Source organism: Pelophylax lessonae (genome assembly GCF_965119305.1).
Source record: "Pelophylax lessonae genome assembly, chromosome: 8".
NCBI classification, from domain to species: domain Eukaryota; kingdom Metazoa; phylum Chordata; class Amphibia; order Anura; family Ranidae; genus Pelophylax; species Pelophylax lessonae.
In genome coordinates, this window is record NC_138775.1 from 228,103,296 (window position 1) to 228,247,474 (window position 144,179).

At 44.0% G+C, this 144,179-nt stretch overlaps 1 protein-coding gene across 1 annotated transcript; it reads left to right on the plus strand.

Moving 5' to 3' along the window:
• Window positions 1–9,284: 9,284 nt before the first annotated feature.
• LOC309562234 (histo-blood group ABO system transferase 2-like) lies at window positions 9,285–67,523 on the plus strand (the record flags this gene model as incomplete). The annotated part of the gene is made up of 4 exons (XM_082266356.1): window positions 9,285–9,460; window positions 54,709–54,897; window positions 60,369–60,497; window positions 66,659–67,523. The coding sequence occupies 4 exons, from the start codon at window positions 9,285–9,287 to the stop codon at window positions 67,341–67,343; spliced, it is 1,179 nt and encodes a 392-aa protein (XP_082122482.1). The 3' UTR covers window positions 67,344–67,523.
• Window positions 67,524–144,179: the final 76,656 nt, after the last annotated feature.

Below are 144,179 nucleotides of genomic sequence, written 5' to 3' on the forward strand. Positions count from 1 at the left end.
ACTTTATCTGATTCTTTATCTCTGCAATATTCACTTGTTATTATATGAATTGTTTGCACTAAGTTATTATATTTATTTATATTTATTAGTGTCAAGTGTTTACCAATAATTATCTGTGATACATTTGAAACTTAAGGTTGGACACATTTGGTGTTTATAAGGACCAACATTTTTTTCACATTTATATCATTTATTGGTCCATTATATATTTTAATTATACTTAGATCTTTCTCCCACATAATGAGACAGACTGCCTGCACACATCACTTGGCACACCAGACGTCCCCGGATTGAGAACACTCTCCCCCGGGCCAGTCTGTCCCCGGTTTTGTCCCCGGATTGCAGGGGTGCAGGGCCGATCCTGGGCGGGTGTTGATGGTCGGCTCCGGGTGGCACACACTGGGGGGTGTCAGGCCGGCGTCACCCGCTGTGTCAGCTTTAATTTGCATCGCCGGCGCTCGCCATCACACAAAGTCCTGCCTCCTGGTTTGGCTCCTTTGATAGACAGCACGCTTGTCCAATGGCGGGACGTGTACTGCCTGTCATAGGTAGGAGCCAATCCAGGAAGCGGGACTTGTGTGATGGCGGGCACCCGGCGATTCAAATTAAAGCTGACACAGCGGGCGACGCCGGCCTGTGTGATGATCCGGCTACCTCTCTTCCTCTCTTCTCTCGGATGTCCTGAACTGGTCCGGCTGCACTGGATGGGCACTGATCCGGCTGCACTGGATGGGCACTGGTCCGGCTGCACTGGATGGGCACCGGTCCGGCTGCACTGGATGGGCACCGGTCTGGCTGCACTGGATGGGCACCGGTCCGGCTGCACTGGATGGGCACTGGTCCGGCTGCACTGGATGGGCACTGGTCCGGCTGCACTGGATGGGCACAGCTGAGCCCTGCATTCTTTATGTAGCGCACTCCTGAGCCCTGCATTCTTTATGTAGCGCACTCCTGAGCCCTGCATTCTTTAGTAGCGCACTCCTGAGCCCTGCATTCTTTATGTAGCACGCTCCTGAGTGCTACTTAGCCCTGCATTCTTTTTGTAGCGCACTCCTGAACTCATAATACAAAAAAGAAGAATGTCTAAGGGCTCTTTTACACGTAGGCGGATCCGTGCTGCTCAACGGGGATCGATCCGCCGATCCCCGGTGAACCGGCGGATGAGAGCTCCGTCTCCGCTTGCAGTGCGGAGAGGGAGGTGTCACAGCTCCCGCTGCTCTCTATGGGGGATCGGATGAGAGCGGACCGCCTGTCCGCTCTCATCCGATCCGATCCCTGAACGGATGGAAAAATAGGGTTTCCATCCGTCCAGATTTCACGGACAGGATTGGATACGGATGGCAGCGGGTGTTAGCGGAGGTGTCTCCGCTGACATCCGCTGCCCCATAGAGCTGCATGGAGGATCCGATCAGATCCGCCTAAAAAACTGACAGGCGGATCGGATCGCCCGTGTGAAAGAGCCCTTAAGGGACTTTGTAAGACGCAAACCACAAGGTATAAAATGTATAAAATGTATTACATTTAAACATGTTTACTTTGTGTCTTATAAAGTCCAATGGGCATTCCTCTTTTTTGTATTTATACATATCGGGACTAAGGCACTTTCCTGCCCCTCATATGCCAGCTCCCCTCTGTCTTATATTCATAACATAATCATATATCAAAAAATTCTAAGAAGTATCTTTCTTTCTTTTTTTTTATCTCATGGACGAAATGTGAGAAATAATGTATACATCATAAATCATTCCATAAACACATACTACATACACAGCGTATATAATTTGAGGAAAATATGCTTATAAAATAGGCAAAGGCCAAAGCCACATAAACAAGGGGCTCTGGTTGTCAGCGCCTGTCTGAATGAGGTCTTATTGGGATAGAGGCCAAAACAATCTTCATGTGTGACAATTTTGAAATAAACAAAAATAATATTTTTTACATTCTGCTATGAAACATAGCCAATAAAAAAAATTGAAAAATATCCAATTTCTTCATCAGTTTGGGCCAATATGTATTTTGCTACATATTTTTGGTAAAAAATCCCAATAAGTGTATATATTGATTGGTTTGCTCAAAAGTTGTATAGCCTCTACAAACTATGGGTTATTTTTATTTATTATTTTTTAATTATTTTACTAAAAATGGCAGCAACATGAACTGACACTTTTGACACTTCTTTTGGGGACAAGTGACACTAATACAGTGATCTGTTGCGCCTGTCTGAATGAGGCCTTATTATGGTAGAGGCCAAAATGATCTTCAGGTGTGCAATCACACTGTGGCCGTTTTTAAATCGTGCAAGTTCAGCTGAACTCGCACTATTTCAAGCCTGCATTTCAGTCCGACTTTGGGGGTGATTTCACAGACATCTATGCGAGTTCCTGCACCTATGTCTATGGAAATCCCCCCCAAGTCGCCAAAAGTAGTACAGAAACTACTTTTGGGAATCGACGTGGCGCTTTTGTTGGCATTGCACCGATCCGGATGGTGCAATTGCCGGCAATTGGCTCCGTTTTGACAAGCGATTTGACGTGTCAAATCACATGTCAAATTGGACCAATGTGAACGTGGGCTAAGTGTTTTTTGATCTGCATCCCATTAACCACTTGATCCCCAGTCCCCCCCCCCCCCCCGGGTACAGGACTGCATAAAAACACAGAGCGCTCGGCACAGGACTGAATAATGCACAGAACTCTGGGCATAGGACTACATAATACACAGAGCGCTGGGCCCAGGACTGCATAATACACAGGGCGCTGGGCCCAGGACTGCATAATAAACAGAGCGCTGGGCCCAGGACTGCATAATAGTGTATTGTGTAGTCCTGTGCACAGCGCTGTATATTATGCAGTCCTGTGCCCAGCGCTCTGTGTATTATGCAGTCCTTTGCCATTTGCCAATAGAAAAAAATGTCCCCAGATTTCATTTTAAAATCTGGTGGCCCTAAAATAGAAGGGACCTTTTTTAGTTCAAGTGAAACTAAAGACAAAACTAACAGGCTAGATCCGGCCCTGAGTTTCACAAGGGTCACAAGAACTAGTGTCCCTGTTGGACGACTTCCATTCTATTCCTGTTCTGATAACAAACCAAAATTTGGGATTTTCTTTTACTTTTACTTTAGGTGATGATGGTAAACAGGACAAATAAAGAGGGTGAATCTCCCCAACGGGGGCACAGACAGCAAAAAAAAAAAACATGTCAAGGGTTCTAATCCCTCGCCACACTATCTAAATCTAACAAAATTGTCTGAAAGCCCCATTCACACCTGCATTTTGTTCACGTTATTCTCTTTTTTTTCACGTTATTCACTTGAATGGGATGCCCTACGCACAACAAAAGCACCAAAGTAGCTCCGGCCCTTTTTTTTTTTTTCGCAGTGAGCCTCACACGTTTTTACAATGCGCTTTTGTTTTTGTATGCGACTGCAACCCGTGCTTGGGGTGCCACTAAGAATTAATTGCACTGCAAGTGCGATGTGCGTTGTGGGGGATTTTTTCCGTTTCTAGACTTGCTCCCAGCACTTAATGGTGTGAATTGGGACATAGGTATATTTTAACAATACAATTTTCTTTAAACCAGAGTTTAGTGCCACTCCTTCCATGAGGCCCATGTTGTCATAGGGAGATTTACTAAAAATGGAGCACTCAGAATCTTGTGCAGCTGTGCATGGGTTCCAATCAGCTTACAACTTATTTCAGGTTGTTAAATTAAGCTCTGGCAATAAAACCTGGAAGCTGTTTGGTTACTATGAAGAGTAAAGGCCCGTACACACGTACCGATTGTCGGCCGCCAAACGATCGGCCGATTTTCGGCTTGTTAGTATGATGCTTCCGACAGCCGAAAGCGCACTTTCGGCCGAACAGAATCTGTTGTGCAAGCTTTAAAATTTTTGTATGCCGACACCAGAACGGCCGATTGTTTGCCAGTCAGTACAGAATTCGGCCGACAGACAGCAGATTTGCAAGACTGAGCATGCTCAGTGAAGAAAAAAGACAAGGAAAGTTAATCACATGACATCACTTCTGCAGTCGGCTGTTGTTGGCCTACAAAATTCATGTGCAGTCTTTTGCAGTTTTCAACAGACACGACAGCCCTGGACAAAAGATGGCAGATCATTCGGCCGACGATCGGTACGTGTGTACGGGCCTTTACACCACATTTTGCACTCTCTAGCTTTAGTAAATACCCCCCCCCCCCCATAGTGTCTAGTGCCACTGCAGTGAGGCACATTCAGGACTATGGGAATACGAACCGTTTTTTTTAAATGTATAACTTAAATTGTAACATGGCCTGCTGATCCCCAAAAAATATTTTTTTTTGTGGTTTTAATAGAAAGTTTTGACCATAAATCATCACATTTCAATATATAAGTAAAAACTTATTTTTTACCTATAATCATCACATTTTAATGTTTTTCCTGGGACTTTCTGAATAGTACAGAGTGGGAAAGTACCGCTGTAACAACCTTTCTCTAAGATGAATTTATTTGCACTCTGCAATACACTGAACATATCCTGGCTGCTGTATGCTGCACTCGGGGTGCACTCAAAAAAGGTGTAAAAGTTTCAGATCTTAACCACCCACTCTATCAGTGCAAGCGGCCCCTTCCTAAGGCCTCTTTCACACGGTCCGCCTCCGCAGGCGGATCCGTGTTGCTCAGCGGGGATCGATCCTCGATCCCCGCTGAGCCGGACGGATGACCGCTCCGTCTCCGCTTGCAGAGCGGAGAGGGAGGTGTCTCAGCACCCGCTGCCCTCTATGGGGGATCGGAGGAGAGCGGACCGCTTGTCCGCTCTCATCAGATCTGCTCCGCTCCGATTACTGAACGGATGGAAAAATAGGGTTTCCATCCGTCCAGATTTCAGCACAGGATCGGATGCGGATGGCAGCGGGTGTCAGCGGAGGTGACCTCCGCTGACACCCGCTGCCCCATAGAGCTGCATGGAGGATCCGATCAGATCCGCCTAAAAAACTGACAGGCGGATCTGATCGGATCGCCCGTGTGAAAGAGCCCTAAAGCAGTATTAAACCCAAAAGCAAACCTTACAGCTTATTCATTTTTAGATGTGAAGTCTGCTTCCATTTCCTTTTTTGGCTTTCTCTCTTCTCTTTAATTTGGTGATGCAGCCAGGTGTGTGTGTGTGTGTGTGTGTTTACCACTGACAAGGGTGCTTACAATCATCAGATTTATGTATTTATGTAAAACCTTTACCCCCCCCCCACCCCCCAATAACTGCAGTGTGAACTGAAGTTTGGCTTCAATGTGCGGGTGTATCTAAACCTGCTAGTACATCAAACACTCCCCTCCAGATTTAAAAGTGCTGCTGTTCAAAGGTGCCCCCTGTGCACCTTCATACAGAGTAGGGGCACTCTGATGCATGAGGTGTATTACTGGCAAAATCACCAGGTGAAAACAGAGGGGGGAAAATCCTAAACAAATAAATAATAATGCAGCTATCCCATCTGATGATTGTTAAGCTGCAATATATTCCATTTTTGGTTTTGGTTTTACTATGCTTTAAATGCAAACCTGCTTATCATTTTCTACATACCACAGAATCACGCAGTAGTCAAAGTCCTTGCCCAATATCAATATTTGTCACCTTTGTTTAGGTGTGTTCTCCATAATGAACGTGCATCTGCAATATAAGGCTCGATTCACACCTATGCATGTTGCTTTTGAGCAATTCTGTAGTGATTTTTCCTGTTCTTTCCACATTTTACGGCGATTAGGGGGTTTTTTTTGGAAATTTTTTTGTTGGTCAGATTTAAAAATGCAATTACAAATCGTGGCAAAATCGCTGTAAAAACGCAATATTTGCAATTTGGACGCAGGTCCATTGAAGTCTAATACATGTAAAATGCTGCATTTTGCAGGAAAAAAAGTCTGACTCTTTCCAAAAAATGTAGAGGTACAAACATGCATTGATGTGAGCGTGTTCCATAGAAACCCATGTTAAAAAAAGGAAATGCATTTCTGTAAAAAACATGAAAAAACGCATTAGTGTGAATCCAGCCTTATGCCGGCCATACACTGTACGAAAAATCGTTCAAACTCATTTTCGAAAAACGAAAACTCGGCCGTGAGAGCAGACGATCGTGCCATCATGTAATGGCCAGATTTTGATCGATAAATCGTTCAATGGACATAAATGAATCTGTTTTTCACATTTGCCTAGTGCAAACGGCTCAGGCGAGAAACACATTAACCTTTCAATTTATCGTTCGTTCTGCAGAATTTTCCAAACTGTTCCTTCAATTTTTCAGATCTGAAAAGTTAAAATCGATTTTCTATTACTGCCCATTAACTGGATGAAAAACGAACGAACTGACCAAATGACAGATTTTCGAACGATATTTCGGCTAGAGTATGGCCAGCATAAGGCTGGGTACACACCGATATTTTTAATGGTTTTTGCACAAACGCACTACAGTCCATTTAACATGGTTTCCTATAGGACACGTTCACATCTGCGCTTTTTTTAGCCGCTGCATTTTTGGAAAGGGTCAGGGACTTTTTTTTAAAGCAAATTGGTGCATTTTTGGTTTTATAGGCTTCAGTGTGTTTTTGCCATGATTTTAGTTTTGCGTTTTTTAGTCCACTCAACAAAAACTTGGCCAAAAAGAAAGCATAACAAAATTCAATAAAACTGAAATATTCATCAAAAACGTGTGCAAAAACGCAAACTGCACCGGAAAAAGCATTGCAGAAATGGATCAAAAGCAAACTGCATAGGTGTGAACCGAGCCTAAAGCCCCGTACACACGTAGCGATTGCCGGCCGTAAATATTTGGCCGCCGAACGATCGGCCGATTGTCGGCTTGTTAGTATGATGCTTCCGACAACCGACAGCGACTTTTCGGCCGAACAGAATCTGTTGTGCAGGCATTAACCACTTTACCACCGGAGGATTTTTCTGTCTTACGTCCAGGCCACTTGTTGCAATTCAGCGCTGTGCGACTTTAACTGACAATTGCGCGGTCGTGCAACGCCGTACCCAAACAAAACTTACGTCCTTTTTTTCCCACAAACAGAGCTTTCTTTTGGTGGTATTTGATCACCTGTGCGATTTTTACTTTTTGTGCTATAAACAAAAAAAGAGCGTTTATTTTGAAAAAATAACCATATTTTTAACATTTTTTTATATGAAATTACCCCCCCAAAAAATTTAAAAATCAAAATGTTTTAAAATTTTTGGCCAATTTGTTTTCTGCTACCTATGTTTGGTAAAAAAAATCACAATAAGCGTATTTTGATTGGTTTGCGCAAAAGTTATTGCATTTACTAACTAAGGGAAAGATTTCTGTCATTTTTGGTGTAATGGCGGCGATCTGCAATTTTTTTTTTGCGGGACTGCGACATTGCGGCGGACAGATCGGACCCTTGACTGACATTGACACTTTTGGGGGTTCCAGTGACATTACTGCAGTAATCAGTGCTATATATATGCACTGTTACTGTAAAAATGACACTGGCAGGGAAGGGGTTAATTTTATTGGAGAGGGAGGGGTTAATGTATGCCTGGTGCTTACTGACGTGTGTGGGGGGAGGTGACTGAGTGACACAAGGACAGATTGCATGTTCAGCTATGCTGAACCCTGCAATCTGTCACTCCTTGTCACTGAGGAGATCCGCCCGCTCTGTTTACACAAGCGGGCGGATCTCCAAACTAGATTCCCCCGACGATCGGGGAAGAGCAGCGGCGATCGCCGCCACTCCTCCCCTGGCCTGACTCCCGCTAAGACTGAAAACAGTGGGAGCGAGCCTCGGGCGGCGCGTGCGCGCCGCCCACAAGGGGCAGAGGACAGGTGTTATTGGAGAGTCTCTGAGTCCTTATGCCTGCCCTATAGTTGTAGTGAGGAAGAAAAATGGAACCCTCTGCATGTGTATCGATTATCATACCCTCAAATCGGAGGATGATCCCAGATCAAAACACTACTCCATGAATTGAAGATGCCCTTCAAAGTCTGTCAGGTTCAGTGTGCTAGACCTAAAGAGTGTGCTAGACCTAAAGAGTGGGTATTACCAAAAAACCCATGCACCTCGAAGATTGGGAAAAGACAGCCTTCATTTGCCCTCTGGGTTTTTTTTTTATTTAATAGGATGCCACTGGGTCTGTCAGGAGCTCCCGCCACCTTCCAGCGTTTGATGAAGCGTACAGTGGGAGACATGAACTTGATCAAGGTTTTAGTGTACTAATTCTGGAAGAACATGAAGAGAGACTCGAGAAGGTGTTGCGGAGGCTACATGAGGAGGGGTTGAAATGGTCCCTTGAAAATGCAAGTTTTACCAATCCTCTGTCACGTACTTGGGACATGTTGTCTCAGCTGAAGGAGTTGCTACCAGCCCCAAGAAGGTTGGGGCGGTTGCCACTTGGCCCAGACCCAGGAATGTTACTGAACTGAGATCCCTCCTGGGGTTTTGTTCCTACTATCGAAGATTCGTAGAGGGATTCGCTAAAGTCAGTTAGCATAGTTGGCATATGCCAACCCCTCAAAGCCCTATGAACTACAAGACACCAGCAGAGATGGGCTAGGAGGAGTATTATACCAAGAGTATTTTGGGCACCTACGACCTATCGCTTTTGTGAGTAGAAGTCTAACTTTAGCTGAAAGGAACTATCCTACCCACAAATTGGAGTTTCTGGCTTTGAAGTGGACTGTGGCCGATAAGCTGAAAGACTATCTATATGGAGCAGAATTTGTGGTGAAGACTGACAACAACCGCTGATCTATGTCCTCATCTCTGCTAGGTTGGAGGCTACTGGACATCTATGGCTGGCTGCCCTATCTGGATTTTGATTCAGCCTGAAGTACCACCCAGGGGTCGGCAATAAAGATGCAGGTGCTCTTTCTAGGAGACCTTATCGTACTGAGGTAGCTGAACGAACAAGAGTGGACTAAGCTCTTCCCTAAAGGTGCAGGCTTTAGGTCAGGGTATTGAGCATCAAGCAACGGGTGCAGTGGGCGCCAAAGTAGTGGGAGTTGCATTCACTGGGGTGCCGCAGTATTACTGTAACCTGTCACAGATAGTCTTGGCAGGCCTTCACTGACCATCAAAGAGGCATCTGCAGGAGAGCAGAGGAAAGACCCACTCCTACATGAGACTCCGGTAGATCTCAGCTTCAAAGCCCACCCTAGGGTTCCACTTTACAAACTGATGAAGAAGAGAGCAAAGATGAAGAGGAAATGGACTTTGAATGGCCATGGTTCTCTCTTCCCACCAGAGTGGATGCACCTGATTTAAATAATGACTCAAAGACTGCTGATCCAAGAGACCAATGATGGATGTACCTGATTCAAATAGTGGCTCAGAGATGGTTAACCTAGAATCTCCTAAATCTTTGTCACCTTCAGAAACTAGAGTGGAACCTGATGATCTCCAGATTTCTGAGGCAATAGAAACTAAGCCCTCTTTTACTGATGAAGAAGATGAAAGTGAGCCCTCACAGTCCCCAGAGTCAAAATAAAAATGGTCCATCAGACCACCAAAGAGACTAACGTATGATGTGCTGGGCGAGAACTCAGAGGAAGTTATTCATTCAAGTCAACAGACTAGAATATAAACTGTTGGGCAACAAGCACTCTAGTGCAGTCTTCAAAGTAAATCTTCAGCCAGCCACATTGGAGCTCTTGAAGAAGTTTAAGAAATAAAGAAACTATAAAAAGACTATAAAAGACTGGCTAGTTGAAATTGGGAGAGTTTACGAAATGGAAAAAACACTGACAATGTCAGATGACAGACTTGCTAAATTTAGGAACATCTGGGCCAATTGGCAATTGTTCACCCTCTCTGATCATTACGCGGAACTGATGCCTGCTTGATCCTTGAACCGTATTACTTGATCCGTATCAATGGATTAATGATGCGTAATTCGTAATTCCTTGCTTGTATTCTTTGAAGTGCTCAATGTATGCACTGAACTCCTAATGTTGTCTTGCGGAAAACTACCTCTAATATCCTGAACTGCACCCACAGAAGTTATCGATTATACTAAACAAATTTTGCTATATTTCGTCATATACCCTTGGTTTTGCTACCTTTTTCATTTCTCCCTTCTCTTTACCCTCACCCCCCCCCCTTTTCCCTTCTATCTACCCCCCCCCCCCACACAAACTCTAACCCTAATTATTTCTCTTTATTTTGTTTTCTTCAATGCTTAAATTACTAAATTAAACTTTATGGAAAAGTTTTTTGTGACGTTATGACCTCACCGGTCAAAAGTACCGGGTGATGTTTATATTTAACTAATTTACGCTCTTGCGAGTTATCATATGGCTAAATGTTCTTAATTTACCAATGCTGTAAAATCACATACCATTGTAATGTTTTACAATACGCTTGTTCACCATTTCATATGTCTTTCTATGACAGAAAGACCGCAAAGCTTTTGTTATTATATTCTTTGTTCATTCTCAATAAAACCAACTGTTTAAAAAAAAAAAAAAAAATAAAGAAAATGTTTTCTGTAATAAAGAAATGGTTGTAGAACACGGAGTTCACAAGGGCACTGAGTGGCAAAGCCTCCAGCAAGGGTCTTAACCACTTAAGCCCCGGAAGATTTTACCCCCTTCCTGACCAGGGGGTATTTTGCGATTCGCCACTGCGTGACTTTAACGGACAATTGCGCGGTCGTGCGACGCTGTACCTAAACGAATTTGGCGTCCTTTTTTTCCCACAAACAGAGCTTTCTTTTGGTGGTATTTGATCACCTGTGCGATTTTTTGATCATGCGCTATAAACAAAAAAAGAGCCTACATTTTGCAAAAATAACAATATTTTTCACTTTTTTTTATATGAAATTCCCCCCCAAAAAAATGTAAAAATCAAAATTTTTTAACATTTTCGGCCAATTTGTTTTATGCTACCTATGTTTGGTAAAAAAAATCGCAAAAAGCGTATTTTGATTGGTTTGCGTAAAAGTTATCGCGTTTACTAACAAAGGGAAAGATTTTTGTCATTTTTGTTGTTTTTTTTTTAACACGTAATGGCGGCGATCTGCGATTTTTTTTTGCGGTACTGCGACATTGCGGCGGACAGATCGGACCCTTGACTGACATTTTTGACACTTTTGGGGTTACCAGTGACATTACTGCAGTAATCAGTGCTATACATATGCACTGTTACTGTAAAAATACACTGGTAGTGAAGGGGTTAACTTTATTTGAGAGGGAGGGGCTGTGTGTGTTCCTAGGGGCATGCTTTCTACTGTGATTGGCTGTGGCTTGAGCTGTAAGGACACTGATCAACGTGTGATCAGTGTTTTTACACCGAGGAGAATGACAGGCAGCTTGTTTACACAAGCTGCCTGACTTTCTCCCTCTCCCCGTGACCACCCTAGACCCTCACAAGCAAGCGACGTAGCCCTACGTCAGTTTGCCTGTGAGGGGCTGACCGCCGACGTAGATAGTCGTGCGGCGGTCGGCAAGTGGTTAATTATCAAGAGTATATACTGAGATGTATCTCAGATGTTCAGGGTTAAAATTCTAAACAGCAGGATTGTTACAGAACATCAAAGGATAGTTGGTGGTGCCTTTAAGAGGGATAGTGCAGTTTGTCTTACAATGAATTTCACTACAGAGTCAGTCAGTGTGACACAAAGGATTAATATTCCACTCACCAAGAGCACAGTATTTGTAGCAGCAGATCTCCTTCGGTGATGAACGGGGGCCCCTTTAACCACTTTACCACCGGAGGATTTTGCTGTCTTACGTCTGGGCCACTTTTTGCGATCCGGCACTGTGCGACTTTAAATGACAATTGCGCGGCCGTGCCATGCCGTACCCAAACGAAATTTACGTCCTTTTTTTCCCACAAACAGAGCTTTCTTTTGGTGGTATTTGATCACCTGTGCGATTTTTACTTTTTGCGCTATAAACAAAAAAAGAGCGTAAATTTTGAAAAAATAACAATATTTTTTACATTTTTTTATATGAAATACCCCCCCCCCCCCCCAAATGTAAAAATCTTATTTTTTTTTTACATTTTTGGCCAATTTTTTTTCTGCTACCTATGTTTGTTAAAAAAAATCACAATAAGTGTATTTTGATTGGTTTGCGCAAAAGTTATTGCGTTTGCTAACTAAGGGAAAGATTTCTGTCATTTTTGGTGTTTTTTTTTTTAACGAGTAATGGCGGCGATGTTGCGATTTTTTTTTTGCGGGACTGCGACATTGCAGCGGACAGATCGGACCCTTGACTGACATTTTTGACACTTTTGGGGGTAGCAGTGACATTACTGCAGTAATCAGTGCTATATATATGCACTGTTACTGTAAAAATGACACTGGCAGGGAAGGGGTTAATTTTATTGGAGAGGGAGGGGTTAATGTATGTACTGACGTGTGTGGGGGGAGGTGACTGAGTGACACAAGGACAGATCGCTGGTTCAGCTATGCTGAACCCTGCAATCTGACCCTGCCTGTCACTTAGGATCTCCACACTCGATTCCCCGAAGAACGGGGAAGAGCAGCGGCGATAGCCGCTGCTCCTCCCCTGGCCCGACTCCCGCTGTGACTGAATACAGCGGGAGCGAGCCTCCGGCGGCACGCGTGCTCCGCCGAGAAAGGGGAATGTCTGGCGACGTAGGTCTACGTCGTCAGACATTATCGGGCCACTTTGCCGCAGTAGAGCTCTAGTGCAGTGGTTCTCAACTCCGGTCCTCGGGACCCACCAACAGGCCAGGTTTGCAAGATAACTAAATTACATCACAGGTGATCTCATTTGCTGCTCAGTGATTGCAGTATTCTAGTCTGCATCCCCCAAGGTAATACTTAAAATCTGGCCTGTTAGTGGGTCCCGAGGACCGGAATTGAGTACCACTGCTCTAGTGAGCAGATGGCAAGTGGTTAAGATGAAACGATTCCATGTGTACCTCTGCAGTATTCAGGCAGCAGTACCTCTGCAATGCAGCAACAGCCTTTAGATAGACTCAGCAGTGTCAATGCAGAAATCAGCAGGTCTGGGTCTCCAGCACTAGGCCTCAGAATGATCGCTGGCTCCCGCACACAGTGAGATGGATGCAGACTTGTCTTGGCAGATGGCAGCAGCTTCACCAGTTCTCCTGAACCAACAGGCACTGTCTCTACTGTAAAGCACCGTCTTCTCATTGATCTTTCTCCCTGTCTCTCTTCTAGACAGGGCCTGCACTTCCTCACACACAGTCTCCTTTCCCAGACTCCCCTCTGGCTTCCTGGGTTTTCTAATTTATATAACCCCTCCCATACAAAAGCAGGCTGGTCTTAGAAGTCCTTTTGGGTTGGTTTAACATTGGAGTTCTTTCTGGCTGGAACCACAACTCCCAAAATGCAATCCTCTTAAGTAATGATTAATCCAAGTTCATAAAACTCCATCTTGTGGTAGAAAAAAGGAACTTCTTGCAGTAAAGATTAACTATGATAATGCATTAGTAAACCTGCACATTTCAGTTACAATGAGCATTGTTCTAAAAAAAAAAAAAACTAGACTTTACAATCACTTCCCTGGAACTAAGGGGCCAAGCCCAACCCCTGAAAAACAACCCCTCCCCCCCCCGCCGCCTTCCGCAGCTCGCCCGGGTCTCCCGTCCCACCGGAAGACCCGGGCAACCAGCCTGCACGGCCGCTGAAGATCCGATCAAAGCCGCATTTGGCTCTGATCGGGTCCCCATGTAAAAACCATGAGTGACATCACTTCCGGGTACTGTCTGGTGCCAGATTAACTTGGCGTTTTGGCGTTTTGAATGCTTTTAACAGCGGAGGAGGGGTTTGGGGTCCCCCAGATCCCCCCACAAGAGTACATGTCAAATAACAAAAAATAAAAAAAAATTTTTGTACGAAAATATCGGCCGATACCGATACGCATTGGCCAAAATATCGGTATCGGCAACGAAAAACTGTTATCGGTCGATCACTAATTATAAGGGAGGGTTTTTTTTTTTATGGGTGTTCCTGTAGGGAGATTTCCTTTTTCTTTCCTGTCCTATAACCAAAACAGAAAGTGAGATGAAATCTCTGGTTGTCACCAGGGTCACCTGAGCTAGTGTCCCCATTAGAAGATTTCCCCTGTTTTGAGATGACAAAGTTATGCGACTTGCATTGCAACTTTACAGTGCAACTTTTCGTGCTACTTTGATCTGACTTTACATTCTCTGGACCAAAATCGCATCAAAAGTCGGACCAAACTAGTGCAGGAACCTTTTTCTGAAGTTGCAGCGACTAGTGCAGTGTCAGTAGGAGTGGCTCTTATAGAAATACATTGAATTTCACATATCTTCACACAAGTCGGATCCCAAGTTGCACAAGTGCAAAAGGAGTCTAAGCGATATTGGTAAACAGGGTGATCTCCGTAGCAGGAGCGCAGACACTAATAAAAACCTAACAGGTGTTCTACCCGCCCCCTCAACTCTATCCAAAACTGAAAAAAAGTATTGCCTTTAGTTATACTTTGAAACTGAAAATATAGAATTGTCTGATGTCTGAGAGTCCCCAGCACCACATCCCTGAGACTGAAATTGTATAGAAGGAGCAGGAGACGGGATTTTAAAGGTGAATAAAGAAAATGATCAGCGCAATACTAGGTATTTCCCAGATGATATCAGTTATGGGTGATAATCTACTCTTATACACCACAATTCAAAGTGCCCATATACTGTATCTTCAAAAAATAGGAGTTCAGATATCATAAGAAACATATAAAAACTTATAAGGACTCTAACTATGTGAAGCAAGGACGCCGAAGGACACTGCATCACTTAAAATAGAGGAGAGCCGCTGTCCTCCTCCTTAAAGCATTAGTATACTCAATGTTTTTACTTTTACCTACAGGTAAGCCTATAATAAGGCTTACCTGTAGGTACAATTAATATCTCCTAAACCTGCACGGTTTAGGAGATATTTGCCCTGCATGTAGCCGCTGACACTAGCAGGGCGGACCTTCAGAGTTCCTTGCCGGCTACTTGCCAGAAAGTGACTCCCGCGCATGGCGTCATCGCGGCTCCAGCCACTCACAGCGCCAGAGCCGCCAAACCCAGAAGAGACGCAGATGGAGTATGACAGCTTGTCGGGCCGCGTCGGGCTGCGTTTAAGGGAAGTATTTCATAATGAGCTAGCATGCGATGCATACTAGCTCATTATGCCTTTTTTGTTTTTTTTTTTTTGGCAGTGTACAACCGCTTTAAATTATACATACAAAAATGTTTTTATTTAACATGTAAATCCCTCAATATTGTTAATATACATATTGCAACCAGGATATAGTGTATCAATGTAAGAAATACAATGTATTCATATAATCAAATTGTTATACATCTGAACACGGCATATCCTTTAATAGAAACACGCCGTGCATTAGACAAAGCATGAATATAAAAGAAATCAATGTGTCATTGCGGAAAGACCGCACCATAAGCCTTATTGTTATACATCTAAACAGGGTGTGCCCGCTGATGAAAACACACCTTGTGTTGAATTAAACATAACAGAAATAGAGTCTGTCATTGTGGAAAAAACGTGCAGTGTGCTTAATAGTTGTGCCTCTAGACAGTGCCTCTAGACAGAGCATATTTGCCAATTAGAAGCACACCATGCATAAAACTGAGCGACAAGCCTCCATAATGGAAAATCTAAACCCAATAAAAAAATCTGTTCTAAAAATGAAAACATTTTAAAAATTCTTATAAAAAGAATGGAAAGGATATTAATTATCGGTAATAATGTTAATTATCAGTAAAAATATTTTTTCTAAAGTGGATGTAAAGTTATATAATCTGGCCTTTTTAATAATTGGTCAAAAAACGATTTAAATATATATCGATGTTCAAACCCTGTGGGTATAAATTATCCATTTTATATACCCATTCTGTTTCTTTTTGTGATACTGCCTTCAATCTGTCTCTACCTCTCCAATTTTCCTTTATCATGTCAATACCATAAAAGGAGAGTACACTCGGGTCTTTAAGTGTTTAAGTTTGAAATGCCTAGATACGCTGTGTTTTTCAAATCCCTTCTTTATATTTTTACAGTGCTCACCTATTCGGACTTTAAGTTTTCTAGTTGTTCTTCCTACATATTGTAGGTGGCAAGGACATTCTAAAACATATACAACGTGGGTGGATTTGCATGTGATTAAAGAATTAATCTCATATTCTTTCCTGGTATTGTTGGCCATTAATTTATTGGTTTTCTTTTTGCCTTTTTTCATTGTTCTGCATGCTTTACAATGATTACATTTCACAAAACCTTTCATGTCTGCAAACATTTGGATGGCATGAGGAGGGTCCAATATAGTGTGGACTAATTTATTTCTAATTGACCTGTTTTTTCCTATAAACAAATTTCAGTTTTTTAGGGATGATCTTCTTCAGAGTTTCATCCTGTAGCAATATTAGCCAATAAGAGCTTTGACTTATATATGTTTTGAGAAGCATGAAGAGATTAAACATGTTGTGCTTGCAAGTCTTTTGAATTCTCAATACAAGAACCATGATTTCTCTTCTGATGATGTATTGGCTAAGGCGAAACAATGGCTGACAGAAGATATGGAGGTGCAGGAGGTTCCTGCCGAAAACAAAAGTCCAGAACACTACTTTTATGAAGAGCAGCATGCTGAAAAAACAGACAAATGTCCAAAAATACGTCAACGAACAGAAGAGCATCTGCTTCATCGTCGTCGAATTGATCAGGACATTTTCTGTGTTTTATTGGGACCTCATGTGGAGGATTCAATTTCTTCTGAATCTGCAACGATGAGCCTGGATGATGAACTTCATCTCTATTTGAAAGTGTAACGCTCCTGCGTTTCTTATATGGTGTGGATTTTCAGCTGCAGAAATAGTTCCACGTCAGTAGTCATGTAAGAGATATGCTGAGATACCATTCCCAACCTCAATGACTCATCATGTGTGGAAGGTCTTATTTCAGCCAGTAAATACACACAATTAGCAAGCTGGTTCCTAGAGTGACTTTATGTATGTGGTAACACAATGATGAAGGTTGAGGGATAGGTTGAGTGGAGGTGGTAGGTGATAGACACTTGAAGGTGAGACAGTAGCAGATGGATGCAGGAAGGTTTAGCAATGTTGTATGATAGCAGATGATAGAATAGCAGGTGGACATACAAAAGAGATCAACCCAGTGCAGAAAAGTAGCAGTAGACTCCTAAATATGTTTACGAAGTTTCAGCATTGTTTGAACAAAACAGAAGACCTTTAACAGGTGACCTTGGGCATGCTGAAATGTTCCACTTTCTGCATTATAATATTCTTCCACTTAACTGGGAGTATTGAAAAGAGTAGTGTCCACTCCACTCCACTCTATAGCTGTTGCCTACCTTTTTTTCTAGCAGTTTTGCACTGACTGCTGTAGTTGCAGTGAATGCCCTACTGCTAAGAGTCCAATCCAATCCACTGTCTAGCTGTTGCCTAGCTTTTTTCTAGCAGTTTTGCACTGACTGAACTGCATTAGTTGCAGTCAGTGCCTTACTGCAGAGGGTAGTCTTCCACTGACTCCAGTCCAGTCCTATCCACTGTGACATTGTGTAGCTGTTGCCTTGCTCTTTTTCTAGCAGTTTTGCACTAACTGCACTGCATTAGTTGCAGTCATTGCCCTACTGCAGTGGTAGTCCTTTTCCACTGACTCCAGTCCATCCAATCCACTGTGTATGTGTATTTTGTGTAGCTGTTATTGTTGCCTAGTTTTTTTTCCTAGCTGTTTTGCACTGACTGCACTGCAGTAAAATATTGCAGTGTGTGAGTCCACTGTTGCAGCACTTTTTTCATAAAAGTGCTGCAGTAGTTGACTCACACACTGCAATATGTTACTGCAGTGCAGTCAGTTTTATGCATTAATGCACAATCAGGATGTGAAATGCAAAGCAAATGTCCCTGGAATTGAAGTTTTCATATCAGTTTTTATGCAGTTAAGGTGTGAAGAACGAGCGACAAAAATGTTAATAAATGAAGATTAACATGTTTATTAAGAGATTTCTGTCGATTTTTGTATGGTTTTTTTGGGTAATTTTGTGTGAAAATATCGGCCGATACCGATATGCGATCGGCAAAATATTGGTATTGGCAACGAAAAAACGATATTGGTCGATCGCTAATCCTAATCACATAAAAAAAAATCTTTCAGTTTCTATTACATACATTATTTTAGACCTATTGATTTCATACCTGTGGTTTTAATGTAATCAGGCAGATCATGGCTGGTGGTGGGTGGTCGTGGCAGGATGTTGTATGTAGCTTTCTAAAAACATCACCACAGCCTGCCTTCAATACTTCTCTCAAGGAGTAGCCTGATGAAAGCAGCAGTGGGCTGGCTCTTGTGGGGAATTATGATACTAACAAAATGACTTCATGGGTGGGTGTTCCTGGACAGACTGCAGTAGCATAAAGACCACCTTCAAGTGGAGTTCCGGCCTCAAAAGCGCTAAAACCGATTTTGGGCCATCTGCTTGCTGAGGGCAACCTGAAAAAGAAATGGATACTGGCGATTTTTTTTTTTTGTCACTTACCTTATTATAGAAGAAAATATACTCAGCTTCCTTCCACTTCCTCCCTCTGCGCCGCGGCCCGCGCCGTCACTTCCGGTTTGCGATGATTCCTGGGAGCTGAACATCATCGCTCCCAGGAATCAATGCGCCTGCACCGGCTCCGCTCGTCACTTCCGATGCAGGCGCAGCATTCACTGCTAAACAGCTTCTGGGCAGGGATGCCGCGCCTGCACCGGAAGTGACGAGCGGGGCCGGTGCAGTGTATTGTGGGACTCCGACGTCACGGAAGAGGACACGAAGAGGGACGCTGCGGCTTCAGCTGCCCACACCTGAGATGGTAGCGCTGGAGAAGAAATTTTCAAGGTAAGTATTTCTTCTTACAGGTAAGTTTGACCCGGGACAGTTCAGAGGCTATCCATCATGGAATGTACTTGCCCTGACTGTCCCAGGGTATTTTTAGCTCAAATTGACCCCCGGGGCTGGAACTCCGCTTTAAGTAACTGTCACATGTGATACTGAGCCTCCATGACTGAAAGAACAAAAAAGTAAACACAAATTACATTTTTTCTTTTTTTTGCGGTCTGTTACATACCCATTAAATGTGATGCAATCCTTTAAGTAAACAGGAATTTCTAGAGTGTGACAATAAGTATCAATGTTGTCTTTTGTTAATCAATAAAAGGTGTGTTTTGCAAATTATTAGGAAACATTCAAGTGAGGATATGAAAATGACATTTCTATGAGCAGGGCTTTTTTTCTGCCGGAACAGCGTTCTGGAACCTTTGGCAACCCTGTCCTCTCCCACTTGTCACGTAACACTGAAGCTGGCAGAGGACTCACTTCCTCCACTAGCTTCTGTGTGGTAGTGTCAGCGCTGCACTTAGGGCACATGATGCTGAATTGATGTCCTGGGTCCCCGACGCTACAAGTTCCCACATTTTTTGGGGCTTGGGGAGGTGTCTTCTTACTCCGACTCCTGCCTGTCACCACTGTGTAGCCCGGAGTTGGGTTTCACTGCAGTGCTGTGAAACTCCTTCTGCAGCTCTGTGCTACATTCCTTATAGGCAGAGCGGAGCTGCAGGAAACATCACTAGCTTTTAAAAAAAAAAAAGCCCGGGCACTAGCGACGGACCGATATCGGTTTTTCGTTGCCGATACCGATATTTTGGCCATCGCATATCGGTATCGGCCGATATGGGCCGATATTTTGTACATCCTAGGTCAGAGACTAGTCTTCTCCTCCTCCAACCATTAGGTGGTGATGCTCATGTAAGGGTAAAATTATGTCACATAGCATAATTCCGTTTACAAATGTTATTGAATATGCCACTCACATATGTGCACATTAAAGATATAAGAAATTCCACATTAGCAGATCTGCTGGCAGATCGTTATCTTTCACCCACTTGCCGTAAGCAGTGGTGGGATTCAGCCGGTTCGCACCGGTTCCATAGAACCGGTTACTAACTTTCTGCAAGTTCGCAGAACTGGGTGATCCCTCTGCCCGCCTAAGGACGCGCTGTACAATTGAATGTCCCGCGCTTGGACCACGCAGCCGCAGACGTGGCGGCCGGGGGGCGGAGCAGTGCGCCCCGACCCACCCATTCTGTGACAATAGCGAATGAGAATTCACTATTGTCACACACATCCTCCTCCTGGCCAATCAGGGAGTGGGTCCTCCCGCTTCCTGATTGGCCGAAAGGCAAACACCGTGCCATTGGACGAGGAGGCGCCGCAGGGGGACTGAGGACTCGGAGACGCGGGGAGCCGGGGACTGAAGAGAAGCTGCGAGACCGTCCGTGAGGTAAGTGCATGGGTCTCGCGGGGGGATCGCTGGCACTCTGCAATGATTGGGGGCAATGCTGTGGCTGGCACTCTGCAATGATTGGGGGCAATGCTGTGGCTGGCACTCTGCAATGATTGGGGGCAATGCTGTGGCTGGCACTCTGCAATCATTGCGGGCAATGCTGTGGCTGGCACTCTGCAATGATTGGGGGCAATGCTGTGGCTGGCACTCTGCAATGATTGGGGGCAATGCTGTGGCTGGCACTGTGCAATCATTGGGGGCAATGCTGTGGCTTGCACTCTGCAATCATTGAGGGCAATGCTGTGTCTGGCACTCTGCAATCATTGGTGGCAATGCTGTGGCTGGCACTCTGCAATCATTGGGGGCAATGCTGTGGCTGGCACTCTGCAATCATTGGGCATTGGGGGCAATGCTGTGGCTGGCACTCTGCAATCATTGGGGGCAATGCTGTGGCTGGCACTCTGCAATCATTGGGGGCAATGGAGTGGCTGGCACTCTGCAATCATTGGGCATTGGGGGCAATGCTGTGGCTGGCACTCTGCAATCATTGGGCATTGGGGGCAATGCTGTGGCTGGCACTCTGCAATCATTGGGGGCAATGCTGTGGCTGGCACTCTGCAATCATTGAGGGCAATGCTGTGGCTGTCACTCTGCAATCATTGAGGGCAATGCTGTGGCTGACATTCTGCAATCATTGGGGGCAATGCTGTGGCTGGCACTCTGCAATCATTGGGGGCAATGCTGTGGCTGGCACTCTGAAATCATTGGGCATTGGGGGCAATGCTGTGGCTGGCACTCTGCAATCATTGGGGGCAATGCTGTGGCTGGCACTCTGCAATGATTGGGGGCAATGCTGTGGCTGGCACTCTGCAATCATTGGGCATTGGGGGCAATGCTGTGGCTGGCACTCTGCAATGATTGGGGGCAATGCTGTGGCTGGCACTCTGCAATGATTCAGGGCAATGCTGTGGCTGGCACTCTGCAATCATTGGGGGCAATGCTGTGGCTGGAACTCTGCAATCATTGGGTATTGGGGGCAATGCTGTGGCTGGCACTCTGCAATCATTGGGGGCAATGCTGTGGCTGGCACTCTGCAATCATTGGGGGCAATGCTGTGGGTGGCACTCTGCAATCATTGGGCATTGGGGGCAATGCTGTGGCTGGCACTCTGCAATCATTGGGGGCAATGCTGTGGCTGGCACTCTGCAATCATTGAGGGCAATGCTGTGGCTGGCACTCTGCAATCATTGAGGGCAATGCTGTGGCTGGCATTCTGCAATCATTGGGGGCAATGCTGTGGCTGGCACTCTGCAATCATTGGGGGCAATGCTGTGGCTGGCACTCTGAAATAATTGGGCATTGGGGGCAATGCTGTGGCTGGCACTCTGCAATGATTGGGGGTAATGCTGTGGCTGGCACTCTGCAATCATTGGGGGCAATGCTGTGGCTGGCACTCTGCAATCATTGGGCAATGGGGGCAATGCTGTGGCTGGCACTCTGCAATGATTGGGGGCAATGCTGTGGCTGGCACTCTGCAATCATTGGGGGCAATGCTGTGACTGGCACTCTGCAATGATTGGGAGCAATGCTGTGGCTGGCACTCTGCAATCATTAGGGGCAATGCTGTGGGTGGCACTCTGCAATCATTAGGGGCAATGCTGTGACTGGCACTCTGCAATCATTGGGGGCAATGCTGTGGCTGGCACTCTGCAATCATTGGGGGCAATGCTGTGGCTGGCACTCTGCAATCATTGGGGGCAATGCTGTGGCTGGCACTCTGCAATCATTGGGTATTGGGGGCAATGCTGTGGCTGGCACTCTGCAATCATTGGGGGCAATGCTGTGGCTGGCACTCTGCAATCATAGGGGGCAATGCTGTGGCTGGCACTCTGCAATCATTGGGCATTGGGGGCAATGCTGTGGCTGGCACTCTGCAATCATTGGGGGCAATGCTGTGGCTGGCACTCTGCAATCATTGAGGGCAATGCTGTGGCTGGCATTCTGCAATCATTGGGGGCAATGCTGTGGCTGGCACTCTGCAATCATTGGGGGCAATGCTGTGGCTGGCACTCTGAAATCATTGGGCATTGGGGGCAATGCTGTGGCTGTCACTCTGCAATCATTGGGGGCAATGCTGTGGCTGGCACTCTGCAATCATTGGGCAATGGGGGCAATGCTGTGGCTGGCACTCTGCAATGATTGGGGGCAATGCTGTGGCTGGCACTCTGCAATGATTGGGGGCAATGCTGTGGCTGGCACTCTGCAATGATTGGGGGCAATGCTCTGGCTGGCACTCTGCAATCATTAGGGGCAATGCTGTGGGTGGCACTCTGCAATCATTAGGGGCAATGCTGTGGCTGGCACTCTGCAATCATTAGGGGCAATGCTGTGGCTGGCACTCTGCAATCATTGGGGGCAATGCTGTGGCTGGCACTCTGCAATTATTAGGGGCAATGCTGTGGCTGGCACTCTGCAATCATTGGGGGCAATGCTGTGGCTGGCACTCTGCAATCATTGGGGGCAACGCTGTGGCTGGCACTCTGCAATCATTGGGGGCAGTGCTGTGGCTGGCACTCTGCAATAATTAGGGGCAATGCTGTGGCTGGCACTCTGCAATCATTAGGGGCAATGCTGTGGCTGGCACTCTGCAATCATTGGGGGCAATGCTGTGGAACTCTGCAATGATTGGGGGCAATGCTGTGGCACTCTGCAATGATTGGGGGCAATGCTGTGGCTGGCACTCTGCAATGATTGGGGGCAATGCTGTGGCTGGCACTCTGCAATGATTGGGGGCAATGCTGTGGTCAGTGTGCATTGAAAGGGGGGCACGCTGGTCCCTCTGCATTGAAAGGGGGGCACGCTGGTCACTGTGCATTGAAAGGGGGGCACGCAGCGCTGGTCACTGTGCATTGAAAGGGGGCACGCTGGTCTCTCTGCATTGAAAGGGGGGATGCAGCGCTTGTCACTGTGCATTGAAAGGGGGGCATGCTGGTCACTGTGCATTGAAAGGGGGCACGCTGGTCTCTCTGTATTGAAAGGGGGGCACGCTGGTCACTGTGCATTGAAAGGGGGGCACGCTGGTCACTGTGCATTGAAAGGGGGGCACGCTGGTCACTGTGCATTGAAAGGGGGCACGCTGGTCACTGTGCATTGAAAGGGGGCAGGCTGGTCACTGTGCATTGAAAGGGGGCACGCTGGTCACTGTGCATCGAAAGGGGGCACGCTGGTCACTGTGCATTGAAAGGGGGCACGCTGGTCATTGTGCATTGAAAGGGGGCACGCTGGTCACTGTGCATTGAAAGGGGGCACGCTGGTCATTCTGCATTGAAAGGGGGCACGCTGGTCACTGTGCATTGAAAGGGGGCACGCTGGTCACTGTGCATTGAAAGGGGGCACGCTGGTCACTGTGCATTGAAAGGGGGCACGCTGGTCACTGTACATTGAAAGGGGGCACGCTGGTCATTCTGCATTAAAAGGGGGCACGCTGGTCACTGTGCATTGAAAGGGGGCACGCTGGTCACTGTGCATTGAAAGGGGGCACGCTGGTCATTCTGCTGGGAAAGTCGGAACTGGTTACTAAAATTTTTGAATCCCACCACTGGCCGTAAGTGATACCCGGATGATACAGTTCCATTCGGCATCCACTCAACACTGCTCTGTCTCTCACCCGCTCCATCTCCCACCTACCCGATACCGATCTGTCTCTCCTTGCTGTAAGTGACACCCAGGTGATAACGCTCCGTCCGGCATGCAATCTCGGAGGTCACATGCGTGGGGGGGGGGGGGATGATTTGTGAACAGGGGAGAGTGCTGGGGGAGGGGGTAATTTGTGAACAGGTGAGAGCGCTGGTGGGAGGGGAGAATTTGTTAACAGGTGAGAAAGGTGGAGTTTCACTGGAGGATTTGTGGACAGGTGAGAGAACTTTTTGTGTGAGGGGTGTCTTGCAGTCACATGGTACATATTACTGGCCCATGAACAATACTCCCGAATTCTGCACTCTGTACAATGGCTTTTATGGTATATACTCCTGATGCCTGCACTTTGTATGTTTGACTGCACATTACACTGTACTCTGTGTGCTGGGCTCTTTGTTACATATTCTTGACCACTGCACTCCATGCACAGGGCTATAAATAGCATAATCCAACCACTCTATATAGGGGTTACAGCAGTCAGAAGCATGCAAAATATATCACAGTATACAGAGTTCAGCAGCCAGGAGTATGTAAGTCACATGTGCTAAGGGTGAACCTGCTCTCATCTGTGAAAAGCACAGGGCACCAGTGGATGACCTGCCAATTTTGGTGTTCAATGGCAAATGCCAATCGAGCTCCACTGTGCCGGGCAGTGAACACAGGGGCCACTAGAGATCGTTGGGCCCTCAGGCCACCCACATGAAGTCGGTTTCTGATTGTTTGGTCAGAGACCAGTGGCCTGCTGGAGGTCATTTTGTAGGGCTCTGGCAGTGCTCATCCAGTTCCTCCTTAAAAAAAGAAGCAGATATTGGTCCTGCTGATGGGTTAAGGACCTTCTACGGCCCTGTCCAGCTCTCCTAGAGTAACTGCCTGTTTCCTGGAATCTCCTCCATGCTCTTGAGAATGTGCTGGGAGACACAGCAAACTTTTTGGCAATGGCACGTATTGATGTGCCATCCTGGAGGAGATGGACTGCCTGTGTAATCTCTATAGGGTCCAGGTATCTCCTCATGCTACCAGTAGTGACACTGACCCTAGCCAAATGCACAACTAGTGAAAAACAGTTAGAAAAGATAGGTAGGGAAAAAAATGTCAGTTGCCTCCACCTGTAAAATCATTCCTGTTTTGGAGGTCGTCCCATTGTTGCCCATATAGTGCACCTGTTAATTTCATTAACACCAAAGCAGCATAAACTGATTAAAAACCCCCTCTGCTACTTAAAGAGGAAGTAAACCCTCCTCAGGAAGTTGTACCTATAGGTAAGCCTATGATAAGGCTTACCTATAGGTACTGTAAATATCTCCTAAACATGTGCGGTTTAGGAGATATTTACCTTTAATGCAGCCAGTGACGTCACTGGCGCATGCCCTCTGAAGGAACGGCTGATCGTGCCGTTCCTTCAGAGCCCTGGGCCGTGACCGTCGGCTCCCGCGCGCGTGCGCGGGAGTGACATCACCGCAGCTCCGTCCAATCAGATGGCCGAATGCCGCGATCCTGGAAGACGGGCAACTGAACATGTCGCTCGTCATACAGGTAAGAGAGCGGCACGGCGGGGGCTCGTTCTAAGGTAAGTATTTCATAATGAGCTAGTATGCGATGCATACTAGCTCATTATGTCTTTCTCTTGCAGGTTGTAAAAAAAAAAAAAAATTTTGAACGAGTTTACAACCTCTTTAACTGACCAGATCAATATCCCAAGAGTTTAATTGACTTGATGCTATACTCTGATTAAAAAGTGTTCCTTTAATTTTTTTGAGCAGTGTATTTGCAAATGTGTGCAAACAAAACCCTCTGTTTTTAAAGTAATATGTTGGACAGGACACTTTGGTTGTTTTGCAGGCTAGTTGGTAATTGTATCGGGAAATCTGTTTGTTTGTGATGTGCATTGCCCTTCCATTTGCACCTTCTTAAAAAAGCCAGTGAAAGATTGGGGTGGTTGCCACTTTTTTGTACACCTAAACACACCATGACCACCATGACTGTAATTCTTAGGAATAAAACAGTAATTGATTAAAAATATTAATAAATTAAACTAGAAAAAAATGTAATAAACTAATAATAAAAAAATTATTAATAAAAATAAAAGGAATAAAACAGGAAAAGTGCAGGCAGGGCACTGGACAAAGCACTAAGGACAAAACTAAGATGAATCCTACAGATTACAATGTATCATGTCATGTTTTGTGTACTTTTTTTTAAATTCCCGCCTAGTTCCACCCCCATGCATCGCGGTGAATGTAGGAAAGGGAACCTGGAAGACGGATGCCGGTGTCCTTTCAGATTCTGCAACCTGAAGTGAAGTTCGGAAAGAAAAACTTACTGCGCAAGCGCCATTCGTTCCAGCATGGCCGCTATGTGTTCCAATAGCTTTTCTAATGTGACAGAACAGGAAGCAGCAATCTTCTTACACCCACAGAAGTCTTGAGTTTTAGATCTATTTTACCAGTAAACTGACCTTATAGACTGAATACCAGTATTACATTTCTATTATTATTGAAATATAGTAAATATAGCAAGAAACCTGCAGGTAGAAGGTGTCGACGTCCATTTTGCTACACCCCGCACCGCTCAGCGACAAACTAATTATATAGTGAAATAGACTATTTCACTCGGTCGCAAGGTAGATATGTAGGGTGTGGGACTTTAAAGGTACTCAAGGACTTAAACTAGAACACTATTGATACAACAGACATATATCATAAAAAAAAATCACATTTTATTATACATATATTGAGAAAAACAGACAATAACAAATGGTGACTGTCTTGGGAGGATATGCACATACAGTATATTGTGGACTTCAATTTCCGACCGGTTTCGCCGCACTGGCTTCCTCAGGGAAATGAAGATATATACAAAGACTGAGAAAAAAACACATGCATGTGAGGCGGATTTATATTTCATACATGATAACATATTGATGTAAGGCTTCTATATGCTAGGTAAATAAGTCAATGCACAAATGGAGAGATTCACCATACCTGTAGCATGTAGTCCTAGGTTTATTGTGGAAATTTGAAGAGATGAAATGGGACTACACCTCCAAAGACTCAACAACTGTGCGCACGGAACAGAAAACCCCACCTATTGGGTCTCCCACAGAGGGGATATCAAGACCCACATAGGACAACTCATGAAGGTTAGAAACCTGTCAGGAATAAGGGTAGATATATATAATGTAGGTATATTGGAATTATTTTATTTAATAATATTGACCAGATGTCTTCATGTATATTTATATATATTAATAAATTGTAACTATGATATACTTACAAATATTATATATTGTGTCCAGGTTGCCTGGCGCGCCTGCGAGTACTCCTGGAGATGAGAAACAGGCTTTCCCAATAGGTTTAAAAAATAAATGTGTAATAAAGGACAATCCGATGGTTTATATCCAAAATAGGAAGATGTTTTTATAAAAAATATTAAGAACATCCAGGGGAAAAGGGGGGAAGTAAAGTTTCCACTGAATGAGATGGAATATAATCCACCTAAAAGAAAAATACAATGGAGAAAATATAATATATGAGGAGCATAAAGGCAAAGGGGCCAAAAAATAAACCAATTCAGTATATAATGGCATAAGAAAGCAAGGGAGAATCATATTACCTTTACACATATGGAACAAGACCATGCGTGCAGGGAGTGCAGCATGACACTGAAGACATAACAGACGGGGCTCCAATATATACCCCCTCCACCCTGCCCACATTGTGACGTGGTGCGGGATGCGGACGCTATACCCAGGGATCAGCGCGTGCACATCTACGTGCCCATACACGTCGGACACTCTCTAATGCTTCCGCCCGGTCTGCGGGCGGCGCCCGACGGGGGAGGAAGTATGCCACATTCCAATTCTCATGGGGTGAGGTGTTGGTGGAGAAATCCACGACAGATGGGGGCAGAGGAGCAGGCGTGAACCACCTAGGAAGGGGCAGCGTCACGGATAGTCCCAATCCTGCTCCCAAAGAAACCCCCTGGAGCGAAGAAGGGGAGCACCATGAATGCCCCGGGCATCCGTGCGAGGACCCCTGAAGGAGGCAGGTGTCCAGTGTCCCATGAGCCAGTGCCCGAAAGTGAGGAAATGTGTCCCTATATTGAAAAAAAAAACAGGAATGTTGTAAATTACACAAAGTGAATAATGATATTTGCATTGATTTATTCCTAGCAGACTATAAAAATCATGAAATCGAATGACATAAAGAGATATATATACATACATTTCATATAAAGCGACAAGTGCCAATTTTGTATCATACAATTATTTAGGAATACAGTATTTAAAGACAAAAAATTATACTTAGTATTTATAACACCTTAAAATCGGGGTATACTGCAAACAGAATTTCAGATATGAAAACACAGTTGTATAGCGATCACATAGAGGCCAATTACAAGGGAAAAGAGGAATGTGAAGAGTAGGAATAGGGAAAGAAGGGGGAAGAGGGAAAAGGAAACATAGGGAATAAAGAGAAATTGCAAATGGGAACAATATCACAAAAAAAGGGCAGGACATGGATGTTCCTATAAGAATGGTTTGTAGCTAATATTTCACTCAGTCGTGGTGAAATAGTCTATTTCAGTATATAAGGTGAGTTTACTGCTAAAATCAGTCTAAAATTCAATGGGCGTAAGAACATGTCTGCTGCTGCTTTGTGTATTGTCACATTAGGAAAGCTATTGGAACGCATAGTGCCCATGCTGGAACGCATAGTGCCCATGCGCAGTAAGTTTACTCGTCCGAACGTCATTTCCAGTTGCAGAATCTGATAGGTAGCGGTATTCTGATAGCACACCGGCATCAGCTGGAGGACATCAGGGGATCGTAGGGACAAGGCAAGTTTCACTACAGGGTAATCCCGAGTGTGGCTCTGGGTTACCGCTTTTGGTAATGAAAATTAACCCCGAGCTACACTCAAGATTACCCCTCAAATATTGATTGCTTTATTTACATAGTGCCTTCCAACATAACCACCACCACCAGATGGCTGCCAACAGGAGGGCAAGGTCAGACTGCAACTCTGGGACACTGCTGGTCAAGAGAGGTTCCGTAGCCTCATCCCAAGCTACATCCGAGACTCTACTGTGGCTATAGTAGTTTATGACATCACAACTGAGGAACGTGGGGCTGTCTAAGGATTCTGAAGTATAGCAGAATACTGGCGATTGTAAGGTGGATCCTCCAGGAGGGCTCAGATCTACTCTGGAATTATTGGCTTCTGATGATTATCATTCTGCCTACACTGACCCCCTAAAACTAAGGGGTCGGTGCTTTCTGGTAAGCCTTTTTTACACACTGGGTGTCCATGTGATGAAGGGATTGAAGATCTGTTTATGTGTGGAAGAATCCTTTAGAGACTGCACTAAAGCTTGTTGGTGCATGGGACTTTGTATGTGATTTCTTCACTTATTGCTGTTGCACTTCATATTTATTCACCATCGTTAATGCACTTTATATTTATTAATTGGTATCAGTAATTTTATATATGTATTATTATCTGTTAATGGTTCACAATATAAATTATATTATATTACACTTAGTGCACTTTAGATGAGCGCGGCTCTGTACACCGCAATAGGTGTATTTATACCATTCTTACGTTTTTTTACAATTCAGCTGCAGCTCTTTTTATATGGTTCACGCCTATATCCACTTGCCGTCTGCCTAACGACGATTTACGCCGGCAGTCAGCCCCTCACAGGCAAAGATCTACGTCACTAGCCTGTGAGGGTCTAGGGAGCGAGCGCGCGCCGCCGGAGGCGCGCTCCCACTCCCACGTGGTCACGGACCCCCCCGCGCGTGTGAGCGGCGGACCCGATGTCCGCCGGTCACTCTGCGATCGCCGCTGCAGAGGGAGAAAGTCAGGCGGCTAGTGTAAACAAGCCGCCTGTCATTCTCCCCTGTGTAGAAACTGTAATCACACGGTTCTACTATGTAGGACCGTTGATCACTGTTTCTACAGCTCAACCCACAGCCAATCACAGTTAGAATCACGCCCCTAGGGACACACACAGCCCCTCCCTCTCAAATAAAGTTTACCCCTTCACTACCAGTGTCATTTTGCAGTAACAGTGCATATGTATAGCACTGATTACTGTAGAAATGTCACTGGTAACCCCAAAAGTGTCAAAAATGTCAGTCAAGGGTCCGATCTGTCCGCCGCAATGTCGCAGTACCGCAAAAAAATCGCAGATCGCCGCCATTACGCGTTAAAAAAAAACAACAAAAATGGCAAAAATCTTTCCCTTTTGTTAGTAAACGCGATAACTTTTGTGCAAACCAATCAAAATATACTATTTGCAATTTTTTTTTACCAAACATAGGTAGCATAAAACAAATTGGCCGAAAATGTTAAAAAATTTTGATTTTTACATTTTTTCTTGGGGGAATTTCATAAAAAAATATGTGAAAAATATTGCTATTTTTGCAAAATTTACGCTCTTTTTTTGTTTATAGCGCATGATCAAAAAATTGCACAGATGATCAAATACCACCAAAAGAAAGCTCTGTTTGTGGGAAAAAAAGGACGTCAGATTCGTTTAGGTACAGCATCGCACGACCGCGCAATTGTCCGTTAAAGTCACGCAGTGCCGAATTGCAAAATACCCCCTGGTCAGGAAGGGGGTAAAATCTTCCGGGGCTTAAGTGGTTAAGCTGCACTTTATGATTGATTTAATTTAATTTTGGCATAGATTTTACACGGCACACATTTATTTTATTTTTTGCCATTTGCGCAGGTGCTGCTGGCGACTAACGCCAATATATATTTCTAACAGTAAAACAAATGTAGCCGATATGCCTATCAAACCTTTCTGAGCAGACTTTCCTGTTCAGCTGTATGTACACAGCTTCCTGAGGAAGTACAGTCATATTTCATCTTAACTAGCAGTAATGTATCATATGATATAGTATCATATAATTTACAAATCATATTGTGCAGTTGATGCACTAAAAGTACCGGCTGAATATATATATATATATATCACTGAACAGGACACATCCAAAGCTTTTGCTTCTATTAACAGCATGTGATGTGTGAACCCCCTCTTTCCCCATTTTCCCCATCCTGATTTACACAAATAAGCAAACAGTATGAATCCTAAGAGCAGGACCCCCCCCCCCCCCAAAGAAAAAAAAATCCACTCTTTTAAAAAGAAAAATCAAAATATTCCATAAATCTTCATTATTGACATATAATGTCTTTGTAAAGATTAGTACTGTCTTCATAAATAAAAGACAAGAGGAATTTTCCAGACCCCACAGCTATAAACATTTACATACTTACCTTAAAGTGGTTCTAATCCCATGTTCACATTGGTGCGACTTAGGGTGACTACGTGTCCCGGATCGCCCGGGACAGTCCCGCATTTGGAGAGTCTGTCCCGAGTCCCGGTCACCCTCATTCCGGGACAATGCAGTGTCCCGGAATGATCTGAGCCCGTGAGCTGCCGTCTGCCGACCGTGAGAACACGTGCCGCACTGCCACTCCGCTCCCCCACCGAACCGGCAGAAAGGAAGAGGAAGTGCGCGGCAGCGCGAGCTGCATTCATACTAGTGCATCATCATCATGTGCTGGTCTGGACTGTACCATGTCCGGCCGCTGGATGAGAGGATGGCTGGCTGGGCTGTACCATGTTAGAGGGCGCTCAGGGCGGGCTGTACAATTCGAGCCAATTCGAGAGCAGAGCAGTGAGCAGAGGAGTGTATTGTAAATTAATAAAATGTCTGCTGTGCTCTGTGTCACAACAGCGTGAGTGTCCAGTGTGTGTGGCTCGGAGCCACTGGCTTCTCCCCTGCCTTGCTGCACGCTGCGCAGCCGAGTGAGAGTCACGTCACGTGACGACGGTGACGTCAGCCGGACTCCGGAGCCGGGATCTGTCTGTGCGGCGCCGCCTCACCTCAGCCTGCTGCTGTAACTGAGTCACTGACTGTGACTGTCTGTAATCCAACCACGCCCGGCCGATATCAGCATTTAAGAGGAGGACAAAACCTGGACAAATGTAAATTTAACTTTTTAATGGATGAGTGTCCAGGTGTAGGGCCTTAAAGATGTATTTGCACATTGTAAATCTCCTGTTTAAACTAATTGGCAAAAAAAAGTATAAAAAAATCATCTTTTTTTTTTGAGTGAGGGATTAGAGGGGGTGGGGTGTTGCGGGGGGGGGTCCCTGAATGGCAGTTTAGAGATGTGGTCACCCTAGTGCGACTTGTTATGCAATTTGACATATCAAATCGCAAAAAAGGCGCACCCTATTGTCGACAATGGAACTGTTCATATCAGTGCGACGCCAACTTTTACGGTGCAGCACCGATTTGAAAACCTAGTTCCTGCATTACTTTTGGAGATTTCAGGCGCAACTTCCATAGACATCTGTGCATGAAGTCGCACAGATGTCAGCGAAGTTGCACCTAAAGTCACAGTGACATGTGGCTTTGAAATCGTTTGATTTCAAGTGAAGTAGCATGATTTCAAAGCCACATTCAGTGTGAACCAGGGCCAAAGGCAGAAGGTTTTTTTTTTTTTTTTTTTTACCTTAACTGAAGGCAAAACTTTTTTAGTGTTGGATAGAGTGGAGAGGAATTAAAATACTTGTCAGTTTTTATTGCTGTCTGTGCCCCTGTTAGGGAGATTTGCCCTCTCTATTTGTCCGATTTACCTATATCATTGAAAATGAAAGTTAAGAAAATCCTAAATTTTGGTTTATCCCCAGAAAAGTAATAGAGGGGAAATCATCCAATGGAGACATTAGTTTTAGTGATCTGGGGGTCCCCAGAGAATTCCCTTAATTTGCAGGAAATTACGCTCACTTCATGTTTGGCTATGGGACAGGAAGTGAATGGAAATCTTCGCAATAGGACACATCTGGTGAATAAAAAAATATGACAGTGGTCATAACCCTCCCTTGCTCTATCCAAAATGAAAAAAAAAAAGTTTTTCTTTATAGTTCTACTTAAATGTATTTTCTGCATGAGTGCCAGTTCACACTTCTGCGATGCGGGAACGCTGCGAATATGTAGCGTGTTCCCGGCATCGCATCCGCACATCTGGCATTTCACACTGCCATATTCGATACGCAGTGGGTGTCAATTAAAAGTTAACGACACCCCCAGTTGCGATCGCATATCGCAGTGCGATCTGCAAGTACGCACAGAATCCGATCGCACAAGTGTGAACCACTATGCGATCCGATTCTACTGCGGCTCAAAAAAAGCCTCATGTGCGTGTTTGGTGCGGATACAGTGCGAATTCAGCCATACAAAGTGTATGGTTGAACTCGCATCCGCACATCAGATCGCATGTAATTAGGAGCAGTGCGCTCCGAATTACATGCTATCTCCGTAAACGCGGAAGTGTGAACCGGCACTTAAGGTAAAAAAAACTTCCTGCGTGCAAGTCCCCCCCAAGGCCTGTTTGTACTTACCTGACCCCAATCTCGATCCAGCACTGTGCAAGACAGCAGCGGCCCACAGGAAAGAGGCAGGAGTGGGAGCCATTGGCCCCTGCTGCTGTCAATCACTGCCAGTGATCAGAGAGCTGGGGGCGGGGCCGAGCCGTACACAAAGCAAGGTCCATAAAGACATGGATGAGTGAGTTTGGGGTGGAAGAACTTGACTGGCCTGCACAGAGTCCTGACCTCAGCCCAATAGAACACATTTGAGATGAATTAGAGCGGAGACTACAAGCCGGGCCTTCTCTCCAACATCAGTGCCTGACCTCACAAATGCGTTTATGGAAGAATTGTCAAACATTCCCATAGACACTCCTAAACCTTGTGGACAGCCTTCGCAGAAGAGTTGAAGCTGTTATAGCTGCAAAGAGTGGGCCAACTCAATATTGAACCCTATGGACTAAGACTGGGATGCCATTAAAGTTCACCTGTGTATAAAGACAAGCGTCCCAATACTTTTACAAAAAATAAAGGAACAGAGCGCACACCGCCCTAGTGTAACACCATTTATTTGAAGTTAATAGAAGCCATAAAAACAGGTACTCACAAACAGATAGGAAGTCATGCATGGAAATAAATATCTCCCAATGATGTTTACAGGGCTCTCTCCTCCTAGCCTCGGTGGCTCAGCTGTTCGTCCTGCACTGATCAGTGAGTATCGTACGGCTAAGCCTACCGCCTCGGATTACTCAAGGAGACTCGATGTGGTGAGCCTGCGCACGGTCCAGCCTGCCGCCGCACACCCTCCAAGAGCCAGATGCTGTAGCCGCTCAGAGAAACTGACAATGCGGTGAAGCAGAGGGAGACTCCCCGATCGGGACCCAGGGCATGACTTGCATGGGGTTGCTAAGGACAACGTAGCCTCCTTCTTCAGGTCTGAGAGAGAGCCCTGTAAACATCATCGAGGGGATATTTATTTCCATGCATGACTTCCTATCTGTTTGTGAGTACCTGTTTTTATGGCTTCTATTAACTTCATATAAATGGTGTTACACTAGGGCGGTGTGCCCTCTGTTCCTTTATTTTTTGTACAGCTTCTTTGCCTCATATCCCCTGGAGGGTTAGAAGAGCTGCCACGCTTCATTCATGTGATTCACCACAAGCCATATTACAAGATTCTCCAGCTTGAGAATCAATTTCCAGGATCTGCGCAGGGACTGGTAATGTGTGTTTTCTCTGTCCCAATACTTTTGGTAATGTAGTGCTTATTCAGAGTAACAAAGAATGGGCAAAAATAAAACTTTCTCAATGTGGGACACGGGGGCATTTTCTGAAAGCAGTGGGCCTGTGTGCAAGATCATACGTTGGGTCCTCCAGTTTGCGAAAAAAGTGTGGCGTGGCAAAAATAAGGCTTGATTTTCTTTGCGTTGAATATTGGCCATGACCTAAAAGGATGCAGACTGCAGGAGTTGAGTAGTAAGTGATACAAAGGTTCAGTAGTATATGACGCAGGGTTCCAAGCAGCAATAATTTTCACATTTAAATTTCGATTTCGTTTTAGTCATAGTATTTTGATTAAAATGCCATTTTAGTTTTAGTCGTATTTTCGCCATCTGAATTGTTTTAGTTTTAGTTTTAGTCGTATTTTAGTCGACTACAGTACAATTTATTATACTAAAATCTAATAGGTTTAGTTAAATTGTGATGCATTATTTAAGCATTTCTTTAGAATTGTCAAACTCATTATAAATTCCCAGAGTCTAAAAATCGAATTGCATGTTATTATTTATGGTATTCAGGTTTGAACATGCTCTACCGACACAGATATAGCTGTTGTGGTATAGAATGTCTTTATATTTAAAACCAGATGTCTTTTGATAACGCCCATTAAGGCGGGCGAAACGCGTCAACGTAACTTCCGGGCAGCGGAGCTTAGCAGCGTCATTTCCTGTCAAACCACCGTGGAACGCACGCCGGCAGCGCCACGGAAGTAAAGGGACGAGCTGCATAAGGAATACTCAATGCTGTTCAATGCCATTTGTTGATGATACCTTTGTGAGTATTACTTTGTACTTTTGATCTTAATAAACCCTACGGGCTTCACTATATATGGCTTCTTCCCTTTCTTTTAAAACCCACTTTGGAGAGAGAGAGGAGATTAATTAAGGAGCCATTCCAAGCCGTGCATGTTATCCATCCATCCGCATAAGGGATATCTTATATGCCTGGGTAGCTGCATTTATCCTGCAATCCGAACAAGGAACACCATATATGCTCAAGGCTCATTTATATTCTTAATCTGGTGAGTGCATCCCCATTGGGGGCCCCCCTTTTTTTCTTGAAGAGCACCTGGGCACTTTAACCACTTAAGCCCCGGAGGATTTTCCTGCTAAAAGACCAGGGGGTATTTTGCGATTCGGCACTGCATGACTTTAATGGACAATTGCGCAGTCGTGCGACGCTGAACCTAAACTAATTTGACGTCCTTTTTTTCCCACAAACAGAGCTTTCTTTTGGTGGTATTTGATCACCTGTGCGATTTTTTGATCACGCGCTATAAACAAAAAAAGAGCGACAATTTTGCAAAAATAACAATATTTTTCACATTTTTTTATATGAAATTCCCCAAAAAAAATGTAAAAATCAAAATTTTTTAACGTTTTGGGCCAATTTGTTTTATCCTACCTATGTTTGGTAAAAAAAATCGCAAAAAGCGTATTTTTATTGGTTTGCGCAAAAGTTATCGCGTTTACTAACAAAGGGAAAGATTTTTGTCATTTTTGTTGTTTTTTTTTTTAACGCGTAATGGCGGCGATCTGCGATTTTTTTTGCGGTACTGCGACATTGCGGCGGACAGATCGGACCCTTGACTGACATTTTTGACACTTTTGGGGTTACCAGTGACATTTCTACAGTAATCAGTGCTATACATATGCACTGTTACTGTAAAAATACACTGGTAGTGAAGGGGTTAACTTTATTTGGGAGGGAGGGGCTGTGTGTGTCCCTAGGGGCGTGCTTTCTACTGTGATTGGCTGTGGCTTGAGCTGTAAGGACACTGATCAACGGATCTACATAGTAGATCCGTGTGATCAGTGCCTTTACACCGAGGAGAATGACAGGTGGCTTGTTTACACAAGCTGCCTGACATTCTCCCTCTCCCCCGACGATCGCCGAGTGACCGGCGGACATCGGGTCCGCTGGTCACACGCGCGGGGGGGGTCCGTGACCGCGCGCTCGCTCCCCAGACCCTCCCAGGCTAGTGACGTTAATTAACGTCACTCTGCCTGGCAGGGGCTGACCGCCACAGTAAATCTACTTGCGGCGGTCGGCAAGCGGTTAAAGGATTCGAGCACCTTTTTTGGCACTTTAGTTTCTTTGGAAGAAACCATCTTTTGGACTGCACCTAATTAATTCACTTGCACTTTATATGGTTATTGTATGGACACTTATTTATTGCACATTATTGCACTTTATTAATTTTTATTCATTGATTATGAATGCATTTTGGCTGTAGTATACCATTAATTTCATAGCACATATACACATATATTTATTAATTAATTAATTTTTTACCTGTTAGCGCTGTCTATTTATATATTTTAATATATTTAAAACCAAGTTTCATAAACAAATATTGCTCTTTGTCAAACAAAAGTGCAAGTTTAAAATCTAAAAAAAAAGAACTGTAAACTCTGTTGGCTGCAATGCCATCGCACATATTACCTAAGTATTTTACTAACGTTAAATATTAAAGCGGTAGTAAAGTCCGCTTTGTGATTTTTACCTACAGGTAAGCCTATAAAACTGTAAAGCTTTCCTGTAGGTAAAATGAATATCTACTAAAGTGGCATCACCAGCTCTGAGGCCTGGCATACCTTGGAACTGAGGGAGTGAGGGAGGAGAACCGAGAGTGACGTCATCGCAGCTCCGGCCAATTGGACGCCCAGAGCTTGCAAATCCAGAAGAAAGACCGGGGGAAGATGTCAGTCCTCTCAGCAGTGACAGCGTGATGCAGGAGGGCTTTGTTCTAAGGCAAGTATTTCATAATGTGCTAGTATTTGTTTATTTTTTTTACAGCCGTGGTTTAGAGTCGGTTCACACTAGCGCGACTTGTCAGGCGACTTTTCAGCCTGACAAGTTGTGCACCGTCGCTCCCACTGTGTAGTACAGGACCCGTTCTAATAGGAGCGACACAAGTCGCTCTGACTTAGAAAAAGGGTCCTGTACTACTTTGGGGCGACCTGGAGCGACTTGCATAGACTTCCATTATGTGAAGTCCCTGCAAGTCGCTCCGAAGTCGTGGTGCGCGCGACTGGACAAGTCGCCCCCGAAGTAGTAAGGAGTCGTGTCGCCTCAGTGTGAACCGGCTCTAACAACCGCTTTAAGAAAAAAATAAATAAATAAGAAAAGCCTTTTTCTTTTTTTTTCTTTTAGCACTAGAAGCCCCCTACTTTAAGGTGACCAGATTTTTAAAATGAAATCCGGGGACATATATTTTTTTGTATTGGAAAATAGCACAGGACCACATAATACAAAGAGCGCTTGTCACAGTAATACATAATACAAAGAGAGCTTGGCACAGGAATACATAATACACAGAGCGCTGGGCACAGGACCACATAATACAAAGAGCGCTTGGCACAGGAATACATAATACAAAGAGCGCTTGGCACAGGAATACATGATACACAGAGCGCTGGGCACAGGACCACATAATACAAAGAGCGCTTGGCACAGGAATACATAATACACAGATCGCTGGGCACAGCACTGCATAATACACAGAGCGCTGGGCACAGGACTGCATAATACACAGAGCGCTGGGCACAGGACTGCATAATACACAGAGTGCTGGGTTCAGGACTGCATAATACACAGAGCGCTGGGCACAGGACTACATAATACAAAGAGCGCTGGGCAAAGGACTGCATAATACACAGAGAGTTGGGCACAGGACTACATAATACACAGAGCGCTGGGCACAGGACTGCATAATACACAGAGTGCTGGGCACAGGACTGCATAATACACAGAGCGCTGGGTTCAGGACTGCATATTACACAGAGCGCTGGGCACAGGACTGCATAATACACAGAGCGCTGGGCCCAGGACTGCATAATACACAGAGCGCTGGGCCCAGGACTGCATAATACACAGAGTGCTGGGTACAGGACTGCATAATACACAGAGCGCTGTATAAAGGACTGTGTAATACACAGAGCGCTGGGTACAGGACAACATAATATACAGGAGGGTGTTGGGCACTTCTGCCCCCACATCCATAGCTTACCTCTGCACTCTTCTCTCACAGATTATCTCTGCAGCCACCTCTTAGACCTTCCCCCCCAAAATGCCCTGTCTACAGTAATCCGGCCCTGAATCCAGGGGACAGACTTGGTTCGGGGACAGTGTCCTCCGTCCAGGGACTGTCCCCAGAAACCAGGGACGTCTGGTCACCCTACTCTACTTGTTCTTATGTGGTAGGGCAGTTTTTTAATTTTGACGCCAAATTTTGATTTCGTTTTAATCAAAGCCTTTTAACTAAAATTGCATTTTAGCATTAGTCATCTGAATTGTTTTGGTTTTAGTCAAGATAAAATAGTATTAATTTAGTAGACGAAAATATTTTTGTTGATGAAATAACCACTGGTCCCAAGGTCAGAAGTATGTGATGGAAAGTTCAGAGGTTAGGAGTAAGTGACGCAGAATCCAGAAGGTTGTAGTAAGTGACACAGAGTTAAGGGGTCAGGAGTAAATGATGAAGGGTTAAGAGGTCAGTAGTAAGAGATGCAGAGTTCAGATATCAGTACATGATGACACAGAGTTCAGAGGTCAGTAGTAAGTGATGAAGAGTTCAGTTCAGCTCTTCGGAGCTGGACTATGCATGTCCATTTACAAACACAGCGCCGCTTGGCCCCACCCCCACTCCCTTCTCACAGAATTTGATTGACAGCAGCAGGAACCAATAGCTTCCACAGCTGCCTCTATCTCCAGTGAGGAGAGAGAATAATACTGCTCTCTGGCACAGTGCTGGATAGCGATACGGCTCAGGTAAGTATTCAGGGGGTCAGGGGGGAGCTACATCTAAAATATTTTTTACCTTAATGCAGAAAATGCATTAAGGTAAAGAAAACCTTCAGCTTTACAACCACTTTAAAAAATAAGTTCACCTTTTAGGAAAAAATATTTAATGCACAAAGTTTTGCAGGGAAAAAAATGTGCATTTATTACTTTTTTCCTAAGGAGCCTAAAAAAGTATTGCATCCTTGATCAGTGGATCAGGATGCAGTGCCAGACTCCTGCAGACAAGCCCTGCAGCTTTCAGCCTGTACCTGCATGGGCTGACTATTTACAAGCATACAGGCTAACTATTTACAAGCTGCAGGGCCTGTAAATGAACTACAAGGCCGCTCATCAGCAACCTCGTAGTCTATTCAGAACTCCAAGCCATCCGCCGCAATGGCTGAAGGTAGTTGTAATCCGTGCATTCACAAGAAACACCAGTTTCCGCCCACACGGCCACCTGATTTTCAAATAGTGATAACAATGTAGTAAGGCCCCTTTCACACATACAGTCCGTTCAGTTCATCAGTTCAGTCACGTCAAATGTATCAGTTTTTCATCCGTTTTTCATCAGTTTTTCATCCGTTTTTCGTCAGTTGTCTTCAGTTTTTCATCCGTTTTTCGTCAGTTGTTATCCGTTTTTCATCCGTTTTTCATCAGTTGTTATCCGTTTTTCATCCGTTGTCGTCCGTTTTTCATCCGTTGTCATCAGTTGACATCAGTTTTTCATCCGTTGTCATCCGTTGTCATCAGTTGACATCCGTTTTTCATCCGTTGTCGTCCGTTTTTCATCCGTTGTCATCAGTTGACATCAGTTTTTCATCCGTTGTCATCAGTTGACATCCGTTTTTCATTCGTTGTCATCCGTTTTTCGTCCGATCCGTTTTTTTGACGGATGAAAAATAGGGCATTCATCCGTTCAAAAAAACGGACATTGACGGAAGTGGATGAAAACGGATGTTAACTGATGATCATCAGTTGTCATCCGTTTTTACATAGAGATGCATTGATGTCCGTTTTTCATCCGTCAACGGATGGATGAAAAACGGACAAACGGACAGCATGTGTGAAAGGGGCCTTAAAGTTCACCTTTTGGAACATGTTACATGTCTATAAGAGGGATTACTTTGATGCAGTTGGCTAGCTTAAACATGTATTGCAATATATGTGAAGAGTGGAAAGAGAATGATACTGCTCTCAGGCACAGTGCTGGGTCGAGATCTGTCTCAGGTAAGTATTTAGGGGTCAGGGGGGAGCTGCATCTAAAAGTTTTTTTACCCTAAAGATGTACAGCCAAAGTTCGTTTGGCTGTATATCTCTTATGAATCACAAAAGGGCAGTTTGTTCTGCACTCCTGTGACCCGTTTTCAGCAGAGAGCGGGCTAAAGTCTGCTCTCTGCTGATGTCACAGAAGTCGGTCCAGGCACCACCTCATCACGACCACGGAGTCAGGATCCGCCAGGTGCCTGGACTTACACAGTCAGCAGTTCTCTCATCGCTCGGCTTTCAGTGTAGAGGCACCAGGGGACAGATGCAGCATCGGACCGATGCTGCATTCACCTAGGTAAGTATAATTGGGGGAAAAAAATGGAATCCCATACGTTTCCTTTAATGCAGAGAATGCATTAAAGTGGAGTTCCACCCATTTTTTGAAGGTCCAATTACTGAATGCCCATGCTGAATGCTGTAATAAATGCCAATTTTTTTTTATTTGTACATACCTTTTTAAACTTATCTTCTGCAGCACGTCCGGCTGTGGCCCCCCTAGGCGATTACGTCACTAGGCGATTTGCAAGGGCTCCTGGGATAGTGGCGTTATGTGTCCTTGCGAATCGGCTAGTGACGAAATCTTGCGTTATTTCCAGACTGGAAATGAACGGGAGGTTTGGGATGTCATTATTGACAGATTGCTATAGCAATTGGGCGGGAACTTCCGCCGACGCTGCCATTGTTATGGCAACTCATTGGAAAGACAGAGAGCTGCTCAGTGTGCAGCGCGAGATCGGGAGGTGCATGCTGGGTAGCCAGCTGCACCAAATACCAGAAATCAAGAGAAGAGGGCTTCAGATGCCCACAGATGACATGGAACCTGCTTGCTTCTGAGATCTGGTTAGTTTTCAAATATTTTAACACAAAGTACAGGTACTACACATAGGACATGTTCTAAATGTTGCTAGATATGTTTAAACAAGTACGGAGGAGTGTTTTTAAAAAAAAAAGCATTCTGTTTTTAAGGTTTTGGCTGAAATAACTTTGACTCATCTTTGGCATAAGTACTGTGTGTATATATATATTACATTTCACAACACCCCTGAAGATGGATGTGTTTATCCAGAAACACGTCGGGTGTAATCTGTACTCTGTATTGGTTGTATACACTGCTCATTACTTGATGATGTCACTTTGTGGGCTAGCCACCCATATTTATATGTCTTTTCATTTATTGTGACATTTTTGTGTCTTTTATTACTCTCCCCAATAAAATTTATGAATTTTTATATATTTTGATGTGTATCATGTAAATACTGTACTTACCTAGTTAGGGGAAGACTCCTGCAGTTCTTGCATGCAGATATCCCCCCACTCACTGTCACTGGGATGGGGGGAGAGGCTGCAGCTGCTGGAACATGTTACATGGCCCACCCTAAATACAGGTGGGGGTAAAAGATATACCTGTGCTCAAATTCCAATATCTTGTCCATGTATTTAAACTATCAGGTGCTAAAGGGGTGTGACCACATATTAACACTACAAATCAGGGGCGTAACTACAGGGGTTGCAGGGGTTGCAATCGCAACCGGGCCCCATGCTCAAGGGGGCCCATGTGGCTCCCCTGTACACCTGAATAGGAGGGGCGGCGGGGGCAGCATGTAGAGAAATCAATGTCCTCCTTTTTTCCTTCTGTAGCTGCAGGAGGAAAATGGAGGAGATTGGTTCCTCTGTACGCTTACCCCCGCCACTTCTCCTATCCAGTATACTTGTGTTCTGCTGTCTCTGGGCCCCTGTGTGCTCCCCTGGTCCACCCCTCCCCCTTCTGTGCTGCCCCCCCCTTCAGAATGCTCCCTTCCCTCTCCTGCCGGCTGCTGCAGGGGATGTGTCACAATAGAGAACCAGGAAGGGGTCAGTAAATATGTAATTTACCAGCTCCTTCCTTTTCTGAATGGACAGAGTCATACTCAGTCACATTGTAAAAAAATTAAATAAAATTATAAAAATAATACAATTAAAATACCAAAAAAAAAAACTACTGACACCAGTGGGTGAACTTCCAGGATCGCAAAGGTCACACTTGCGACAGGGCCCTGGCATTCCACCACCGTCGGTAGTCCCCAAGATGGCAGGAAGGGGGCCCACTGCAGAACTTGTGAAAGGGTCCCGCTGCGGGACCGTAATAAAGGGCCCTGCAATGAGAGTAAAGGGCCCCAGGGGGCCCTTCATGGTTTCTTGCACCGGGGCCCTGAAGGTTCTAGTTACGCCTCTGCTACAAATTCTGAATGGACCCTCTGCACACTGCTACACCCTTTCCAGCAAACTATGCAATGAAAACTAGGGGTATTGATGTAGCAACCTCCTAGGTAGGTGCTAGAGAGAAAGTATCATTTTGGGACCTGTTTGCTAATCAGAAGGACTGCAGATAAATCTATATTGTTCTCTGCTTACCAAAGAGCAGGATCTGCTAGTGAGGTTTGCTCAATGTTCTCAGGAGAAAATCAGTCTGTCTGCAGAGTGCTTCACACTGTTCCAATAGGGAGGCCTATTGGACAGCGGGAGGAAACCTGACGAACGAGTGCACAGGCTTTTGATACAGCTCTGGTGATATGGCAGAAGAAAAGTGCCTCGTTGCATGCTGGGATACTGTATAAAATTCAGGAGCACATGTGCTCAGGGTCTTTCAGCTGGATAGGTGAGTCCCGGAGGGAGGGGGTGGCTGCCTCCTCCTCTGTAGAGGGGTCGTGAGGCCTCAAGTGTTCCACATGAGGGCCTAGAGAGTGCCAGTGAGCTGAACCCAGAGGTCAAGGGAAGCTGACTGAAAGGGGAGAAACTGAAGGATATGCTTCTGCAGTAAAGTGAGTACAGACCTGTGTCAAGGGGCCTGACCTGAGGGGGGGCAACCCCTGCAGCTAGAAGAGCCAGTGGACAGGTGTCAGTAAAGGGGAAGCTAGTGAGTGTCCTGAGGATAATGTAGGATCACCAAGTCTTTTGCTGGAGAGAAAAGTGCAAGGAGACTTAACCCTTTCCATACATGTGGCAGTATGGATTAAACAACGCTGCTGTTCCCACAAGCAACACATTGAGGCAAATGAGAGTTGTCCTTATCCATTGTGAATAGTTCCAGTTAGAGTATCCCACTATTCCTTTCTCCAATCCAAGTTCCAAAATAAATACTAAAAAAACAATGCCCCTTGGACTGTTTACTGTGTGATGAGCCATCGGGAGTAAGGAGAGATACATGTATTATTCCCTAAGTCAGGGGTGTCCAAACTACGGCCCTCCAGCTGTTGTGGAACTACACGTCCCATGAGGCATTGTAAATCTCCGACATTCACAGACATAACTAGGCATGGTGGGAATTTTAGTTACCGAACAGCTGGAGGGCCATAGTTTGGACACTCCTGTGTGCTGGTAATCAGAGGAGGCCCGAGAAGTCATCTTACAGCAGGCCCTACTATGGGGACAGTGCTACATTTAGTTCACATATATTGAGATACATGTTTAAGCTGACCAACTGCGTCAAATAATCCCTCTTATGGACATGTAACATGTTCCAAGAGGTGAACTTTACCTATATTGTTAAAATGAAGAGGTGAATCAGATCAGCTGATTTTGCTGTAAGCAGTAGAATCAAGTAACTACAAAGCAGACCTCTCAGTGTAACCATGGTTGCCTATACAGTAACTGCATTCTTCCTACCTTTGCCAGTTTTCCTAATGAGTAATTGGTCTTAGTGTCATTAATAAAGGCTTTGCGTTTCTCCAGGGACAGGATATGAGAAATTTTCCAGAATATTTCCAGAACATGGAAATGCAAGTAAATATAAACTGCTAAATACCTTTTCTCATCAACAGTATAGAGTAGTCTTGTGACTTCTAGCAGTAACTGGTTAAAGATTGTAGGAGTTTTCATTCTCCTGATTGTCCTATGAGGCTTCAGGACCCCTGACCCGCTTGCTGGACAGTGCTAATTGGCCCTGTGCTGATCCCCTCCCAAGAAAAAAAAAAAAAAAACTCTCTAGCAATACACACCAAACTGAGCATGTGCAGCTTGCCCCTAATGCTTTGTTCTGTCAGCAGATGGATTAGGGACAGCAAAAGGAGAGGATCAGAGAAGACAGGATCAAACCGCCTTTTTATACAATGCAGAGGATTAACCCCCTAGGTTCCACAGTGACTATAACAAGCCTGCTTTACTGCATATATACACTGACTTTACTGGTGTGGGTTTAGTAACATTGTAAAGTGGAACTTTAGGTTATAAATAAAAATGGCCAACAGGCAGAATTTCTAATGCAGAAGAGACATGCTTTGTCTCTTCTGCATCAAAATTACTTATTTGCCTGCCCGCCACTGTACAGCTTTCTGTAGAAATTCGGAAATGCCAATGTGGACAGAACTCCTGCACATGCGTGGGAGTGAGGTCATCCCTCCCCCCCAGCCAATGAAAGCAGCTGGCATTTGATACCCGAAAGCTGGCCGCTCAAAGACGTCAGCAGCTGGCGGAAAGCGACACACGTCAAATCACTTGAGCCAATGTGAGTATAGTTCCGCTTTAAGATCATACTCTCCCCTATTCGCAGTTATCTTGGGAGCATTTTTAAATACCATCTTAAAATGAAAAGAATAAAAATATCACTTCAAGTGTGGCGCAATCAATGTGCATAGTCCCAATAAATATATAAAAAATCTACCGCCGTGCAATAATCAATAGTGTTCTACAGTTCTATAATTCAGCGACTTCAGTGACCACCACCTGTGGCTGGAATGCTTGCTCACCTCCAAGCAATGGCCCCACAACAGAGCCTGTAACTATGTCCCTCGGGATCTCACTGGGATGGTCTTCCTCTGGATGTACCTGGACCCAAATAGACTCCTCCGCAGATATCCATCAATCATGCATAACCAGAAAACAAAGAGAAACCATAGTGCTCTCTATTTCAAACAATTTATTGTACTAAAAAAAGGGATAAAAATACTCCCATTAAAATGTGAAAATAAAACACATCATCAGCTCTCCCAGCTGACACTGTAACCTGGAAATACTGAACAGAAGCTCCCTCCATCTGTATGTGATACACTTCTAAATAAGCTTCGTCAGCAAGTGTCGGGTAGTGTGTGTAGTAACTTGGCTACTTCACAGACTTTGCTCTTTCCATTTCCTAGGCTTAGTGCGTCCTCCAAGCAATAACCAGATCCTTCTGAGAGACCAGCCTTCTTCCTGGCTTTTTTCCAGCAAGGGTCCTCCCCTGAGTCCCCCCCCCCCCCCCTGGTAAAGCTTCCTCCATCACCAGGCAAACCTGCTCCAGGACCACTTCAAACCCAAGTCCATATTCAGCACATTAGGCCCCCACACAAGCTTTCGGGCCTAACTGCAGAGCTGCATCCAACAGCAGTAGCTCAAGTCTCAGCTTAGGGAAGAGAACAAGCACAAGGCCTGTCCCAAATACTTATATCCTCCCTAGCATGCACCAGCAGCATGAACCTCTTAGACTAGAGGGTGGACCGAAGGAAATATATATACAGTATTCATAACTCAATCTGTTTGTTAAATCACATTCTATTGCAAAGTCACAACCCCACTGAAGCTTAGGGAAAGACCAAGTGAAAACGTAAACATACAGTCTTGGCTAACTATTTTGCTAATAACCCCTGTTTAGGACAAGGGGGCTACAGATGCATCTATACAAGGCACAGCTGCCATGATAGGCTAACGTAAGTTTAATAACCAGCAGTGCAGCTGGCCAGCACAGGACCCAGAAGCTAGCAGCAGCAACTGTAGTAGTGGTGCCTATTACAGTGATTTTCAGCTTCCATAGGATTACACAGGTATGGCACATATCTATGTAGTCAGGTGCTTGCTAACTTTGCCTGTGTTATTATGGGACATTCTTTAACACTAGCTGCAGTAAGCCTGTTTCCCTCTAGTGCTTAGCCTGGACACTGTTTCATCATCTCCTGAATGCAGACTAAGCAGAGACCACAGCTGAGAGCAATAGATCATGGGATATGTGGTCAAAGGAGCCAGGATTTGCATTGGAGCCAGACTGCTGCAGACTACAAATTCCAGTCAGCTGGGAGAGAGAGAAGAATGCTGAGTGGGGACATAAATAGCCTCGTCCGGGGAGAAGTCTTTCTCTTGGGACTTCGGCCTTCAGCTGAGAGCAGGGACCTGGTCGCTCCAGGGGATGGACGGCCTAGATGGTGTGTAGAGTCTCTAGTGAGTAAACGAGCAGATCCACCATTGCCAGCTCCCTGTCGGAGTTTGACTTACTGTGATTTTCTTTGCATTGCATACTCCAGGGGCGTAACTACAGGGGTTGCAGGGGTTGCAATTGCAACCGGGCCCCATGCTCCAGGGGGGCCTGTGCAGGTCCCCTGTACACCTGGATAGGGGGGGCGGTAGGGGCAGCATGTAGAGAAATCACTGTCCTCCTTTTTCCTCCTGTAGCTGCAGGTGGAAAATGGAGCAGATTGGTTCCTCTGTATGCTGCCCCCACCACTCCTCCTATCCAGTACACTTGAGTTCTACTGTCTCTGGGCCCCTGTGTGCTCCCATGCCCCCCCCCCCCCCCACTGTGCTCCCTCCCCTCTCCTGCCGGCTGCTGCAGGGGATGTGTCACAATAGAGAACCAGGAAGGGCCGGTAAATATGTAATTTACCAGCTCCTTCCTTTTCTGAATAGACAGAGTCATAGTCAGTGACATTGTAAAAAAAAAAAATAAATGATCAAAAATAGTACTAAACTAAATTACCAACTAAACTAAAATACCAAAAAATAAAAACCACTGACACCAGTGGGTGAGCTTCCAGGATTGCAAAGATAACACTTGCGACCGGGCCCTGGCATTCCACCACTGTGGGGAGGCCCCAAGATGGCAGGAAGGAGGCCCACTGCAGAACTTGTGAAAGGGTCTCGCTGCGGGACTGTAATAAAGGGCCCCGCAACAAGAGTAAAAGGCCCCAGGATCAGTGGGGAGAGCCCCAGGCTTGGAGGGAAGGGCCCCGGCCAGTGGTACGGGGGACCCTTCATGTATTCTTGCACCGGGGCCCTGAAGGTTCTAGTTACGCCTCTGGCATACTCTTGGCATATTTGGCAAGAGTAAGAGTTTAAACACTGAAAGATATCTGCCTAAGGTATTCTTGTTCTTATCTGCTTCAAGAATCTTAAGTAAAATACTTTGCTACAGTGGTGTCTGTGTAATTGCATGATCGCATTGAAATATGTCCGAACCCAGGGTGTCAGAGGTGTCGAGAGGCATGTAAGGTCAGGGAAACCTTTTCAAGGCAGTCCTCCTGCAGCAGCCCTCACAGGGTGGTGATACATATATACTATTTTTCAAAAGTATTGGGACACCTGTCTTTACACGCACATGAACTTTAATGGCATCCCAGTCATAGTCCGTAGGGTTCAATATTGAGTTGGCCCACCCTTTGCAGCTATAACAGCTTCAACTTGTCTAGGGAATGTTTGTCCATTCTTCCAGATGCGCATTTATAAAGTCAGGTACTAATGTTGGACAAGAAAGCCTGGCTCAAAGTCACTATGGTCCAAGCTGGACTGATGCAAGCATGTAAAAATTGCCATTCCTGGGATTCAGCTTTAACGATAAAAGAATGTCTCTACGAGGGTGTAGGCACTCCTAGATGGACAGTATATTTGCTGGGACCTATCAGCATTACAGTGCAAAACACTGGAAGGGGGTGCATCTAAAGGTACACATGTAGCACCAACGTATTCCCTGCTAAATTTATTCTTAAGGTCTGAGTCCACCAGCAGTGAATGGAGAAGTTGCACAAAAACCTCTGTCGGTTTCACCAGGAGAGCAGTGGCCCGACTGAATGCTACCACGCCAGTTGACCCCAGCAGCCATTCTTATTGAGAGCATTGCTAATAAATAGCAGTGTCCTGCTGCGGGTGGCATGCAGTCAGTGCTGTATCTTGGCCTAGGCCAACAAGGCCCAGGCCTAGGGCGGCACTTTGCAGGGGGGCAGCAAAAAATCTGCACCCTGCACAAAAAAAAACAGCCTCCTCCCGGTTCACGCACGAAAAGGGTCTCCGCCGCTTTGCACTACACTTTTAATATAGTGCCAGTTTTATGGGGTGAATTGGGCCAGAGGGCAGAGTCCAGGAGGCAAATCGGTCTGGCACCCCCATAAAGCAGTCTGTGATGAAGCTGCACTGATGGGCAGTAATGAGGCGGCACTGATAAGGCTGCACAGATGGGCACTGATGAGGCTGAATGTGTGGGAACTGATGAGGCTACGCTGATGGGCACTGATAGACTTGTGGTCTGTGGTTCACAAATGACAGGGTGGGTCATAAATAGTAAAGGGCGTGGCCTTTACAGGAAGGGGTGGGGCATATGTAAATTAGGGGGTGCACAAGTTTAGTCAGGCCTAGGGCAGCACAAAACCTAAATACACCACTGCATGCAGTTGCAAAGTGGATAGCATAGGGACAGCTTATTTAGCCTAGGGAAAGGTTCCTGAAAAGAAGGGAGAGAATTGGAGACACCACTGCCAGTGTTGTTAATCCCAGGACTTCTATGCTGTGACTTAGAAACTGCATCAGTTTTCTATTGCCAGATACAGCAACACTTTGCCTACATCCACCCCTCTACTCAGATGCTGCTCTGGTGATGTAAGCCTGCTACAAGTGACAACTTCTTGCCTGTTAGGGCCCTAGAAATGTGCCGCTAACATTGTTGGCACTCCAACAACTGTGTTCTTTGGAGTTTGTGCTCTGGGTAATATATTTTGTGGAAATGTCACAATAAGTACTTTGGTGCTGTACTCCACTGGTTGTTTGCCAAACTACAACTTAAGTAGTTGTAAAGGCTATGGGTTTTTTATCTTCATGCATTCTGTGGATGAAGGTAAAAAACCTTCAGCATGCAGCTTCCCCCTCAGCCCCCCTTTATACTTACTGAGCCTAATCTCAATCTGGCAATGTGCACCAGATCAGCGGCTCTTCAGAGTTTTCCCCTCCTCATTGGCAGAGGCCATTGGCTCCTGCTGCTATCAATCACAGCCGAGCTGCGATCTGTGTGTCTTCTAGACATACAGAGGCGGCTCGTGAGCAAGCATGCACAAGTGCCCCCGTGCAAGCAGCTTGCTATTGGGGCACTCAGCAGGGGGGAGGGGCCAGAAGCGCCAGCAGGGGACCTGGGAAGTGAAGAATTTGGGCTGCTCTGGGCAAAACTATTGTACAAAGCAGGTAAGTATGACCTCTTTGTTATAAAAAAAAGTGAACCTTTAGTATCACTTTAACCACTTCTGGACCGCCCTCCACAGCTTTTCGTCTGTATTTTGATGTTCAATACCGGGGTTATGGCAGCAGATAGCTGCCATAACCTCTTTGTTTTTTTTACTTGGTGGGCGGTCCTCTTTCTCATAAAAGTGGTCCCAGCTGCTGTTTTGCAGCGGGATCGCTTCCCGATCATTTTCCCCGCTTACCGGAGCAGTCGGTAGCGGGGAAAATGATCCGATGGAGTCCTAGGCAGGAAGTCGAGTAAGGGCAAGCTGGCTCCCAACGACCTTAAAGGGCCCATTTTTTTTCATCATGAAAAAAATTTAATTTTTTTGTTTTGCTTTTTAGGGTAGATGTGAGATCTGAGGTCTTTTTGACCCCAGATCTCACATTAAAGAGGACCTGTCCTGCGTATTTCTATTACAAGGGATGTTTACATTCATTGTGATAGGAATAAAAGTGATCAAAAATTTTTTTTTAAAGGTACAGTGTAAAAATAAAAGGTAAAATAAATAAGAAAAACAATTTTTTTTTAAAGCTCCCTGTCCCTCCGAGCTCACGCGCAGAAGCAAACACACACGCAAGTCGCACTCACATGTGTAAACGGTGTTCAAAGCACAAATGTGAGGTATTGCCGCGATCAGTAAAGCGAGAGCAATAATTTTAGTATTAGACCTCCTCTGCAACTCTAAACTGATAACCTGTAGAATTTTTTAAAGCGTCATCTAGGGAGATTTTTAATTACCAATGTTTGTCGCCATTCCACGAGCGTGCGCAATTTTAAAGCATGACATGTTGGGTATCTATTTACTCTGCGTAACATTATCTTTCACATTATAGAAAAAATTGGGCTAACTTCACTGCTTAGTTTTTTAAAATGCAGTGAATTTTTTTTTTTTTTTTAAATTACGTTTAAAAGACTGTTGCGCAAATATCGTGTGACAAAAAATATTGCAACGACTGCCATTTTATTCTCCAGAGTCTTTGCTAAAAAATATATATTGTATGTAGAGAGTCAGCCTGGGACAGGGCTGAGAGAGGGTAATTATAGAGGACAGGTACTTCCCTTTCAGACCTGCTTATTAACCACTTGCTGACCGCCCGCCTGCCCGCCCCAGTTTTACTGTGGCAGGCTTGCTCGACTGCGCGCAATGGCGTAGCCCTACATCGGTCGCGCGCGTGGTGCTGGGCAGCGGGAATGCCGATCCACGATCGGCGGCCGCGATTGCCTCCGTGCGATCACTCCCCGCTGAGAAGTTGTACAAAGCTGACCGTTCTTCTCTCTGAAATGATCACAGAGCACCTGTGATCCTTCTATGTTGGATCACAGGTCTCTGTGGTCATCTCACAAGCCCATCCCCCCACAGTTGGAAACCACTCCTCTAGGCTCACACTTAAGTCTTTGATCACCACTGTGTTAACCCCTTGTCTGCCTATGTCATTATTACAGTAACAGTGCATATTTTTAGCACTGATTACTGTAGTAATGTCACTGGTCCCCCCAAAAGTGTCAAAAATGTCAGTTAGGGGTCCGATCTGTCCGCCGCAATGTTGCAGTCCCGCTAAAAATCGCAGATCGCTGCCATTACTAGTAAAAAAATAAATAAATAAATAAAAATGACATAAATCTTTCCCCTAGTTTGTAGACGCGATAACTTTTGCGCAAACCAATCAAAATGCGCTTATTACGATTTATTTATTTTACCAAAAATATATGTAGCAGAATACAAATTGGCGTAACCACTTAAGCCCCGGAAGATTTTACCCCCTTCCTGACCAGGGGGTATTTTGCGATTCGGCACTGCGCGAATTTAACGGACAATTGCGCGGTCGTGCGACGCTGTATCTAAACGAATTTGGCGTCCTTTTTTTCCCACAAACAGAGCTTTCTTTTGGTGGTATTTGATCACCTGTGCAATTTTTTGATCACGCGCTATAAACAAAAAAAGAGCGTAAATTTTGCAAAAATAACAATATTTTTCACATTTTTTTATATGAAATTCCCCCCAAAAAATGTAAAAATCTAAATTTTTTAACATTTTCGGCCAATTTGTTTTATGCTACCTATGTTTGGTAAAAAAAAATCACAAAAAGCGTATTTTGATTGGTTATCGCGTTTACTAACAAAGGGAAAGATTTTTGTCATTTTTGTTGTTTTTTTTAACGCGTAATGGCGGCGATCTGCGATTTTTTTGCGGTACTGCGACATTGCGGCGGACAGATCGGACCCTTGACTGACATTTTTGACACTTTTGGGGTTACCAGTGACATTTCTACAGTAATCAGTGCTATACATATGCACTGTTACTGTAGAAATACACTGGCAGTGAAGGGGTTAACTTTTTTTGAAAGAGAGGGGCTATGTGTGTCCCTAGGGGCGTGCTTTCTACTGTGATTGACATCGGGTCCGCCGGTCACACGCGCGGGGGGGGGGGTCCGTGACCACGCGGGAGCGGGAGCGCGCCTCCGGGGGCGTGCGCTCACTCCCTAGACCCTCACAAGCTAGTGACGTAGCCCTACGTCACTTTGCCTGTGAGGGGCTGACTGCCGACGTAGATCGGCGTTAGGCAGTCGGCAAGTGGTTAAAATGATGAAAAATTATTTTTAATTTTTTTTTGTTTGGTAATGTTATGTAGCAGAATGTGAAAATAATTGTTTTTTTTTTCCAGAATTTTTTGTTTATAGCACAAAAAAATAAAAACCGCAGATGTGATCAATTACCACCAAAAGAAAGCTCTATTTTGTGAGAAAAAAAAGGACATTAGATTTATTTTCGGTAAAGTTTAATATCCTGTCTACAGTCTGTTTAATATTCCTGTGTGCCCCTGTGTCTGTGTTTATTAAAAATAAGCCATTCTTTACAAGTTGTCAGAGCGCCACTCATCACTCACGTGACCGGCCGCCTCTCTCCTCCTCTCAGCTTCTCCACCTCCCCTCCTCCTCCCCTCCCGACTGACATCAGAGAGGAATCCTTGGCCCCGCCCGCTACAGCTTTTAGACAGGGAGAGGAGAGAGCGGAAGGGTCACATGAGTGGCGCTCAGCCCTCTGAAAACTTGTAAAGAACGGCTTATGTTTTTTAAAACAGACACAGGGGCACACAGAATTATTAAACAGACCAAACAGGATGGTATAAAGTGGCTTAACAATCACTTGAAAGGGGGAAGTGGAGATTCCAGGGGGGGGGCATTTGCCCCCCCTTGCCCCTACCTGCGGACGTCCATGTCTCTGCCTACTTATCATCAGATTATAGGGTCTAACCAATGTAACTATGTACAACATGCCAATGCCTGGAACTTTTATAGATAGGTTTTTAGGTATGTGAGAGTAATTTAGTGTTAACAGGTCATCACACTCAAAGTGAATATTTAAGTTTGATCATCCCTATTTTAAAATGTTATGCCAGGAACTTTTTCTCATCTTTTTTCCTCTTGTGATCTATAAAACTATTCAGCAATATTTAGAGTAAAAATTGCCATAAAATAAATGTGCATCAGTTTTAAAGGTGTCCTATTACATCTAAAGCAAATAAAAATAACATTTTATACTAAATTAGTTCTAAATGAATTATAAATATAGTACAAATTTCAAGTATTTATCTCTTTCCTGTTTATAAATGTAGCACTTCCCCCTAGAGAGCTGCTGAGAATTACACTTTCTTGGGTTCCCCTGGGTTACCATTAGCAACTGACTGCAGACACACGGCATTAAAATTTCTTGGCTCAGAAAATAATCAGTCCAGGGGATTTGGTTTTTGTGTTTTATTTAGAACTGGGATGGGAGAAGGGATGAGTGGGATACTCTGACTAGTAACTATGCACAAATCTGAGGTCAACTGACTGTAGAATGCGGCAAGGCCGCTGTTTCACCTTGCCACTGAAGTGAAGATAAGATAACTGTTCCCATATTGAATATTCTTTTCAGGGTTAATAACTTGGCACCCCCTTTACTCTCACTGCCTGTGTGCTGACACCTGTCCGCTGACTCTAGCCAATGGAGTGGTCCCCTTCCTGGGCGGACCTGTTGGCAAGCTTCCCTGTACTCACGGACACTGTTTTCCAGAGTTGCACTGCCTTTACCTCCACAGTCCGCTTCACTGGACCTCTGGGTTCTTCCATGTGTACAGTGGAGATGGGAGGGGCCACCGACCCAGGCAGCTAATCGGCTTCAGTGTACAAGTGAATTGCTTTGCTTGTGCACTGAAGATAGAAGCAGATTAGCTGCCCGGTCAGATGCCCCTCCCCTCTCCACTGTACACAAGGAAGTGACCTGCTAGCCAGAGTGAGATCCCGCGGCTACATTTTCACAGCCGGAATCTTCGGCTATCACGGTGACCTGACAGGTTGCCCAGAGAACACCGGGACAAAGCCCAGAGACACGGACAGACCAGGACATGGGTCTTAAAACTGGGACTCTCCCGGGAAAATCGGGACGGTTGGCAGCTATGCCCTCTGATCCCATACAATATATAATGTTTGGGGGTTTTAAACCATTTTCTAGCAAAAATTTTGACTATTCTTGTCAACATGTGTCAGAAATAGGCTTGGTCCTTAAGTGGTTAAACAAAAAAGAATTCTGCCACTTTAGTTGGGTTTCTGTGTGGCATTCTTCCACTTTTTTTTTTTTTTTTGTAGCAACTCTTGCATTAATTAACCAATTTGTTGTAAGGTCCTACTATTAATTATATGTTTGTTTTGACATCTTTTTTGAGTTCTAAGTCATTTTTATTAACAATTTTTGTATTTTTGTGCTATTGTTTCAATATAGTACATTACTGCATAGTTTTTTAAGCTAATTTTCTGTTACCTTGCAGTTTATACAACCCAGAGATAGCGTCTCAATTCAAACAAAAAACTGACTGGTTACATAAAGTGGATGACTGCTCACAAAAATTGGATGACTGCTCACAAAAAGTGGATGACTGCTCACAGAAAGTAGACGACAAGTCCATAGAATTGGTGCATTGTGAGAGGAAACTAATTCTGAATGATGTAAATGGAAGGTAGGATATAACATTTTTATGCTTAATGCAAATATGTAATGAAAGATAGTATAAGCTGGTCATAAACATACAGTAGCTTGAAAATAACTGCAGTAGTCAATGTCCATTAGACCTGTTCACCTGTTCACCTTTAAAACTTGTTACATCTTCCACTCATATTTAGAGTGGGAAATGTAACATGCTCTAACTTCTGCCCCCCCCCGATCCTTCGCTTCCTGTGACAGTGGGCAGGGGTTATTCTCCCTGCACCCACCCACAAGGCCACATCATTCATAGATTCCTGTGAACTACAAGTACGGTCTTCCACTGTGAATTTCCACTTGACCACTTCTGGACCAGAAGGATTTGCCCGCTTAATGACCAGGCCATTTTTTGCGATTCGGTTTTGCTTTACTTTAACGGAAAATTGCACGGTTGTGCGATGCTCTACCCAAATACAATTGATATCCTTTTTTTCCCCACAAATAGAGCTTTCTTTTGGTGGTATTTGATCACCTGTGTGGTTTTTAGATTTTGCCGTATAAATAAAAAAAGAGCGACAATTTTGAAAAAAAAAAAACGCCATATTTTTTACTTGCTGCTATAAAACATTCCCAATAAAAAATTTTTAAAAATTAAATTTTTTATCAGTTTAGGCCAATTTGTATTCTGCTACATGTTTTTGGTAAAAAAAATCCCAAAAAGCGTATTTTAATTGGTTTGCGCAAAAGTTATAGTGTTTACAAACTACGGGACAAATTTTTTTATTAGTAATGGTGGCGATCTGTGATTTTTAAATAATATGCACTGTTACTGTATAAATGTCACTGGCAGGGAAGGGGTTAATACTGGGGGTGATCAAAGGGGTTAAATGTATGCCTGTATTCTTACTCACTGTGTGTGGGAGGGGGGGTTCTGTGACAGGCACAGAGAGATCGCAGTATCAGCTTGTCTGAGAGAAGACCCGCCTGCTTTGTTTACATAAGCTGGCGGGTCTTCTCTTGGTTTCCCAGACGATCGAGGGAGAGCAGTGGCAATCGCCGCCGCTCCTCCCGCGGCCCGCCTCCCACTGTGTCTAAACACAGTGGGAGCGCGGCTCCGGCAATGCGTGCACGCCACCGAAACCACATGCACTCCAGTCACGTAGTACTACGTGACTGGACGCAGCCGAGCCGCCCTGCCGCAGTAAAAAGGCGGAGGGCGGTCGGCAAGTGGTTAACAACCAGGCCTATTTCTAACATTATATTGTTTTTTTTATCAGAGACCCTAGAGAATAAAATGGAGATTGTTGCAATACTTTGTCACACCGTATCTGCGCAGCGGTCTTACAAATGCAATTTCTTTTGGAAAAAAATACACTTTTTTGAATTAAAAAATAAGAAAACTGTAAAGTTAGCCCAATTTTGTTCTATAATGTGAAAGATAATGTTATGCCAAATAAATTAATACCTAACATGTCATGCTTTAAAATTGCGCACGCTCGTGGAATGGCGACAAACTTTGGTACCTATAAATCTCCAGAGGTGATGCTTTACAAATTTCTACAGATTACCAGTTTAGAGTTACAGATGAGGTCTAGTGCTAGAATTATTGCTCTCACTCTAACGATCATGGTGATACCGCACATGTGTGGTTTGAACACCGTTTACATATAATGGGAGGGACTTGCATATGCGTTTGCTTCTGCACGCAAACTTGGAGGGACAGGGTGCTGTCATTTTTTTTCTTTTTATTTTTCCTTTTTCATTTTTTATTCATACACTGTCCCTTTTTAAGAAAGAAAAAAAACTGTTTTGATCACTTTTATTTCTATTCCAAGGAATGTAAACATCCCATGTAATAGAAATAAGCAGGACAGGGCCTCTTTAACGTGAGATCTGGGGTTAAAAAGACCTCAGATCTCACATTTACACAATAAAATGTTTACAAAATAAATTAATAAATAAAAAGTCTTGGGATCTTTAAGGCCAGACAGCGAAAGTAATATTTGACGTTGCTCAGGTCCTCCAAGGGCATAGAGTCAACTGGGGGCCATCTTTCCCTCACTCGACTTCCTGCCCATCAGCTCAGGTGATTGGATCGTTTTGCCTGCTACCGACGGCTCCCTTAACCAGGGAAAATGATCGGGAAGCAGCGGGAGGGGGGTGGGCACCCATAAAAGTGATTCCCGTAGCGAATCTGCCGTTGGGACCACTTTTATGTTAAAGCGGACCGCCTGCTTTGTAAAAATATACCGGGGTTATGACAGCTATCTGCTGCTATAACCCGGGTATTTAATGTCAAAGTAGTGACGTAAATACACAGAGGGCTGTCCGGAAGTGGTGAAATGAACTGTGGGTGCGGTGATCAGTATGTTTATAATTCATTCACACCGTCTACAGCTCTGAAATGAAAGCCCGTACAGAGGTTGCTACTAAGCTAAGCAGGCCAATATCTATCTATACAGAATCTGGAAACCTTACAAGCAGACCTGAACAAAATAATGGGGTGGACAACTACATGGCAAATGAGGGTTAATGTTGAAAAATGTAAGGTAATGCACTTGGGTGTCAGAAATACGAACGCAGAGATACTCGCTAGGGGCAGAACCTCTGGGTGAATCTAAGATAGGAAAGGACCTGGGGGTCCTAGTGGACAACAGGCTTGGCAATGGCATGCAATGCCAAGCTGCTGCAAGCAAAGCCAACAGAATACTTGCATGTATAATAAAGGGGATTCACTCCAGAGATAAAACGATTATTCTCCCACTCTACAAGACTCTGATCCAGCCACATCTTGATTTTGCTTTCCAGTTCTGGGCACCAGTCCTCAGAAACGATGTGCTGGAACTAGATTGAGTCCAGAGAATGGCAACAAAGATAATTAGGGGAATGGAGGACATCAGCAATGGGGAAAGACTACAAGCACTGAACTTATTCTCTCTGGAGAAGAGACGCTTGAGAGGGGATATGATTTCAATGTACAAATACCGAACTGGTGACCCTAGCATAGGGAACAAACTTTTCAGAGAAAGGGAATTCAATAAGACACGGGGCCACTCACTAAAACTAGAAAAAAAGCGGTTTAACCTTAAAATGCATAAAGGGTTCTTTACTGTCAGAGCGGTAAGAATGTGGAATTCTCTTCTGCAAGTAGTGGTATCAGTAGGGAGCATCGATAGTTTCAAAAAACTATTAGATGGGCACCTTAAAGACCACAACATACAGGGGTATACAATGTGTGGTTAACAGCAAACATACACACACACACATTATAGGTTGAACTGGATGGACTGATGTCTTTTTTCAACCTCACTATGTAACTATGAGGTATGAATAACAAAGCACAATATGAATACAGCTGATTTGCATAAATGTGAACTGATGTTAGGGGATGATAAAGGGCAAGTATACAAGTGTAGATCAAAAATTATATAAAGAGTAACCGCACTAGATAATGAACAAAACTCAAAGAGTTCAAAGCAGCAACTTAAAATGTGACAAACATCCAGAAAACATAATAAATAGAATAGCTGCGCTAAAGTGAGAGGACTATAGATGAATTGAATGCAAAAGTCCTAATAAAGTCCCATAATAAAATTGTATTTTGAGTGAACAAAAGAGTAAATTGGAAATAAATAAGTCCAAATACATCCAGATGATGTATAACTCTTCTAGAGGGATTGACCCTAGATGTATATACTGCTTACCAGAAACAGCAAATTCAATCGCCTGATAAGATGATAATGACTCTCCGGATCCACTGTATAACCAGGGGAAGACCCTTAGGAGGGATTCCAGGACTCAGACGACACGATACATTCAATAAGCATCAATCATGTATATATAAAATATTCATAGCGTGATACTGTATCAGAAGTGCATATACCAAGTATTGAATCACCTATGTGTATAAATTGTATAATGTAAGTGCTAGGTAGAAGTAGAAGACCACCACCAACCTCGCAGGTGGTTAAATAAATTAAAATGATGCAGGCAACAGTCTGTGCGGTCTGCGTCCCGGGAAACAGGCCTGGCCTCTGCGGGACGCAGACCGCACGATTGACACATGTGAGAATATCTTTGGATTCAACTCCTCCTTTTGGTTGGGACCGGTGTACTCTGCGATTCTGAGGGGCACTCCATTGAGGATTTCCAACTTCTTGGTTCCTAGACTGTTGCCTGCATCATTTTAATCTATTTCTGGTAAGCAGTGGTATATGTTGGTGGTGGTCACAGCTGTGGACTGGATTTTGTCGCATGTGATTGAACTCTGGCGATTTGGATTCATTTTTTTTTTTTTTGTGCCATCAACACATGTGTGTCTGGTAAGCAGCCTGCGAGGTTGGTGGTGGTCTTCTAATTCTACCTAGCGCTTACTCTCAATTTATACACATAGGTGATTCAATACTTGGTATATGCACTTCTGATACAGTATCACGCTATGAATATTTTATTTTATATACACATGATTGACGCTTATTGAATGTATCTGAATGTATCGTGTCGTCTGAGGCCTGGAATCCCTCCTAAGGGTCTTCCCCTGGTTATACAGTGGATCCGGAGAGTCATTATCATCTTATCAGGCGATTGAATTTGCTGTTTCTGGTAAGCAGTATATACATCTAGGGTCAATCCCTCTAGAAGAGTTATACATCATCTGGATGTATTTGGACTTATTTATTTCCACTTGACTCTTTTGTTCACTCAAAATACAATTTTATTATGGGACTTTATTAGGACTTTTGCATTCAATTCATCTATAGTCCTCTCATTTTAGCGCAGCTATTCTATTTATCAAGTATACAAGTGCACTTTCCATTGCAGTCACTGTAGATCTGAGAGGGACATGCAAGGAAAATAAAAAACAGGATTTTTGCTTGCACATGATTAGATGATAGAAATCAGCAGAGCTTCCCCTCATTTCAGACCTTCCCCTCAGATCTACAGCGACTGCACTTCCAAGTGCACTTGTAGGGCAATTGCAGTACACAGTATATTTGCATTTGCCTTTAGTGAATCAACCACAATATCTCACTCACATCAGGGTAAATATCCTTAGGCATAAAAAGTGGCCACAGATCAAAGTGCCAAGATACCTTGGTGTTTTGAAATCACCGCTAGGCTTTAAAATGTAAAGCCAAGCCAGCACTGGCACACTGGACTCAGAGCTGACAAATGTGGCATCAGTGGGGGCAGTAGGCATCATGCCAGGCTCCAGGCTGAAATAAACAAACAAACAAACAAAATGGAGGAATCCCAGGCAGCAGAGGGAATTGGCAATGCACATAGTGATTAGGGTGTGCCCTGGCACACCCCACACACACACCTATGCTATACAGTATATGTGTTTCAGGCATGCATTGAGAGATTGGCTCAGAGTTGCGATTTAAGATTGCAACATGTCCAGCACTGGGAAACAGGACAAATAGTGTCATTGTTAAAGGAAGTCTGTACTGGCTGGAGTACTGTTTTTTAATGGTTGTTGTTCTAATAGATTTTATCTTTCATCAGGAAAGCAAGTCTGAACGTTCTAACTTCTTGGCTTGCTCCAATCATCTGGGATGGAATATATAATTTAAAAATTTTAAATGAGCAACACAAGGACACCAGGATAGGACTGTTTGTATTTGCTGTGAAAAAGTAAGTATGAGTAAATTGACTAGTTTTGTGAAATAGGACTGTTTTATGGCATATCCTCAAAGTGTTGAGCAGTTAAAAAAAGTATTAAGAAATATTAACAAAAAGAAATATAAGAAAAAGCATGTAAAAAAGAAAAAAAAAATAACAGTAATTGTAAGATTCAGATGTTTTTGCTTTAATTTAAACCTGTATTAAACCCAAAACAAAAATTTCAAATATTGCAGCTTACCAATTGTACCAAATTCAATTGTATATTGATCAATCAAAATAATAAATTGCCCGGTGGAAATAGAGGTACAGTGCAACCAGAAAGTACTCACAGCGCTTCACTTTTTCCAGCCTTATTCCAAAATGGATAAAATTCATTATTTTCTTAAAACTTTTACAAACAATTCCCCATAATGACAAGGTGAAAAAAGTTTGTTTGAAATCTTTGCAAATTTATTGAAAATAAAAAACAAAAAAAAAAATCACCTGTACATAAGGGATGGGCTGAACACCCCCATGTTGGGTTTGCACCAGAACATTTTGAACAGGGAAAAAGTTCTAGCGAACATGCAAACTATAATAAAGTCTGTGGGACACGGACAAGAAAAATCAAAGGTCCTAATTTTACAGGTGCAGCACCCTCCTAGGTAGGTACTAGGAAAAAAAAGCATATGGGTGGCTCTGTCTGCATATCAGGAGGGCCTGATAATTTAGCTAGGCTGTCACATGCTTCCAGGTGTGACCTGTTGTGTCAGGGGAGTCTCCCTACTGTTTCCAATGAGGGCTCTTATTGGACAGTGGAGGAAACCTACCCAATAGCACACCAGGGCTTATGGCTATCTCAGTGGGTGGAGTTTTCCGCAATGCACCCTGAGATGGGTTATAAGTCTGAGGGGAGCATGTGACAGGGGGTCTTTGGGGGGAAGCAGAGTCCCAGGAGGAGGGTGACGGCTGTCTCTCCTCCTGTCAGCGATAGTGAAGGTGTCCTGGGCAGTCGGCCTAAAGGACGAAGGTTGAGATGAGCTGCAGAGAGAGGGGTCCAGAGTGCTGTGGACCGAGTAGAGCTGCTGGGCAGAAGTTTCCAGGAAAAACAGTGTGGTGAGTACTCAAGGGATCCGGGAGCCAGCTAACCTGTGGAGAAGACTTAGAGAAAGGGGGTGCCAGTGTCTAAGCCCTGAAGATAAGTGAGAGGAAGAGGGTGCCGGTGTGGGCCCTGAAGTGCTTAGCAGCGCAGCAGTAGTACAAGTAGCTACCTCAGCAAGGAGTGCTTAAGGGAGCTCAAACAGGACTTCTTTATGTGAGAAAGCAATCCAAAGTCAGTTTGGAGTTAACAGGCAGCAAGCCAGCGTCAACCGGCGTTGACCGGCATCTAGCCAGCATCAAGTCAGCGCCAATCGGCATTTTTCAGTTGTCCCTAGCAAATTGTGCATAATTGAGGCAAAGGAGTATCCCACTCACTCCCTTCTCACATCAAAGTTCTCAATAAACACAAAAAACCCCAAAATACTGGATTGGTCATTGTCTCAGTGCTCACACTTGGAGGAACATGCACAAAGGTACTTTTGTTGCACCCGGTGACCCAGGGGGACCCATATCCAGCAAAACGACTGGGAATCCTGCTACAAAGGCTTATATGCAAGTTAATGCCATAAAAAGCGTATGGGGACTCAGATACTGCCCTGTGGGGCATGTATCAATGCAAAAAAAAAAACCATTCTAAAACCTTTTTTTTTTTTAATGGAGCAGTAATTTTATTGATGCTTAAAGTGAAACAATAAAAAAGAAAAATGTATTTAAATATCATGCCTGGGGGGGGGTCCCCTTAAAGCGGAGTTCCGGGCACAAAATCGATATTTTTTTTTTTGTGCCCGTCCGCTAGTTCTGCATCACCTGAAAAGGAATTGGATAGTTAGGTTTTTTTTTTTTTTAAACTCACCTTGTAATTGAAGATCGTAAATACTCACCTCAGGGTACTTCCTCCCTCAGCGCCGCGGCTCCGCTGTCACTTCCTGTCTCGCGATGATTCCTGGGAGCTGAACGTCATCGCTCCCAGGAATCAATGCGACGGCACCGGCCCCGCTCGTCACTTCCGGGCGACGCCGCATTCCCCTGCTTAACAGCTTCTGGGCATGCCCAGAAGCTGTTTAGGAATGCGGAGCCGCACCGGAAGTGACAAGAGGGGCCGGTGCAGGCGCATTCTGGGAGAAGAAGACGCGGAAGAAGATGCAGAAGAGGACCGCGCCGGCTTCAGCTGCCCACAAGAGAGATGGAAACGCTGTGGAAGAAATTTTATAAGTAAGTATTTCTTCTAAAAGGTAAGTGCGAACCGGGACAGATCAGAGGCTAGCCATTGTGGAATGTGCTAGCCCTGACTGTCCCGGGGGTATGTTTGTTAAAAAATTACTTCTTTGCCCGGAACTCCGCTTTAATGTGCCTGTAAAGTGGCGCATCTGTATGATGTATGGAGCCTGCTGCAGCAATACTGACATTTCTAAAGGAAAAAATATAATTTAAACTTGCTCGCGGATGTAATGTATTGCTGACTCCCGGCAATACAAATAAAAACAAAAATGAAAAAAAAAAACAGCGTGGGGTCCCCCCCAAAATTCACACCAGACCTTTATCCGAGCATGCAGCCTGGCAGATCAGCATGCAAGCGCCCCCCCCGAACTATACCAGGCCACATACCCTCAACATGGGAGGGTTAGTGTTGTGGGGCGGGCTCTGCCCCCCCCACCTCAAAGCACATCCTCCCCATGTTGATGGGGACAAGAGCCTCTAAACGATAACCTTGGGCTTTGGTTGTGGGGGTCTGTGGGTGGGGGGCTTATTGGAATCTGGAAGCCCCCTCTAACAAGGGGGCCCCCAGATAACGGCCCCCTCTCTATGTGAATGGGTATCAGGTACATCGTACCCGTACCCATTAACCAAAAAAAGTGTAAAAAGTAAAAACCAAAGGAAACCTTTTTTGACAAGTCCTTTATGAAAAAGAAAAAATTAGTGCCCTTCGATTTAAATCCATCATCAATCACGACACCCGTCGGACCCGAAAAAAATAAAAAAATGAAATGTTTCGCCTCCCAAGAGGCTACCTGCCGTATGCCCAATCTTCAGCTTTGACAGTTCTTTTAAAGGCAAGGGGCGGGGTCACCTAGCTACATCATTCGTGGCACCGCCCCCTTCTGACTTTACGTAATGTCATGTGACATCAAAAGGGGTGGTGCCACCATGTGACGTAGCCAGGTGCCCCTTGCCTAAAGAAGAACCATTAAAGCCGGTGAACGGGCATACGTCGGTTAGCTTCTTAGGAAGCGAAGCATTTTTTTTTTTTCTATTTTTCAGGTCCAGCGGGTGTCGTGATTGACAATCGTGATTGCAAAGGTTCATCTTCCAACAGAACAATGACCCTAAGCACACAGACAAGATAACAAAGGAGTGGCTACAGGAAAACTTTATGAATACCCTTAAGTGGCCCAGCCAGAGCCCAGACTTGAACCCGATTGAACATCGCTGCAGAGATCGGAAAATGACTGTGCACTGACGTTCCCCATCCAACCTGATAGAGCTTGAGAGGTCCTGCAAAGAAGAATGGGAGAAACTGCTCAAAAATAGGCGTGCAAAGCTTGCAGAATCATTCTCAAAAAACTCTTGAGGCTGTAATTGGTGCCAAAGGTGCTTCAGCAAAGTATTGAGCAAAGGCTGTGAATACTTATGTACATGTCATTTTTTTGTTTTTAAAACTTTGGAAAGATTTCAAACAAACTTATTTCATGATGTCATTATGGGGTATTGGTTGTAGAATTTTGAGGAAATTAATGATTTTAATATATTTTGGAATAAGGCTGTAATATAACAAAATGTGGAAAAAGTGAATACACTGTATGATCAATAACTTACTATACCGATCGTATCTTCCAACTATCCATCGATATCCACTTACCTATGTCTTTCTTACTGGCCAGTTCCAAAGTAATAATAAAAAGGAAACTAATGCAGCTACCACATCTAAAAATTTTAAAATTTCTTGGTTAAATAGGTTTTTATTTTTTTTTTTACTAGTGAAGTTCAGAAAACAGCCCCTGAACGATGTGCAAAATGTTCTGACCAATGTATATACATGGTTCTTAATAATATTATTATTCCCAAAATTAAAGTCCTTAAAATACATCTAAATCATAAATGTGGCCACTGCAATCATTTTTTCAGGCATTTTCACCTGGTGATCCTGCTAGTAACTTCCTGTCCTGGAGTGATAATGCTCACCCACTGTACTGTACGGTGTATTTGGAGGAACCCTTTTTCATCCTAGAACAGAAAGTGTGAGGACTACAGAACACATATCCTCCTCGGCTCCATAATATGGGGGAGGTGGTCTGTAGTCCACAAAGAAAACTGGGAACAATGCTGCCGGACTAGAGTCTGTGGAGGCAGAATGCACAGGAAGTTATCAGCTTACAATATTTTTTAGCAGGAATAACAGGTATTTCTTTGCACATTTGGAACATTGATTAAAAAACGCTATCAGTAGTATATTTAACAGACCAAAGGGGAACAAAAAATAAGAAATGCATTCTTAGGTTTTGCATACACTTTAACCACTTGCAGACCAGCAGTTTAAAGTGATTGTAAAGTCTCGTTTTTCTTTTTTGAAAATCACAAACATGTTATACTTTCCTCCCCTGTGAAAAAGATTTGCACAGGGCAGCCCCGATCCTCTTCTTCTTGGGTCCCTCTTCTGTGCTCCTGGCCCCTCCTTCCCCTTGAGTGCCCTCACAGCAAGCAGCTTTGCTATGGGGGCACCCGAGCCGAGCCACAGCTCCCTGTGTCCAATCAGACATGGAGTTGCTGTTCGGCTCTGCCCCCCTCATTCTCCTGACTGGCTAACTGACTTTGATTGACAGCTGCGGGAGCTAATGGTGCCGCTGCTGTGTCTCAGCCAATCAGGGGGGGGGGGGGGGGTCCCGGAAGGCCGAGGGACTCGTGGACATAGCTGGATAGAGATGGGGGCTCATGTAAGTATTAGGGGGGCTGCTGCACAAAAATGGCTTTTTATCTTAATGCATAGAATGCATTAGGATAAAAAATCTTCTGCCTTTACAGCTCCTTTATCTATTACAGTGGCTTTGTTGTTCCCCCCTGACAAATCTGTACGTCGTGAGGGAACTTCCTGGTTTACAGGCGCCCCCTGCTTCAACCACAGCGCAAGTTCATCAGCAGGCTCACAGCCAATGATTTTGGCTGTGAACCTGCTAATGGCTGTGGCTAATTACAGCACAGATTTGAGTATGCTAGTAAACACAACCCAGATTTGGCTGTTTTTTCTCTTGCTGATTTCACTTACCATTTAAAGCTGAAATCAGGAAGAAAAGCCAGCCAACCTGTGAGTAAGCACACATACACTTGTTAGTTGTTAACTCTTTGATTGCCCTCCTGATCACCCCTGTCACCCAGACAGTGCTATTAGTACAGTGACAGTGTACAATATTATCACAGATTACTGTATTAGTGTCACTAGTGATGTCAGACAGTGTCAGAGTTAGTTAGTGTCTCTCCCAGCCAGTGTCAGTTAGTGCCAGTCCCTGATTGCCTGCCACACTATCACAGTCACACTATAAGTCGCTGATCACCGCCATTATTAGTATAGTATCTGTCCGGATCTGTATACTGATCAAAACTATACTAGTCTCCCCAATAGTATAGTGACCCCAAAAAAGCAGTGTTAGCAGGATTACCCCACGATCGCTGCCAGCACTTGCAACGTGTAGCAGAATACAATTTTAGCCTAAATTTAGGAAAATTTTGATTTTATTGGATATGTTTTAGAACATATTTATTTGTGTGAAAAATATGATGTAATTTGGGTACAGTGTTGCATGTCTGAGCAATTGCCAGTTAAAGTAGCACAGTGCTGACGAGCAAAAAATGGTCTGGTAATGAAGCGGGTAAAACCTTCCGAAGGTCAAGTGGTTAATCTGAGGGACATAGCTCACTGTCATGACAGCTTCAAAAAAAAGGTGTTGCTGGTTTTATTTTTAGGTGACCTGGTACTAATAATGTCATTATTTACATTTTTATCAGCTAAATACAAAGGGAAAATAAAACAATTGATTGAAATCCATATTTTTTCTTCTTGCGTTTAGAGTATATTTTAACAATTGAATCTTTCTTTCCAGGTACATTCGGTTTCTTGGTCCATTCCTGGAATCGGCAGAACGTTTCTTTATGGTTGGCCACAATGTAACATATTATGTTTTCACTGACAAAGTTGGTGATGTAGTTAAGCCCAAAATGGGTGAAGGTCGCATTTTGCAGTTGCATGAAGTGTCCGCCGACCAGCGATGGCAAGATGTGTCCATGCGACGAATGGAAATCCTGACTGCCATGACAAAGGAGCAGATGATAAATGAAATTGACTATTTGGTATGTGCTGATGTGGACATGGTCTTTAATGACCATATGGGAGTGGAAATCCTTAGTGACCGATTTGCCACAATCCATCCAGGGTACTTCCTTGCTGATCCACAAAGATTTCCATATGAACGAAGGCCCATTTCTGCTGCTTACATACCTTATGGTGAAGGGGACTTCTATTATATGGCAGCATTGTATGGTGGGAAGGTGGAAGAAATTTACAAACTTAGCAGAGCTTGCCATAATGGAATCATAGAGGACAAAGAAAAGGCAATTGAAGCTGTTTGGCAAGAGGAGTCCCATCTCAATAGATATTTGGTATACAATAAACCTACCAAAGTGCTTTCTCCAGAATATATTTGGGACACAAATTTGCCCAATGGCGAATTAATAAAAAGGAAGAGATTCTTAGCTGTCCATAAAAACCACAAGGAAGTAAGAAATTAGAATGTTCTGACCATTTCACATGGAACCATGTGTATTCATTTATTGCCATTCTTTAGAATGAGTACCTTAAGGCCGGCCATACATGGAGCAAATTTCTTTCCTGAAACCACGGGTTGTAGGAAAAAAATTTGCTTGATTCCCCCATCAACATAGACAGTGTTGATGCGAAAATGCCTCCTGCCAGGCCTTTGTCTTCTCCAGGTGTGGGAACATTCCTTGTTGGGAGAAAACAGTGATTATTACTAGTGGCTATAGCACCTTCTAGCGATAATTGCAGGTAGCACCCGGCATGCTGGTTGTACCCAAGCTGACCGATCAATCAACTTGGTACATTCAGCCTGCCCATACACAGTTCGAATCTTGGCCGTTCTGAGATTTGAAATGTGTATGGCCTGCCTAATACACTGTCTGACCAAAAAAAAAAGTCGCCACCAAAAAAAAAAGGTCACACACTCTAATATTTCCTTGGCTTTGATTACAGCACGCATTAGCTGTGGCATTGTTTCGATAAGCTTCTGCTATGTCACAAGATATATTTCCGTCCAGTGTTGCATTCATTTTCCACCAAGATCTTGTATTAATGATGGGAGAGTCGGAGAGTATCTTGACTGGGGCTGTTGGAACACTTTCATTTAATGAGCATCTGCAGCTGAATGGCTGATCAGTGTACTCTGATGAAAGCAAATGAGTCCGCGATGACAGAATACAATAGCACAGCGGGAAGGATTCCTCCATCCACCCCGCTTTTGTGGATGGGGGGATCTGTGTGTATATTTTTGATCACCTTCCTGAAAAAAATGATGTATGTATGGCAGCCTTAGGGTCTTTTCACACGGGGTGGACTCTGCCTACGATCTGCTTTCTTAGCTGGGGATTTGTCCATTGACCCCCCCTGAGCAGGCAGATCACTGGTCCATGTCTGTTACGCTTATGCAGAGCGGACATAGACACAGCCTGCTCTCCTCTATGGGTGGCTGGATGTAAAAAGGCTACCTGTCCATTTACACCTGACTGCTATCTGATCCGCTGGACAGAAGGAGAACAAATCCTCATCTATCTGTTTTTAGTGGATTGGATCGGATTAGATGTAGGCAAGTGTAAGCAAACACATGTCCATTTACACCCGCCACTTCATAGAGGAGAATGGAGATTCCACTTCGCCTGAAAAACGGGCAGACCCGATTGGACCATTCATGTGAAGGGCGCCTAGACACATGAGAAGGGGGATTGATAACAAGAATCTAGCTAATTAGCTTTTAAGTTTTTATTTTATAAGCTGTGCGAAAAATATGAAAGAAAGAAGCTGATTAGTTGTTATGGGCAATGGTACCAGCTGAGATAGTACTTGTCTTAGACAGTTCATTAATCTCCCCCTAGGGACATATATACATAGTCCTGCATAAGGCTAGGCTCACACTATATGCGGGTACGGGACTGTGTATAATTGCAATCCTTCCCGTACCAAAAATGCGCTGTTAGCATATGTGCAGGGGTGCCGTTCATTCCTAAAGGCACCCTTACTCACTGGAAACTGCAACACGGTTTCCTCTATCGAGAACCACATAGCACAATGTTGTTTTCCTTTGGCTGTAATTTTGGAAAGGATGTAATGACCTTTTTCTAAAGGTACAGCAGCCTATTCAAATGAATGGGCTACTGTGCCCTCGCAAACCGGCATAATGTAAATGTAGCCTTGGATTTATTCTTCTATATAAGAGCTGTGCTGACTCTAAAGCTGAACTATAGAAAAAACAGCAGCAGGACTTAATGAGGACAATTTTTTTGTCTGGTAGCCTGTAGCTTGCCAAAATTTTGATATTGTTAGAGCATTAATAAATCTTTTGAACAATTTGACAACTGAAGAAAACAATATCTAGGAGAACATTTAATAGACCATATCGCCCTGATCATGTGTGGTTCCTGTATCAGGTAATTCATATCTATCATGAGACAAAAAAAACACAATGCCCTTTTAGACACCGCGTGCTGCATTATATGCAGAACTGAACAGACTTTTTTTTTTTTACAGCCCTTGCTCCCTCTTAAAGTGTTTCTAAATTCTCAAGGTTTTTTTTTCCCTTCATGCATTCTATACATGAAGGTAAAAACATTCTCTGTGCAGCAGCCCCCCCCCCCCCCAATCCCAATACTTACCTGAATCCCAACGAAGATCCAGCAATGTGCATGAGAGCCTCTGCTCAATCTGAGGACTGTCTCTCCTCATTGGCTGAGACAGTAGTATGAGCCATTGGCTCCTGCCACTATCATTTACAGAAAGTGAACTAATGAGGAGAGAAGGGGTGCGGGACTGAGCCGTGGCTCTGTGTATGAATGGACATGCAGAACTGCGGCTTGTGAGCGAGCTTGCTTGGGTGCCCCCATTGCAAGCTGCTTGCTCTGGGGGAACTCGGCAGGAGGGAGGAGCCATGAGTGCTGGTGAGGGACTCAAGAAGAGAAGGATTGGGGTTGCTCTGTGCAAAACCACTGCACAGAGCAGGTAAGTATAACATGTTTGTTATTTTTAAAATGTAAAAAAAAAAAAACCTTTAATATCACTTTAAGCAGCCCATGGATATATATATATATTTTTTTAACTAGTGGGTTTAAAAAAAAAAAAAAAAAGCTTAATTTCTCTATTCACACGTTCAGAGTGGATGGGGGAATCCGCCCTCTGAACCCTTTTTTTCTGCCAGTGAGCAAACTTCCCTACTGTCAGAATACACTGATCAGCGGTGTCAGCTATAGAAGTATTTTTCCTTCCTAGACCTCTGTTGCTCATCCTTTAGTCAATACAACAAAGCACATACGCTATACACGGTACCCAAAAAGCTGTAAATGTAAAAATGTTTGAACCAGTAAATGTATTTTCATGGACACTTATGATCTAAAGTGGACAAGTATAAGCCAAATTGTAATGACCTTTACTAGGCAATCCTATGGGTCAAGATTGTAAGATTAATGCAAATGGATAAAAATGCCGAACTTCACCGCCTGTAATAGAGGGAGAAATGTGGAAAATTATGAGCGTCTTTAAGGAGAGACACTGCTCCTACAAATCAAGCATCGCCAGTTGAGGTGGTTTGGATTATATTGTATGGAAGATTTTCTAAGAATTATTGTCAATCATATGAAAGCCAAGAGGACCCTCAGGAGCAGTGGCGGCCTGTTCATAGGGGGCGCCAGGGCGCCCCCCCCCCCTAAAAAAAAGGAAAAAAAAATTACAAACAGAACAATAAAGTTTTTTTAAAAAAAAATTGCGTTCGCCGGCCTATGTGGTGGCTAAGGGGGGGGGGGGGGTTACGACCCAGAAGAGGCGCCGATTGGCTGCCTTCTGGGGGCTTAACCTGGGCGCAGGTCATAGCGCTAGGACACCCCCGCTTTCGTGATATCCTGGCTGTGATTGGTCCAGTCTCCAGCCTGGACCAATCATCATCCAGGACATCCGATTGCTGACCGCGCTGAAGTCGCAATGGGGGCGGTGCCGGTGCGTGCGTCAGTCACACACCGTCACCGCCCGATCTCCTTCCCGCCGCCCGGACCGATCGGAAAGACCAGAAGACAGAAGAGGACGAGAGGAGCAGCGCCGTGGACGGTTCCCGGAATCCCGCCGCCGTCAGAAGAAGAGGACTCGAGGAGAGGAGCAGCGCCGTGGACGTCTCGCAGGCAGCCCAGGAGGAGAGCAGGTAAGTGACAGAAGCCGACCTGTGCCCTCACCTGTATCATGCCTATACCATCTATACCATCACCTGTACCATGCCGCCTATACCATCACCTGTACCATGCCGCCTATACCATCACCTGTGCCATGCTGCCTATACCATCACCTGTGCCATGCCGCCTATACCATCACCTGTGCCATGCCGCCTATACCATCACCTGTACCATGCCGCCTATACCATCACCTGTACCATGCTGCCTATACCATCACCTGTACCATGCCGCCTATACCATCACCTGTGCCATGCCGCCTATACCATCACCTGTACCATGCCGCCTATACCATCACCTGTGCCATGCCGCCTATACCATCACCTGTACCATGCCGCCTATACCATCACCTGTCCCATGCTGCCTATACCATCACCTGTGCCATGCCGCCTATACCATCACCTGTGCCATGCTGCCCATACCATCACCTGTGCCATGCCGCCTATACCATCACCTGTGCCATGCCGCCTATACCATCACCTGTGCCATGCCTATACCATCACCTGTGCCATGCCATTACCATCACCTGTACCATGCCGCCTATACCATCACCTGTACCATGCCACCTATACCATCACCTGTACCATGCCGCCTATACCATCACCTGTACCATGCCACCTATACCATCACCTGTGCCATGCCGCCTATACCATCACCTGTGCCATGCCTATACCATCACCTGTGCCATGCCTATACCATCACCTGTGCCATGCCTGTACCATGCCTATACCATCACCTGTGCCATGCCTATACCATCACCTGTGCATGCCTGTACCATCACCTGTGCCATGCCTGTACCATCACCTGTGCCATGCCTGTGCCATGCCTATACCATCACCTGTGCCATGCCTATACCATCACCTGTGCCATGCCTGTGCCATGCCTGTACCATCACCTGTGCCATGCATATACCATCACCTGTGCAATGCCTATACCATCACCTGTGCCATGCCTGTGCCATGCCTATACCATCACCTGTGCCATGCCTGTGCCATGCCTATACCATCACCTGTGCCATGCCTGTACCATTACCTCAAAGTCACGCAATTTTTTTACCGCGTTTTTTGCCGCGAAGCAATACCTATTACATTTTTCTTTTTGCGCCCCCCCCCCCCCAAAAAAAAAATTTTGAGCACCAGCCGCCACTGCTCAGGAGACAGATCATCCTGGTAGAATATCTCCCAAATAGCCTGGAATACCTAGGAATTATTTGGAAATCCTACAGTTTCATCAGGAAAATCAAGAGTTGGCATATTGCTTCCCTTGCTTCTTTTTCTCTCTCTCTCTCTTATGCCTTTTTAGACTGTTTATTTTTATATGTAGTGTCACAGTGCCTAGGAGGACCCAAAGGGTAATCCTGGACATATGCCCACACCACTTCATTTTTTGCACCCGGCTGAAAAGCCACAAAAAAATTGTGGCCCTGTAGTGGGGAATATAATTTCAGTATTCCTGGTGGAGCTGATGGTCCTGTCTGTGGCTGTCCTCTGAAGGAATACTACATGCTAAGCTGAATTGGCATGTGAGCCACCAGGCACTTGGAAAGAAGACAAGACCTGCTCGTTTCCTGATAAATTATACACCATGTATGTAGCTTTGGCTGGCTTCTGTCTGACGTGCATGCTGGAAAACCAGCAGCCGGCTGACTCCCGATAAGCGCTTTTAGCAAATTGTAGTGGTTAATACATGGATAGTGGTTAGTAATAGTTAGTACAGCGGCTCCGACCAAAGCTGACAGTTTTTTTTTCGCTTATCCCCAAAAATCTAATAGTGTGTACCAGGCTTTAGTCTTGCTCATTACTAATAGAAAAGGAAAATACTATAGGTGACTAGAAATCTAAAAATGTTGGCTGATCCACCCAAGGGCATATTGAACAGATTTGACTCTAGTTTTTTTGTAAAAACCTGATATTTGGCTATCCTGATGCAGGTGTGAGCTACAGAATGATTGTAGCTGCCCACTTTAGTGTTCTTTCTAGAAAAAGCCTTTTCTTGATAAATTAAATTATCTAAATATTGCCAGCTGTGAATATTCTGAACTTCGGTGTAACCTGAAGTATAAAGAAATAAACTCGACCTCTCTGTTTTGTAAATTAATTATGACTTCCAAAAGTATACATATAGTAATCACTCAATAAATGATTCAGTTTATTTAATATAATAATAAAAGTTACACAATGCCTAATGCAGGATTTCTCAACCTGGGTTTCATGGAACCCTAGGGTTTCTGCAAGAAGGCCCCTAAGGGTTCCTCCACATTACAGCATTTTCTTATGTGACTAGCGATGCCTTCAGTAATCTGAAAACAATGAAGAGTGAGGGAAAAAAAGAGAGGGGGAGAAGTTGGGTTAACAGAAGTTTCTCCTGTGAATGGTAGCAATCTTAGGTTTCCAGCACCATAATGTTCTCCCCACTGCTGGGAACAGTTCTAGTCTTTCAACACAACAGGGCTGGTAGCAATGAGAGAAAAATGACCAGGAGGATAAAAAGTATTTTCCGCTGAGCACCGATGCACTGTTTCTGCTGAGCTCCGATGTAATGTTAGGGTTTCCACTATTCACCAATGCACGGGTTAGTGTAAATTTTATTATATAGAGGATTTACTATTAAATCTACACCAAACTGATTGCACTAATATCTAATATACAAAATGGAAACAACTGCGCTAGTCCAAAATATGTGTAAAAGCAGCAACCTCAAGTGTGACCGACACCCCAAAAAGTCCAATGTAAAAAATAAGTTGCGCTGTGGATGATATGTATAAATTGATTATATAATGATAATGAACAAAGTCCGTGTAATGTCCAGAAATATAGAAACAAACTCAGGTAGCTTGTGCAGGTACCGCTTACCGGAAATTAAATAAATAAAAGCCCATCAATGTGACTCCAATAAGCCTCAGGAAATGGATCCAGGTGGACCTTCCGGTTCCAACGTAGATCCCTCAGTAGGATGGTGACATGTATGGTACAAAAAAACAGAACGCCATAGCGTAAAACCAAAAAACCACGATATAAAATAAAATTAGAAACACCCAAGGTGAATAGGAACACCAACGCTCCCGTGTTGAAGGGAAATTGGGAAGTGTGGGAAAAGGGTACCACAAAACCTCGATAGGTACTCCTTACCAAAGTGAAATAGAAAAGCACCAAATGAACCAAAAGGATTCCCCCAGTAGGACAGCAGCTTACCGCAAAGATAAGTGTGTAGAGCTTATAGGCTACTGGATGGATGTGTCTCAACCATGCAAATCAAAGGGAGAAGCACCTCTAATGGATAAACACCCTTACCGACTCCAGATGATGCAGAGGCAGAAAGGATGTTGAAGGAGCCAATTCGATGTAACCTCCTCACAAGGAACTCAAATATACGGTATGGATCAACCATGGAATATATGGAAACACACCATAGTGTAAAACCCACGGATAAATTTATTTAAGTAAAAAATTGCACTTACAAACAGTCAGAAGATATAGGCCAAACTGCAGAGAGGTAACAGCCGCCGGCCGGACGGCTCCGCTCGCCCGTCCCTCGTGGACAGTAACGTGAAGGTGACGTCAGCACGCCATGAACTGACGCGTTTCATCAAAGATGATATTCTCCTTTGAGAAGGTGCTGACGTCACCTTCACGTTACTGTCCACGAGGGACGGGCGAGCGGAGCCGTCCGGCCGGCGGCTGTTACCTCTCTGCAGTTTGGCCTATATCTTCTGACTGTTTGTAAGTGCAATTTTTTACTTAAATAAATTTATCCGTGGGTTTTACACTATGGTGTGTTTCCATATATTTCATGGTTGATCCATACCGTATATTTGAGTTCCTTGTGAGGAGGTTACATCGAATTGGCTCCTTCAACATCCTTTCTGCCTCTGCATCATCTGGAGTCGGTAAGGGTGTTTATCCATTAGAGGTGCTTCTCCCTTTGATTTGCATGGTTGAGACACATCCATCCAGTAGCCTATAAGCTCTACACACTTATCTTTGCGGTAAGCTGCTGTCCTACTGGGGGAATCCTTTTGGTTCATTTGGTGCTTTTCTATTTCACTTTGGTAAGGAGTACCTATCGAGGTTTTGTGGTACCCTTTTCCCACACTTCCCAATTTCCATTCAACACGGGAGCGTTGGTGTTCCCATTCACCTTGGGTGTTTCTAATTTTATTTTATATCGTGGTTTTTTGGTTTTACGCTATGGCGTTCTGTTTTTTTGTACCATACATGTCACCATCCTACTGAGGGATCTGCGTTGGAACCGGAAGGTCCACCTGGATCCATTTCCTGAGGCTTATTGGAGTCACATTGATGGGCTTTTATTTATTTAATTTCCGGTAAGCGGTACCTGCACAAGCTACCTGAGTTTGTTTCCATATTTCTGGACATTACACGGACTTCACTAATATCTAATGATCTATATGAAAATTATTTTGGGGGTTTCCTGAGACCTAATGATTTTTTTCAAGTGTTCCTTTAGACATGAAAAAAGTTAAGAAAGGTAAGCCTAATAGATATTTTATATTCTGTTGAGGGTACTTATTGATTTTTTTTAAACCGTGAAATCAGGGTAAAACCATGGCTTTTGATTTACTATTTTCTTTAAGTATTTATTTTTTTAAAGATATATGTAAATGTATAAAATAATAAAAGCAATGCTTTTTGTATTTGTTAATGTTTTAAAAACTTTGTGGTTTCTAATTATACACATGGGGAAGCCTTGTAATACACATACATACATATTTTGCTTGCTGTTTGGACCATTACACTTTTATTTAAACTTAATAGGGCTAATTTACCAAAGGAACTGAGAATTCCATCTTAAAACATTGTGTAAATGTTTACTTTATCGAATCATGTGAAAAGTATTTGCACTTGATTGGATGTTAAGACCCCGTTCACACTGGGGCGACGCTACTTGACCTCGGAGCGGCCGGCACGGACTTCATATCATTGAAGTCAATGCAGGTCGCTCCAGGTCGCCCCAAAGAAGCTCCGAACCCTTTTTCTAAGTGTGTCTTGTGTCGCTCCTATTAGATCGGGTCCACAGCTACTCTATGGCAGACGACCTACGGCGACCTGTCAGGAGACCAGGTCGCCTGACAGGTCGCCCCAGTGTGAACGGAGTCTAAAAGTGAACAGGAATTTGCATTTTAAACAATCGGATCTCAGAAGTGAACATTAAGACAATTTTCTAAGTGAAGATTCTCAAACCTTTTGGTAAATTAGCCCTAATATATCTATTAGCCCTCCTTCACATTGAACGTGGCTTTGAAATTGCACGTCTTCATCTGAACTTGCACGATTTCAAAGCTGCATTTCAGTCCAACTTCGGGGCAACTTGAAAGACATCTGTGCAGGTTCATGCACAGATGTACATTAAAGTCGCCCCGAAGTCACCAAAAGTAGCGCAGGAACTGCTTTTGGAAATCAGTGTGCTGCCGCAAAGTCGGGGTTGTACTGATTGGGATGGTGCCATTGCCGGCAATAGGCTGCAATTTGTCATGCAATTTGACATGTCAAATTACGCCGATGTGAAGGGGGGCTAAATCACAATGTATGACAAGTCTTATTGAAAACAAATGCGTCAGTGATTAAAAATTTTATTTGGGGTAAACTGAAAAAAATTAGACCCAATAGGAGTATTTACTAAAACTGGCACACAAAGAATCTGGTAGGTTTTATTGTCAAAGATTAATAGAACAAGCTTGTCGTTAGAAGCTGATTAGTCGCTATGCACGGCTGCACCAGATTCTGTGTATACTAGTTTAGGTAAATCTCCCCCAGTGTGGTAAATGATGTAGTATAATTGATATTCTCATCACAATCATTCAGCAAGTAAGTTTTTAGCACTACACACAGCCAACAGAGGAAAACCGCAACTACAAAAGTCTTTATGAACTAGGATAAAATGATAAACAAAATGTATAAAAATATGAAAATGGTGTTCAAACATAATAACATGATGAAAAAAATGTAAAATGATTACTTCCTGAAAGTTAAAATGATCAAAGATACCTAAAGCTCAACTCCACAGACACCTCTATATTTACTGTTTTTTCAATTATTCATTCTTGTAATAAAAGCCCAATTATTTTTATTCCTCTCTTAGCTCCACTGAGTTCTACAGATATAGAGCAGAAGCTGCACTTTTAAGCAGGTGCATATTGGCCTCCCTGCAAGGGTGGCGCTGTTTGGCAGCCGTCGTGCTGAGAGGGTGGAGGACAAGGGGGAACCCGGGTTCCTCGAAAGGCCTCTGTAGGTGTCATTAGTTTTGTAGCTGCTCGACTGGACAATGCTGCCCTGACTGACTTCTGCAGCCATCTTTGGTGTGGGCTCTGCTAATCTATAGCACTGTTTTCCTTGGGTTGGCATGCATTTTGCGTAGTGGGTAGGTCAAGACAAAACCCCCTGCGGGTCAGGGACCGCTGGATTCGTTTAGGGAGAGGTTCCTGTGGAGGAGGGACAGAGTAGGGACTGTCACTGTGTCTCCAGCAGTAGCCTTTCTCATTCAGAAGCCCCGTTGCCGGTCTGCCTTCCAGCCACCTCCTGTCGGATGCTGTCAGGTGTCTACAGTGTGCACAGATATTTCTTGTCTGGTTCATTGTAAATTGCTTCGGTCAGTTATTGTACTTTATCAGCATTATCATGTTAATACATGTTACTGCATCAGCCGGTTTCCGTGTGAGTTCTCTTCCCCTGCAGTCAGTGAATCTGGGCCCCACTAACACACTTGTAGCGCCCTGCTGCTTTGGAACAGTGTCTATGAATGATACCATAGTATGTAAAAAAGTACTCTCGCACTATCAAACAAAGATAGTCAGATAATCGACTGCCGCTTGCACCGATCAGCAAATCCTAAGCCAAAAGACAATATAAAATGAAATAATGGTGCTGCGCTGTCAAATGACAACTAATATAGGTGATGAATAGATAGATTCATCCGTGACATAATGTTCATATGACAGTGAAGGAGTGTAAAAAAAAATTAAATGTGAATGAACATCAAGTGATATACATCAAAATGTATAACCGTGCACTAAGTGAGTGCAATAAATCAAAAAAGCAATAGATAGCAGTAAATTGTGAACCATTCCAATCGCCCATACAAAATTATATAAAAACCATATGGTGATCAATACGTGTCCCTTAGTAAAAACATAAAAAATATATAAAATGTCCATATAACAAAACAGTGGAATAGTGGACTCCAAATTCAAGTTTGTGTAGAATCCCAACACCAAATAAAAAAAGTGACTGATGTCTCAATTATCCAATGTGGTGACACCTCTGTGTGCGCTATCCACTCACCTTACAGCTGTGAGGTTACAGCATAGGTAGATAGTTCATAGCTGCCAGATGCCTCCGGGGGATCTCCTGGGGCGGTCTGCATTAACCATAGAGGGTCATCTGCTTAGACTGCCCCAGGAGATCCCCCGGAGGGACCTGGCAGCTCTAAACTAGTGCACAGTTATACATTTTGATGTATATCACTTGATGTTCATTCACATTTCATTTTTTTACACTCCTTCACTGTCACATGTATATTATGTCACGGATGTCTCTATCTATTCATCACCTACATTAGTTATCATTTGACAGCGCAACACCATTATTACATTTTATATCAATGATACCAGTTGTAGTGGTTTTCTCTGCCCTCCTCACTCTGCTGTACCTTTGTGAATGGCAGAATGTATCAGCCCAGGGCTGAAACTAGGGGGGGCATGTGCAATTGGCGCTGCATTTAAAGCAGTGCCACTGATCAGTGTGGATGGGGGGGGGGGATTACTGGAACCGATCTTCTGTGTGGCTCCCCCTGCAGCAGCTGGAAGCCAGTATCTCCTCTTCCCTCCTGCTGGCTTTCAGCTGCTACAGAGAGAACCACGTGGAAGATCGGTTCCAGTAATTACCACCACTCGCTGCACTGATCACCTGCTCTGTCCACATGAGATTCCCCTGCTGCCTAGGCTCCCTGCTGTGTGTCTGCCATACAATGTTCCTCCCCCCTCCCCTGCCCCCCCCCGTCCTGAAGCATTGCTGGCTGCTGCAGGGCACAGGGGATCTTTAGAGGGAGAACAGAGGAAGGGGGTGAGGGGCAGTAAATATATCATCCTTACCTGCCCCTTCCTTTCCTTATTGAGCACAGTGAGTGATACCAATCACTAACTGTATTCACTCATAACTGAAGCATAGTAAGTGGAGTTCACTATGCTTCAGTTTGTGAACAAACTGGAAACTCCAGAGCGTTTCCTATTAATTCATCTCCAGTGCAATTGAGGCTGCGAAAAAAGGGATTGGGGAATCTACTGTATGGCCCCAGTCGATTTCTCTGTCCCAAAAGTGAGATATGAGGGGTCTGTTTAAACCCCTGATATCTCACTAGAAACAAAATATAAATCAAAGTGCGCAGGCGCGGCTGCTCCCATATGGCAGCTTAGCCCGGAGCTCCGCGCCTCTTCGGTCTGTAAGGGACCCCAGCGCCGGCATCGGAGCGCACTACACCCCGCACTCTGCACCGTCAGCTCCCTCCTCCTCCAGCGGCCCCCCCTTGGATGTCGGCGGGTTACCGGAAAGAGGTTTCCCGCCGCCTGCACTTCTCCTCTCCAGAGCGGGACCCGGCCAAGATGGCGACCGCACCTTTCCTCCCCTCAGAGGATCACAGCCAGAGGGAGGTAGGAGACGCTCTTTCTTTCAATATGGACACCCCCTCAGCTTCCCCAGATCCCTGGTCCTCCCCAGCGACCCCCGCATACCTCCCACAGCCCGCACTTGCCTCACCGGCCTCTACAGAATCTCTCCTCAGCAGGACCCTGGAACAAGCCCCAGGGATCCAGGGGCTGCATCCACCTGAGGCCCTGGCTTCACCACACCAGCTGGGCCCCCACTCTCTAGGACATTTCCCTGATCTCTCACTCTTAATGGCTAAGTTCTCAGAAATGCTGGCCACTGGCCTTGCTCAAAATGCCTCACAGATCACGGGCTCTATTAAAGCTGAACTCCAGAACATTGGCACCCGGATTGATGCGATCGAGAACACCTTGGATCAAACGGTCGCACGGGCCAATCAAAATACTGCTTGCATCCAGACTATACAAGATCAGCTGGACACAGCACTCAGTAAACTGGATGATCTTGAAAACAGAAGCAGACGCCTGAATTTCAGGGTCAGGGGGATCCCTGAGATCATCACGGACATTCCTGCCACTATCAAATCCTTTATTAAAGATATTATCCCGGATATTTCTGATCATCGCTTGGAACTCGATCGGGCACACAGAGCCCTCCAACCTCCCCGCAAAGATGGCCTCCCCAGGGATGTTATCGTCAAGACGCATTTTTACGGAGTCAAGGAAGAGCTCATGAAAAAGAGTAGGGGTAGAGAGGATCTCTCCATCCAAGGCCACAAGATTCAACTCTTTGCGGACCTCTCCCCCCTCACTATTCAGCGCCGCAGAGCTTTGAAGCCGCTCACGCAGGCGCTTGCTATTAGAACACTGAAGTATTGGTGGTCCTTCCCCTTCAGGCTGAATTTCCAATTTCAGAATAAGACTCATGGCTTCTCCAACTTCCAGGAGGGTGAAGGCCTGCTCCTGGGTATTATCACAAGAGACCCTTCTCCTGTACCGTCCACCTCCAGGAGGGAATCTTCCAAGTGTCCCCCACCGATCAGCCCTTTGTCCTCAGTATGGAACCAGCAACAGACGAAGCGCCACCATGATGTCCAGCCTCCCTGATGTGCTCGCTGGTCTTCAGGAATCTTCTTTCATCGGTCGTCGAAGTTCATCCTTCTTCGCCTGAACGGGGTCCCTGCTGATCCCTACCTCCCGATATAAATTTTTTTACTTTTTTTCTTTTTTCCCTTTCTTTTTGGCCCCCTTTTCGGGTCTGTTTTTGGATTGTTAATTTGTCTCTTTTCCAGCAAACATTCCCTTTCATACTTTGTGCCCTAATTGACCATACTTTTTTTTTTTTTTTTTTTAGCTGGGACTATTGTTCATTATTGACTGCTTACTTATTTGCCGTACGATCCCTAGCTTCCTTCCTCCTCCAAGTACCCCTACACTTACCTGTTTCCCACTACTCTCCACTCATTTTTTCTCACTCCCCGCTCCCCCTCCCTCTCCTTGCACTCTTCCCCTTAATGTGGTACCTTTCCCTTCCCTCCTCCCTTGTCCTCACCTCCCCAAGATGCCTTTTGGGCATTTGCTCTCGCTATATCCATAGGGGTGATTTTAGTGCTTGTTTACTTTTTGCTGTTTATATTTACAGGTATGCCGGCCTGGGGCCCTATGGCCAGAGAGGCCTTAGTGTGCCTCCTCCTGTTGGACGTAAGATGACTTCATCTTGCCTCCTTCAGGAATGCGCCCTGACCGGTTCAGAACGCATTTGTTCATGCGATGGGGAACGGTGGGTTCCGCCCACGGTCTCCTCATCATTCTGCAAGACCACGCTCTTGCAGCCTTCTTTTTTCTCTGCTGTTCTCTTTTCCCTCTTCTTCTTCTCTTTTTCCTGTCTTGTTTTTCTCCCCTCCAGGTTCCTGCGGTTCAACCGATTCACTACTGTTCTCATCGCGCCTGCTGAAGCTGTGATTCGACTCCTACGGGGAAACTCTCGGGACCTTGCCGGGCCGCCTCCACCAGCGTACCTCCCACCCGTGCACCATGCAGCCTAACGTGAGTACGGTCTCCTCTCTACAGGTGGCATCACACAACACACAGGGCTTAAATTCACCTATTAAACGCAGAAAGGTGTTTCAGCATTATCATTCCCAAGGCATGGGGGTTCTCCTGCTTCAGGAGACTCACTTTCCAGACACATATCAACCGACATATGTCCACCATAAATACCCCTTGTTTTTTCTTGCCAATGCTCCCTCCAAACAGAAAGGGGTGGCTATATTCTTTGCAAAATCTCTTCCCTTCATGCACCTTCACACCGTTCGGGACCCACAAGGTCGCTACATTCTCGTCAAAGGCCACATCCACAATGTTTTGTACACGTTTGTCTCCTACTATGCCCCTAACAAGGGGCAAGCGAAATTCCTTTCTGAGATGCTTCTCCTTCTCTCTCCCCATTTCGAGGGACGCGTTGTCATTGGGGGGGACTCTAACCTAGCACTCGACTGCTCCTTAGATAAATCTGCATCCTCTAGTGGCAAACTTCGTGGACCCTCTAAACAAAGCCTTCGAGTGGCCAGATCGCTTCACGCGCTGGGCCTTATAGATATATGGCGCGAATTGAACCCTTCTTCCCGAGATTATACCCATTTTTCTGCCCCCCACAATACGCTGGCACGCATTGACCATATCTTCATCCCCACAACAGACATCCCATCTGCCCGGAAGTCTAAAATCAGGGATGTCCCATGGTCGGACCATTCTATGGTCACCCTGCAGCTCTCATGCTCCCTTCACCACGGGGGCCCCTCCCCGTGGAGAATTAACGAATCTATTCTAAGTGACCCCGCTAGATGCTCCATGATAGAATCTACACTTCGCGACTACTTTGCTCTTAACGATCTCCCTGACACTACCCCTTCCACCCTCTGGGGAGCCCAAAAGGCAGTACTGCGGGGCTACTTAATTCAGCTAGGGGAGAAAATCAAAAGGGAGAGGCAGATTGATATCACTCGTTTATAGACGGAGTATACTCGCCTCCGTAAAGCTCACAAGCGCTCTCCTACTTCTACTTCCCTGGCAGAATTACATGCCACTAAATTATCGCTTAACCTGGCCCTTACCTCCAGAGCGGAAAAAAGTCTCCGTTGGCAGGAAGCTCGCTCTTACGCATTTAGGGATAAACTGGGGGCAAAACTGGCTTCAAAACTCTCCCCTAAGTTTAGGGCGATTTCCCTGCCCAAAATAAAATCTCCCGCTGGTGTCCTTTCTAGTAATCCTAATACTATCATGTCTCACGTCTTCACATAGATCCATCTTGGAATCCCCTATTGAGGAACAGGAGGTGCTGGATGTTATCAAGGCTCTCCGCCCCAACTCCACCCCGGGCCCCGACGGCTTCTCCAACACTTATTATAAGACATTTGCGTCGGTCCTATCTCCTTATCTGGTCAGGTTTTTCAATGCCCTCAGGGGCGGCGCCCGCCTAGAAGAAGCCTCTAACAAAGCCTACATTTCAGTGATCCCCAAACCAGGAAAAGATCCTTCAGAAGTGGGCAATTACAGACCAATTTCTCTCATTAATAATGATCTTAAGATTATGACAAAAATTTTTGCCAACCGCTTATCCAGCTTTATTGCCCAGTACATTCATAAGGATCAAGTGGGATTCATCCCGGGTAGACAGGGACCTGACCAGATACGGAGGGTGGTAGATGCTATCTCTTTGCTGAACTCTGGGTGGGACGGAGGTCCTTCTCAGTCTGGGTTTCTACTTTCCTTGGATTTGCAAAAGGCCTTCGACTCCCTATCGTGGCCATTTCTTTTGCGCACTCTCGAAAAATGGGGTTTCGGCCCCACTTTTCTCACTACGCTCCAAGCCCTATACTCCCACCCGGTGGCTCAAATCCGGATGCAGGGGTACTACTCTGCCGACATTCCAATCCGCAGAGGAACGAGACAGGGGTGTCCTCTCTCCCCACTCCTTTTCGCCATAGCCTTGGAATCCCTAGCTACGGCTATCCGTCTTCACCCTGATATTCACGGCCTACAATGCGGGTCGGAGACCCACAAATGCACACTGTTCGCGGACGACATAATGCTTTTCATAACCTCACCGCTGATATCCCTTCCCAATATAATTTCTCTCCTGGACACCTTCGGGGCGGCATCGGGTTTGCGGGTCAATATGACTAAATCTCTAGCACTTAATGTCACCCTCCCTGAGCCATTGGTGGAACGCCTTAAAGACCATTTTCCCTTTTCTTGGCACTCGGATGCCATTCCATACCTAGGTGTCTCATTGACTCCCACAATAGATGGACTCTATTCAGCTAATTACCCACCCTTGATACAAAAATTGAAACAGGATCTATCTGATTGGTCCCGTTGTCACATTTCCTGGTTAGGCAGGATTAATGCGATTAAGATGACTCTCCTGCCACGTATTCTCTATCTGTTCCGATTGCTTCCAATCCCGGTGCTGAAGTCCCACATCCTGAAATTGCAAGGGCATATTTTCAAGTTTATCTGGGGAAGAAAGGGGCATAGGATCAATAGACACACACTCCTGCGCTCCAGGAAACAGGGGGGCTTGGGAGTTCCAGACCTCTGGAAATATTATCAAGCAGCGCAACTGGCCCAATTTTCCATCATCTATTCCAGGGGGGCGAAGCCTGATTGGTACTATATGGAACGTCAAGCAGTCCCCCGACACACAATTGATTACCTGCTCCAGTGATGGCCCCCTCCCTTTCGCATTCTTTTTCCATTTGTGATAAAATACACAAATCATTCAAAGTCACTTCCCCCTGGGCTCCTCTCACTCATATTTTCCATAACCCGGCCTTTCCTCCTGGTGAGAACATAGCGGCATTTAAATGGTGGACTGACAAAGGCCTGTACAGAATTGGTCACTTTTTAGATAGCTCGGGTCCCATCACTTTCTCTCATTGTACCACGAAGTTGAAGATGCCACCTGTCGAGAGATTCCGGCTGACCCAAATCTCACACTTTCTCCACTCACTTAGGTCCAAATTTACTGAACCCATGCGGGTAACGCCCTATGAACAGTGGTGTGCCAAAATTGTTGAAGTCAAAGGGGGAATCTCCCTCATCTACGTTCTTCTAAATGACGCAAGTACCAAACCTACCTACATGCTCAAATGGGAGCAGGACCTCAAACTAGATTGGGACCTCTCTGAGTGGCACGCAAACGTTGGACGTTCTTTCCGGGGTATTCACAACATCGGTCTCATGGAAGCTAACCTTAAGGTTCTCATGAGATGGTACATGGTACCCGCTAGATTGGCCACCATTTTTCCCTCCACGCTTCCAACCTGCTTTCGTGATTGTGGCCTGACTGACACTATTCTCCACATCTTCTGGGAATGCCCTAAACTTAGGACGTTTTGGCGGCGGGTTTATCATATAGTCCGACAGATTACTGGTCTCACAGTACATCCGTCCCCGGCTCAGGCCCTGTTGAGCCAACGCATTCCTAATGTCCCTAAACACACACAGATCCTCATCTTCTACATCTTCCTCGGTGCCAAGATGACGATAGCCAGGCAGTGGAAACTGCCCTCAGTTTCACTTCAATTGGCTAAGCGTAAAATCTCATGGATAATGGCACAGGAGAAGATGTTTAGTATTCTGGACAATTCCAGAGAGAGATTTGAAAAGATCTGGGAACCCTGGGCAGTTCACGTTAATGTGACTATTTAATGATTCTCAGACACTGGTCTGAGGCTGGACCTTTCTTACTTTTCCACCAAATTTTTTTTTTTTTTTTTTTTTTTATTATCGTTCTCTGTTTCCGCAGCGTCTTCAGGAGTTGGATCGCGGGAACCTCCTTCCCTTCTTGGACTCCCTTTGCTTTCTCTCCCTTCTCTCTTCCTAACCTGTCTGCTTCTTTTCCCCTTTCTCTTCCTTCTCCCTTTTCACTTTTTGTTGTATTGTATGTTCTACGGTACTCATAACAATCTGTGGACGATCTCACCAGTGAGGGCCTCTAGGACAAGGTCCGGAGTCCCTTTTTCTGGTTCAGTTGGGTTAGGCTTGAGATATTTTCGAATCCTGTAGTTCAGGTACATTTCTAGATTCACCTAGGGCTGGTTGATATACGACCCTCCTGTAGTGCACCTTTGTTGTGTTGATTATTTGGGTTACTATACGATTACGTAGTTGATTGGTGGAGCACCGCCTCCGAGACACAGAGTGCTCCCTTTTGGGGTGTCTCGGGAGTGGTGACCTACTGTTTCGGGGGCAACCCCCCGCACTTACTAGATGGTGACCTTCTGCTGAGCTATATTTGTAGCAAGGTTTGCCTTTTTTTTTTTTTTTTCTCATGGTTTATCTCTTGGTGTGATAACTGCATTGTTTGCCAGAGGCCCGCTTGACTATGATGTAATATGTTCTTCTACAATTTCTTGTTACGAGATCGTCTTCATTTATGTATCATTTCAACTGTTAATTGAATTTGTTATTCTCTAATAAAAATCATTGAAAGTAAAATATAAATCAAGTCGCACTAAACAATTAAAATGGAACAGATAAAGTCCATATGAAGTCCATAAATTATAAATGGTGCAATCCGTGGCTCTCAAACCAGGCTCCTCATGGATATATGCTTACCAGAATGGTGAATATTAATGCAGGTTCTTTAAACCAGAATCTTATCCACTTGATAGAAGACAGGAACCAGAAGGCTCATGATAAAATATGATCGTTGGATCATGAAAAAATATGAAGAAAAAAACGCAATAGCGTAAAACCCAACAAAATTTGGTACAATGTGATTATTGACACCAATGTGGTATATCCAGTGATTGAAACAGGAATAGTGCTCAAAATGGTGAAAAAAGTGAAACCTCCACCAATTTTATATGCTGCTTGCAAAACAGGAAAAATGGGCGTGCACAAAAAAACCCAGAGGAAATGAAGATCCCATATAGAATGACACCTATAGGTACTCCTTACCAAAAATCAATAATGGCAATCACATGAACACCCAAATATCAGTGCTATCCTTCACCAGATAGATTTGCCTCTTACCAAACAAAAGTAGTAAAACGCTTGCAGGTAACTCAAACTCCAAAGATGCAAGCACTTGTATCTAGAACTTCTTAATGAAGCAGGTTCCAAACCAGATATCTCCAAGGAATGACCCCAAGATGATCACCGCCATAAAGGAAAAAGAAGCTCCATAGCGTAAAACCGCATAAACTTTTATTAAAAAGAAAGGGAATAAAACTCACAATTTAGAAGTACAATGCATTCGTTGTGTATAAGCCGCCGGCCGGACGGCTCCGCACATCCGCACTTCCTAGGTCGCAGTAAGATGACGTCAGTACGCTGTGTCCTTACGTCATTTCGTCACAGATGACGTTTTCATAAGTTGCAGCTTTTTTTAATTTTCCAATAGCGCGGTTATTATTTCTATTCCACATCTCACTAGAAACCCCCAACAGTGTTGTGAAACCTTTTAAATTTAAAAAATAAAAAAATTGTAGAAAAAAAAAAAGTATACAGGGGAAAAGTTGGTCAGTGTGGTGAGAGGGGCAGTGTGGTGAGAGGATGGGGGGGGGGGGGTGAATTTCATTTGGGATAATTCCCTGATTGTATTTATTTGTTGTTTCTAATCAAACTAAAAAGCCAGTCCCAATATGTAGCATAATTTAGCCATGCCCACTTTTTGCTTGCATAGCGAGCTGCAGGTCACCATCTCCCAGGTAGTGGCCCCAGTGCATTTCTTTGCCCAGGAGCCCATGATGCCATTAAGATGGCACTGACCAGAGGTGAGGCTTGAAATCACTTAATTCACTCCTCCAGATTAAAAAAGGGTGCCACCGCAACGCAAAAAAAAAAAAAAAAAAGCCCAGCGGGGCGCACCTTTAATAAGCCAGCCATGAGAGTAGAATGAGGTGATTTCATGCCTCACCTCTGCAGCGGCTTAGGAGGAGCGCTGCCAGGAAGGAAGAAGAACGCTCAGAAGCAGACCTTATTGAATGACAGGGGCAAATATATGTAGATCCCCAGAGGCAGCCCTTTTTCATAAACTACCTGATGAAGTTCCCAGGAAGTCAGTGAATTTGATCACGTTACGTACATACTGCTGGTGGCGAAGATTACTATTGCTAGGCATTGGAGACAGTATGGTATTCCCCTTGATTATGTCAAGAGTAAACCTATTTGGATTATGGTCAATGACAAACTCACTCATATTCTTCATAATAACTCTAAAATGTTTGATAAAATACGGGACCCATGGATCCAATACATCTCGGTTACCTCATGAGCTCCGGGCTGACCTTCTTTTTTTTCCTTTCCATTCGCTTACCATTCGCTTTTCCTCTTTTTCTTCCTTTCCCCTTTTTTTCTCTTTTGTTTACCATTCGCTTTTCCTCTTTTTCTTCCTTTCCCCTTTTTTTCTCTTTTGTTTAAATTTATTATATATTTATATCATATACACTCTCAGGGATTGGTACAGGGGTTTTCTCACTTCTCCTTACACATTATTTCCCTCTACCCCCCCTATTTTCCCTTACCATGCTTCTGTTCCTGTACCTTAACAGCTCAGATATGTCTTCTATCACCTGACAAAGTTTGATAGCCTTTCCAATCTCAGAATGCCTACCTGAGAACATCCCATGACCACTGTTTTTTCTTTTTTCGATCATGGATTATGTCATCTTTGTTTGTTTTTGCTTTATGTCCTGGCAACCCGAGAACTGGCTTTTGTTTAAATGATATATCTGTCATTATCAGATTTCAATAATAAAAAATATTGAAATATAAAATACTACATAGTATTCTATATAATTAAAAAAAAATGTTGTTATTTGTTTAGTCCTTACCATAATAAATAAAGGAAATGTGTACAGAAGTGGGTCTTAGGCTCGGTTTCCACTAGTGCGACTTGCGGTGCGACTTGACACATGTCAAGTCGCACAGCAAGTCAAAAGCCATTGTTTTCAATGGGGCCCGTTTCCACTGCTGCGGCTTCAGTTGCGGCGATTTCAAAAGTAGTTTGTGCACTACTTTTGAGCCGTCTTCAGTGCGTCTTCCCTCTATATATGAGGGACAAGTCTCACTGAAGCCGCAGTTTACTTTCGCTACGAAGTCGTGCTAGAAGTAGCACGACTTCGTAGACGCACTAGTGGAAACCTAGCCTTATTAAAGATTTGCTTCTTGGCTCGCTTCTTTCCAGGCAGCGCTCCACTCCTAATCTGCTATGGAAGTGAGGTTTGAAATTTCCTTATTCAAACCTACACAATGATTACATGCAGGGTTCAGGCCAAATGTCAGCCTCCATTCACTCACCCATAGCAGACGCTAGCCAGCCAATCAGCTACTGTATATTACCCCACAAATGCAGAAATTCTCTCTTGGGTTGTCCAATATGGCCTTCCAACTCACTTCACCAAAGAGTCTTCTTTGGTGAAGTGAGGTGGAAGGCCATATGGGACAAGGGATTATCCATCCCTCATGTGTGAACCCATAGTTGGAGCTAATTCTAGATCTCCTGGGTAGCTGTTTGACTGCACATATGTTCCTTTTTATCACCAATTATGGATTTGTGACTCCACGTTGGATATTGAGAAAGATTTAGTACTTCTCATCCCCACATCTATGAATTAAGGTGAATCATATATGTTCCTATCTTGGAGTATGTGTATACCTAACTGTGGAGCTGTTCGGAGGTATGCTTTGGGCACGTTGTCTGTTCATTGCTTCCCAACAGCTCAGGGGCATGTGAGCACCTCTCCAACTTTGTGTGTTTTGTATTTTAGATGTAAACCATATATAACAAGGCATCTGTCATTCAAAAATATGGAGTCCTAAAGAAGCGTCAGCGACCGCGAAATGCGTTGACACTTGGATAGATGACAATTGTCATTATTACCTTTAATAATGGTATTATGTTTGGGTCATTACACTTATGGCTACTCATATTTTAGATTATTTTTTGTAATAAAATATGTATTTTTTTAATAAACTTGGTGTTCTGTGCTATTTTTATACTGATCGGTCACCCGTCAAAGACCAATACCATTTTCTACTTTTCTCTTTAAGCAATGTAGTGCTACCCCTGCAGAAGCTGGTGGTGAAACTGGGTCCTCTCCTTGTTCTCTGGCCCTGGCCAGAACTCTCATTGGCACCACACACGAATATCCCAGCGGTCAGAGAAGAATGGCACACTCTAGTCATTGAGAGATATTAAGTTCATATTGGCAAACCAAAGTAGAAAATTAAATCTGTAGTTCAACATTAAACCAGGAGAAACAAGCAGAATAACTTTCAATAAAATAAATCCAGGTACCTGCAATGGTGCACTCTGTAAGTACTGCAGTATGAAAGTTTAAATAAGATCTCTCCGTCTGAGAAATCATGCGCCAAGTGACCGAAAGAGGTAAACAATTAACGTGAAAAACTAGTTCACTTGAGGATTCTCAGACAAGAGTGGCTAGGCTAAGTCCCTGAAGTTTGGCACACTATCCTCAACCCCAGACCACATATTCTGGTCAGTTCTGGATGTTAGCTTCTGCCAGCTCAGGTGGGGCCCTTTAGTGTTGGCACATATAAACTGTGGTGTTTTGTTGGGCGAAAAGTTCAAGGACAAGTAGAGGACAGGTTGTCCTCAGCCAGTGGATATAACTGTTTAAGAGTGGCAAGGTGAAGCAGGGTTATGCAAAAAGTTGGGGGTGCACTGTGTACAGAGGATTTAGAGGAGTTAACTTTAGGATACTATGCAGCAACTTGCAGTCTGCAGTGTAAGCATTCTGAGATAATAGCAACTATGGAAAGTGTTCTTGGCTTTGGGATGGGGAATAGCAGCAATTGAGTATTCCACTCACTCTAAGGGAAACTGGATAAAAGGAGGGATAGGGTAGCATCTGGGTATGAATCGCACAGAGAGATAATTTGTTGATTAAAATTGTTAGCTGGGTCCAAGACCCTCTCACTCAATCCCTGTGCGGCAAACTCAAGATCTCTTTGGACGGTGGGGGGTCCCCCTTATTTGGCCAAGTGACAGTGGCAATTTGAAAGAATGCAGCTCTGTGGCGGTTTCACATATTGTCTGGTCCACCTTGGATTCTCTCAGCGACTCTGTGTTCAGCTTAACAGCTTGCCCTTTAAATCCAGTTTGGTTCTTTTAGATGCAATCCTGCCCAGCCTGGTCTAACTCAGCATGGCGCAGCTCTCTCCACATATCTATTTAGCACACCTCTCTCCATCTGCCTGGCTCCTCCCGGGCTTTTTATTTTATATCCCATCCCTCCCTTTTGCAGGTACTTAGGGGCTGTGTAGTTGCAGCCCCAGCTTAACTGTAAGTCATGTCCTCTTTCAAGACTTTTTCCCAGACTGCTCTTGGCACTTGGATCGGAGCTTTGGCAAGGCAAAACAGTACCACACTGCCATCTTGTGGGTAAAGTTCTGTATTCCCAGTGACAATGCCCAGTGTTACATAAGTCTAATATGTCCAGAAGGGCAATAGTGCTTAAATACAGGAAGAGTTATTATTAAAAGTTTATGTAAATCCTAACAATTAACCTAATTTATTTCCTACTGTTTGTCCTGTTTAACCGCCTCCCGCCTGGCCACTGTACATAAATAGCTGGGTGGGATAAGCGTGGGAGGACATACCAATCCATACTACCAGAGCTTCGCCTCATGCACGCCCCCCCCCCCCAGGAGTGCGCATTGGCGCGATTCTGTGATCCTGTGCTTTGCCGTGGTACCATGTGATCACTGCGACCAATCACAATGATTACATGTCCAGGAGTAAACATGTCTGCCATTCATACAGCCATTGAGAACTACTGTGATCTCTGTGATTGATCAAAGTGATAACATGATAAAGGGCCAAGCATCACCTGGGTGTTAAGAAAGGGGCTGCAGGGGTGAAGGAATGCAACAAATGCCAAGGTGCTGAAACTGTAAGCAGGAACGTGGGATCATTGGTAGTTAATGAGCAGAGGTACAGCTGGCGATGCACTGTGAAGAAACCAAATCCAGCCGATGGTGAAGTTAGGTCCCACATTTATGCCAAAAGGACTCCAGGACGTAAGTAAAATCAGAGTCAGGAACAGGCAGAAGATGGCAACAATCAGGCAGCGAGGTACAGATTCACTAGGCAGAAGCATGGCCGTAGTCCAGGCTGGGGTTCGATAGTGGAGGCAGACCGCAAACCTGAGCAGACATGGATAATCTGGGAGCGAGGTCAGAGAGGAAGTGGGGTTAGAACCAGGATCAAAGATGCATCTCAGGAACTGGTTCACAAGAACATGGTTGAAGACCATACAGCAAGGAACTACTGCAGAGTTCAGGTTTAAATAGGGCGCTTGCCAGCAGTGTACGTGCATGCACACATACGTGTAATCATATGTGTGAGCAATGGTGTATGTGCGGTCTGTCTTCAATGTTCATAGAATAGTGCACGCTTTTGTGTATGTGCACGCACATTAGCCAGACAGCGAGTTTTAGCCTGACGAATGCCATCACACTCCTGGCACAATTTAGAATACAATAAACAGTATCTTTGATGTTTTGGTGCTAGTGTAATTTCTTAAATACATTCCATTGGACTGTATTCCATGTCTTTTGGGAAATGTCTGACTTGTTATGGACTACATTTCTAATTGGTTGTCTATAATAACAGGCCAACACTACTTCCCTGTCAAGTTGTTTTGTTCGTACAGATTTTTGGATCGATGTAGCTGGAATTACTGCTCTGTATCCTGTCACAAGCAAACACCTATCCAAGGTGACAACTCTGTTCTGACTTGGTAGTATGGCTGAAGATGTCCTGGTAGGGCAGAAGGCCATTGAAGATGATAATATTCTAGTTGGATATGATTTCCTGGCATTTATAGAATACACAAAGAGCTTGATGGCCAGACCCTGACAATGACAACAAGAAACCAGTTCTCAGGGAAGATTTTCTACCACATAGAAAGTGATGCCAACATTCACAAGAACATGTACAAGCACATATACACTGCAATTGCTCACGTTTTTCTGCAGAATATTTTTGCGCCCCTGGGGAAAGGGCATGTGAGGTAAAAGCAGCAGGATGTCCCTTTCCCTGGTGAATTTTTCATTGTTTAGGTTGGGGTTGTATTTCATTGGTTTGTGAAAAACCTGAGTAAGGATTGAATTGTGTTACTCCAGAGAGGATGCATGGATAAGGATTTCATACAAGTAAATTGTTAAACCAGGTAGATCTACAAAAGCAATGAACATTTATTTTTTGAAAAAAGCTTGGAGCTGAGCACAGTCCAAAAGGCATTGTTTTAAATCAAAGTGTAATGAGTCATGACATTAAAGTAAATAGCCTTTACAGAAGTCTAGTTTAGTGATGATTAATGAATCATTACATTAGGAAATTAAATCCTCTGTAGTAGGCAGTGCGTAACAGTCAGGTATTATTGCTTTGCAGGGCTGCACCGATTTGCAGAAGTAGTTCCTGCACTACTTTTGCAGATTTCGGGTGCAACGTCACTAGACATCTGTGCGTGAATCTGCACAGATGTCTTTCACGTAGCACCTGAAATCACGCTGATCTGCTGCTTTGAAATCGTGCTACTTTACTTGAAGTTTTTAAAGTAGCATCAATGTGAACCAGGGCTAAAGCTAATTGGTTTAGGTTCTAGAATATCCATTTGCAGCAGTGTTAATTTTGGCAGCAAATTTCAATTTCGTTTTAGTCTTAAGGCCCGTACACACGATAAGAAAATCTGTAGGGAAAATTCGTCCGACGACCAATCTGTCGATTTTCGGATTGTTACTATGGTGCTTTCGATAGCCAACTCCGACTTTTCGGCTGACAAAATCCTGATGTGCAGGCTATAAAATTTTCAGTCAAATCAACGACCGATTTTCGTCTCATTAGTACAGATTTCAACGGAAAAAAATCTTAAGAGCCAACACTAGGCATGCTCAGAGACGAAAGAACACATACAAAGCAATCCAACACATGACATCACTTCTGAAGTAGAATTCTGTCGGAAAATTCGTATGAAAATAACCTCTTCACTTTCCACATCAGACTAGCATGCCACAAAAAACGGACGACAGATCTACCTTTTAGAAGAAATACTTATCTTGAAAATGTATTATCCAGCGCTGCCATCTCAGGTGTGGGCAGCTTGAAGCCAGTGCGATCCTCTTCTGCGTCCTCTTCCGTCTTCTTCAGTCCCACGATGCACTGAACCGGCCCCGCCGTCACTTCCAGAGCCGCTGCATCATCCCTGCACAGCTTCTGGTATGACGGCGCCTGAACTGGAACTGTCGTCGGGGCCGGTGCAGGCGCATTGATTCCTGGGAGCGATGACGTTCAGCTCCCAGGAATCATTGCAAGCCAGGAAGTGACGAATCGCCGTGGCCGCCGAGGGGAGGAAGAGGAAGTAAGATGAGTACATTTTCTTCTAAACAAGGTAAGTAAAAAGAAAATTGCGATTATCCATTTGTTTTTCAGGTGACCCGGAGCAAGAAGATGTAGGTAAGTATAATTTTAGGGTGGAACTCCACTTTAAGCTTTGAGCATGCACTAGCACAGCACTACACAGACACATAGTTAGTCATTAAGTCTTTATTTAGGCAAAACTGTTTTGCCAATAATATTGCTTTTTTGACCAAAGGGGGGGGGGGGGGGTAACATAAAAATGTAAAAATGTAATAAAAATACAAAAAAATAAAAACTTTGCAGGCAATGGCATTAGCTCACCTCATCAGTCCTGTGTCATGCTCATGGCAACAGTACAGCATCCTGAGACCACTGTGGGGGGTTGCTGAGTTCTCAGCCAACAAGGGAGTGTGCTCACTGCTCACTCACAATTTAGCCTAAGAACACAGCCATGAATAAAGAATGGTACAAAAACATCCTCAGAGAATAGAACAACTTCCTTCCTCCCACCTCAACCATCCAATAACAGCTGCAGAGACTCCAGGGAAGAAAAAAATAAGCATCAGCTCACTTCATCAGTCCTGTGTCATGCTCATGGCAACAGTACAGCATCCTAAAAAAAACAAAAGTTGAAGGATTAAAAGAGGTGCGTGGAAGCCAGCCAGCCCCCAGTCTGATGTACTCACCCTCCAGTCTGCCACCAACCAAGTAGACCTGTCTCATGATATAAAGAACAGGGGTTTAGTTGACACACATTTGCAAACCCATGTGTAAGCTGAAGGGCCACTACACGGCACCCTGTTTTACCTGCAGTCCTAACACTTTCTAATTTGAGTGTCTCCACAATGGAAGCACAGGGCTGCTAATGGATGGAAGGGGAACAGGTGCGAGGGAGACAGCCCAAACCTCCCCCAACCCACCCCCATCCATGACTGGTCTATTATATCAAAACTCAAATAGTTGTAGCGATGGTACAAACTGGAAAGGACCAGCTGAGAAGATAAGTTCTCAGCCAACAAGGGATTGGGCTCACTCACACAGCCATGAATAAAGAATGTGTAACAACACCCCAAGTACGAAGGGGGTTACAGTCATCTAGGATAATCCGCTCCCGAACACCAGGACAGCTATCGACCACTCCAATCCGCCATTCATGAAGCCCATACAAATAATTAATTCCCCCCCCCCCCGCAAGTACGAGACAAGGCTCCGTATTGAGGTCAAGTGAGAATAACTCTCTTCTTCTTTTTTATTGAAAGAAACACAGCATTTATATACACTTTGAGAATACCACATGAACAATGACTGTGTAATTACATCCCTTAGTAGACAGCCAGGTGAGCTTGTTAACACACTTATCAAATGTCTCCGACCCAATTAACATACTGTCCTATTTTAGACAAAAGCACTTAATCAGTAGACATTCTTTAGGAGAGGCTGCTGGAAACAACCCCCCCCCCCCTTATCTCTGCAGCTAATACACATTGATTAGCAGACATGGTGTCTCTCATAGTTTCTGGATGCCCAAATTAGGAGTTGCACTTCCTGTGCCTTACAGTGTATAGGAATAAGATAGATCTCCATATTTCCTGAGAAATATTGGTAATGCATATTACTGTCCCATTTGTACACCACCCTCCCGTTCACCCTACATCCATAAAAGATGCAGGGTGACTTAAAAATAAGAAAGCCACACAAGGCTGAACATGGTGCCTCCCAACCTCTTTAAAGGAATTTGGGGTCCACAACCCCCATGCCCAAAGTGACTCCTGTCACAGAATGGTACAAAAACATCCTCAGAGAGAACAACTTCCCGCCTCAACCATCCAAGAACAGCTGCAGTGCACACTTGCACGGCACTGTCACTGCCAGTCTGGCACTGGCACTGCATAATAAACCAATACTGTAAAACTTGAGGAGGGTAATGCTTATTTCTAAATAAGAAAAAACAATTTACAGTGTCAGCTTATTATTTTAACAGTTCTAATTCTCAGATGTATTCAATAAAAATGTGCACAGTCTACAATAATGTCATTAGGGTAAGAATTATAACAGACTTACCACTTTTTATCATCTCCTCTCTCCTCTTTCTCAGTCCCAGCATTTGCAATGACAATAGAGGTAAATATTACACTAAAAAGAACTGCAGCAGGACCCCGATGTAAGGCTGCCCTTTTTGACCGTTACTGATCTATTTTTCTTTTTCATTAGTGTGATATTTGTCTCTATTGTAACATTTGTCAATGCTAAGAGAGAGAGGAGTTAATAAGTGGTGGTTGTTGTTATTGTTCCACATACAAATGGCATTTGTAGCCTGTGTGCATTTTTCCAATGAATTGAATTGACAATTACAACTATTTTTGAAGCACAAGCGTTAGTTATGCTTCTTATAGAAATTACAATAATAAAACACTTCTATTTGTTTTGATTCATTTTAAGGAAAGCACTTCGTGCAAAAATTACTCTTGCTCTATTCTGCCGGCTTCTAGAGAGGTCACCTGTGACACTGAATACCCTCTCTGCAAAGGCTTGAGAAGCTGGCACTCTTTGACAGCCAAAAATCTGTTGCAGTGTTGTCCTCAACTTGATGCAAAAGCTCTTCCTTATATTTTCTGATCTTCTGTTTTATGCTGTTTGGGGGGATTCCTCTGCCTGGGTCTTCTGCTGCATTTAGAAAGAAACCGATAGATTGGCTGCTTATATGTGGATGCCGGTGCTTCTTCAACTTCCTCCGATTTTTCAATATTCTCCTGTTCCACTAGTTCTTCTACATCATCTTCAGACAATTCATGATGTTGCGTGTGGGGCGAAGTGGATTTTCTTATCGCATACTCTGCCTTTTTAAGCAATTCCTAAATATTCTCATGATCTGCCACATCAACAAGGGTTTCACAGACAGTAGGGTTGACAAAACAAGCATCTGCTGCAAGTGGACATCGAGAGAGGCAAGAGTTAATACTACAAGAATTCTTAACTTGATACAAACAGTAAAAGAAAAAAAGACCCCCTGTGTAGTGCTGAGTACGGATGCAGAGAAGGCATTTGATCGGGTGGGGTGGCCGTTTCTGTTTTGCGTACTCAGATACATCGGGATGGGAGATGCTATGCTAGAAAAAATAACTAGAGTATATACGGAACCGATAGCTAGAGTGAAGGCCAATGGCTTATTATCTGAGGCATTTTCAATAAGAAATGGTACAAGACAGGGGTGCCCATTGTCACCCCTCTTGTTTGCCCTGACATTGGAACCCTTCCTGTGTAGAGTCCGATTAAATCAAGACATTGAAGGTATAAAGATAAAGGAGAAGCAATATAAAATAGCTGCTTACGCAGATGATTTGTTATTTTCCCTAACTAACCCGGGTATCTCACTGCCGAATCTGATACAGGAGTTTAAAAAATTTGGTGCCATGTCTTACCTGAAAATTAATTATGGAAAGTCAGAAGCAATGGGCATGGGGATGCCCACAGCCCAAGTGAACTTATTGAGAAGTAGCTTTGGCTTTAAATGGAAAGATGAAGCAGTGAGATACCTGGGGACTTACATACCGGCAAAGCTAACACAGGTATACAAACTCAATTTCCTGCCCCTATTGGCAACGACTAGGAAGCTCTTAGAACAATGGCATTGGAAGATGCATTAGTGGTTTGGCAAATGTAATTTATTGAAGATGACAGTCTTGCCAAGATTTCTATATTTGCTCCAAGCACTCCCAGTTAAAATCCCGAGTGTTTTTTTTAAGGCTACACACTCCTTATTCGTGAAATATATATGGGCCCATAAAAGCCCGCGAATTGCACGTAGAACTCTAACGCTTCCAAAAAAAAAGGGAAGGCTGGCATTTCCGGATATCCGGGCATACTATCAAGCAGCCCATGTGAGTAGGGTCTTAGATTGGTGGCACCACTCGGAAAATAAACTGTGGATACAAATCGAGCAGGCACAAAAAGAGATAGATTTAAAGAGAGCTATATGGTGCTTTCAGTCATTACCTAAAGAACTGAAATATCACCCAATAATAGGAAATACACTACGTATATGCACGCAATCAAATATATACAGTAAACTGACAAGGAAAGAGTCCACCCTGTTCCCAATATTGGGGAACCCTGTAAGATTCTGGTACCTCTAGTACCCTTATTTACTACTTTCTTTTCAATGCGTCCCACCTTTCCCTTTAGGTGGTACGCATATACCTTTAAGAGCGATGAGGTCACTGCTGAGCGCCGCAGAGCGGCTATTTCAACCGCCGGCGGTCTCACTCACATCGTTCGTTCAACCTGCTTGGCTGTCCACATGCTTGCTAGTGTGTCTCGCTGTCGGAACCTCCAGTTGCTTTCCTTTGCCTTGAACAGACTGGAACCTCGCTCCTGATCCCTGTATCTCGCTACTGGATCACTCCTCATTACCGGACCCCGCTACTAACCTACTCTCTAGTGATAAGTACCCCGCAGGGGAAACCTCCATAAAACCTATTTACACTATATCTATTGCTCACTAAAGACTGTCACTCTCTATGCAATACTAAACCTATCATCTGCACTGTTATTTAGATTGCTAGCTCTTGAGCCTACTAACATCTATCCTTGCACTGGGTTAGTCTCTCCTGTATGTCATCTGCTATCCTACCACCTACTACCATACATGATTGCTAACCTATCTGCATCCTACCTGTTACCATCTATACTCTCCTGAACATTTCTCTCGAGTGCTTGCCATCTACTGTCACTGTTCATACCTGTCCCTTCAGCACATCACCACTATACTGCTATATACATCTATCACTCCAGGAACATCTTATTGAGTGTGTATATTTGTATGCTGAATCAGGCAGGCCACAGTGATGAGTCTTGGGAGTTGGAATTGGTATTTCAACACATCTCTACATGACTGCTGAGTGGAGATTTCTGCAGCTGCAAATCCATCTTGTTACAAAAACGCAGGAGCGTTACAAACCCTCAGTTTACACCGGGTTTAGATAACAGACAGTTCACAATACTAAGGGAAAAGAAACAGGAACAAGCCTCGTCATTCTTGATACAAAATAAATGGCCCTCAGTTAATCAACTGCTTGAAAGAAATGGACCTTATTGTATGCCTTTCTGGCAAGCAGCCCAACTACATCAGTTCCTAGCCTCAATACAGAACCCGGGAGGATATAGTAGAACATTAACAAGATTTGAAAAATATTGTGTGAAGCCAGGGAATATTTTACATACATTATCAATTGCTTATGGTTTATTGATAAATACGGAGGAGCAAATCGAACTTCCATGGGTGGGAAAATGGGAAAGGGACCTGGAATGTGACTTGGCAGATGAACAGATCCAGAGGATATTAAGGTTTGCCTTTAAACCATCTAGGTGTACCAAAATTCAGGAGATGAACTATAAGATTATAACGAGATGGTACATCACACCTAAGAAAATACATAACTGGTATCCGAGAGAAACCAACAGCTGCTGGAGATGTAAAAAAGAAGTAGGCACATTGATTCACATCCTCTGGACCTGTTCAGATGTAAAGCCATTTTGGAGGGGAATAAAGAATATAATTCAGAAACTTACCGAGTATAAAATAGAGGAGAAACCGGCTTTTTTCTTGTTGCACCTGTCGGATATCCCGGCAGGAAGATATGAGAGCTCTATTATTCCTCCCTTGGTGAACGCGGCAAAGGCATGCATCCCAGGTAACTGGAAAAAAATACAACCCCCCTCGATAGTGGAATGGATAAATAGAGTAGAGGAAATAAGGAGAATGGAAGAGTTAATTGCAGCCTCACAAAATAGACAGGAAAAGTATAAGAAAACGTGGGATGTATGGAATCATTTTTTAATCTCTGAGGAAGGGAAACAATTTATAATAGGATAAGCTGAGGAAAAGTGATTTGGAGGAGAGGATTAACATCTTTAGTCGCTGGCCGTGGATGAGTGTGTATATTTGCATATATAATTTTTTTTTTTTTCCTTATTGGGGAGGGAGGGAAAGGGAGGGAAAGGTTTGAAATAGAAAAAAGAAGGAATATAAGATGAGTAAAGTATAAAATGAACATTAGAATAACTATTAAGCTGGAGTTGTATTTTGTACTAAGAATAGTAATGTATGTATTATTGAAATTCCTGAATAAAATTTATATTTGAAAAAAAAAAAGAAATTACTATAATAAAACACTTCTATTTGTTTAGATTCATTTTAAGGAAAGCACTTCGTGCAAAAATTACCCTTGCTCTATTCCGCCGGCTTCTAGAAAGGTCACCTGTGACACTGAATACCCTCTCTGCAAAGGCTTGAGAAGCTGGCACTCTTTGACAGCCAAAAATCTGTTGCAGTGTTGTCCTCAACTTGATGCAAAAGCTCTTCCTTATATTTTCTGATCTTCTGTTTTATGCTGTTTGGGGGGGATTCCTCTGCCTGGGTCTTCTGCGGCATTTAGAAAGAAACCGATAGATTGGCTGCTTAGATGTGGATGCCGGTGCTTCTTCAACTTCCTCCGATTTTTCAATATTCTCCCGTTCCACTAGTTCTTCTACATCATCTTCAGACAATTCATGATGTTGCATGTGGGGCGAAGTGGATTTTCTTATCGCATACTCTGCCTTTTTAAGCAATTCCTAAATATTTTCATGATCTGCCACATCAACAAGGGTTTTACAGAGAGTAGGGTTGACAAAACAAGCATCTGCTGCAAGTGGCGAGAACATTTCATCTGTTGGATCTAACAATGAAGCAAAACGCTGGTTCACATTCCCTTTCATTTTCTGTGCAATTGTGGCAAGGTCTTGGTAGCTAGTGTTCTGTTTAAAGTCCTCAAGGTGGCTGAGTAGATCAAAAAAGAGCAGGGATAGCTAGGGACATTGACATGGTGTCACTCTGGAGGGTTTTAGTGTGTTCTGCAAAAGGCAGCAATAGGTCATGCAGTGATGTGAGCTTTTGCCATTCACTAGGGAGCAAGTTGTCCCATCCCATGTTGTTCGCGATTTGGCAGACTGACTCTTTCAGTTTGAGAAGTCTTGTGATCATGTTGAATGTGATTGACCAGCGTGTGGGGCAGTCATTGAAAAGGGTCAGGCCACAATGCTCCAATATCTTGTGTGTTGCGATGGAAGACTTGCGGAAGAGGTGCTCTATTGATCTTGCTTTATCCAGTATTCTCTTCACACTTGCCTCCTTCTGCAACATGTGGACCACTAGTTGTAAGGTATGCACTACACATGGTGTCCGGTCCATGTCGATCTGTTGGTACCTAACAGTGGAACACAGCCAAATAAGCATAAAGTATAGAAAAGCTTTCTATTCCATTCTATTATTTTAACATTTAACCACTTAAGCCCCGGAAGATTTTACCCCCCTTCCTGACCAGGGCCTATTTTACGATTCGGCACTGCGTGACTTTAATGGACAATTGCGTGGTCGTGCGACGCTGTACCCAAATGAAATTGACGTCCTTTTTTTCCCACAAATAGAGCTTTCTTTTGGTGGTATTTGATCACCTGTGCGATTTTTTGATCATGCGCTATAAACAAAAAAAGAGCGACAATTTTGCAAAAATAACAATATTTTTCACATTTTTTCACATGAAATTCCCTCCAAAAAAATGTAAAAATCAAAATTTTTTAACATTTTAGGCCAATTTTTTTTCTGCTACATATGTTTGGTAAAAAAAATCGCAATAAGCGTATTTTGATTGGTTTGCCCGAAAGTTATTGCGTTTACTAACTAAGGGAAAGATTTTTATCATTTTTATTTTAATTTTTTTAACGAGTAATGGCGGGAATCTGCGTTTTTTTTTTGAGGGACTGCGACATTGCGGCAGACAGATCGGACCCTTGACTGACATTTTTGACACTTTTGGGGGTACCAGTGACATTACTACAGTAATCAGTGCTATACATATGCACTGTTACTGTAAAAATGACACTGGCAGGGAAGGGGTTAACTTTATTGGAGAAGGAGGGGTTAAGTGTGTCCCTAGGGGTGTGCTTCTAACTGTAAAGGGGGCGTGGCTTTTCATGTAACAGCAGAGATCTACGGCCCTACATAGCAGGACCGTATGATCTGTGCTGTTACACAAGGGAGAATGATAGGCAGCTTTGTTTACATTAGCTGTCTGCTTTTCTCCTTCCGTAACCGATGATCGCGAGTGAGCGGTGGACATCGGGTCCGCCGGTCACACGCGCAGGGATCCCAGTAAGCGAGCGGGGGCGGGAGCGCGCTTCCGGCGGCCGGCGCTCGCCCCCTATTGGCTCGCAAGCAAGTGACGTACGTCACTTTGCCTGCACGGGGCTGACCGCCGCAGTATATGTACTTACGACGGTCGGCAAGCGGTTAACATCTTATGGGAATACTTTTACACAAGACTACTGGAAAAATAACAAAGATGCACAAATAGAGTAGACTAGAGCAGATACTAGTGCCCCCATATCAATCATCTCATATGCATGTGATAATTAACTGTCACCAGAACCGTGTCATGTAAAATAATATTAAAATTGGCTCACCCACCGCAGTTCATCACTTTCAGACTCTGCCTCAGAGTCACTTTCTGTCATGGGGGAGTCTTCCTCACTAGAGCTGGGTGGTTCTTCTGCTGCTGCGGTTTGTTTAAATGCTACCACCATATTGCTTCCGTTGTCTGTTATCACTGTAAGGATCTACTTGTTCAAGGGCCAACAATATGTGTTCAGGTTTATGTTGTTCAACACAAAAGTAGCATGCACTTATAGCAAGGAATGAAGCTGAGAGTCCTTTTTTGGTCCACAAATCAGTGCAAATCGATGCTCTCCAAGCAGCAGTCAGTCTCTTTTTGAATTTTTGTTTTTCATCTTCATATTGTTTGTCAATCAGTTTGCTTATTTTAGTTTTCTTTGGAACAGTCAGCTTTCCATCTACTGTCTCTATCATGCTAACAAAGTCCTCATCTTCAATCGTTCTGACTGGTAATCCGGAGCGCCCAATCCATCTTGCTATGGCCTCCTCCCTTACCTGTTGTTCCTTAGAGTCAATTTTGTATTTTGAAGCACGTAGAAGAGCAGTGTAAATAGTTTGCTGTGGTGCACTGGCTTGACTTGGTCCATCATTTGAGGTTTTCTGTATCTGTGGGGTTAAATTAGGGGGGGAAATTCTAGTTATTCTGATTTTACATTCTCTCTCACTCAGCTCCAAGTTGTCTCTTTATACAAAAGTGGAGTTAAGTGCTATCATGAACTGCCTGTTATGCCCTGGATACCTGTGGTCTGGTGGTCACTCAGGTCAGACAGAGGATGCCTGTAATGCTGCTGGACAGTGCTGGAGCCTTGATGGTGGTCACAAGTCTAAGGGATGGTGTGTAATGCCCTGGATGCCTGTGGTGGTCAGGTAAGACAGAGGAGGCCTGTAATGCTGCTGGACAGTGCTGGAGCCTGGATGGTGGTCTACGGTCTAAGGGATGGCCTGTAATCTAATGTACAGTGCTGGATGGTAGTCTCAGGTCTAAATGATGGCCTGTTATGCCCTGGATGCCTGTGGCGGTCACTCAGGTCAGACAGAAGAGGCCTGTAATGCTGCTGGACAGTGCTGGAGCCTGGATGGTGGTGACAGGTCTAAAGGATGGCCTGTAATGCCCTGGATGCCTGTGGAGGTCAGGTCAGGTCAGACAGAGGAGGCCTGTAATGCTGCTGGACAGTGCTGGAGACGGGATGGTGGTCTCAGGTCTAAGGAATGGCCTGTAATCTAATGTACAGTGCTGGATGGTGGTCTCAGGGATGGCCTGTTATGCCCTGGATGCCTGCGGTGGTCACTCAGGTCAGACAGAGGAAGCATGTAATGCTGCTGGACAGTGCCGGAGCCTGGATGGTGGTCACAGGTCTAAGGGATGGTCTGTTATGCCCTGGATGCCTGTGGTGGTCACTCAGGTCAGAGAGAGGAGGCCTGTAATGCTGCTGGACAGTGCTGGAGCCTGGATGGTGGTCACAGGTCTAAGGGATGGCCTGTAATGCCCTGGATGCTTGTGGTGGTCAGGTCAGATAGAGGGGGCCTGTAATGCTGCTGGACAGTGCTGGAGCCTGGATGGTGTTCTCAGGTCTAAGGGATGGCCTGTAATGCCCTGAATGCCTGTGGTGGTCAGGTCAGACAGAGGAGGCCTGTAATGCTGCTGGATAGTGCGGGAGCCTGGATGGTGGTCTCAGGTCTAAGGGATGGCCTGTAATACACACAGTGCTGGATGGTGGTCTCAGTCTAAGGGATGGCCTGTAATGCCCTGGATGCCTATGGTGGTCAGGTCAGAGGAGGCCTGTAATTCTGCTGCAGTGCACACAGTGCTGGATGGTGGTCTTAGGTCTAAGGGATGGCCGGATGCCTGCGGTGGTCAGGTCAGAGAGGAGGCCTGTAATGCTGCTGCCTGCAGTGCACACAGCACAGTGCTGCTCAGATTGCTGGATGGGGGTCTCAGGCTTAAGGGTGGTCTCTGGTCTGACTCTGAACTGAAGTTGAACAGGATGGACCGGGCGGGCCTCAGCGGCACGCCACGCACACACAGTCCTGGATGGCTGTTGCAACTCACACAGTGGGTGCTCTGCTCTGGATTTGGTGGTGGGTGCCACTGCCTGGTCGTCTGCCGTGTGATGATGATGATGTGATTGTGACGGAGTCCGGCCTGGCTCTGTCTGTAGTCGGCAGTGCTCTGGTGAGGTAACTGGTCTCGATTTTCTTGTAGTAGTCATCACGTCGGACGTCATGGGGCAAGCCACGCCAGACGCCACACAGTCACTTACTGGGAGCGGAAGCAGGCGGAGCTCCGTGAAAACCAGAAGTTGGGTAAACGTCCCTGCCTCACATTCTCGTTTAGTTTTCGTTTGTTAACGAAAACGGATTTGATTTTCGTCATAGTTGTCGTCATTTGACGAAAATGTGCTATACTTTGCGTCTCGTTTTCGTCAGTTGAAAAATGCCAGTGACGAAATCGGTGACGAAAACGTTTTCGTTGACGAAATTAACACTGATTTGCATGAGTTTGTGCAACTGTGTCAAAAACTTCAAAGGGGACCTGCACAGGGGCTGCATCACTGAAGATAAGATATCTGAGGGTTTAGCACTGGATTATGAGAAAATTTGTGAATGCAATCTAGTCCAGTAAAGGCCTGTGGGTATCTTTCTTTCTAGACACTATCAGGCATATTTCAGCATCTGCCTGACCCAGATACAGTGTCCATATCCCACTATCCATATACTAGTATCTGTATCCCACTATCTGTATCCTAGTATTCATTTCCCAATATCTTTTTCCCCATGTCCATATCCTTCTCGATTTCCTGCAATCAGCCAGGTGCCAAGGCCCTGGAGTCTGCTCTTGCTCCACTGTAGTCCTCTATCCAAATAACAGGCCTTTTGAATCTAAAATGTTAAGCAGCAAGGTCCTCTGTCTCTTAGGGGAGGCACCATCTGGGCCGGACGCTTGTAAGAAGATTGAAATTTGTTCATACCAGAGATGCCATGGTGCTGCAGAAAAGTATCTGTAGGCTGCACAAAGGTTTCACGTGTCCTTGTTGCCAATGTTGTGTCTCAGCAGTGCAGATGGGCTGTTAACAGGTCACCATCTTGAATAATCACACAAATTTCACTTCCTGATACAACTCCTCTTATTATGTTGTTATGTAGAGATGTATAGAACTGTTCGCCGGCGAACAGTTCCCGGCGAACTTAGCATGTTCGCGTTCGCCGCTGCCGGCGAACATATGCGATGTTCGGTCCGCCCCCCATAAGACATCATTGAGGCAAACTTTGACCCTGAACTTTACAGTCAGCAGACACATTTCCAGCCAATCAGCATACCTCCCTCCCACACCCTCCCACCTCCTATAAATAAGCAAGGGCAGCATCCATCTTAGATCATTCTGAAGCAGTGTGTGTAGTGAGAGTAGGGAGAGAGCTGCTGCTGCTGCTGCTGCTGCTGCTGCTGCTGTCAGGCTAGGGACAGTTAGTCAGTGTTCCTGGTCTTGCAGTGTTCTTGGTCCACTACTGCTGTAATATCAGCACCCCAAAAAGCCCTTCTAAGGGCTGGTATTTGTGTTTTTTTTTTTTTTTAATATATATATATATATATATATATATATATATATATATATATATATACCTAGCGTCCCCAAAAGCCCTTTTAAGGGCTGGTAATTGAGTTGTTTCTTCTTATATATATATATATATATATATATATATATATCTATCTAGTGTCCCCAAAAGCCCTTTTAAGGGCTGGTAATTGAGGATTTTTTTTATTTATATATATATATATATATAGTGTCCCCAAAAGCCCTTTTAAGGGCTAGTAAGGTAATAGAGTTTTTTCTTTATATATATATCTATATATATCTATTGTACACTGCAGTTGCCTGCCCGCTGTGTGTGAGAGGCCACAGACCTACCACAGACTGTACTGTGTGCACACCACACTCATTTCGGGTGGCACAGGCACAGTACCTTGCATTTTAAAAAATATTTTTTTTTTCCTCTGTCATAATTGCAGTGAGTGCTGTGTCAGGTCCACAGAGTGCACTGTACCCACTGCAGTGCACTGCCCACCACTGATATATATACGGTGGCACAGCATCTTGTTGCAATAAATTGAAGAAAAAAAATATTTTTTATTATTGCAGTTGCCTGGGCTGCCAGTTACTGTCAGGTCCACAGAGTGTACTGTGCCCACTGCAGTGCCACTGTGTGCCCACCCACCACTGATATATAAGGTGGCACAGCAGCTTGCAAAGTAAAAAAATATATATATATTTTTTAATTGCAGTTGCCTGGGTGCCAGTGACTGCTGTCAGGTCCACAGAGAGTGTACTGTGCCACTGCCCACCCACCACTGATATATAAGGTGGCACAGCAGCTTGCAAAGTAAAATAAAATATATTTTTTTAAAATTGCAGTTGCCTGGGTGCCAGTGACTGCTGTCAGGTCCACAGAGAGTGTACTGTGCCACTGCCCACCCACCACTGATATATAAGGTGGCACAGCAGCTTGCAAAGTAAAAAAAAATATATATTTTTTTAAATTGCAGTTGCCTGGGTGCCAGTGACTGCTGTCAGGTCCACAGAGAGTGTACTGTGCCACTGCCCACCCACCACTGATATATAAAGTGGCACAGCAGCTTGCAAAGTAAAAAAATATATATATATTTTTTAAATTGCAGTTGCCTGGGTGCCAGTGACTGCTGTCAGGTCCACAGAGAGTGTACTGTGCCACTGCCCACCCACCACTGATATATAAAGTGGCACAGCAGCTTGCAAAGTAAAAAAAATATATATATATTTTTTAAATTGCAGTTGCCTGGGTGCCAGTGACTGCTGTCAGGTCCACAGAGAGTGTACTGTGCCACTGCCCACCCACCACTGATATATATGCCTGCAAGAGAAAAAGCCAGCCGCAGAGAAGCCGTATTCCTGAAAATATAAGAAAAATGCTGTTTTTTAGGGGTTCTGGACATGCTACAGAGCTGAAACTTGACAGGTACACTTTTTAGACCCCCCAGACACTAAATACAAAAAATGACATGCCTGCCTAAAAAATGCCCGCTAAATGCCTGCAAGAAAAAAAGCCAGCCGCAGAGAAGCCGTATTCCTGAAAATATAAGAAAAATGCTGTTTTTTAGGGGTTCTGGACATGCTACAGAGCTGAAACTTGACAGGTACACTTTTTAGACCCCCCAGACACTGAATACAAAAAATGACATGCCTGCCTAAAAAAATGCCCGCTAAATGCCTGCAAGAAAAAAAGCCAGCCGCAGAGAAGCCGTATTCCTGAAAATATAAGAAAAATGCTGTTTTTTAGGGGTTCTGGACATGCTACAGAGCTGAAACTTGACAGGTACACTTTTTAGACCCCCCAGACACTAAATACAAAAAATGACATGCCTGCCTAAAAAAATGCCCGCTAAATGCCTGCAAGAAAAAAAGCCAGCCGCAGAGAAGCCGTATTCCTGAAAATATAAGAAAAATGCTGTTTTTTAGGGGTTCTGGACATGCTACAGAGCTGAAACTTAACAGGTACACTTTTTAGACCCCCCAGACACTAAATACAAAAAATGACATGCCTGCCTAAAAAAATGCCCGCTAAATGCCTGCAAGAGAAAAAGCCAGCCGCAGAGAAGCCGTATTCCTGAAAATATAAGAAAAATGCTGTTTTTTAGGGGTTCTGGACATGCTACAGAGCTGAAACTTGACAGGTACACTTTTTAGACCCCCCAGACACTAAATACAAAAAATGACATGCCTGCCTAAAAAAATGCCCGATAAATGCCTGCAAGAGAAAAAGCCAGCCGCAGAGAAGCCGTATTACTGAAAATATAATAAAAATGCTGTTTTTTAGGGGTTCTGGACATGCTACAGAGCTGAAACTTGACAGGTACACTTTTTAGACCCCCCAGACACTAAATACAAAAAATGACATGCCTGCCTAAAAAAATGCCCGCTAAATGCCTGCAAGAGAAAAAGCCAGCCGCAGAGAAGCCATATTCCTGAAAATATAAGAAAAATGCTGTTTTTTAGGGGTTCTGGACATGCTACAGAGCTGAAACTTCACAGGTACACTTTTTAGACCCCCCAGATGCTAAATTCAAAGAAATTTTTTATTTTTATTTTTTTTTAATTTTTCCAATAATTGGCTCTCTATCAAAAAATTATAATTTTTAAGAACTTTTTTTTGCGTGATCCCTCTCCGGCATGCCACAGTCCAGGTGTTAGTCCCCTTGAAACAACTTTTCCATCACTATTGTGGCCAGAAAGAGTCCCTGTGTGTTTTAAAATTCGCCTGCCTATTGAAGTCTATGGCGGTTCGCCCGGTTCGCGAACATTTGCCGATGTTCGCGTTCGCCGTTCGCGAACGGCGAATTTTAGGTTCGCGACATCACTATTGTTATGCTGCTAAAGCAGAAATGCCATGACATTTTCTAAAAATGGCACAAAACTTCAATAAATAACACACAGCCTAGGCAAAGGCACTTACTTGGGGCTCAATTGTTGTCTTTTAAATATAAAAGATAGAACTTTTTTTATAATTAAACTTTTGCTATATATTGTGACATGCCAGAATTGTATTCACGCAGATGCCTAAAATCACTGAAAAGGTCCACAGTTCGCTAATACACATACCCCTCAATTTAAGTCCAAAGAAAGGCTGATCCCTATCCAAGCAGCTACCTTAAGTGCTGTTGTTTAGCTTACTGTTAACCTAACCAACACACTCAGATCCTTTTCCAGCTCTCCAGTTTAAAGTATAGGGGTAATGCTATTACTGCAGTCTTGGTGCATAACCTTATGTTTCTCAACATTAAATTTTATCTGTCATTTAACTACCCATGTTATAATTTTATCAAGATCTCCATTTAAAATGTCACCTCCCTGCTGAAATTTTATAACTCTACATATTTTGTGTCATCAGCAAAAACTGGTAACATTACTTATATTTAATTTACTAGACCATTAATAAAAAATATTGAAAAGAACTGGGCCCACTACCAATTCTTCTAGTTTTATTCATGTACTTTCTTCTTAGTCCTTATAAACTGAAATTCTGCCATTGCAAGAAATACTACCAAATGTTTTTGCATAATCCAAACTCATCACCTAATTAGATTTCAAGATGAAAATCCTAATATACAGTACTTATTATAACAACTGGTCATGTTAGGTAGATTTTATCCATCCTTTAATATCTTGTCGACTTTTGTTGATAGCTTGTAAAACATTCTCTACAACATGTTTTTGTATATCGTCCCTTGGAAAACTCAATTTAGAAGTGAAAGAAGACAAACTTATTGGTCTTATTGGTCTACTTTTTAAAGTGTATGTAAACCCCCAACCAGGAACTTTTGTTATATCTGATTGTTAATTGTAAAAAAATACCTATTATCAGCCTTGCCTGGGTTTCCATGAATTAATTTTAGATTGCATTTTTTTTTTAGATTGGAAGCTCCACAAACAGGGTCCTCCTTCTCCTTCTCTCTCTTTCTCTCTAAATGTGAACAAGCCCTAAAGGTGCTGCTGCCAAATGCAACTAAGGGCTCATTCACAAGTACAACAGGCACTACTGCTCCTCTGAAAAGTAATCTGAGTGTGTTTGGCAGGTGGTGAGGAGGCGACATGTTGCCTACTCACCACCTGATTTTAACCCATGGTTGCCGTGCAATGCACGCGATTGCGACACGGTAGTACAGCAATTAGAGATTTAAATCAGGTGTGAGGAGGCGACACTGGGTGACACTGTATCCGGTGATCTTTGACTGCCATGTAGTTCAAGTAGATTGCTACCTCTTTAAGGTTGAAAAAGTTTCAAAAATGTTGGAACCGGTGCTACCACTTTAAATCGTGCATGTGCAAAATAGAAAAGTGCATATAGTGCTAAAAGTGCACGCAATAAGATATAATATAAAATAATATAATATAAAGTGCTACGTGCTGTTTATGGGCTGTGCTTAGTGTACCATACTGTAAACATCATATGTTATACATATAAAGTGCAGAGTGCTGATAATGCCAAAAAACCACGTGTAGTGATTAAGGAACCAAATAAACAAGCAAAGTATGGCGTCGGTAGATGACCCACCAAAACACCGCTGCTTACCACACTCTTTCGGCCGATGCCTCGACACTTCTTGGTCACTAAAGTATAAAGGATAAGCCTCCATTGCGTAGCATATGTTATGTCAAACAAATTAACGTAGCATCCACTCACAGTTAGGGAGTTCACTGTCAGCTTGAGAGGTGTTCGCCGGACCACTTCCGCGTTCCACCGGCTCAAACCACTGTTCCCGGAAGTGACGTATTGACGTACACAAACCACGCCCTACGCGTTTTGTCATACGACGCTCCAGATGACGTCATGTTCCCTTGGCGTCTCTTCCAGGTTCGGCGGATCCGGCGCTGTGAGTGGCCGGAGCCGAGATGACGTCACTCCCTCGCATGCGCGTGGGAGTTTACTTTCCTGCGAGGAGTCGGCAAAGAGCTCTGAAGGTGCGCCGCTGCTGTCAGCGGCTGCATGCAGGGCGAATATCTCCTAAACTATGCAGGTTTAGGTGTTATTTATTTTACCTACAGGTAAGCCTTATTATAGGCTTACCTGTAGGTAAAAGTTTAATGGCAGGGTATACTTGCGCTTTAACACTGTATAGCAATAGCAGGGATATTGAAGTAAAATTCATGAAGGTCAAGTCAGTAAAATATATTTCTTCTTTCTCTGCATTTCTACATATAAGGCAGCCCATTGAAATGCATATGTCGCAGATCCTTCACGTCCCCACCCTGTTACTACATCAGTGTTTCTTAGTCCCCCCCTGCACATTACAACCCACCTACTTTACATCACAGCCCTCCTTCACATAAAGATTCCGCCCTTTACATCACAGTTCCCCACTTGACATTAGTCTCCCATAACAGCAGTGCCCCAAACTCCCATCACATTTTTGTCCTCAACTCTTTTATAGAACCTGTAATGATATTGTGCCCTGAGTATCCTAAAAGCTGTCGCGAGCAACCATCTTGTCCCCACGGGCAGCCATGTTGTCCAGTGATACAGGCAGCATTTCATTTTAAGCTGTAGCCAGCAGATGTGTACTCAGCAGAGATATTCCCTTCCCCCCTCTCTCTCTCCTCAAACTAATTACCCCCTGGGTCCCTTTTGCATTAGTATGCAAGGCTTCAAAAGAGCGCCTTATCTCAAAACACATCCTGGCAGGCCAGGTTGTAAAGTCTTATCTGAGAGCAGATGTCCACTACAGGCTGTGTGGAATTCCACAGCAACTTGGTCATTAGGAAAATGACCACAGTTACACACAAATTCATAACTTTTTACCCGAACATGACACATTGACAAAAAGTATATATTTGAATGGCAAATAAAATACGGGACGAAACAAGACCACACATGGTCATCCTGTCATACAGGGAATAGGAAAGAGCGATAAGATATTCCCTCTGTGATAAAAGATATTCATGTTTGATATTGTTTGAAAGCAAATGACATGCTTAGTTATAAAATATCAGTTTCCAGAATGTAACCCTTACATATGTCGAGATATTAAGAGTGGTATGACTCTGTCCACAAAGGTACATTTAAAATAGTCGTAAACCACTGGACAGCCCTTTGCCACTCTGTTGTAATTGGTCAGGGGTGTCCGTCACTGCCCTTTTGATCTTAGAGGAAAGCTTGCTCAAGCTTTGTAGTAGTCAGTTCTCAATTTTAACATCAAGCCGTAACATCGCTCAAGGAAGGACCGATCACACATGTTCAGCTTCTGAAATTAAGATAATACCAGGACTTTTGAATACAAGTATTTCATTTCTAATTCTTTATCTATTCTTCTAAATTGCTGAATTGTGTCTCTATTTCTTTGTAACCCATTTTTCTGTAAATATTTTCATTTGCACCAATTTTAACCTTTTTTTATAATTAAACCTTATTTTGAAAAGTGTTAACTTTGTCTCTAAGCTCTTAACGCAAGCAAACCAAAGAACCTGCCTCTTGGAGGAGCGCTACTGTATAGAATAAATCCCCTGAACATTCCTGTCTGAGGTGACACTGGGGGAGATTTACTAAAACTAGTGCACACAGAATCTGGTGCAGCTGTTCATAGTAACAAATTAGCTTCTAACTTCAACCTGTTCAATTAAGCTTTGGCAATAAAACCTGGAAATTGATTGCGTATTGTGCATAGCTGCACTAGATTCTCTGTCCTCCAGTTTTAATAAATCTCCCCTACTGTGCCTCCTGCCTTCTGCCCTGTGTAAGGTAGGACAGGGAAGAGGGTTATGTCACTGCTATGAACGATGGTGGGAAGCCGGAGGTGATGTGCAGAGGAGCTGGAGACTGCAATGTGAAGGAGGAAGAGGGGGGGGTGATATAAAAGGGGGGCTAGGACAGGAATGTGAAGGGGGTGATATGAAGAGGAGCTAGGGACTGCAATGTGAAGGAGGAGGGGGGGTGATATAAAAGGGGGGTTAGGACAGGAATGTGAAGGGGGTGATATGAAGAGGAGCTGGGGACTGCAATGTGACGGTGGGTTCTGTGACGGTGGCGGGTATCAGACCCCTGGCCTTCTCATCCAACTCGTGACCAAAGACCAGGCAATCTCACACCCTGCCGTCACTTGTTTAACGATGCCACTCTCCGCTGCACCCTGCATACAGATTGTCCAGCTTGCGGGACCGGAATCTAGATGCCAGCAGGCTGAGAGTGATTGTCACCGGGCTAATTAAACCATTAACCCTTTCTCTGCCACCACCGCTACATTAGGATGAGCCCAGCGGACGCTCGTAATTTTAGAAATACCAATTATGACTTTAGAATAACCATCTGTAACACACACTGCTGTAAATTCAGTTGATCTTTGAACCAAAAATAAACTTTTAGAAGACTTTTAGAAAATGTGAATGGTAGAATTACAAAATAAAGGACTGTAATGAAAATACAGGACATGCTATGGTGACTTAACAGTTACAGATCTTAATTATTTTACTATTTCCAGGGATGTAAGCCCTGAGAGAGAGAAAAAAACCCTGATTCTAAAAATTCAAATAACACAGCAAACAATGAAAAGAGCTTCAGGTACTACTCCGAAATAAATATACAGCAATATACAAAAAAAACCCCCAAAAAACAAAAACCTTTGAATTGAATAAAAAATAAATATATTATTCCATAGGATATTATTGTAGCACTGTCCCCATTGGACTTGCTTTGTGATGACTTCTTGGGTCTCCCTCTGATTACCTGCAGACAGTCACTTTTTCACACATTCATCCTTACTCCCAGTTGCTCGTTAGTCAATAAACAGTCCAGGGAATTTGGTTTTATATTTATTGTGGATGGGAGAAGGGAATAGTGGGATACTCCAACTGGAATTATTCACAATAGATAAGGACAACTCTCACTTGGCCTCACCGGTGTATTTGTGGAAGCAGACATGCTGCTTTAACCTTACTGCAACTTGTATGGAAGAATGAACTTCTCTTGCTCTTCATAGCAATAGACTTGATGCAACTACATTATCTTCAGGATACCCTCTAACATCCCCTTGACTGACAGCCATCCCATACTTGCCAACTGTCCCTTTTTTCCTGGGACAGTCCCTGCAAATAGGAGCCTGTCCCAGGTCATTTATATTGTCCCTGGAAGCACCTGTTAATCGGGCTGCCCATAAATGTTACGCAGAAGTAGTGCAGCTGAATGGGAGACTTATTTCAACTCTGCTACTGTGGCCTTAAGTTTGAAATTCCCTTTTTAACTTCCTGTAATTCTCTCTATATTGAGTAGACTCTATAATCTGATAAGTAGGCGAGATTAATTATGCAGAGTGGGCGGGGCTTCAGGGAAGTGGGTGTGGTAATTGATAGCTGTGCTGCAAAGTGTCCCTGGAAATATTTTTTAAATGTTGGCATGTTGGCAACTATGCCATCCACTGACTTGTCTAGCAGAAGGGGTGGCCCTCTCAAGACAGGCCTCATGACACTGATCTGTACTCACTGTAGGCAGAATCAGATGATCTCCAGTGTCTCCCTCCCAGTCAGCTCTGCAGGACCTCTGGGTTCAGCTCCTCTCTGATTCTCAGGCCCTCAGGTCGACCCCCTGTGGCCGCATGGCAGCTTTTACAGAGGAGGGGCTGCCGCCCCCTCCCTCCGGGACCACGCTCTCCAGCTGAAACATCCCGAGCACATGGGCCCTTGGCATTTATACAGTATCGCAGCATGCACCGAGGGACTTTCCTCTGCCAATCACCAGGGCTGTAAGAAATGCCTGTGCACTCATTTGTCAGGTTTCCTCCCACTGTCCAATATGCCTCCCTATTGGACCAGTGTGAAACATTTCAGAGAAGCTGAGCTGCACCTGAGCACGATGAACAGACCCTATCGATGGATCCTGCTTTCTGGTAGGCAGAGAGCAACATAAATTTACCTGGCAATCTCTCTGGTAGGCAGAAAGACCCAAAACTATACTCTCTCTCTAGCCCCTACCTAGGAGGTTGCTACATGTACAATAATACTGTATTATTTACTCATATTTTTTTGGTGTGCAGTGCCAAAAAGGTCACTATGTCCTATTCAGTTGTATATTGTTTTAAAAATGGGATGTGGCACTCTGCAGGATCAGACTTACAGTATATGATTAATGAAGCCATTACATCTAAGAACTGGTAAGCTGCAATATAATAAATGTTAGCTTTTGGGTTTAATACACCTTTCATTAAATCCAGCAACTGTTTGAGGCATTGAACACATGGTAAGGACTATGTAACATACTATACAGTATAGTGTATAGCGTGCTGGGATCAGGGATACGTAACAAATAGTAAATAGATTGCAGGAGTCAGTATAAGAAGGAGATAGCGGGAAAAGTGAGTGAGAGTAGGAGGGGGGTGAGAACAGGTAGGTGAGCGAAAGTAAGGGGGGGTGAGAGGGAGAGGGGGCAGGGCAAGACAGAATGAGGAAAGAGGGAGACAGTGTGTGTGTGTGTGGGGGGGGAGTGTGAAAGAGTGGTTATGGGGTGGAAGAGAGAGTAGGGGGAAAAGAGGGTAAGAGGGAGGAAGAGAGAGAAATGTTTATAAACGTTCCTTGAATTAAAGTCGTTCTAAAGGCAGAAGGTTTCTTTGATCTTAATGCATTCTATGCTTCAAGGTAAAAAACCTTCTTTGTGCAGCAGCCCCCCTCAGCCCCCCTAATACTTACCTGAGCCCCATCTCAATCCAGCGATGTTGCATGAGAGCCAGGAAGTCCAGGAATTCTTCCTCCGGATTGGCTAAGATACAGCAGCGGACGCCTGCTGCTGTCAAAGTCAGCGAGCCAATGAGGAGAGAGTGGGGGCGGATCCGAACCACGTGTCCGTGTCTGAACACACAGAGCAGTGGCTCTCCTCGGGAGCCCCCATAGCAAGCTACTTGCTGTGAGGGCACTCGGCAAGAGAGAGGGGCCAGGAGTGCTGGCGAGGGACCCAAGAAGAGGAGGATCCAGGCTGCTCTGTGCAAAACCATTACAAAGAGCAGGTAAGTATAATATGTTTGTTGTTTTTAAACCAGAAAAAAGAAACAAGACTTTAATAATACTTGATGTGACGAACGCCCATTTGATGGGACGTTCACAGGGGCTACTGGAGGTGTATGGAGGCCAGACTCCTGCCCACGGACTATGGGCCCAGGCTTGTAGGGGAGTGCATCTCTGTGTGGGGGTATATGCTGGGGGACAATGGGAGTAGTGTTGCTTTGGACTCAAATCCATGTCACCCCAAGATACAGACTCAGACTAAAGCTGCCTATTGCAGCAGAGGACTTCTCCACACATTGAGAGACTAAAGAGATGCTAATGACGTCAAACTATTGTCTACTGTGGGGATGTGTATTGACACTTAAGTTATAATAAGGTGTGTTGAAAATGGAGACGGGCAGTCTGAGAGCCTATGTCTTCTGCTTTCATCTGTTTAGAGGTGAAGTGTGTTCACACTTCTAGGAATGTGTATTCGGCTATGTTTGGGCTTGTTGTTTGTTGAATTAATTATGATAATGTTGCAGTCTCATTCTCCTATTGTCTCTTTCCAGAAGGCCAAGGTATGTTAACTACAGTATGTTCTGTATAAAATTACATTTGCATATAATAATGAAATCAAACTCATGAGACTGTATATATTGGAAGTGAGTTGGTGAATAAAGTGTCTTTTGTTTTACCCTTCATCAAGCTTAGGCTGATGCTTGGGGGGAAATTGAGGGGCCAGGTCACTGCATCACGTGAGATTCTGGAGACCTAAGACAGAAATACTTGATCCAAGGATTGGGGATCTGTTACACTTGACTTTCAGAATATTTAATCCCCTTCATGACCTGGTCATTTGTTATAAAACACTGCGTTATGTCATGCAACACTGTACCAAAACAAAATTTATGCCCTTGTTTTCCCACAAATAGAGCTTTTTTTTGGTGGTATTTGATCACCACTGCGTTTTTTTTTTATTTTTTGCACTATAAACAAACAAGGACCGACAATTTTGAAAAAAAAAATATATATACTTTTTACTTTCTGCTATGAAACATATCCAATTAAATGTAATTTTTTTTTATCATATTAGGGACTCTTAGTCACCAGCTCTTCCCCTCCAGCACTCACTGGAGCACCGGGCTGTGGAAGGCATGGGAGCAGCTGGCTCAGGCCCTCAATGGCGCGCTAAGAGGCTGACACAGATGCCAGTCAGGCATCTCAATGAATACTCCTGGAGCTGTCGGCTGATTCAGAGTCACAGGCGTGCAGAAAAAAAGTGCACTCCACATAACTGACCCACAATAGTAGTATGGCCAAAAAACCTTTGTCAATACAACTCCTCTAAACAGGATGCCTTCTATTGCTCTCCTCCAAATTCTGTTTTTTACTGCTGTGATCTGACTTCCAGTTAGAGGGTGGCTACATTTGTTCTCCATGTTCCCACTGTATGCTGGAACGTAGCCACTCTATCTTGCTCCCTCCCAAGATGGACTTTGGGATTTCTAGTGTGTGTGGACCACAACTAAAATTCACTGCTCATTCCAAACAAATGGAAGGGAAAGGGAGAGGTTCTGAAGCTCTTGGAGGATGTTACAAGAAGGCAGAAAAACACAATAAGAACCGATTTAATGAAAAATACATTGCAGGGCCCTTAAATAATGAATTTTTATGCATTAGGATAAAAAGCCTTATGTGTGCAGCAGCCCCCCTCAGCCCCGCTAATACTTGCCTGAGCCCCCTCTCTATGTAGCGATGTCCACAAGTCTCTCAGCCATCCGAGACACTCTTTCCTGATTTCCTGAAACACAACAGCAGGGCCAAGTCAGTGAGCTAATCAGGAAAGAGCAGGGGCAAGGCTGAACCAGGACTCCTTGTCTGAATGGACACACTGAGCTGCAGCTCGGCTCGGGTGCCCCCATAGCAAGCTGCTTGCTGTGGGCACACTTCACAGGAGGGGTGCTGAAGAGGGACCCTAAGAAGAGGAGGATCTGGGATGCTCTGTGCAAAAACGACAACACAGAGCAGGTAAGGTTAACATGTTTGTTATTTTTACAGAAAAAAATCAAGACTTTACAATTACTTTTTGGAGAATAGGGATATAGTTTAGTTTAGTGCCACTTTAAGACCTCTACTTATCACACTTAGACTAGAGTTTAAGGGTTCTTCCTCCTTCACGCCAACCGTGCGCAAATATGCAGCCCAACTGGACTGGGCTTTTTTCTGTGGGGCTGCATATTTGGGTATCCAATAAAAACTTAAAAAAATCAAATGTCTTCATAAATTTAGGCCAATATGTATCTTGCTACATGTTTTTAGCAAATAAAAATCCAAATATGCGCATACTGATTGGTTTACGCAAAAGTTATAGCGTCTACAAACTATGTGATATATACTGGATTTTTTCTTTTAATCCTCCCCCTTTTCTCTTCTCCCCCCTCCTCTTCCTTTGCCCCTATCTTTCCTCCCCCTTATTTGTCGGGTTCCAATATTCTGGTGTTTTCAAAACATTGCACTTTATTACACAGAATCACATATAAATCTTACTGTTGGATATAGAGCGATTTATGGGATCTGGTTTCTCCCCACCGGCATGGCAGCCTCATACCTCTAGCCTTTTCATGCGTACAATTACATAAACCAACACACTTTCTAATCTGTATCAGTTGTGGATTTTTTAACTGATTCATAACAAATGTTCCCATACATGTATAATAATCTCTCTCACCCACAGGTGGTTAAGGCTTGTATATAAAATGGCTGCCTGCCACATATTCAATGAACCAAATGGTTGTGGGGGGGGGGGGGGGGAGTGCAGCCATGTGCTGCTGCAAAGTGACCTAGGAGTGGTCAAAAGATATGACCACATCCTGTGGGTGGTCTTTTTGTATACAGGACTATAAAAAAGGAGTAATTAGCATGAGAAAGGGCTTTACCCTGTCTCTCTCTCTCTCCTCTGTGAGTCACACAGAAACATCCATGATGTAGCCTTGCTGTTTTTAGTTTGTTTGGGGAAGGTTTGCTGTTTGATGTTGGAGAAACATAGGGCCAAGACCTCTTTGCCTTGCAGAGATCCATTGGAAGCTGTTACAAATACCCAAGCTAAGTATTTATTTGATATTCTTGGGACAAGGGTTGTATGTTTTAAGATGTGGTATTTTGTGTATCTGTTTATGGTAACTTTTAAGATGTGTAAGGAAGATTTATGTATTTTGAAGTCCAGTGAAATTTTGTTTTATGCTTTTTATCAAAACTGCTCTTGGTGTCTGCTTTCATTTTAAATATTCACAAGATATTTCAGTGGCTGTCCAGTTAAACCTGAATTATACATTTTGTTGTTTTTCACCTTTTGATACTCTAATCTCACTATGTCATATATAAATGTATGACTTTATTGCACTTTCTATATTCCATCCTCTTTGCCATTCAGAATGCGTATATTATATGTAAATATTATTCCATGTTTGATTTATATCAGATATGCAATATATTAGATATTTTTGTGAGAAGCTGTTTAATGATTATTTGTTTATGTATACTGTATTGTTAGAGTGCCCTGTAGTAAGATCTGAGGTCCTGATGAAGCGGAACTCCCAGTGAAACACGTCGACCTGATAGACGGATCTCAAGGCCACAGGGATAATAACATTGGATGGCTAACTTGTGCATATGTTTTTAATAACTTTATTAATATTTGCTATATACTTTTTTTTTCCTCCATCGAGCACATCACCATCACTTCAGTATTTGCTTGACCCAGCCCACTTCCAATATTGATGAATTATTGATTTACTATTATGATTCATGATTGAACTAAATTATATTGTGTAAGCTTTGGTACAGCTTGATCATTTAGATGGCACCTCTGGGCCTTACCATCTAGGCAATTTAAATAATATGATACGTATGAAAAAAAGCTTTTTCATTATGATAACAATTGGGGTGCTTTACCCAACTACTAATTTAGTTACCTCATAAGGGAGTGGCAAGGTTGTGGGTATGTTTCTTGTGGAATTTGGGCCAGCCTGAAGTGTGATCGCTCGTGAGCCACTTCTCTCTTACAGACACCTTACGAGCCCTGTGGACTTTCTGGTGAATATACCTGATCAACATCTCTGGTTACAAACTCAACATCTCTGGAAACCAAACATCAAACTACATATATCTATATTGCTTAAACTGCTTGTATACTCTGCAGATGTAAAATACCCCCCTGAAGAAGACCACTACCCCTACTTTATGGTAAAAACGCATCGGGGTCAATATGTTGTAGTATCCATTTGTAACTATGCATGTTTTTTTCTTTGCTGTTGGATATCATTTTATCAATATTTTTGGAAACCAGAGCTCCTACTATTAATCTTGGAAAACCTATTTCATAACAGAATTGTAAAATAAAATAAAATTTCTCTTGTTTTTCTTTAATATTTGCTTAATACTTAACCACTTTCCGCCTGTGCTATAGCCGAAAGATGGCTACGGCATAGGCTTTCTGTGACGGGACGTACTCCTGTGATCGCAAACAATAACGCAGTGATCATGCAATACTTTTTTTTAAAAATGGTGAAAAAATATTAGCCAATACACTCACGTTTTCGTGTGCCAAATAGCGGCACCCACATGGGCTCAGAGAGACAAGCGGTGGCCAAGCTTGTACACTGAATAGGCTCTACATAGTGGGTGCCACTATATGGCACACAAAAATGTGAGTGTATTGGCTAATATTTTTTCACCATTTTTAACAAACGTATTGCACGATCACCGCGTTATTGTTTTTACATTCTGGGTTCATCCTATAGTTGACATTGGATTTAAGCAATAAGGAAGTGGATATTTACTACAAACCAAGCATAGGAGTGAGCATTAAAGCGGTGAGGGCACTTGTGGCCCAAAGCCTTCTGGTGATTGGCCTCCCATATACTAGGTGGTGGAGCACAGTATATAAGTGGAGCACTGCTATGTAAGAAGAGCATGCATCACTAATTCACATGTGGTGGAAAAAAGAAGTGGAATAGAAGATTTCATTATTTTGCATGGACGTTTATATTGCACATTCATTTTTTTGGTGAACATATTTGTAAATTATTATTATATATTATTGGTTGCACAATTTTGTTTGTTTCTACATTGATTGGTATTGGAGTAATGTCATGTAGCACCCTCCTAGGTAGGTGCTAGAGAGAGAGTATAGTTTTTGAATCCTGACTGCTTGCCAGAGCGATTATAGGTAAATCTATATTGTTCTCTGCCTACCAGAGAGCAGGATCTGCTAGTAAGGTCTGCTCAATCTGCACTCAGTATGTCTACAGAGTGTTTCACACTGGTGCAATGTAAAAATGAATATTGGACAGTGGGAAGAAACCTAACAAATGAGTGCACAGCGATTTAGTACAGCCCTGGTAATTTGGCAGAGGAGATGTGTCCTGGTGCATGCAGGGATACTGTATAAATGCAAGTAGCACAGGTGCTCGGGATCTTTCGTCTGGATAGCGGAGTCTGGAGCGGAGGGAGGGGGGCGACTGCTTCCTCCTCTGTAGAGGTGCCATGTGGCCTCAAGTAATTGACCTGGGGGCCTAGATAGAGCTGGAGAGGAACTGAACCTGGAAGTCCTGTGTAGCTGACTGAGAGGGGAGACACTGGAGGATCTGATTCTGCAGTACAGTGAGTACAGATCTGTGTCAAGGAGTCTGACATGAGGGGGGCCCCCCTGCAGCTAGAAGAGCTAGTGGACGGGTGTCAGTAAAGGGGATGCTAGTGAGTATCCTGAAGAGAATGTAGATCAACAAGTCTATTGCTGGAGAGAGAGAGCAAGGAGACTTACCCTTCCCAGACATGAGGCAGTATGGTTTAAGCAGTGTAACTGCTTCCACAAGCAACGTAGTGAGGCCAAGTGAGAGTTGTCCTTACTCAATGTACATAGTTCAAGTTAGAGTATCCCACTATTCCCTTCTCCCATCCAAGTTCCACAATAAATACTAAAAACCAATACCTCTGGACTGTTTATTGAGCAACGAGCCATTGGGAGTAAGAGTGAATGTGTGAACTATACCCTAAGTGACTGTTTACTGGTAATCAGAGGAGGCCCAACAAGTCATCATACAGCAAGCCCTACGGGGGCAGTGCTGCATTCACATACACACCTGTATTAAAAAGCTAGAGCCCAAACAACTAATTATTATACGAAACTAAGAAAAAAATGTTTTTCTTTTAAATTTTTTGTCTTTTTTGTTTCTTTAGCAAAAATTAAAAAACCCTGTGGTGATTAAATACCACCAAAAGAAAGCTTTATTTGTGTGAAAAAAATTATAGCATTTTGTTTGGGTACAGTATTGCATGACCACGACAGCACTGAAAGCTGAACATTGGCCTCGGCAGGAAGGGGGTATAAGTGCTCAGTAAGCAAGTAAAAAAAAAATAACAAGATTTTATGTATAATTACATTGTTTGTCTGTATTGCATATATGGAGGTATATACAAAGTCCTATTTTCTCTATACTGTTTGCTAGGGCTGGGCCGAACTCCCCCCTGTTCGGTTTGCATCAGAATATCTCGAACAGGGAAAAAGTTCTAGTTCATGTGAACTCTATTAAAGTCTATGGGACACGAACATGAAAAATCAAAAGTCCTAAAGGCTTATATGCAAATTATTGCCCTAAAAAGTGTATGGGGACCTGGGTACTGCCCTGTGGGACTGAGCAAAAATAATTTGCTAAAACAATAGTTTTTAAAGTAGCAGTGATTTTAATGATGCCTAAAGTGAACCAATAAAAATTAAAAATTCCTTTAAATATCATGCCTGGGGGGACCCCTTAATGTGCCTGAAAAGTGGCACATTTGTATGATGTATGGAGCCTGCAGCAGCAATACTGACATTTCCAAAAGAAAAAATGTAATTTAAACTTGCCCGTGACTGTAATGTATTGCCGACTCCCAGCAATACAGAAAAAAAAAAATCGGCATGGGGTCCCTCCCAAAATCCATACCAGACTCCCCTCTTCCTGAATCATACCAGGCAACATGCCATCATCAACATGGGGAGGTGCTTTGGGGTAGAAGAAGCCCGGCCCCCCACCCCAAAGCACCTTGTCTCCATGTTGATGGGAACAAGGGCCCCTTCCCGACAACCCTGGGCTGTGGTTGACGAGGTTTGCGGGTGGGGGGCTTATCGGAATCTGGAAGCTCCCTTTAACAAGGCGGCCCCAAGATCCAGCCCCCCCCCCCCCTATGTGAATGGGTATCAGGTACATGATACCCATGCCCATTCACTAAAAAAGTGTAAAAAAGTAAAAACAACAGGAAACGATTTTTAACAAGTCCTTTATTAAAAAGAAAAAAATTAGTGTCCCTCGATGTAAATCCATCGTTAAACACGACGCTCGTCAACCTGAAAAATAGAAAAATTGGAAAAAAAAAAACGATTTGCCTCCTAAGAGGGTACCCACCGTATGCCCACTCTTCAGCTTTGACTGTTCATTTGTAGGCAAGGGGCAGAGCTGCCCAGCTACGTCAACCAACAAGGACACTGCCCCCTTCTGATGTCACGTCAGAAGGGGCGGTGCCACACTGGGTAGCTTCTTAGGAGGAGAAGCATGTTTTTATTTTTTCTATTTTTTCTATTTTTCAGGTCCGGTGGGCGTCGTGATTGACGATGGATATACATCAAGGGACACTTTTTTTTTTTTTCTTTTTTCTTTTTAATAAAGGACTTGTCCTGTTTCCTGTGGTTTTTACTTTTTTACACTTTTTTGGTGAATGGGTACGAGTACGATGTACCCGATACCCATTCACATAGGGGGGCCGGGAATTTGGGGGCCCCTTGTTAAAGGGTGCTTCCAGATTCCAATAAGCCCCCCACCCACAGACCCCCACAGCCCAGGATTGTCAGGAAGAGGCCCTTGTCCCCATCAACATGTTGAGGGCAAGTAGCCTGGTATGGTTATGAGGAGGAGGTTTCATGGCCTGCCAGGCTGCATTCTCGGATAAGGGCCTGGTATGGATTTTGGGGGGAGGGGGCGCGCTTTTTTTTTTTTTTTTAACATTTTGGGGTGTAGTTCTACTTAACCCCTTCCATACTGCGTCATGTAAAAAGACGTCGGCACAAATCCTTTCTCGATCCGGGCGGACGTCATATGACGGCGCCCGACTCTCCCCGCTACTGCGCGCCCCCGGGGGCGCGCAGCGCGGCGATCGGGGGTGAGGCTCGTCCCTCGGACTGAGCCCGACCCCGATCAAGGTAAACAGCCAATGAAATTGGCTGTTTACCACGTGATCGGCTGTGTCAATCACAGCCGGTCACAAATGTCATCAGAGAACACGGTAACTAGCTGTCACCGTGTTCTCCTCCTCACACACTGATCCTGTGTGAGGAGGAGATTGTGGTAACAGCTAGTTACCAAATACAGTGCACCCCAACCACACTGATTGCCCCCCCCCCAATAAAGAGCACCTGTCACTAGCCCATCAAAGTACCCGAGTACCTGTCACCAGCCCATCAGGTACTCTGATGACAGGTACTCGGGTACTCTGATGGGCTGATGACAGGTACTCTGATGGGCTGGTGACAGGTACTCGGGTACTCTGATGACAGGTACTCGGGTACTCTGATGACAGGTACTCGGGTACTCTGATGACAGGTACTCGGGTACGCTGATGACGGGTACTCGGGAACGCTGATGACGGGTACTCGGGTACTCTGATGACGGGTACTCGGGTACTCTGATGACGGGTACTCGGGTACTCTGATGACAGGTACTCGGGTACTCTGATGACAGGTACTCGGGTACTCTGATGACAGGTACTCTGGTACTTTGAGTACCCCTCACCGGAGTACCCGAGTACCCGTCATCGGAGTACCCGAGTACCTGTCACCTACCCATCAGAGTACCCAAGTACCTGTCACCTAACCAACAGAGTACCCGAGTACCTTCCACCTGCTCATCAGAGTACCTGACACCTGAAGTACCCGAGTACTTGCCACCTGCTCATCATTACCCATCACTACTCATCAGTACTCATCAGTACCCATCAGTACCTATCACCTATCAGTATCAGTACTGATCATCCGTACCCATCAGTACAGTATCAGTATCACCTATCAGTATCAGTACTACTCATCAGTACCAATCACCTGCCTGTCACCTGACCATAAGAGTACCCGAGTACCTGTCACCTGCCTATCGGAGTACTCGAGTACCTGCCACTTGCTCATCAGTACCAGAGTACCTGTCACCTGCCCAGAAAAGTACCCGAGTACCTGTCACCCTTCATACAGCCACCATGTCTAAGTCCAAAAAGGTTTATATACGTCCTCCGTTTAAACCTAAATACCGGTGTTATGGCAGCAGATAGCTGCCATAACCCTGGTATTTTTTTAAACGGTGGACGGTTGGCTTTCCGATAAGGGTGGTCCCAGTGGCGGATTCGCCGCGGGATCACCCTTCCGGGGTGGCGGAAGAGGTGCCCCCCCCTCCCGCCGCATTCTGGTCCTTTTGCCCGCTTACCGGACCTGCCGGCAGTGGGGAAAACGATCCGGTCCCAGATCCTCACAGACAGGATGTCGAGTGAGGGCAAGCTTGCCCTCACTCGACTCTATGGTCTTGGAGGACCGGAGCTACAGCAAACGTCGTTGCCTAGCAACCAGTTTAAAGGTCCCTTTTTTTTTTCATTTTATTTAATTTTTTTTTTTATTTATTTTTTTTTATTTTTTCTATCTTTTAGTGTACTTGTGAGATCTGAGGACTTTTTGACCCCAGATCTCACAAAAAAGAGGTCCTGTCGTGCCTTTTTCTATTACAAGTAATGTTTACATTTCTTGTAATAGAAATAAAAATGATCAATTTTTTTTAAAAAAAAACAGTGTAAAAATAAAAAATAATAAATAAAATAAATAGTAAAAAAAAAAAAAAAAAAAATTAAAGCGCCCTGTCCCCGCGAGCTCGCGCGCAGAAGCGAACGCATACGGAAACCCCGCCCACATATGTAAACAGTGTTAAAACTACACATGTGAGGTATTGTCGCGATCGTTAGAGCAAGAGCAATAATTTGAGCCCTAGACCTCCTCTGTAACTCTAAGATAGCAACCTGTAGAAATTTTTAAAATGTCGCCTATGGGGATTTTTAAGTACCAAAGTTTGTCACCATTCTGTGAGCGTGCGCAATTTTGAAGCATGACATGTTGGGTATCTATTTACTCGGCGTAACATTATCTTTCACATTATGGAAAACAATTGGGCTAACTTTACTGGTTTCTTATTTTTTAATTAAAAAAAATTGAATTTTTTCCCAAAAAATTGCGTTTGGAAGACCGCTTCGCAAATACGGTGTGATAAAAAATATTGCAATAATCTCCATTTTATTTTCTAGGGTCTCTGCTAAAAAAAATATATATATAATATTTTGGGGTTCTAAATAGTTTTCTAGCAAAAACAACTGATTTTAGCTTGTAAACACCAAATGTCAAAAATAGGCCTAGGCAAGTGGCTAGGATGCATGATGATGCTCCTTGGATGTTGGGCCCCTCTATATGGCTAGGCTGTGAAAAAGTCTCACACATGTGGTATTGCCATACTCAGGAGGAGTGGCAGAATGTATTTTGGGGTGTCATTTTTGCTATGTACATGCTATGTGTTAGGAATATCCTATAAATTGACAACTTTGTGTAAAAAAAAAAAGTTTTTATTTTTTTCCCACATTTTCCAAAAACTTGTGGAAAAAAATGACATGTTCAAAGGACCCATAATGCCTCATAGAATATACGTTGGAGTGTTTGCTTTCCAAAATGGGGTAATTTTGTGGACTTTTCCATTGTATTGGTGCTCTAGGGCCTTGAAAAGTGTGATAGGTAGTAAGAAAGTTTTATGTGTATTTATGCTCCTAAAAAGCCTTATGGTGCTACTTGGACGTGGAGTCTCTTTTTGTGGCCAGGCAGTCTCACACATGTGGTATCACCATACTCAGAAGGAGTAGCAGAATAAATTTTGGGGTGTCATTTTTGCTGTGTACATGCTATGTGTTAGAAATAGCTTATAAATTGACAACGTTTTGGGAAAAAAAAAGAAAAAAAAATGTTTTCTTCATTTTCCCAAGAATTGTGGGAAAAAATTATAACTTCAAAAAACTCACCATGCCTCTTACTAAATACCTTGGACTGTCTACTTTACAAAAAGGGGTCATTTGGGGCGTATTTGTACTGTCCTGACATTTCAGGGCCTCAAGAAAGGAAAGAATAGGCCATCAGTACATCTGGTGTGATCAATTTTCAGTAATTGGTACCATAGCTTCTAGACTCAATAACTTTCACACAGACTAAATAATATACACAAATTTGGGTTAATTTTACCAGAGATATGTAGCAGTATAAATTTTGGCCCAAATGTATGAAGAAAAATTAATTTTTTGCAAAATTTTATAATAGAAACTAAAAAAAAATGTTTTTTTTGCAAAATTTTTGCTCTTTTTTTGCTTATATCACGAAAAAAAAAACCCCAGTTGTGATCAAATACCACCAAAAGAAAGCTCTATTTGTGTGAAAAAAATGATAAAAATTTTGTTTGGTTACAGTGTAGCATGACTGAGCAATTGTCATTCAAAGTGTGAGAGTGCTGAAAGCTGAAAATTGGTCTGGGCAGGAAGGGAAGGGGGTCTAACTGCTCTGTATGGAAGCGGTTAAAATCTATTCCAGACCCAGAGGGTTTGGTATAAATTTGGGGGGGGACCCCACGCCATTTTGTTTTACATTTCGGCGGGGAGTTTCCCTCAAAATCTTTACCAGACCCAAAGGGCCTGGTATTGTTTTTTGGGGGGCCCCTACGCCATTTTTTTAAAAATTCTGTCATGGGGTTCCCCTTAACCACTTAAATAATGGGCACTTTCTCCCCCTTCCTGCCCAGACCAATTTTCAGCTTCCAGTGCTCATTGGCGTCTATGGGAAATCTTTGTCAGCTTGACATGGCACTGCTCCCAGTCTTTAACAATGGCATCTTTGGTTAATTTTGGTCAGCTTGACATGGCACTGCTCCCTGTATTTAACATTGGCATCTATAGGAAATATTGGTCAGCTTGACATGGCACTGCTCCCTGTCTTTAACACTGGTGTCTATGGGAAGTCTTGGTCTGCTTGGCATGGCACTGCTCCTGAACCATAAGTGACAGGAACACAAAACTTGGGGTGCACCGAGAGGGGACCCAGGACTACAACATATCTATGCATTTTAAAAGTAGGGTATGCCTGTACACTACACTGACTGCACTAAACTGACTGAACACACTATCCACTAACTACCTGCCTAATCTCCATTGTCACACACTATACATGGCTGCCGTGTAAGCAGCAGCCTTATATTGTGTGGGGCGTGAACTTAGCCCCTGGGCCAATCATGGCTCTGACAGTACATTGTGCTGTGGTTGGCCAATACATACAGGTCAGATTCATGCTTGGGCCAATCATTAGCAATCAATGCACTGTAAGAGCGCAGTGAATTATGGAACGCTCATCGGCAGGCAAACTTCCCGCTGAGCGCCCCATTTGTTCTTGTGTTCAGCAAACACACGAACAGCTGATGATAAAGTCGAGAGAGCCCATCCCTACTGTTTGCATATATCATATGTAGCACTGCCCCCACAGGGACCGCTGGATATTGACTTTACGGGCTATGGTTATAATGTAGCAATATTTCCAGGCATTGAGCCTGATATGGGTCTGCCATTGTTACCGGTAACACTTCCAACACATTTAAGTTGAATTTCCAAGTGTGAGATTGGAAACAATGACCATTCCGGCATCTTTGGTTTGTTTTGTTTATTTTGTTTCAATCATTTTTATTCATTTTCAAAAAAGTTTAACAATGTAAAAAAGGAGAAATAACAGCTGGAACTAAGAATAACATATATGCATGTCCAAATGAGCATAGTGACCAAGAAAATGCATAAAAATAAAGGTGAAAACTTGCACTCGGGTCAAAGAAATTTGGATAACGGTAAAGCATAATGAAAATAAATCAGTACATAAGTACATAAGTATGACAGCGCATAAAGGATCTAGTAAGCATCAAGGTTGTTAAAAAGTCAAAAACGTGATATAACGTATAAAATACAAAAACAGTATGTCAGAACAGTGGAGTATAATACTTGCTGCTCATCCATGGTTGCCATTTAGGGAAAAATTTAGCGCCCTGAGAAATGGAATAAGCGTAAGCCTTCCCCATGGAAAAATGAGTGTTAACCAAATGGATAACTTTCAAGTGAGAGGGGGGGGTCTGGCAGCTTCCAGTGTATGGCAATAACGGTTCTGGCTGCAATCAAGGTATGTGTATACACTGTCCGCATATCAGGAGGGATAGCTTCAATGCCCAAGGAGAGGAGTGCTAGGGCTGAGTTGGGTGTTCTTAATATACCTGTGATGGTCGAGAGAACCTCAAATACTCTTTTCCAGAAGCCCGTCAGACTTTTGCAGGACCAAAAGGTGTGGGAGATGGTACCTATTTGACCACACCAGCGCCAGCAAAGTGGGCTGAGTTGCTTGTAGAATTTAGAGAGGCGATAGGGCGTTAGGTACCATCTAGTGATGATCTTCTGGGACTTTTCCCAATGTGCCACGCATCTGGACGCCTGGTAAGTGCTACGTATGGCTGATTGCCATTGGGCATCTGAAAAAGAGTTCTGAAGCTCTTCTTCCCATGTCAGCATGTGTTTAGTCTTTTGAAAGGTCAGGTTATGATGGAGGAGGTTGTAAAAAAGGTATATACCTTTAGTTTTAGGGTGTGGCGAGGTGAGGTAGTGCCATAAAGACCTGGGAAGGTGTATTTAAAGGGGGGGGGGAGGGTTTAGATAAAAAGCTGGATATACTGTTGTAGGTATAGATAACTGTTTTGGGCAGGTAAAACTCAGCTTGGAGTGCAGTGAAGTTTTTCAGGGAGTTCTGGTGGAACACTTGATGTATTGAGTGTATGCCTGCCGACATAAATTTGAGGAGGGATATGCAGGGGAGTAAGAGGCCGAAGGTTTGTAATGGGATAGTCGTTGAAGTGAGGGACGAGTCGGTATCTAGTTGGTTTATCAGTGTCCTCCAAGCTCTAATCGAAGAGTGTTGGTATGGTGAGAGGTTTCCAGAGGTCCGCCAAGAGCAGAGTGTTTAGATCCGTGGATTTGGATAGAGTCAATTAAATGATTAACCAGGGGGGTGTCGGTGCCTGGGAGAACCATTGACGCAGAGGGGATAGGTGGGCTGCCGTGTAATAGTCTTGTAGATCAGGGAGGCCTAGGCCACCCACAGATTTGTGTCGGATCATATGAGTGTAATTGCATCTGGCACGTTTCCTCTGCCAGACTAATTTGCGTAATAGCTTGGAGAGGGAATTAATATATATCGTGTGGAGATATGGACAGGGAGAGTGCGGAAAATATAGAGGATTTTAGAGAGACAAATCATTTTGAAGGCTGCAATTCTGTCCGCCCAGGATATTTCAGTTTTGCTGATCTTTTGTGTGTCTTCCGAAATAGAGGTTAGGAGGGGTTTTAGATTGGATGGGACTAGGGATGAGGTAGGAAATGTGAGTTTTAAACCTAAGTATGGGATCTCTTGATCTGTCCACGTATATGGTAAAGTGTTCTTCAAGTGGGTAAATGTGGAGGGGTGAACGCCCATATTCAGTATTAGGGATTTGTTGGAATTAACTTTATAGTAGGAAATTTTGCTAAATGTTTGGAGTAATTGTTGTGTTGTTGGGAGAGAAACAATAGGGTTGGGGAGGCTCAGAATTACGTCGTCTGCAAAAAGGGTAATAGAATGGTGTGAGTGGTGAAACTTAAAACCAGATATGAGATGGTGGTCTCGGATTGATGTGGCAAGGGGCTCTATGAGGAGATTGAAAATGAGGGGGGAAAGAGGACAGCCCTGACGCGTGCCATTTGTTATTGGGAAAGACTTAGAGAGCAGACCGGGCGAGAGGACTTTGGCTGATGGGGAGGAGTAAAGCGCCAATATTGCTGACACAATCGGGCCCGAGAAGCCAAATTTAGGCAGTACTGCCCTCATGTAGCCCCAATGGACGCGGTCAAATGCCTTCTCTGCATCAATAGAGAGAAGCAGAGAAGGCATTTGAGCGCGCTCCGCATGGTGGATCAAATTGACCAGCTTGCCTGCCTTTAACAAACCACATTTGATTAGGACCTACTAAATCTGGGAACACCACAGCCAACCTGTTTGCTAGGAGCTTAGCATAATTTTTTATGTCAGTGTTTAGCAGGGAAATAGGTCGAAGGTTGGTGGGAGTAGTAGGGGGTTTACCAGGTTTGGGAAGAGTTGTTACAGTGCCTTGCGAAAGTATTCGGCCCCCTTGAACTTTTCGACCTTTTGCCACATTTCAGGCTTCAAACATAAAGATATAAAACTGTAATTTTTTTTTGAAGAAGAAGAATCAACAACAAGTGGGACACAATCATAAAGTGGAATGAAATTTATTGGATATTTCAAACTTTTTTAACAAATAAAAAACTGAAAAATTGGGCGTGCAAAATTATGCAGCCCCTTTACTTTCAGTGCAGCAAACTCTCTCCAGAAGTTCAGTGAGGATCTCTGAATGATCCAATGTTGACCTAAATGACTAATGATGCTAAATAGAATCCACCTGTGTGTATTCAAGTCTCCGTATAAATGCACCTGCACTGTGATAGTCTCAGAGGTCCGTTTAAAGCACAGAGAGCATCATGAAGAACAAGGAACACACCAGGCAGGTCCGAGATACTGTTGTGGAGAAGTTTAAAGCTGGATTTGGATACAAAAATATTTCCCAAGCTTTAAACATCCCAAGGAGCACTGTGCAAGTGATAATATTGAAATGGAAGGAGTATCAGACCACTGCAAATCTACGAAGACCTGGCCGTCCCTCTAAACTTTCAGCTCATACAAGGAGACCACTGATCAGAGATGCAGCCAAGAGGCCCATGATCACTCTGGATGAACTGCAGAGATCTACAGCTGAGGTGGGAGACTCTGTCCATAGGACAACAATCAGTCGTATACTGCACAAATCTGGCCTTTATGGAAGAGTGGCAAGAAGAAAGCCATTTCTTAAAGATATCCATAAAAAGTGTTGTTTAAAGTTTGGCATAAGCCACCTGGGAGACACACCAAACATGTGGAAGAAGGTGCTCTGGTCAGATGAAACCAAAATCGAACTTTTTGGCAACAATGCAAAACGTTATGTTTGGCGTAAAAGCAACACAGCTCATCACCCTGAACACACCATCCCCACTGTCAAACATGGTGGTGGCAGCATCATGGTTTGGGCCTGCTTTTTTTCAGCAGGGACAGGGAAGATGGTTAAAATTGATGGGAAGATGGATGGAGCCAAATACAGGACCATTCTGGAAGAAAACCTGATGGAGTCTGCAAAAGACCTGAGACTGGGACAGAGATTTGTCTTCCAACAAGACAATGATCCAAAACATAAAGCAAAATCTACAATGGAATGGTTCACAAATAAACATATCAAGGTGTTAGAATGGCCAAGTCAAAGTCCAGACCTGAATCCAATCAAGAATCTGTGTAAAGAACTGAAAACTGCTGTTCACAAACGCTCTCCATCCAACCTCACTGAGCTCAAGCTGTTTTGCAAGGAGGAATGGGCAAAAATTTCAGTCTCTCGATGTGCAAAACCGATAGAGACATACCCCAGTGCAAAACCGATAGAGACATACCCCAAGCGACTTACAGCTGTAATCACAGCAAAAGGTGGCGCTGCAAAGTATTAACTTAAGGGGGTTGAATAATTTTGCACGCCCAATTTTTCAGTTTTTTTTTTGTTAAAAAGTTTGAAATATCCAATATAAGAAAGTACTGAAAACTGCTGTTCACAAACGCTCTCCATCCAACCTCACTGAGCTCGAGCTGTTTTGCAAGGAGGAATGGGCAAAAATTTCAGTCTCTCGATGTGCAAAACCGATGTGTTCCTATGGAATACAGGAGAATCACGTACCTGCCATCTGTGTCCATCACCACTTGGGTAGTGGAGAAGGAGACAGAGTCTGCCATTGCCAGCATTATCCCTCCCTTTTTAACAGAAGCTGATGCTAGAAAAACATGTGGGTATTTAGCGTGTTGGCAATGAGGAGTCCGATCCATCTGAAAGTGGGTCTCCTGAACCGCCACTATGTCCGCTTTGGAGCGAACGGCCTCAGACCGCAAGGAGAACTGTTTAGCAGGGTGGTTCAATCCCCTAACATTAAGAGATAAACAATTAAGAGGTATATGGATAACAGGAATAGTACAGTACAGGTACGCTGAATTGTGCGTGGAGGCTTAGATGTCTGGGACTAACGCCCAGCGCCAACAGTTCAGATAGCTATGGTAGTGATACCTAGGAGTGGGCAATGGGCTAGGTTAGGGAGTAGGTGTGGAGCAGAGTTCATCATCTGAGGAGATCGTGATGGGCTTAAGAGGTGGTCTCTGAAGAGGAGTGAAGTTTCCTTGGCTTGATGAGACAATTTGTAAAGGTCCTTTAAAGGTCAAACTGCAAGAGAGGGCACTGCAAGGAGACAGATAGAACCAGCAACAGAAGAGAAAAATAAACATAGTACATAAAAAGAACAAGGTCCATAGGGACCAAACGAGCAGTAGAAACTGCATAGCCTGTGGGGAATAGAGTACGGTGGGCGGTACTCATAAACCTGAGAGGAGCCAGGTGAACCCGGCGATATAGTCCGGTGCATCTCCTAAGTGTGGCGGTGTGAGGTCCTAGACTACCTGCCAGTCCGGCTGGACATGATTCGGAGCAGGGGACATTCGGCCTGGTGGTGCATTTGGGGGGGTTCGGGACAATCCCCCACTGGCGAAGAAGGTGGAGGCCCTTTTCCATGGTGGAGACATACAGTATGATGTGGTACCTTGGTGTGTCACGCAAAGTTTAGCGGGATATCTCCACTTGTAAATATTCCAGTTGTTCCTCTGTGCCTTTGTGATGGAGTTCAGGTTACGTCGGAGCTGCAGGGTGTACTGGGAATAGTCCAGGAGGACCTGCAGAGGAACTGCTTGTTGCGGGAGAAGGTCTTTGCGACGAAATGCTTCTAGTATTTTTTCTTTAGCTTGAAAGAAGTGGATTTGCATGAGCACATCACGTGGGATTTCTTGAGGAAGAAAGGGTGGCTTGGGGATGCGATGAATCCTATCTATTGTCAGATCAGCATTAGATAGGTCAGGGAGCACCTTTTTAAAGAGATCCCGTACAAAGTGAGGTAGTTGGTTAGGTGGGATAGATTCGGGATCCCTTTAATCTTCAAATTGTTGCGCCGTGACCTGTCCTCGAGGTCGGCGAGCTTAGCTTGCACACGATGCATATCTTCTTGGTACAGTGCATGTGTGTCAACTAGTGCGTTATATGATGTAGTGAACTCACTCATCTTGTTTTCCACTGTATTCACTCTCTCTCCTAAATCAGTAATTTCTCGCTGCCAGCATGTCATGGCAGTGATAATATAAGCTTGCAGGGAGGTATAAAGCATGGTCAGCATATATTTTATGGTGGTATCTGACACAGGTTGCCCTGTAGTCTGAAAGGAGGAGAAGAGGATTCTGATCGGAGCTCACATCCATGGATAGTGCTGATTGTAGTGGATGGAGGAAGTCTTGCCTGGGCCTCAATTTTGCAGGCCAGGTGTGTTGTTGCAGGCGTTTTTTTGGGCATTTTTTTGGGCGGAGGCAGGCATAACATCTGAACTTCTGTATAGGGGTATATACACACACACACATATATGTATGTATACACATACACACATATAGGTGTGATAGGAGCGGGGCCACATGCCTGCAAATAATTTCTTTAGCGCAGGCATAGGGTTCCGCTACTTTCACACCTATATATGTGTATGTGTATATATACATATATGTGTGTGTGTATATATATACCCCTACACAGAAGTTCAGATGTCATGCTTGCCTCCAAAGACGTCCACAAAAAAGCCCAATAAACGCTTGCAAAAAAAACGGCCATGTGTGAAAGTAGCGGAGCCCTATCCCTATATACTGCAATTCTAAGACAAATGATCTTTTTTCAATGGCGGTCACCCTGACATGGAAGAGTTTGGTCACCCTGCCATAGCAGTCAGAGTCAGTTCACCCTACACTACACTACGGTCACCCTGACACTTAACACTTTCTCTACAGAAACTAGATTATTGAATCTAACTATAGTGGAAAATAGTACCCTAACTACACTAGATATCCCTTTCCTCACACTAATAATTGCTAAATGACACTTTTGAAGCAGGAGTAACAGAACTGCTTCCACTCTCTTCCACAGCCCCTGTATTACAGTGCTAGAGATTTGGCGGGGCTATGTTATATACTGGGGGGCGTATTCACTACTGATTAGCCTCTGGACCCCCTAGTCACTCGAATCACATTCCTAGCATCCTCCTGCCCCCTCAATTGGCTTTTACTAATGTTTCTGGTCCAATCACAGGCTTTTAAAGCCCAGTTCCTGTCCCATTGCATTTTGGTCGGTTCTGGTTGCCGAATTCCGATTTTTTTCCGCAAAAAGTTTGGAATTCGGCCGAATTTCGAACAGTCAATGTTCGGGTCGAACCGATGGTCGACCCAAACCATTCGATCATCCCTAATTAGAACAGCCCGAAAAAAATAAAAAACGTAGTTTTCTGTGATCAAGCAAAACTTTGCCTCATAGCCAGGTTGCTAGTGTTTTCAGGAGTATGTCAGGAGTGGCAGCCTCCCAGTTTCTCTCATGAGACCTTTACTTTAACCGACTGCCGACCACCCGCCACAGTTATACTGCGGCAGGCAGCTGCTCCTGCGCGAAAAGAACATAGGTATATGTCGGTCGCACACCTGCAGCTAGGGGGGCGAGCGTGCGCTGCCGGGACTCCAATGCATGGGGCAGGCGGCTCCAATTGCCGCCTCACACTCGCGATCGTTCCCCGCTGAGAGAGAGCGGTCAGCTGTTGTAAACACAGCTGATCTTTCTTGTCTCTGGAATGATCACAGAGCTCCTGTGATCCTTCTATATAGGAACACAGGTCTCTGTGATCATTTCACAAGCCACGCCCCCCCACAGTTAGAAACATGCCCCTAGGTACACATTAACTGCTTGCCGACCGCCCACAGTATATTTACTCAGGCAGTCAGCCCCTCCTGGGCAAAGCGACATAGTACTACCTCGCTCGCCCGGGAGCCTGTAGGGGCGAGCGCATGCCGCCGAAGGCACACTCCTGCCCTGCTCGTTCATGGCCATCCCCGCACGAGTGACCGGCGGCTCCAATGTCCGTCGGCCACTCGCGATCTCCCGCTGGAGAGGGAGAAAGGCAAGCGGCTGATGTAAACAAAGTCGCCTGTCATTCTCCCTGGTGTAACTGCAGAGACTATACGATCCTGCTATGTAGGATTGTATGTCTCTGTGGTTACATCACAAGCCACGACCCTTGACAGTTAGAATCGCGCCCCTAGGGACACACTTAACCCCTTGATCACTAATAAAGTTAACCTCCTCCCTGCCAGTGTCATTTTTACAGTAACAGTGCATATGCATAGCACTGATTACTGTAGTAATGTCACTGGTACCCCCAAAAGTGTCAAAAATGTTAGTCAGGGGTCCGGCCTGTCCGCCGCAATGTCACAGTCCCGCAAAAAAAATCGTAGATTGCCGCCATTGCTAGTTAAAAAAAAAAACAATAAAAATGACATAAATCTTTCCCTTAGTTAGTAAACGCAATAACTTTTGCGCAAACCAATCAAAATACGCTTATTGTGATTGTTTTTACCAAAAATATGTAGCAGAAAACAAATTGGCCTAAAATGTTAAAAAAATTAGATTTTTACATTTTTTTTTGGGGAATTTCATATAAACAAATGTGAAAAATATTGTTTTTTTTTTTTTAATTGACGCTCTTTTTTTGTTTATATTGCAAAAAATAAAAATCGCACAGGTGATCAAATACCACCAAAAGAAAGCCCTGTTTGTGGGAAAAAAGGGCAATAATTTAATTTGGGTACAGCTTTGCACGACCGCGCAATTGTCCGTTAAAGTCATGCAGTGCCGAATTGCAAAATAGGCCCTGGTCTTTGAGCAGCCAAATTCTCCGGGGCTTAAGTGGTTAAACCAGTTGATCCCCTACAGTGTTAACCCCTTCCCTGCCAGTGTCATTATTACAGTAACAGTGCATATTTTTAGCACTGATTACTGTAGTAATGTCACTGGTCCCCCCAAAAGTGTCAAAAATGTCATTACTAATAAAAAAACAAACAATAAAAATGACATAAATCTTTCCCGTAGTTTGTAGACGCGATAACTTTTGCGCAAACCGATCAATATACGCTTATAGCGTTTTTTTTTACCAAAAATATGTAGCAGAAAACAAATTGGCCTAAAATGTTAAGTCATTTTGATTTTTCATTTTTTTTTGGGAATGTTATATAGCAGAATGTAAAAAATATTGTTTTTTTTTTTTCAGAATTGTCGCTCTTTTTTTTGACCAGGGGTTTTGTTTGCGATTTTTTACTGCGTGACTTTAACGGACAATTGCGCGGTCGTGCGACGCTGTACCTAAACGAATTTCACGTCCTTTTTTTCCCACAAACAGAGCTTTCTTTTGGTGGTATTTGGTCACCTGTGCAGTTTTTTGATCATGCGCTATAAACAAAAAAAGAGCGTAAATTTTGCAAAAATAACCATATTTTTCACATTTTTTTATATGAAATTCCCCCAAAAAAATGTAAAAATCAAAATTTTTTAACATTTTCGGCCAATTTGTTTTATGCTACATATGTTTGGTAAAAAAAATCGCAAAAAGCATATTTTGATTGGTTTGCGCAAAAGTTATCGCGTTTACTAACAAAGGGAAAGATTTTTGTCATTTTTGGTGTTTTTTTTTTTTAACGAGTAATGGCGGCGATCTACCGATTTTTTTGGCGGGACTGCGACATTGCGGCAGACAGATCGGACCCTTGACTGACATTTTTGACACTTTTGGGGTTACCAGTGACATTACTGCAGTAATCAGTGCTATACATATGCACTGTTACTGTAAAAATGACACTGGCAGGGAAGGGGTTAACTGTATTGGAGAGGGAGGGGTTAAGTGTGTCCTGGGGCGTGTTTCTAACTGTGATGGGACAGGTCTACTATTGTAAAAACAGAGATCAACGGTTCTACATAGTAGAACCGTCTGATCTCCATTTTTACACAGGGGAGAATGACAGGCGGCTTGTTTACATAAACCGCCCGCCTTTCTCCCGCTCTACCGACGATCGTAGTGTGACCGGCGGACATCGGGTCCGCCGGTCACACGTGCGGACTCTTCAGTGAACTCGCCCGCTATTGGCTCACAAACTGGTCACAGGCTAGTGACGTATATATACGTCACTTTGCCTGGCCGGGGCTGACCGCCGCAGTATATCTATTTGCTGCGGTCGGCAAGCGGTTAAATTAATGCAGTGCCGAATCGCAAAATATGGCCTGGTCATTAGGGGGCAAATCCTTCCGGTCCAGAAGTGGTTAAAGTACCACTATACTCTGGTTTAAAAAATATATATATATATTCAATGATGTATTCCTTCCTAACTTAAAAGAAAAGTGTGGGATTTTAAAATAATAATCAATCATACTCACCTATTCCATACTGCAGCTGTCCCCCGCTGACTACAAGACCAAGAACTGAGCAATCACCTGACCACTAATCGCTCAGCTCTCGGTCTTTGCTGAGCTGACAGTGGTGACAGTGGTGACTCTAAAGCCCCGTACACACGTACCGATCGTCGGCCGAACGATCGGCCGTCTTTTGTCCAGGGCTGTCGTGTCTGTTGGTTGTCTATTGAAATGTGCTCTAGACTTGCCCTGGACTTTTGTCAGCCGACAGAAAATGACGTCACTACGTTCAACGCACGTTCGGCGCACGTCCGCCGCTACAAAAGAGGAAGTGAGTGTTTGGCCGTAACCCTTCTGGGCATCTCGCGCTGATTTCGTTAGCATTTGTTTGGTTGACGACATTTCGCTATTTTCCGAGACATAGTTTGAGAATTTATTATGGAGACCGAGAATTCGACCCTTGCTGTAGTTAGTGTTGGAGTTTTGGCTCTGAGGCGAGTTATGAGCAAGAGGAAGAAGAAGCGGACCTCCTGGATGAAAAATTGGTTGCTTAACCGTGATTAATTTTCCCACATGTCCTTGCTGAGGGAGCTCCAGGAAAATAATCCCGATGACTTCAGGAATTATTTGAGGATGACGGATACCATCTTTCACCGTCTTCTTGCCCTGGTGTCCCCCTATATTCTGAAGCAGGATACGTGTATGCGGGTTGCAATTACTCCTGAGCAAAGGTTAATTGCGACTTTGAGGTATCTTGCAACAGGGAGAAGCCTGCAGGATCTTAAGTTCACCACAGGCATCTCCCCCCAAGCTCTTGGTATCATCATCTCTGAGACCTGCTCTGCTATCATCAAGGTCTTGCAGAAGGACTATATCAAGGTATGTTTTATGTTTTACATTACATTACATGTATTAGTCATCTTACCCGAATTATGATGTTTTTGGATGTACATCAATTTACAGAGGTCATTATTTTGTTACTACCCTCTAGCCGCATGCACAAAGTAGTAAAGATTTATATTATGTTAACCATTTGTAAAATTACCCACTAACCACCCCAGCATTCTCTCCTATGTGTCCCTAAACGCGTTGCCTGTTAACAGTATATTGAATCTGTGTCATTTTATTACTTTCCCTGAAACAATTATTCATTGGCCAATGTTTTAGTACCTAGTTTATGCTTTATTTTAAACACATCAGTCCATCCATTCCCACTTATGATTGTGTATGTTTATGTAATGATGTAAAAACGTTCATTGACCACAAGCCCTTATTGATGTATAAATGCATAGTTTTACTTACCCATCCCCCCACCCACCCATGCTAAATCTAAAAGTCAGCATATACCAAAGCTCTAGCTGGTGAGTTACAATCTAATAAAATTACGAGGTGTAAAATAAATGTATGTAGATGTTAGATCCCCAAATCCAAACGATTGGCTTCCTGTTGTTTATATCTTATTAAAGTTGCATAAGCATTTAACAGACAACTGTGTGTGTAATAATGTGATGTGCTCAAGCACTAAATCTCCCCCCCCCACAGTTTCCTTCAAACGCAGAGCAATGGCTGGAGATTTCTTCTCAGTTTCTGGAAAAGTGGAATTTTCCCAATTGTGGGGGTGCTATAGATGGGAAGCACGTCCGCATTGTCCCCCCTCCGAATTCCGGCGCATTTTATTATAATTATAAAGGTTTTTTTAGTATTGTCATGCTAGCCATAGTTAATGCTAACTATGAGTTTATTTTTTTGGATATTGGCAAAAATGGCCGCAATTCGCATGGGGGAGTTATTGAGCAGACGGAGTTCGCTCATCGCCTTCGTAACGGCACTTTGAACTTGCCATCCAGGGATCAAACCATTGCTTCGTTTTTATTGCAGATGATGCAGATGATGCTTTTGCGCTTGGGGAGCATCTTATGAAGCCCTACCCTCAGAGGAACCTCACCCCCCGGGCAAAGGATCTACAACTACCGGTTGTCCAGAGCTCGCAGAGTTGTGGAGAATGCCTTCGGGATAATGGCCAACCGGTTCCGGATATTCCTGACGTCCATACACCTGGCACTCTACAAAGTAGATCATGTGGTCCTCTGTTGCTGCATTTTACACAACTTTCTACGCAGGAATGCTGACAACTATCTAATGCAGCAACTGGATACTGACCCTGCTATGCCAGGGACAAGTGGAGAGGCACAAACCCGTGAGCAAGTGGAGTCCATGACCTCAATGGAAGTTGGACGTTCCGGATTGGCATCACAAAGAGCCCGTCAGATCCGCCAGGAATATCTGGAGTATTTTGTGGGGAGAGGAGCTGTGTCCTGGCAGGAATCACTGCCAGACACCCATTAATGTTGTAATATCTGCCAGACACTAGATAAATGTCAGAGATATAATTTTTTTCCAAAATTTAAAACAAAATTGCAATGATTCTGTATTGTGTATTCTATTAATTTGGGCACATATCCCAAACATCATTTTTTGGGTTCATCATGTGTTATATATGTGTGACTTTAGAAGGGTTAATACATTCATCAGTGTGTTTCTTTACTGTAGTCTCTCCCCAGCTGATCCAAAGTGATGATGGCCATGTGTTATTTTTTACCCAGAGGTGTAAATACAAGGGCCTTCTGCACCCCATTAAATTTCCACAAACCCTCTCACATTGAGAACTAGGTCACACCCAAGGTTCATCTAATGTCACCTTACATTGTTGGTCATTGTCCAGAAGGTGCCCATACTATATATTTATTATAATACATTAGGGTATTAACAACTTACCTCCACCTGTTATGTTGTGTTCACTTATGACATCCTTCTCACTGCCCACCAATGTTAGGATATGTCAGTGTTATGTGAAACTTGCTCATTGTTGAGCTCAAAGTGTTATATATAGGTAATGTAAAGTGAACTAGACCAAAGAACCAGCAATACACTATGTATATTACACTGATCTCCCTACACTGATTGCTACTGGCAATATCAATGCTATATTGAATCCTAGGAGTGCTAGTACCTTGAGCGTTGAGTCAAACTTATGCGATGCGGGAAGGCTGCGACTTTGCAGCCTTCCTGCATCGCATAAGGGTGACTCGGCCCTTATAGTTTGCACAGGATTGTATTCCACAAGTGTGAAGCACTGTGCGATCCAATCCAGATGCGGCAGAAATAAAGGGTCATGTGCGACTTGTGTGCGGGTGCAGTGCGAATGTAGCCATCCAAAGTGTATGGCTGAATTCACACTGCACATCTGATCGCATGTAATATCGGAGCGCACTGCTCCTTCATTACATGCGATCGGATGTTCAGGGCTAAATCAGCCATACACTTTGTATGGCTAAATTCGCACTGCACCTGCACAAAAGTCGCACATGATGCATTTATTCAGCTGCATCAGGATTGGATCGCACAGTGGTTCACACTTGTGTGATCCGATCCTGTGCGAAATGTCAGATCGCATTGCGATATGCGATAAAACTGGGGGGGTCTTTAACATTTCATTGACACCCCCAGCACCTTGCATATGGCATTGTGAACTGCCAGATGTCCGTTTGCCATGTGGGAACAGGCTGTGAATTTTCAGCCTTCCCGCATCGCACAAGTGTGACCCGGCACTGAAGCTTTTTTAGCAGACAATATATTGTGAAATGCCATACCTGAGTCAAATTGCCTATAACATTGACTATAACATTAACTAAACTTGACTATAACATTCTAATCAATTGTTCAACAGGGAAGTGTCACTGAGGAGGAGGCAGGTGGCAGCCAGGAGGCAGGTGGCAGCCAGGAGGCTGCGGAGCCCTCTGTTTCTTATCAACCTCCTGCCAAACGGAGGCAAAAACAAAAAAATGTTGATGATATCACCACAGAATTCATCAGTCAGGCCACCATAGCCCTCCAAAGGAAGCCAGAAGCCTATGAGTCATTCGGAAATCTGACTGGGAAGAAGTTAAGTGAAGTTGATTTACTCCAGCGGCAATTAGCTGAAAAGCTTATTCTGGAGGTGCTGCATAAGGCCGAAAGGGGCCGCCTGCAGGAGCACACCCACGTGTGCGATGAGCACCCATGCCCTCCACCTCCACCTCCACAACACCAGCCACCACCTCGACAACTGCCACATGGCACTCAGTGGCAATATGGGCAACATGATGCCAACATGCCCTCATGGCAGCCTGACTATAGTTATAGTCAATTATAATTTACCCTATTTTTTACCCTGTTATTTATTTTACCCCTTTTTCTATTTTACTAATTTATATTAGTCCAAATGGACCTTTTTTATGTTTATTTTTAAAATACGGAGAGTATTGATGTTTTTTGTGTTGTTTTTATTATTTTCAAAAATAAATACGATTGAAATTAAAAAATGGCCTATCTTCATTTTTTAACATGTAGAATATTGTGCGTAACCAGCAATATATGTTTTATGCATTAATTCATAAAATAATAAAGAGACATATCAATAGTTATATCTTTGCAGTCAAAATACAAAGATAATGGTGAAGAGTAGTGTTGAGCGAACACGGACTGTATTATTCGTGTTCGTACCGAATAATTGGATTTTTTGTACCCACGGACACGGACACTTTACTGTATGTTCGGGTAAAAATCCGTGTTCGGTCGTTTTATTTCCGGGTTTTGCATGCTTTGGCGCTCTTTTCATGGCGGGCTTTCAACAGCCAATCAACAATCGTTTAACTGGTGTGCCTTAAGCCATCCCAGCCATGCCTGCAAATGTCTCAGTAGCTGTGATTGGCCGTCTGAAGCATGTGACCAAGTCTTTATAAGTTCCAGGCAGCCGCAGCGTCTTCATTCTGCTGCTTAGATCAGGGACAGAGCACACATCAACGTGCTGGCTGCTGATTAGGGAAAGACAGGCAGGAAAAAACCATTTGTGTCCGGATAGAATTGAGGGACAGGTCGGAGTGTTTAGGCAGGGCGAGTTGTAGGCATTTTAGGGATAGAGTCTGCTGAATTATAGGGTCAGTGTCTTCTACAAACTACAATCGATATTGCTGTGTGGGGGGTGGGGTCTGCACTCAATCCTGATCTACGATCTCTTCTCAATCCTGTTAGGGAGAGGCTGCTGCTGAATTTTAGGGTCAGAGTGTTCTACAAACTACAATCGATATTGCTGTGTGGGGTCTGCACTTAGTCCCGATCTACGATCTCTTCTCAATCCTGTTAGGGAGAGGCTGCTGCTGAATTTTAGGGAAACTGTGTTCTACAAACTACAATCGATATTGCTGTGTGGTGTGGGATAGGAGATAGGCAGGTGTCAGTGATCCACATCCATTTTTCTGTGTGTGAGCTGCAGTGAACACAATCTTTTTGGGCTGCAGTGAACACAATCTTTTTGGGGTGCAGTGAACAACGTCCTTTTTGGGGTGCAGTGAACAAAATCTTTTTGGGGTGCAGTGAACAAAATCCTTTTGGGGTGCAGTGAACAACATCCTTTTTGGGGTGCAGTGAACACAATCTTTTTGGGGTGCAGTGAACAAAATCCTTTGTGGGGTGCAGTGAACACAATCTTTGTGGGGTGCAGTGAACAC